The following is a 142,456-nucleotide window of genomic DNA, read 5'->3' on the forward strand; positions in this document are numbered from 1 at the left end:
GGCTGGCCTCAAACTTGTGATCTTCCTGCCTCAGCCTCCCCAGCCTCTGGGATGACAGGTGTGCGCCCCTGTGTCCGGCTGGGCAAAACATTTAAACAGACGTTTCCTAAGGAAGAAAGACCAATGACAACAAGCATATGAAGGCTGCCAGTGGGGTCACCAGTAGCCAGTAGGGAGACTCACACTAAAGGAGCAATGAGGTGCCCCTCTGCACCCACTGGAATGGTCCCAAGACAAAAGAGCAGCTGTAACTGTATCACAGAAAGTGACAGGAAATAAGACTCCCCTGCACTCCTGTGATTCGAAATGACAAGGCTGTCCTTAACTGGACCTTTTCCTGCCAAAGGAATGGCCAGTGGACATTTCCTGCCCAGCCTCCCTAGGCCTGCTTCCCGGCCCCCAGGCTGCCCCAGCGGGGGAGCTTGCACTAGAGGCACCCTGGGGAGGCTCGCGCTCACAGGCAACCCTTCCGGTGTTTTGTTGAAGCACCAGACTAGGAAGACCACGGGCTCCCGACCATTGTGCTCAGGGGCCTGCCCGCCTGGCTTTGGATTTGCAGTCAGGTCTTTTGACAACACAAGCCCAATCGAACGAGCCAGGCGGGACGTACAGGACCAGCAGCCTCTACTCCGGGCAGTTTCAGAGGACTGGACAGAACCTGGTGTGTCTCTGTGCTGGACACGTGCATTTTGGACCAGCAGGAAGGGGCCGGTTGGGGGCAGGAAGGATCCTGCCTTAGCTGATAAAGCCAAAGCCTGCGGTTTTCTTCTTTGGGAGCTGCAAGCCTATCTTTAGCAGCTCTCCCCGGGGCCTCAGAGGAGAGGAACTCTCTAGGAAGAGGCACTTTACCCCAAAGCGTGGTTTGCATATTGGGCAGGGGAGGCACCTGGCCCATGTCCGGGTGGAGACCTGGGCACCCAGGGCCGTGTGCTCTGGGTCAGGAGAGCAGGACAACAAGTTTTCTCTGTTAAATGTCTTAACAGTTGAGTTCCTCCTCCGACCGCCTCCCTGGGCTTCTTGCTGTCTGGGGAGGAAAGCCGGTCGGGCTGCTGTGCAGCGGGGCCAGGGTGGGTCCCAGACGGCCCGGCCCAGCCCAGGTGCTGAGCACTTAGCAGTGAACTTGGCCACTGAAAGACTGGACCTGTGCACATGCTGCAGGCCCAGCTTTGCTTTGGAACGGAAAAGGCTGTCTTTCTGCTCTCCTGAAACAATTCAGGGAACTGCTGGAGGTGGGGGGGACTCAGTCCTGCTGCAAGGACTAGCAAAATCTCTCCAGAGCCAAAATCAATCAACACAAAAAGACCGATTTTTTTCTTTCTTTTCTTTTCTTTTTTTTTTTTTTTTAACCAATAGCTGGTTTGCAAATGGAGCTGTCCTCCTGGAAGCCCCTGAGCCCACCCTGGGTCTGCAGAGTGGGCTGTGAGATTCCAGCTGGCCGACCCTGCCGGCTCCTGGTGGCCTCGGATATGATGCAACCTGGGCCTGAGCTTAACTGATTCATGGCGCCTCGCTGCACAGAGAAGCTCCAAGACTCACAGGAGGCCAGCAGGCCAGCCCCCGCCTTGGCAAAGCCGCCCATCCCATGCCTTTTTTTTAAATCTTCAGAAGATTCAGTACCATTTGGAGGGAAAAGGACATATCAAAGATTTATAAATGAAGCAATCATCTGATCCATTTTGTCTTCTGCTTGGTCCCAAGTCCAGTTCTGGGCAGACCCTAGACACCCGCCCCGGCGCCCCAGCTCTCACCTGTCCGTGAGATGATGACGCCTGCTGTCTGACCAGCCAGTCTCCTAGAGAGCTCCAGAAAGATGCTGTGGGTTGCAGGTCTGTGGGGCCCCTTCCCCTCCTGCTCCCCACTTTCTTGTCTGAAATTAAGGAGAGGTACAACCTTACCAGTCACATTTCAATCATTTTGGGTTTTTTTAGAAGTTAGAATAAACCAGGCGCAGTGGCGCACACCTATAATCCCAGCGGCCCAGGAGGCTGAGGCAAGAAGATTCCAAGTTCAAGGCCAGCCTCAGCAACTTAAGGAGGTTTTAGGGAGGGCTTAAGCAATTTAGTGAGACCCTGTCTCTAAATAAAATACAAAAAAGGCCTGGAGATGTGGCTCAGTGGTAAAGCACCCCTGGATTCAACCGCTGGTACCAAAAAAAAAAAATAAAGAAATTAAAAATAAAAGTGGAATAACCATCATAAAATATCCACATCTGTTATTTCTGGAGTGTGGGTCCACAGGTGTTTGTTCCGCTCTTCTCTGGGTTTTCCTGTCTCCCTCCAACCTCCTGCCCTAATAAAAGAGGAAAGAGTCAGAGGGGCCTGTGACCTATAGACCTCTTTACTTGGACTTTGTTTTGTACAAGAAAGTGCTGAGCAAGCCCACTCCTGCAGGAAGGAGAGGCGTCACTACTCGCAGGGCTCATCTAGGAACTCACTGGACCCCTGCCCTGGGCCTCACCCCCACCTGCCCCTCTGGTCTCAGGTGGCTGTTTGCTCAGGGGCTGTTTGATTGACAGGAGTTTCCAGTCCAAGGCTCAGCGCCCAGGATGATGTAACCTCATTTCTAAGGCTCTGATTCAATCTCCGCCCCCCCACCATGACCCCAACCTGTCCCCAACAGAAGCGCACACCTGTACAAAGACAAACCACTGTCCACCGTGGTTAAAAGACTGCTTCGTGTAATAAAATCCCAAATGTGTTCTCAGGCTTAACAAAAACCCAGAGCTAGAGAAAACCCATGTGGACATTTGCACTCCTCCTGACTTCAAAACAGCCCAACTAAATTAAGTAACAACAGCAACAAAAAGTTGTTTCCCACACCGATTGCCCAGCTCTTACCGCCAGTTTTCAGCCTGAAACAATTTTCATGCTTCAGTTATTAGCTTATGAAAATAGGCACCAAAGGGGGAAAATTTGAACAGATCTCCGGCTGCATTATTAGTCACCGCTACAGCTGAATGCGTTCCGGCACACGGCGGGTTATTCTGCCTGCCAGTATCTCAGTTTTGAACAAAATGTAGCTCACTAATGGGTTCTGCCTCACAGACCTTTCTGAAATCGTTACGTTGCCTTTCTCCGCCACTTATCCTACTTTTTCATGAGTAGTATGTGCATTAGTCATTTGTAACAAAAAAGGAAAGGTCACAAAGCTGCCAGTCATTTGAAGGAAGCGCCGCAGTATTGATAATGATGATCTCTGGCACTCAGGGTGGTGGATGGGAACAGATTCTGAAAACCTGGTGAGACAAGTGTATGGAGCTAGCAGGTGGTAGTCTGGAATAGAGGGAGCCAGGGTGGGTGAGTTGGACCCTCCCTCCGGCTCTTTGATTGGGCGCGTGGTGCTGGACTGACATCTTTCTGGGCCAATCAGAGACACCTTGTTCAGTTGCTGAGTGGTTTCAGGATTCCCGAATGAGCCCCCCCAGGTTCCCAGCAGCAGCAGCAACAATGGGGCAGTTGCTATTGACTTAAGCTAAGAGTGTTGCCCCCCCAAACCAGTTTGAGCCAAGTGGGCAAAGAAATTGAATTTTGAGCCTCGTTTTTTTTTTTTTTTTAATTTCTTTAAACTCCAGAATTGGTTAAAGAAAGTAAAGCCTGTGAATATTTATCTTTGAAAAAAGTACCACCAAGTTAGTGTGCAAGAGAGTAACTGGGCAAAAGAAATAGAGAAGAGATATGGAAAGCTTGGTGTGCACCCCGGTTTTCACAAGGCAAGTGTGGATCGCTAGGACTCTTTCCTGAACTGGTCAGAGAGCTGGAGGCTCCTCCACAGTCTCCACTCTCCATGGGCTGAAGAGGTCCTCAGAGCTTCCTCCCAGATTAGGGTAACACATCACCCATCAGAGGCCCCCTGGCCAGGACTGCAGCAGGGACAACCAACCGTGTTCTCTGAATTGCTAACAGACGCTTTGATTTCCTCTGAAAGACACACGAGAGCCTCGTCGCTGCCAGGGGAGGCTGACCTCACCTCCCAGGCCAGCCGCTCGGCTCGCCTTCCTGCTCTGCTAAGCCCAAACCCTGAGCCCAAAACATGTCCCTCTCGTCAAGTGGCCTAAATATCTGCCCTGCCAAACTCCTCTCCACCAGGGTCCCCACATCCCGGGGTCCCGGCCTCCTCGGGGTCTCTCCCTGCCTCTTGCTGCTCTGGAGCCCAGCAGACATCACTGCCAGACCCCAATTAATGTGACGACACAACCCTGAAGTCGTGCTAGACACTAAGAAGCAAAGAGGTGATTTCTTTTCCCCTGACTCTGTGTCCGTGGGGCATTACCAATCTGGACAGAACCTAGGAAGACGGAGCCCCGCAAAGACCTGGGATCTTTAGAGATGCTGAGGTTCAATGGAGCAGAGTGGCTCCCTGGGCCCTCCTGCCCGGCCACCAGCACCGGGACTGGGGCAGCTTTACTGGCCCAGCTGACCTCGAGCCCTCTCGTGGCCTCCCGCCTCAGCCCTTCCTTCCCCTCCTCCCAGTGCCAGGGCAAGGCCACAGGATGGGATGGTACCTGTGGACCTGAGGAGGCCTGAGCCCTGTGGCCTACCCAGGGCCACTGAAGGGGCCTCTCGCATCCTGTTCCAGCCCCAGGGCAGATTTAGCCATGGGACAGAGTCTGTGGCCCAGAGTCACAGTGCCCAGTGGGCATGGATGGCTGCAGGTGTGCCCGCGACCTAGGAGCCCAACAGTTGTCAGTGGGAAGTGGGAGGTGGGAGGGTGGAGTGAGCACCATCCTGGGGAACAGAAACCTGAGCAAACATGGCCCACCTCGTCTCGCCCCAAGTTACGATCCTCACCGCCCACCTTGTCTTGCCCCAAGTTGCAATCCTCACCGCAACAGGCCATGGTGTACAAAGGGCATGCACCTCGCTGAGTCCCTTCGCCTGTCCACGAGGGGCGTCCTGGTGAGTTCCCTCCCTTCACTTTTCTTTTTATTCATCTTGACCATCTGAGTGCACGACTCAGCAGTGTGATGTGCTGATCTCCAGAACTCCTCATCTTGCAAACGGCAACTCCACACCCTCTCCCGCCCCACGCACTCCAATCCATGTCTCTGTGGATTTAAGTACTCGAACACTGTATGCCAGTGCGCTCATCTAGTTTTTGTCCTTTGTGTCTGGCTTATTCACTTAGTGGAATGTCTTCCAGGTTCATCCAGGTATCAATGTGTCCCTCTTTTTTTTTTAATTTTTTATTGTTGGTTGTTCAAAACATTACATAGTTCTTGATATATCATATTTCACACTTTGATTCAAGTGGGTTATGAACTCCCATTTTTACCTCGTATACAGATTGCAGAATCACATCAGTTACACATCCATTGANTAAGTCCCATTTGTTGATTCTAGTTATTAACTCTTGTGCTATGGGTGTCCTATTGAGGAATTTGGAGCCCGACCCCACAGTATGTAGATCGTAGCCAACTTTTTCTTCTCCAGACGGCGTGTCTCTGATTTGATATCAAGCTCCTTGATCCATTTTGAGTTAACTTTTGTGCATGGCGAGAGAAAGGGATTCAGTTTCATTTTGTTGCATATGGATTTCCAGTTTTCCCAGCAATGTGTCCCTCTTTTTTAAGGTTGAATAATATTCTGTTATTCGTAGAACCACACTTGTTAACCATTCTTCTGTCGGCGGACCCTTGGGTGGCTCCTCTCTTTGGGCTACTGTGAATAATGCCATTATGAACGTGGGTTTGCAAATGTCTCTTCAAGACCCTGCTTTCTCTTGGATATGCACGCACCAAGTGGAATTGCTGGTGGAATGGCCATCCTGTTTGTTCCGGGGGGCTGGCCAGGTGGCTTCCTGCAAAGCTGTAGCTCTTCGCAGTGCCACCAACAGTGCAGGGACTTCCAGCTTCTCCACGTCCCCTTCTGTCTGGTCATTTGCTCTTTTTCTTATTAGCCAGCCTAATGGGTGCGAGGCGGGCTTGCTCGTGTGCTTCCCGTATTGACGGTGACATGGAGCAGCCTTGCATGAGTTCACTGGCCATCTGTACGTCCTCTGAAGGAAGTGTCCACTGGAGTCCTTGGCCACTTTCCCGTGGGTGCCTTTCTTCTCAGTGGTCTTGTTGTAGCAGCTCTTCGTCCCCCTCCACCTTGGGCAGTTGACAAAGCTGAAGAGCGAAGACAAGGGGGACTTGCTGGAGTCTCTGGTCGAGGATGGCAGGTTTCCCAGCACAGGTGACAACTGGAGAGAGCTCTAGGCTCATGCTCCCAGCCCTGGGGTCCCCTCGAGAACACTGTCCGTCAAACACGCCGTCCGGGTTCACAGCCTCCTGTACCAAATGCCTCTTTGAAAGCCAATGGCCAACACTGGTGGCCGAGACCCTCGCGGGGTGTGTAATATCCACTTTAACGATGTTTCCATTTTCTTGTTCTTATCCTGCTTCGAGAATGGGGACAGAAAGCAGAGGCCATTGGTGGAAAGATACTGAAACAGATTGGAGCAGCGGAACCTCGTGTGCGTCTGTCCTTAACAGGTTTCAGCTGGGGTGACTGAAAATCTCCCTGGATCTGTTTACGTGGAACCAGGTAAATACGATCAGATCACAGCGGGGAGGGCCATGGATTTAGTAGTGGGAAAAGAAAGCCCCCTCCACGCATGGTCTCCATGCTCAGAACATTCTACCACAGATTTGTGGAGGGGGTGGATCTGCTGTGAATTTAGATCTGAATTATTTGAGAGGAGATGTCCCTTAGCCTCTCTAAGGCTGCCTGGCCTCCGGCTGGCCTGGTCTTTGGTTAGGACAGGGCCTCCCCTGGGGAGTCCCTGGTTTCTATGTAGTTCTGTCTTCACTCCCGCCGGGGGCTATTCAGGAGGAAGGCAATGTGAAGGATTTCGCAGACTCCGAAGGCCCCAGTGCCCGCTGAGGACACACAGGCTGGGCTGGGGACCTCTGCCGGCAGGCTCTGTTCTCTTTAAGGAACGCTTTTACCTAGTACTTGCAACCACCCCGTGAAGCCCCACTGTTGTTCCCATTGTAGAGCTGGGCAGACTGAGGCCCTGGGCACTGGGTTGCTTTGCCTGGGGCCACACTGACAGGGAGGTGCTCCAGAGGAAAAAGATCTTTTAAATATCCCCATGACCCAAATCCAGCAGGGCTCAGCAGGAAGGGAGGGAATAGGGGCTCGTGAGTAGCTGATAATGGCTTCAGCAAATTGGTTCTGGGGGTCAACACAGCACTGTGGACCCAGGTCCTCTGGTGTTTGTAAAGAGAGGTGGGAATCTAGTTTTTCACGATGGCTTAAGTGTTAAACCTAGCTTTCCGCACAGCCCAGCTGTGGTCCTTTGTAGCCCCACAGGCAGTAGGAAGGGGCTGCTTTTGCTTTGCCCCTCCAGGTGGAGTCCCGGGGTCTGACCGTCAGGATTCTTGCATCCTGGTGCAGGAGGGCTCTGTCCCAGGTGGCAGATACCACAGCTCAGCACCCCGTCCTGCCTCCCTTCCAAACCTCCCTGGACTCCACACCTTGACTGGGCAGTAAGCATTCATCTGTAAACATTTACTCTGTCATTTACCTCTCCAACAAGTGACATCAGTCTATAAAACGCACCACAGGACTCGGGAATGGAAATCACGCGGCTTCAGAAGCAATCAGCCCAAATTGACATCTGAGAACGCACCCCCCCACCGCACCCCCCGGGGGGGCCGGGCTGTGATTGGGAAGGTTCCATTCCTGATGGACCCCATGCTGTGAGAATTCACCCAGTTTTGTTCCTAGAAGATCATTTCTTTTTTAATAAGCAGCCTATTGAAAACACTTGTGAATGGCAGTTTCATTACATTTGGATTTTTAGAACAAAGAGAATATTGCTCACACTCTGACCTGTTCCATGATACTGAATTTTAATTTAAAAAAAATGTTAACGTGTCAGATCGATGACAAGCAAAGGTGCCTCTGCAGGGTTTTTGAAGGAATCCGGAAGGAGGAGTATGGTTGACAGATTGTTGCAATTATCTGTTCAGTGTTACTTCACATTTGTCGGCTTTGGTTTTTCATTTGAAACTTTCTGTTTTGAACAAAAGGGACCAAATCCAAGCTGTCCAGATCTGTGGGGGTGGGAGGCTGGGTGGGTATGAGGAAGGGGAGCCCTATTATCCCTCTGGGAACCTCAAATACCATTCTGGCAAAGGAACAATGGTTGTCTTAAAGTCCCCCCCCCTGCACCTCCCACCCCCGAAATGGCTACTATCCCGGGCTGTCCTAGAAAAGCCTCCAAAAGGCATTTTTCCAGGCAAGAAACTTGATGCCACTTCCAAGTGATTAATTGAAGGAGGTCATCCTAGCTGGATGCGGTGGCGCATGTCTGTAATCCCAGTGATTCGGGAGGCTGAGGCTGGAGGATGTCGAGTTGGAGGTCAGCCTCTGCAATTTAGCAAAGTTCTGTCTCAAAAGAAAATACGTAAGGGCTGGGAATGTGGTTCGGTGATTAAAAAAAAAACTGGGCTCAATCCCCAGTACAAAAAAAAAAAAAAAAAGAGGAGGAGGAAGAAGAGGGGAGGGAATATCATCCTTAGAAGGCTTGATTCATGGAAATAAGTCATCGTGGGGCAAAAATCTCCGTGCTGTATGGGCAGGTGCCTGATGTTCAACCCAGCCCAGGTTTCACTAATCAGAGGAGCATTTTCCTGAGATATTGCAACCATAGTATTGGACAGTCCAAGGGCTGAGAGCATGCCAGTGCATTGGTCTTGAGAAAGAAGGGCCTTCTAAGCCAGGCAGAGCCGTTGGCACCATGTACACTATCTTGGCAGGCCTCTAGGAAATGCCATGTCCATTCATCCAGTGCAGAGCCTGAGCTCCGGCCGAAGGCTCGTGGTGGAGACCCACATTCACCAGCTCCTGAGGGCCAGCTTCAACCTGGACAGGGGAGGGACTGCAAGGTGCTGGCAGAGCCACAGCTCCTGGAGCATTTAGGTTTGGGGGTGTCTGAGCCCAGCAGGCTGCAGAGTTAACCAGTGGCCTGCTCTGTTCTCCACCTCCCCAGGAGGAGACAGAATGCCCTCTGAGTCCAGGGCCCAAATCAGGGGTCGGCAGCCAGAAACCCAAGAACCCGCTGAGCAGGTGAGCCAGCTGCGGGATGGCGGAGGTGCTGCTGAGCACAGAGAGGAGGTGAATTCTAAGAGTCACAGGAAGCAGGAAGCAGGAAAGGTCAGTGTGGGTTTCCCAAAGATCATGCTGGCTGCTGTCCCAGGGTGAGTCTGGGCTGAGGGTCACGTGGCAGGTCACGAGGCAGACACAGGATGGAGCTGGACCGCAATGCATTTCACAGGTAGGATGGACAGACCCTGGAAGGAGCTGGGCCAGGAGGGTCAGCGGGTCTGCGAACGAGACATCTGGGCCTCCGATTTCCTCGCTGGGCAAAAGGAGTCCGAGAATTCCCACCAGTCAGGGCCTGTTCTGGGAGTGAGGTCTGCCTTCAGGCCACTGCCTGCTGGGCCACTGCACCCACGGGGGCCTCGGGCTGCAGCCACTCTGCTTCGGATCCCCTGGGGAGGTGGGAACCGGGCCTGGGTGGAGGTGGGGGACAGGGTGCGTCCTGGTTGCTCTTTCTGGGAAACCACGGGCAGCGGCGGGCAGAAGCTTATGCAATGACTCGAGGCTCCTGAAACACTGGCGGTTACAACAGAAAGTGAGCAGGGTGCTGACGCAGCCCTCAGCACCCTCGTAACCACCGTCACCCTGCAGCTCCAGTGAGCTGGACAGAGCAATGGCCCTTCCGCCAGGACCTGGGTCTGCTCCTTGCAGCACCTGCCGGACATGCACCCTGGAGTCAGTCCTTCGGGGTGCCAGGCCTACCCACGGGAGGCTCCAGGCTCTCCACTAGCAGGCAGAGCTGGGCCCTTCCCGCAGGAGCCTTCCCGTGGCTGGGAGCAGGGGAGGAGGGAGGTTTGAGCTGGTGCAGATGGACGACGGCAGGGCCGTGGGCGGGGGTCACAGCACCCTACTTGGACAAGGACTCGTGACTCCTTTCCTCTGAGCCAGCAAATTTTCCATTCTAAATATAGCCCCAGATGATCCAAGAGCCTTCCCCTCCAAAGAGACCAAGATTCTGTGTTTTTCACAATTTCTGTGATTTCTGAAAGACTTGGACACTGAACCCCAGTGCTCTGCACCCCCATCCCCTGACGCCCCGACTCTAGGTCCAAAACACCCACGTCCACCCTTGTTTGAAAGCAGCACCTACCCCTGGGGTGGAGGGAACTATTTTGGGCAATCACTTTGTTATAGGTACCAAAATACTTGGCCAGCCTCTGTCCAGCAAAGGGACCAGGGCTTCTGTGGACCCGTGAAGGGTCATCTGTCACCCTGGGGCCAGCAACAGGTGACTGTGACTGTCTACAGCCCAGGGCTGGTTCACTGCTGTCAGTGTAGGACCCAGCCTAGGCCCAAGGGGCCTTTCATGGACAGCGGGTCCCTGTGTCTCTGGGAACCTTCCTGCAACATCAGCGTTTGTAGTTTTGCAGGACACAAACGAGGCTTTTGAAGAGAGGCGCCTGCCCTGGGCCTCGGGTGCAGGGGTGACCCTGGGCTCCGAGGTCCTTCTGGGCTTGTTTGCAACTGAGGGGATATTTTTGCGTATCTGAGTGGGGCCCACTAATTGCTACACAAGCATTTCCGGGGAAGTTCAAGTTTTCAGAGGCAGGAGGCTGTTAACTCTAAAAGTCCCGGAGCACAGCAGACAGGGCCCTGGGGGCCTTTGGTGAAGAGGTAGACACAAAGCATGCTGGGTATCTCTAAAGGGTTAATGGCTGAAGACAAGAGGACAGTTGCCAAGCATACTGGGAAAGGGTGAGAAAAGCGCATTTCCCTTTAGAGATACCCAGAATTAACCCTTTACAGATACCCAGCATGCTTTGCGTCTCCCAACTACCTCTTCACCAAAGGCCCCCAGGGCCCTGTCTGCGGTACTGGGGACTTTTAGAGTTAACAGCCTCCTGCCTCTGGAAACTTGAACTTCCCCGGAAATGCTTGTGTAGCAATTAGTGGGGCCACTCAGATATGCCCCCGCAGTTGCAAACAAGCTGGGAAGGACCTGGGGATATGGCTCAGCTGGTAGAGTGCTCATCTCGCCTGCACAAGGTCCTGGGTTCAATCCCCAGCACTGCAAGGGGGAAAAAAAGAAAAAAGAAAAGAAAAGCAGCAAGAAAAAAAAAAGGTAGATAGAAAAATCCTTCCTGGATCCCCTGCGCCCCCATCTGCTCCTGGCCGCCCCTCCCCGCCCCCTGCACCACACTGTGTATACAGACCGCAGCTGGGAGCCCAGTTAAATCTGGTACACAGAGAGCAGAGCAAAGAAAGAAAACAGATCAGGTTACACGGAGTCCTATTCAGATCTGGAGCTGGGCCGTGTGCGCACAGTGCCTGGCCCAGCACAAGGCCTCCGTTTTGTGGAAGCTTCCCAGTCATATGCTGGCTGGGCCCCAACGGCAGGTTGGTTCCTGGCCCCTCAAGTGGAGTCCTGGGCTGCAGGAAGGCTTGCTTTCACAACTTGATCCCCCTCCAGAAAGGAAACGCGCAGGGCCTCTGCCCTGGACAGTAATCTGTTTTCTTAGGGTGCAGAGAGGGACCTGGTGGCCAGGATAAATAAGGCAAGCGGTGGTAGGGGTTTTGGCAGCCCAACTGCAAGGGAAGTTTGAAAAGACCCACTTCCTACGCTCTGATCCCAACCCAGAGGGAGCTGTCAATCTTGCTGGATGGAGGTGTTCTGGAAAACACCGTGGAGGGAGCTCCAGCTGATGGAGAGAAACCTGAGCCACAGGTGCACGCCCGCCTGGAGCCTCGCCCCCCTCCCTCCCCGCTGCCTCATCTGGCCAGAGCCCAGCCTGAGAGGCTGCTGCCTTCCAAGTGCACCAGTGGGAGCGCAGGCTGGGACTCCTGGAACCCAGCCCGGGTGGGTTTCAGCTTGTGCCCGGCTGCCGGCAGGCTGCCAGGGAGGCTTGGCTGAGCCACCACTGCCTGCAGAGCCAGCCACGGGAAGGCCAGGCACATTTCAGTGATTAGACACGGGCCCACTGGCAGGCAGGCAGGTGGTACATGGTGAGACTGCCAGCTAGCTCTTGGCAGCACCGAGCATCCGTAGCCGGATGGCGCCTCACAGGGCCATTGTGTGGGTCTTTGCAAAGCCATTGCATCTTGTATCCATTTGAGCTTCACTTGACTGTAGGTGACCAGGGCAGGCAGAGCATTGTACCCATTCCACTGGAGGAGGTCACGACACAGCAAGGTCGCCCTGCCTGGGTGGGTACAGAGGGCTCAGAGGCTGCCCTTGTCCAGCCTGCTGAACAGGCACTGATACCAGGTGTGCTCCAAGTCACGGGGGCTGTCACAACATGTACTCAGTCCGCATCCACAACATGGGGACAGTGGCTCTGAGTGTGTCTGGGGCTGCCCCCCAGGGAGGGGCCCAGTGCAGTGCATTCCCTTTCCCTGCCTGAGGGTTGATGGCTCTCCAGACTTGGCTGCCCATTTAGAAAGGATGCCATCAGGTGGCACGGTGGGTCCCCTTCCAAATGCCTGCATTTCAGTCCTGACCTCTCACGTGTCAGAACGTACCCTTCTCTGAAAACAGGCCTATTGTACACGTCCCCATTGAGACAAGGTCATTAGGGTGGCCCTCATCCAATAGGACTGGAGGCCTGACCCACAGGGAAATGTGGGCACACAGGTGCCCACGCAGGGCCAAGGCCACGTGAAGGAGGCACAGGCTGGGCCACGAAGCCACAGCCAGGGAATGCCAACGTGCCAGCAGAGCCAGAGGTGAGAGGCGCTGCAGGCCCGAGGTCACCTGTAAGGTCACACCCACCTTCTGCCCTGCTCAGCACTACAGATGCTCGATCATGACCGTGATCAGTCTGTGAGGTCCCTGCTCCAGACCACCCTGACAGGGAAGAAGGACGGTCTCTCCTCCTCCAAACCCTGACCCGACTTTTTTCGGCAGGAATTCTGTTCTTCCCAACTGTCCCAAAGTGCCTTCAAAGCCGGACAAATGCCTACTTCCTCTTTTGGACATAGGTGGTCCCCTGGCACGTGACAATGTGTGACAGTGCCTCTTCCAACCAGCTGAGACCCGGCCTCCTGCCAACTTCCTGACTCTGCCATGTAATTTGCAGGAGAGTAAAAACTCCTTCCCGTGAGTAGAGTGGAAGTGACAGGCAGGAGCTCGCAGTGCCAGCTCTCCAGGTGGAGGAGGCCCCAGTGGGGGCCGAGATGGCAGCTGGTTCACACAGAGGTCAAGGGCCCACTTTGCCAGATACCTGGTCCTTCCCACGTGGGGGGGATCCCCCCTATGGCAGCATGAAACTCTGTTCTATCTCTACAGTGTCCCTGAAACCCAATGACACCACCACCCTGTGGGACTAGGAAAGTCCTCCCAGAACCTGCCACCACCCTGGTACCCTGGCAGCCCTCCTTGTGATGGAGCTTTGGATAGGGCAGCACTCAGGGCTGAAGTTTGCAGTTCTGGGGGCGTGGAGGGAACCACAGAGAAAGGCCATGTTATTAGGCCTGGTGACTGAAGGCCACTTTGTGACTCTATCCCTGGATTCTTCTGTTATGTTTTGGACATGAGGTGTCCCCAAAAACTCTTGCATGAGACGATGCAATTATGTTCAGAGGTGAAATGATGAGGTAATGATCAGTAGATTAATCCACTGATATGGGTTAACTGCATGATAAGTGTGGGCAGCGAGGGTGTGGCCAGGGGAGGTAGGTCACTGGGAACCTGCCTTTGGGGCTTACATTTTGTCCCTGGTGAGCCGAGTTCCCTGGCTGCTTCCTGGCTGCGAGTCCCGAGCAGCGTTCCTTGGCCACACCATTCTGCCTGGTCTGGGGCTCAGAGCCATGGAGTCAGCCAACCACGGACTGAGCCTCTGGAACCAGGAGTCAAAATAAACTTTTCCTGCTCTCAGTTGTTCCTGTCAGGTCTTTTGGTCACAGCAAGAAAAAGCTGACTAACACACGTTTCTCCACAGTCGCCTCCTGAATTCCCGTTCAGCCCGCAGTCCCCTGGCTTCCTATTGTTTACGCAAGGCCTGGCTCTCCCCCTCCCACCCCCCACCCCCGCTAAGCATAACCTGGTGCATTATTAGAATACATTGTTTTCAGAGGAGAGACTGACCTCTCTCTTTGTCCCCTGTAGGATTTCAGTGGTTTGAATGTAGAAGTCACTCAGTAAAGATCTGTCGAAGCTTGATTCCTTCCACTTTAGACATTTGGTCAACCCATCTAGGGATATTGCATCTCCCAATTTAGACCACACCTGAGGAGCATCAACTGTAGCTGATGTCCTTATTAATCCAGTGGCAAAAGGACTCAGACTTTCAGAGCTGTACGATCCTTTAGAAAGTCCATTTCTTTATTTTATTGTATTTTTATGTGGTGCTGAGGATCGAACCCTGAGCTCAAAAGTCCATTTCTTTCATAAGAGGCCATGTGACATCCTGGGCCACGTGGCTGGGGAGGTGGCAGAGAGGAACCAGGAAGCCCCATGTTCTGGTTTGAAGTGAGGGTATTGATCATGTCTATGGAGATGGCATCAATGTTGCCAGCATGCCAGGGTGGGGGCGGGGCGTCACATGACACGTGTGTTCTGGAAAGTTCCATCTGTTAGCCTCTGAAAATTTTCAGTTTAACCTAAACATGCTTTCAAGTAAGTCCGTCTTCTGCACAGGCCTTCCGGGTGGACAGCTGGATGTGACCCACCTCCAGCACAGCCACCTGCACAGCCTCTGCTCCGAGGCTGAGTGGCAGACCACCCTCTCCTGCTCTGTCTCGCAAATCCTGCATCACGACCCGCAGGAGCAGCTCCGGTGCAGAGCGCCGTGCAAATCTCAGAGATCCATCTGTTTTCAACCGCTGAGGAGACCTCAAGCAGGAGTCTTACCGGGGTACGAAGGAGCCCCATTGTTCCCATGCCAAACACATGTTTTCCATCAGGGGAGGGCTGTGCTTGCGGCAGCGGGGCCCAAGAGAGAGTCGCAGTCTCCTGGGCTCTCATGGGTCTCGACCTGCAGGAAGTCTCATCCCACTGGACAGCAGTGCCCACGTCTCAGGGGCCACAGTGCATGCACAGGGCTCGGCTGTGGTCCAAGAACAGAGAACAGATCCTGGCGGGATGGCCACCTCGCGGCAGATATTTTTCCTGCAGATGTAATTTTTCCTTTGGGACTTGATGAACTCCCTGCGGCACATTCACCTGCACAGAGCAGCTGATCCTGTCAGCGAGACCACGTCCAGCATCATGGCGATGCCTGTCAGTCCCCCACACACTTCTGGAGACAGGCGACTTCTCCCTGGGACCTCTGGCAGGTGGGTCCCATCAGAGCCAGAGTCAGGGAGGACAGTGGTAGGAACACACGTCCATCTGAGAACTGGAGCACACGCCTCACAGCAAGCATGGTACCTGTCAGGGTTCTACAGAACCCACAGGAAGAGAGCTGGAAGTAACGGGTGCTGGACACAGGGGTGGGGCGTTTCTAAAGGAGAGGAGCAAGAGGAGGGCGGGGGGAGGAAGGGAAAGAGGAGAAGGATTGCCGGTTTTCTTCAGTAAACTCCTTATTTTAGAACAGTACTGAATTTCCTGAAAAGGCGAGTCAATAGTCCAGAGAGTTTCCATGTGCCTCACATCCTTTCCCTGTTGTGAGTTATCTGACATCAGGACCACACATTCACCATGATGGATGACAGATACCAACACGTCATCATTAGCCAAAGTCTGTATTTTACTGTGATTTCCTTAGTTTCCATCTGACCTCCTTTTTCTTGTACAGGATCCCACGTCACATTTCGTTACCAGAGCTCCCCAGGCTCTTCTTGGCAGTGACAGTTTCTTGTTTTTGTGTTTTGTTTGTTTGGTTGGTATTTTGTTTGTTCCATACTAGGAATTGAACCCAGAGCTTCACACAGGCTAGGCAAGCGCTCTACCTCCGAGCTACATCCCCAGCCTCTTTCGTTTTTTATTTTGAGACAGGGTCTTGCTAAGTTGCTGAGGCTGACTTTGAACTTGTGATCCTCCTGCCTCAGCCTCCCAAGTCCCTGGGATTACAGACATGCACCGCAAGACTTTCCTTGTTTTTGGTGACCAGGATGGTTTTGAGAGGTACTTGGCAGGTATGTGGTAGAATGACCCTCACCATGCATTATCTGGTATTCTGCTCATGGTAGGGTAGGGACCATGAATTTTGGAGAAGACCGTAGAGGTGAAGTTCAGCTATCCTATTGTCGAGGGTACACACTCTTGACCTTGACCTTCATCATCTGGCTGAGTAGTGCTTGTTGAGCTTTTCTCCTTGTGAAGTCCCTGGGCTTCGCACACAGTACACTGTGGAAGGAAGTCACTATGCAGGACCACACTAAGGGAGGGGATTTAGGCTTCACCTTCTTGGGGATGAAGAACTTCTAAATCATTTGAACCCTATTGCACTCTGGAGGTTTATGTATTCTCTTCCATTAATTAATTCACTTATTTAATTGTACACACATATATCAGTGTAGAGTTACGGCTATGTATTTTATGCTTGGGTTATTTATAATACAACACTGTATTGCTCAAATTGTTCCCGCTTTGGCCACCTTCAGTTCTTCCAAGTGGTTACTATGTTCCTTGCACACGTCTTGTGCTGTGGGTTCGTTGGATTTCCTGAGCACTTTCTTACTTTGGGGTACAGTAAACAGATCCAGCCTCCTCTTGTCCGTTCCCTGCCTGTCTTAGAAACCAGCCATTCCTCCAAAAGGGTACAGTTCCTTTTATTAAGTGGTATTAAGAAAGGTGCCAAACCAGGCGCAGTGGCCTCATCTGTGATCCCAGGGGCTCAGGAGGCTGAGTCAAGAGGATAGCAAGTTCAAAGCCAGCCTCGGCAACTTAGTGAGGCCCTGTTTCTAAATAAAATATAAAAAGGATAAAAAGGGCTGGGGATGTGGCTCAGTGGTTAAGAGGCCCTGGGTTCAATTCCTGGTACCAAAAAAAAAAAAAAAAGGATGGTACTGAAAACTAAGATCTGGACACAGGGTGTGCCCATTGCCACAGGAGTGACGTTTCTGTTAGGCCCTCTCCGCTGACAGACTGAGGAAATCCGTGCATATACCCCAGCCTGTATCTGGGACTCTTTGTAGGCACCGCTGCATCTGCATGAAGCAGAAGTTGGTTCCACGCTGATTTCTCTACCACTCACGCACTAACAGGATTCATTCCGACCTTACCCTTGGCTGGTCTATGGGTTCCCATTCTGACCCTGAAAGCCTGGCTCCCGCCCTCCGCCCTCGTTTATTCCAGTCTCGGTGTGTGATTCTGTTTTATTTTGCATACATGCGAGCTCACTTGACCTGGTGATGTCAAGGTCACGTGCTTCGACACGTGCGGCATGGCGTATCCACGCCTCAGCGTCATAGACAGCAGTTTTTACTCTCCTAAAAAGAGCTCCCCACGCCCTCGTGCAGCTCTCTGCCCTCCCCAAGCCCCTGGAGACCACTGGCTTCTATTTTAAGCTCCCCCTGCTTCCTGGCTGCCCTCCCCACGGCCTTCCACCACGCGCCCCACCTCAGCCCAGGCGCAGGCCCATGGAGTCAGCCCACCCCAGACTGAACCTCGGGCTCCGTGAGCCAAAGTAGACTTTTCTTCCTCTAAGTCGTCCTCGTCAGGTCTTTTGGTCACAGTGAAGCAGGGAGGACGACAACAACATCTTAACAATATTAAGTCATCTAATCCCTGAAAATGGAATCTAAATTTATTAAGATTATTTTTCTCCTGCCACTATTTTCTAGTTTTCCACATACAGACCCCATGCATATTATGTCATATTTATAACTCAGTACTGATTTCTTGATTGCTCTTATAATTGCTAATGTGGTTTTTCAATTCCAATTCCGATCGCTCATTGTAAAGGGCAAAGCAATTGACTTTAGTATATTGGGCCCATGTCTGTGCCCGTGGCACGCTCCCCTGTTAGTGCCACGAGTTTGGTTGCTTTTGTTGTTGTTTTGTTTTGTTTTTGTAGTAAATTTGGCATTTTCTACATGGATAATCACGTCTCTGTGATAACAGTGTTTTTCTCTCTGATCTATATGTGTGCCTTTTGTCTAGCTCATTTTCTTATCTTATTGCTACAGCTAGGATTTCTAGTGTGATGTTGAATAGGAGGGGGAGAGAGACTCCTTGCCTTGTTTCTGATTTTAGGAGGAAGCTGTCTAGCCTCCCACCATGAAGTGTGATATTTGTAAATATTTTATCTAGTTGAAGAAATTCTCCTGTATTCCTACTTGGATGAATGCTGAATTTTGCTGAATGCTTTTTTTTTTTTTTTTTACATAAATTTATAGGATCATATGAATTTTCCTTTCTAGACTGTTCATATGATAGACTACATGGATTTTTTTTTAGTGTCAAATCATCCTTAGATACCCACAATTCCATTTAGCATTGGTTTATAATTCATTTTATGTATTATTAATTATGATTTAGTAATATTTTCCAATAATTTTTGCAGCTATGAACGTTAAAGCTAGTGGTCAGTAGCTTTCCTGTTTTAGTTGGCTGTTCTGCTGCTGTGACTAAAAGACCTGAAAAGAATCATGTTAGGAGGAAAAGTTTATTGGGTGCTTGCTGTTTCCGAGGTCCGTGGACAGCGGACTCCACTCCTCAGGGTAGAGGTGAGACAGAAGAACAGCATGATGGAGGGTGTGGCAGAGGAGAATCAGGAAGCAGAGAGACTCCATGTGCCAGATACAAATTGTACACCCCCAAAGTATAGCCTCGATGCCCACCTCCTCCAGCCACACCCACCACCTGCAGTGACCACTCAGTTATTCCCCATCAGGGGATTCAGGCTCTCAGAACCCACTCATTTCACCTCTGAATGTCCTTGCACTGTCTCGTATAGGAGCTTTAGAGGGACACCTAATATCTAAACTGTATCATTCCCTTTCTTAAAAGTCCTTATCAGACTGTAGTGTCAGGTGATGTTGGTGCTGTGGTCTGAACCAGGAAGCAGCCCTCACCAGACCCCAAATCTGCAGATGCATTGAGCTTGACTTCCCAGCCTTCAGGACTATGGGAAGCAGATCCCTGGGGTGTAGAAGCTCCCAGTTTACAGTGTGAAGTAAGTCAGCCGACCTCATGGAGGGAGTCGGAAGCATCCCCTCTGCCTAGGTTTCCTGGGGACAGTGTGGAGGGACATTGTTTCCTCTTCAGAGTTCTCTCAGTGCACCTGGGACACTCTGGGCCTTCTGCTCCTTCTCTGGAAGGTTGACACTGCTGAGTGTGAGGCTGCTCTTTCTGTGTGAGTTGGCAGTTCACGTCCTTCAAGGCCCAGATTCCGGTCACCTCCGTCACACTCGTGGGCACAGGGTGGGTTATAGGATCACCTGATGGTGCTCCTGGGTCCAGAGGATCTGTCATGAGGACCCCTCTTTCATTCTGGCAATCTGTGTCTTCCCTTTTTTTATTCCTAGTTGGCGTGACTAGAAGTTTATTGATTTCATTGATTTTTTCAAAGGCTCGGTTTTTGTTTCATTGATTTTGTTCTTTGTTTTCCTGTTTTCAATTTCATTTTTTGACTGGGATTGAATTGATTCTATGTCAATTTGGAGAGGATTAACCATCTGTTTTACTCAGCTTTCTCGTTGCTGAGACTAAATGACCCGAGCAGCTCCACCGTAGAGGAGGAAGAGTTTATTGAGGGCTCACGGTGTCAGAGGTGTCAACCCATGGACAGCAGCCTCCATTCCTCAGGCTGGAGGTGAGGCTGAACCTCATGGCGGGAGAGTGTGGCACAGGGAAGAGGCTCACATGGGGATCAGGAAGCAGAGAGAAACTCCACTCCCAAGATATAAATATGTACCCCAGGGCCAGCCCCATGCCCACCTGCCAAGCCACATCCACCACGTCAGCTGCCATCAGCTCATTCCAGCAGGGGATTGATCACCGACTGGGGGACGACTCTCACCCCTGTTATTTCTCCTCTGAACCTTCTTGCCTTGTCTCACACCTGAGCTTTTGGGGGACACCTCATTAAACCACAACACCATCTTAACAATACAGACTTTTGGCCCAGAGCTATTTAGGTTTTGTTTAGCTCCTCTCAGCAATACTAACTAAGGGTTTTCCTAAATATTTCAAATTTCTAAGGTTATAATAATGGCATTTTTAAAAATTCCTTACTGTTCATTGTTCACCAGCAAACTCTGATCGTTTTTGTTACCGACCCCATGTCTTGTACACTATCTAAACTCTCTGTGGTTAGTTCTAGTTAGTTCTTTTGTTGATTCATATACCTTTGCCATTTTTTTGCTTATTTCCTATGAGTTTAAATTTGACCTATTTCACTCCTTTAATCAGAAGTGCAGAGGGTCTGCTTTTTAAGAGAAATCTTCCCAAGGTCAGACAGGGATGGTGGACTGAGTGGCTGCACCTGGGCGTGGTGGCAGCAAGACCCAACATGCACTGGGGATGAGGAGTCTGGTGTGCCCTGGCCATGGGCCATGAGTGGAGGGGACGATTCTGAGAGCAATTTGCCCCATGAATGAGAGTGAGCCGTGCGAGGGCTGTCCTGGGGGTCCCTTCTGCAAACGAGGGTGTTAAGTCCAGTGCAGATTTAGCGTCCTTCGTGGAGGGACATTGGACAAAGTAGGAGAGAGCCAGGGAATGGGGTATTCTGCAGCCACTAAAGCAGACTATGTCACAAAGTTCTTTGGTGTGGAAAATGGGTGTAGTTTTATTCTGTTTGCTACAAACTTACCAGCTAAAACCCCAAATGTTAACAAAACACCCACTCATCTATCACCTCCCAGTTGTACAACGCATAAATCCAGGTGGACTCCAGGGGGTTCTGCCCGGGGTCTCACAAGGCCCAAGTTCTCAGCTCTAGTTTGGAGGTTCCAGGGAAGAACCTGCTCACAAGTTTGTTCAAGTGTTTAGAATTTGGTTCTCTGTGGTTGTCTCTTGGCTGGTTGTTAGCCAGGGCCGTCTCAGCTTCTAGAACCTCGGAAGGCTCTGCCTTATAGGATTACCCAATAAAAGCCTAGAAGATTCAAAACAGAACGTGCAGTATGACAACATTTTTTATAAGAAATAGGCACATAGTAAAAATTTATAGGTAATAATTTCTTTTTTATAATAAATTTATAAGTAATAGATTTCTTTTTCATCCTGCTTTGTTTGTATGTTTGTTTTTTACAATAAACGAACATCACTCGGATGCTATGAACGGTTTACACAAAACCCAAACCCTTGCAAATCCATCTGCAAGCTGGAACTCAGGGGGTCTCTTCCCAGAGACACAGTGTTTGGGGTGATTCGAGTCCTGTGACTTTGCATGAAAGACCTTAGTCCCCAAATCCTAGTCCCCGCTTGTTACTCCTGGTGGGGCCCAGATCCCCAGGTCTAATCCAGGATGTCAGGAATAGAGGCTCCGTCCCCGTCCCCTCGCCCTCCAACCCATTAGCTAACCCTGTGTAATGGGTGCTCCCTGAGTTTACAGGGGTGTAACGTCCCTGAAATGACAACATGGTAACAATGGAGAGCAGATTGCTTTATGAGGGTTAAAGACAGGAGAGGATGGGAGGAAATGGCTGTAAAGGCAACAACCCCCCCGGGTGGGAGGAGAGCCCCAGCAACCGTGGCTTAGAATGCAGGAATCTCAAGACCCAAGAGAACAGCCCGCAGACAAATGCATGCACACACACACACACACACACACACGCACATGCACACACACACACCACAGGCACACGCACACCGCGGGCACTAGTGCCTATTACCGTCACTCCTCAGCGTGTGGTATTACACTGTTGCTCTGCAAGATGTCACCTTGGGGAGGGACAGGGAAAAGGCACATGCGATTTTCTGATTTATTTCTTACAGCTGCCTGTGAATTCACCACTGTCTCAAAATGAAAGTTTAACTTTTAAAAACGTGAAGGACAAATGAAGATTTTTCTTGGCGAAACTAAGGGAGGGAACGCATTGCCGGCAGCCCTGCCCTGCAGGAACTCCCAAAGCCCTCTGAGCAGAAAGAGAACCATACAAGCTGCAAACCTGAATCTGCATAGAGCGGTGATGGGTGTCGGAGAAGGAAAAGTGAAGGTCAAACGCAAGAACACATTTTTCTTATTCCTTGTTGATTTGAATTCCTATTACATTGTGCAGCTTTTTAAAACTTTAGAGCCGTTTTTTTTCAGGACTGGGGATTAAATCCAAGGGTGCTTTACCACTGACTGGCATCCCCTGCCCCCTCCCTTTAGGTCTTGCCAGCTTTCCCAGGCTAGCCTCAAACTTGCCATCCTCACGCCTCAGCCTCCCAAGTAGCTGGGGTGACAGGTGTGCATCATTATGCACAGCGTCTAGAGCACCCTCCTCCTGTGTTTGTTTAACTACAGTGTGAAGCACGCCTTGCAATTTGGCAGACTCAGGTATAGCTTGGGTCTATGAGTCAGTGCCTGGGAGGGCCTGGAAAGAATTCTGACAGCTCAAGGTTCAACCCAAGGCTCACCCAGCCGTGGCCTCCGGTCTTGTAAAGGAACCTTGACAGCTTTTGTTAGAGGGTCCCACTGACTAGCTTAGCACATAGATGCTGTTTAACGCCATGGTCATGAGTGGCAGATGCTAGTGCACTAGAATTAGGCAGACTGAGTTCAAACTCCAGCTTTGCCTCTTGGTAGCTGTGTGACTTTGGGCTATTTAATCAACATCTCTGGCTCCAATACTGTAATGGTATTTTCCAGGACAGTTTTAGAGCCTAATAAATGTGAGAAAGACCACCACCATGCAATTGCCTCTGTTCACTTCCTCTTTCTTCAGGGTACTCAACTCCTTCCGACTGAGCCGCCAGTGGGTGCACTTACATAGGAGACCCGGTTCCTTGACGAAATTGGTATGTAGGACCCAAGCACCCGTCTGCTACCCAGAGTTTATTCTCTGTAGGAGATTGAACTTAACTACCACTTCTTGGTTGTCCTCAAAACTGAGGTGGAGGCCTGTCCCCCAAGCTCTGGAGAGCAGGACCATTGTACGGCCTTCCTCATGGCTCCCAAAACTGGGCATCTTGGTTCTGATACAATTCTGCAGTCCATCTCTGCCCAGCAACCAAAATGTGGCTCTAGACATTTGAAATAGGAGCTGTTAATGAGCAAGACTCCAGACCCTGTCTGCTTAGGTCTCTCTATTCTGCCCTTGGCTCCCGTGACCCCAACCACACCCATCTTTCTGTTTCTCAGTTAGATAAACTCATGCCCCCAGCCCCAGGGCCTTTGCATATGCTGATCCCTCTGCCTGGTGAGCTTCTCACCTGACCTGACAAGCTGGCTCCTCAGTCCTTGTCCCTGCAGCTCTGCTGTGGCGTGTCACCATTGTCTCCCTCAGAGTCATTCCTCCCACCTACCCTGGGCCCTCGCCATGCCCAGAATCGTCTCATCCCTTGACTTTTTCTGTTCCTTGAGCAACATCAGCTCCGTGAGCCGAGGGACAGTGACAGAGTGCTATGGATTGAATATGATCTGTCCCCTCTGAGCTCCTGTGGAGTTTGACTCCCCTGGTGGTATTAAGAAAGGGAAAAGAATCTGACGTTGCTCCTTAGAGGCGGCCTTGAGAGGTCACGAGGATTGGTGATGGGGTGGAGCCTCCGTGACTGTACACTGCAGCTTCACAAGAACAAGGGCCAGCGCACGTGTGTGTGCATGCACGCGCACACACACACACCCGCCCAGCTCCCTCCGTGGGATGCTCTACACCCGCTTGGGCCTCTGCCAGAAGAAGGCCACCACCAGATGTGGCCCCTCGACCTTGAACCACAAGCTAAAATAAATTCCTCTTGATAATTTCCATAATATGTGCTCTTGTGTTGTTAGCCCATAGAAAATGGGCTCAGACCCCAAGAAATCCCTGGTGCCCCGATCTGGGGCCGCACCCAGGGCAGGTGCCCCCCGATCTGCTTATAAATGAATGACAGCCCCCCACCCCACCCCCACCCCCACTGAGGACTTCCTACACCTGCAGAAGTGACCCTGTCCCTGACCGGCCTGGAGCTCCGTCTGTGGATCCGGAGCCATTCAGATCGGCTCTCTGCAGCTGGCCCCGGGGACGTGCCGGGATCCAGGGGCCCTGCAGGGGGGGTGTGAGTCACGGAGCCCATTGGGAACAGCTGACACCAAGGTTGGGGGGCACCCAGGAAGATTTACGCCTCGTCTTGCACACCTCCTGTCCCCCCACCCCCACAGTGGCCGTGATCACCAGCTCTGCCGCCCGTCACTCAGCCCGCTGGGCCACAGCCAAGCCCGGCTGCCCTCCCCACAGCCACAGAGGAGCGTTCCCCGCGCAGCTCCGGGAGGGGAATGAGTATTCCAGAAAGATTTCATTTTTGTTGGACTCTGTCCACTTCTCTATATGGTCATCAAACTTCAATAGGAAACTTCCATCTTAGAAAAAGGAGGGATAATTAAAAAGAGATGGCACAGCTCCTGCGGAGGCTGGGATTAAAGGCCCAGAGGCCCCGGGCGGACGGGGAGGTTGATGAGCTACCAAACACACCCCACACAGACGTGCGGCCAGTAGAGACGGCCCGGGTGCCCTGAAGGTGGGGACAGGCACTCAGGGTCCCTGTGCCATATAGGGGCATCAGGGTGGCCTAAGACAGTGTGTGTGGGCACCAGCTGGAGAGGGCCCCTGGGTCCCCAAGAAATGCTGCAGCTCTACATGTCAGATGCAGAGGGACATCAAGTCCCCAAGGCAGGAAAGGTCTGCCCACTCAGGCCCACCGAGGTCGCAGCCTCTGCAGTGGCGTGAGTGGTCGTCACCCCGGCAGCCACAGAGAGGGCCGAGAGGCAGCTGGCCTCTGGGAAGCTGGGTCTCCAAGGTCAAGGCCACAGCCCACTGTCCACTGCACCATGGAGAGAGTGCACACTCGGTCGATGCTCATTGTGTGAATTTTGGAAATTCAGACAAGCAGAAAAGCAGTTGAGAGCGGCCATCCTGGGCTGCCTCCTCCTACGGCCACCACCTTCCTGACCTCTCACTTCCCAGTCTTTGGAAAAGAACCGACTGTGAACAGAGAGTGCAGAGGCTGGATATGGGCCATCGGGCAGGTGGGCGGGGACCAGCGTCCCCAGCAGAGTAGAAAGAAACACTCTGAGGGTCCCCGGGGTGGAGCTGAAGGAAGGGGCTGCCCCTGAGTCCCAGGCGGCTCCAAGGAGAAACTGGGGTTCAGTCCCTGGGGATGTGGCCGGTTTTACCACCAAACAGACGCAGTAAGGTTTGATCGCCTGTCCCTGGGAGGACCATGTCCACAAGGTCCAGGGACACGTGAGGTTTTCTCTCCTATTTCCAAGTTGTGTTAGTCAGCTTTTTGTCACTGTGACCAAAATACCTGACAAGAAAACTTAGAGGAAGAATAATTAACTTGGATTTCACAGTTTCAGAGACCTTACTAGGTGGCTGGCCGCCTGCATTCCCCTGGGCTTCGGGTGAGGCAGAGCATCATGGCAGAGACCCCTGTTCTGTTCCTGGCAACAGGGACAGGGAGCAAGAGGCTGGGCACAGATGTAGGCCAAGGCCACATCTCTGGTGACCCGCTTCCTCCTGCCCTGCTCCACCTGCTTACGGTGACCACCTGGAAGCCCACTCAAGTATTAGTCCATCAAATGGATTAACCCACTTGGTTGAATGACCCATCAGAGGGATTAACACCTGGATGAGGTTATGGCTCTCACGATCCGATCTTTTGTTACCTGACACGTGAATTTCCAGGGGACATGTCTAGATCCAAGCCAGCAGGGAGAAGAGTGGGCCCAGGTGCGGAGGCCTCCGGAGGGTGGCTGCTGCCTCCTGATCCAGGAGCAGAGCTGGCCTGCCTGTCCTCCCTCGGCCCAGCCACCCCTGAGCAGGGAACACCCAGGACCCGCGAGTGGGCGCTGCAGCCAGGGTGAGTGTCCACAAACACTGGGAACCGCTCGGCCAGAGGGACAGTGGGATTCAGCCCCGGCAGGGACCAGCTGTCGAGGACTCAGGAAGCTTCTAGCCCTCAGACTGGCTGGGGCTGTCATTCGGTGACCTTTGGGGAAAGATCAGGGTAGCAGACATAGGGGACGTGGGGGACGGTGTCCTCTGTGCTCCCTTCATTATTTTCCTGTCTCCTGACCTGACAGAGCTTGGGTTTCTGTCTCTGCTTGTCCTCGTTGGCACTGTGGCAATTGAAGGACTCTGTATGGTGACATGGGACCGTGGGACGCCCGGGACCTTGGCCGGTGCACTTGCATGTATGGATACAGGTTGTGTTTGCTCTGCTTTTCTTTGAATTCTTCAAATAAAAGAACTTGAGAGTCCAAATGCTGTGGGCGCCTGCTGCAGACACGTGGAAGTGAGAAGGCTCTGAGGCCAGGCTGTCTACTGTGGCCCAACTGCAACGTCTACAGCTGTGTGACCTTGGACGAGTTCCTCAAGCTCTCTGGGCCCCGTTTCCTCCTCTGTTAACTAAATGTGGGTGACTATCTCATGGCCTGTGATTAGGACTCCGCTGGCTGTTACACATGAAATTCCTCAGCAGTTCCAAGCGTGGAGAGCACTGGGGAAGGTGAACCATCGTCGCTTCATAAATATTTTCCTTCTTTTAGTTCATTGCGCGTTTCAACTTCCGAAAGAGATCCTGAGCTCTTTATTATTGGGGTGACAGAGAAGCCTAGATCTGCCCCTGCACCCAGCCCTGCACCCACAGTTTTCTTGCCAGAGCCCCAAACACAGTGGCAGTCCCTTTGCCTAGGTCAGGGTTTGGGGTCACAAGGAAGATGTGTTTATTCGAGGGGTTCAGCTTACCAAGGGTCTGTAAGCATTTTTCCTCATCACAATTCTTAATCACTTTTTTTGAAAATTAATAGAGGCACGGTGTGAAGAAGTTCACATGGAACTCCCTCCCTGGGTCCCCCATGGCCAGTCTCCTGCGAGGGCCGCCCTCGTCGCCCGCCAAGCTGCAGGCTCCGGTGACCCAGAGAAGCCAAGCGCCAGTCCCTGTGCTTGGACCCGGGAAACTCCACAGGAGTCAGTGAGCACATCTCAGAATTGACCCGTTTCCCCTGAATTTCCACCCTACAAACCTGGTGAGGCTCCTTCAGATCCCTGCAAATCTGTGTAGTTTTCCATGGAGAAAGAAAATATAGAGGCATGGGGTCCTGGCGGCCCCTCTGGTGTGACCCCGGGACGGCGTGAGCGGCTGCCTGTGGCCTCCACAGCGGTTACTGAGTGGTCCTGGTCTTCCCACTCCTGGCCTTGGTCGCCTGTGGACAGTGGGAAGGAGAGGGTTCCCCTGGGCCTCCTCCAGGAGGGTCCTGCAGCTTTCCATGTTTTAATGATATTTACAGCTGGAAACGAACCAGGCTCACAGCCACGGTGGCCATAGGGTGGGTAAGTCAGGGCCAGGCCAGCCCCGTGGAGCTGGTGTCCAGCAGGAGGGGCACACAGCAGCTGGGAAAGGGACCTGGCCCTGCGTCTTGTTGGTATCACACTTGGTGGTACTTCCCTGGCCCCCCAGTGGCCTGAACCCCTTGAGCCAAGTGGCCGAGCCCGTGGCTGTGCCTGAATGAAGGTGGACAGAGGCCCCCCAGGGCCACTGCTCAGCAGCCAGCCAACCACCCCGTCTTCAAAGCTGTGCCGTCCCCCCACCCCCCGTCCCCCCCACCACCTGGCACCTCAACCCCAGACCTCAGGGTGGGTCCCAACAATTTTGAGTCCTGTGTTCCTGGGGACGAGCTTCAGACACTATGGGAGTGTCCCAGGCTCCCAAGACCCACTAAGTCAGTTAGAAATTAAATGGCCACTCACACACGCAGCCTCACACACACACCTCACCCACACAACCTCACACACACAACCTCACACACACAGCCTCACACACACAACTTCACACACATACAGCCTCACACACACAACCTCACATACACAACCTCACACACATACAGCCTCACACACACAACTTCACACACACACAGCCTCACACACACAACCTCACATACACAACCTCATGCACACAACCTCACCACACACAGCCTCACACACACAACCTCACACACACAACCTCACACACGCAACCTCGCACACACCTCACACACACAACCTCACACACAACCACACACACATCTCACACATATAACCTCACACACATACAGCCTCACACACACAACCTCACACACAAACACACACACAACCTCACACCTCCAAACTCATGCACAGCAAGATGAGCCCAGCGTCTCCAGGAGGAGCTGTGCTGCATCCGCCCCTCTCTTCCGACGTCACCGCAGGCCAGGGAGCCGCCAGCCCAGGGAAACCCAGTGGGAGGAGCGGATAGGTGCAGTCACATTGCTGCCTTGGACAAGGACAGGACCGTCCAGAGAGTGCGGATCATGCCCCATGAACAGCCAGTCGCCTGGGTGCCACGCAGCTCCATCCTGCCTGGTGAGCCAAGGAAACGGAGCCCCAGGCAGGTCAAGGGTCCGGCTGTCGTCCAGGGAGCCCCGGGTGCCTCTCTCGCGTGCTCTTCTCCAAACGCATCCTCTGTCCCCCTCTGGAGCTGCCCCTTCACAGCCACGACAGCAGCGAGCTCACAACAAAGCCTGAGCCTGCTCTTCCATCTGCGCCCAGCGGGAGCCAGCCTGGGTGACCTCAGGCCACTCTTCCTCTCTCCGGGTCTCAGAACAGAACAGCTGAAGCTGTCCCATCTCGGTGGTCAGAGGTGGGTTCATCCATGAGGCCCAGACTCACCAGCCAGAAGTGTCTGCTCAAGCCGCCCAGGGCCACGCGGCTCCTCTGATAGACCTTCTTTTTGAGGTCCCTGTGTCCTATGAGCCACGCTGCACTTATCGACAATGCTGCATTCTGCTTTTTAAATTCGGGTTGACCAAAAATGTAGCCAACTATCACATAGTGCTCCTGACGAGCAGGAGAAAACCAAAATCTCCATGAAGAGTGAGACACAGATCTAGTCCAAGGTAGGGCAGGTAAAGCTTTCCTAACTGGACCCCCTTCCACTGACTTCCAGAAACTGCCCCCCGCCCTGGACTTCCTTCACAAACCCTCTCAGAATCCAGGGCCCTTGAGCTGGGAAGGACTGGGTCCGGCTTCCTAAGGTTCCGGTGTTGTACAGTATTTAACCTGAGAGAGTCCGGCTACCCAGAGGAAAGGAGACCAGGACGTCCATGTACCGCCAGTGGAGTGGAATGTCATCTGCTGTTATTTGTGGAGGTCAGTTTTGCAATACATTTTAAAAACCTTAAAAGAGCTATAGAAGTTCCAGCTCCTACTGCAGAAAAGATTTATAAGTTCTGAATAAAATGTAAAAAAAAAAAAAGAAAAAAAAACATGATTATTTGAAAGTTTTGGGAGCAACCAGAAGCAGACAGAAACTGAAATTCGACCTTTGAAAGAGGGAACTGCACGGGGTGCGATCTGTCCCCACTGTCCTCTCTAAGGGCTCCGTCCAGTCTGCCCAACACAGAGCTGCCATCTTATGCTAAGAGTCAGAGGACAGAGCCCAGGGCCACCAGAGTGACTGGAAATTGAGAGGTGCAGGTTCAGAGTTTTGAAAGCTAGGCAGAGATTTCAGCTCCTGTCCACGGATCGGGAGACAGAATTTGCAGTTTGAATCCTGCCAGTGTTTCCAAGAGAGGCTTTGGGACTATCACTGAAACCTAGGGGGGGTGTCATACCTAGGGACAAAGACTGGGTTCCCAGGATTAAAGACTTTCCCTCAGACCAAGGGAAAAATCTTGAACAACCCTACCCCAAAACAGAATGCAACAAGTTTCTCCAGCTTCGAGGTGATGTTCCGTCATCAACCGCCCGGTGTGGTCAGCGGAAGAATCCAGAATCTCTAAAACTGTCATCCATGAAAAACAGCATGCCATAAAAAGCCACGGACATGCAGGGGAATGAGACAAGGGGCTTTGAGATCAAAGACAGAAAACCACTCAGTAGACACAAAGCCAAGGCCTGCCCCAGGCCCGCCACACGTCAGATGGAGACCTCTAGATAGCAATTCCAACAGTCCAACCACTGTGGAAATGGGCATGGAGGTTCCTCAAAAGACCAGCCACAGAACCACCGCAGGGCCCAGCTGGGCCACCCCTTGGCATTCATCCTGAATAATTAGAGCCAGACAGTACAGCGACCCATGCACACCCTGTGATGGCCGCAGTTCACAAGCCCCACGGTGGGGCCAGCCTAGGTGTCCACTGGTGGGTGAATGGATGAAGAAACTGTGGAGTCTATACACACTGGAGCTTCATTCAGCCGTAAAGAAAACGGAATTAGGTCATTTGCAGGAAAATGGATGGAACTTGATTAGGTTAAGTGATTATGTTAAGCCAAACTCAGAGGGCCCAGCGCTATGTGTTCTTTCTAATGTGTGGAAGAGAGAGAGGAAAATGGGGGGAGGGTGTCTCATGAAAATCCAAAGGGGATCAGGAGAAGACAGGGATCGGGGAGGGAGGGGAGGAGGGGAGAAATCCCGGGGGGTCGATATCGGCCAAATCGTGTTGCTCCGTTTTTGTGCGTGGATTAAACCTAACAAGAGTCCCCCGCTATGTTCAACTACAGGGCACCAATAAAACTTCGGGGAACTAAAAAGGAATGGCAAATGTCAGTGTGTTTAAGGACTTAAGGGAAACATTGCCATGTGAGGGAGCCGGTGAAGAATTGCAGGAAAGAATAGAAACACACACACACACACACACACACAAATTTTTTAAAGAACCAAATGGAAATTCTAGAACTGACAAGACCCAGAAATGACAAATTCAGCAGATAGGTTCAGCATATTGGAGGTCACAAAATGCAGGGTCGATGAGCCAGAAGATAGGTCAATAGAAGTTCTCCAATCCTAAGAATAGAGAGGGGGAAAGGTTTTTTTGTTTTTTTGTTTTTCCTTTCTTAATATTTATTTTTTTAGTTTTCGGCGGACACAACATCTTTGTTTGTATGTGGTGCTGAGGATCGAACCCTGGCCGCACGCATGCCAGGCGAGCATGCTACCCCTCGAGCCACATCCTCAGCCCCAAGGGAAAAGGTTTTTTTAAATGAAAATCTTAGTGACATTTTCTACAATATCAAACAGTTTAATGAATGTGTGATTAGAATTTCAGAAGAGGAAAAAAACATGGACGGAAACATATTTTTAAAAATATGGTTGTTGGGGCTGGGGATGTGGCTCAAGCAGTAATGCGCTCGCCTGTCATGCGCGGGGCGCTGGGTTAGATCCTCAGCACCACATACAAATAAAATAAAGATGTTGTGTTCACCAAAAACTAAAAAATAAATATTAAAAAAATTTTCTCTCTCTCTCTCTTAAAAAAATATGGTTGAAAATGACTTGTTTGATAGAAAGCATTAACTTATAAACCCAAGGATCTCAATAAACTTCAAGGAAGGTGAATTCTCTCTCTCTCTCTCTCTCTCTCTCTCTCTCTCTCACACACACACACAAACACACACAAGCATGGAGGCAGGTCATACCCAAACTCTTGAAAAGAAAAAGAGAAAACCAAAAACCTCAAGCAGCACTCCCCACAAAATGACACACCACATACATGAGATCAGTGATATGGGCCCCCTATCATGGACTGATATTTGTTGAAACTTTGTATTTTAAAAATATATCCTTCAGTTCAAAAAACTCGAAAAATTAAGAATAATAGAAACCAGTCTCAACTCAGTGGAAGGTATCTATGCCGAGCCCAAGGCCAACATCGTTCTACATGGAGAAAAACTGAAAGGTGTGGCAGAAGAGCAGCTCTCGGCTGGGTCAGCAAGCAGAGAGGTGCCGGGAAGGGGGCCACAGGGAAGCCACACCCTTCCAGGGAGCCCCCAGGGACCCACCTCCTCTAGCCATGCCCACCCACCACCGTCACCACCAGCCTGGTCAGTCAACTAGGATGGACTGATTTGGTTCCAGCCCCACAGTCTAATCACCTCCCCTTAGCACAGGAGCTTTGGGGGACACTTCATATCCAAGCCACCCACAGGTGACTAACCAAGTTATGGTATAACTATGCAATGAAGTGCTTCTCAGCCAATCTGGGGACACACATCATAGCTGGCCTTAGGGTCACGCCCATGGCCAGACCAGGCCAGAGGGAGAAACCTGTGGCCAGCAGAATGAAGTGTGTGGTCACTAGTAGGAAGGAGGCTTCGATGAGGATGAGCTTCCATGGGTGCTTTCCAAATGGAAGCTGTGATTTTTTGCAATTTCGACATGGCATTGAGCTGCTCCCGGGGTTTTAGAGGATGTAAATGCTAGAGGTGGGCCTTGAGGGGAGAGGCCTGCTAGAGGTCAGAGAAGGGGGACCCAAGAGGCCTGAGGCCTTGAGGACTCCACTAAGAGAGCTTTGGGACTCCTTGGCACCAAGGTGTCCCCGGAAGTAAAAGTGCTACGACCCTCTTCGTCGCACCAGGAAGTGAACTCCTCTCCTTGTCTAATTCCAATGAACCCCAGGGCCATGTCACCTCTAGACAAAGAATAATTCCCATATCAACTCAAGACCTGCTCTAAAAAGCATGATGTCTGCACATTGCCAAATAGTGTAATTTACTGTTAAAATAAGATCTTCTTAGTCTCATGAAATCCTGAAGGTTTTTAAGCATGCACCTTCCACTCCCCAGTCCAAGACCTTGGGGGAACCCTTCCTTCCACTCCAAGGGGGAACCATAGGGCAGCCCATCCCTCTACCCTCTCCTGCCCCTGTAAGAACAACCAGTGAAGGGGGGGCATCCCAGGGGTACCAAGTGCAAGATTAAAGAGGGTGAAGTTCTTTCATAGAGAATTCTAGAAACAGAAGATAACTAGAAACTATTTTGAAAATTTATACTCTAATAAAAAAGAAAATATCAAAGACAAAAACAAAGTTCTTAAACTGAATGAGGAGGTCATACATGATTTAAACAGATCAATTCCAAGTAATGAAATAGAAAATGCCATCAAAAGCCTACCAACTAAGAAAAGCCCAGGACCAGATGGATTCTCAGCCGAGTTCTATAAGACTCTCAAAGAAGAATCAACACCAATACTCCTTAAAGTATTCCATGAAATAAAAAAGGAGGAAACCCTTCCAAACTCATTCTATGAGACTAATATCACCCTGATGCCAAAACCAGACAAAGACACATCAATGAAAGAAAACTTCAGACTAATATCCCTGATGAACATAGGTGCAAAAATTCTCAATAAAATTCTGGCAAATAGCATACAAAAATGTATAAAAAGATAGTGCACCATGATCAAGTGGGGTTCATCCCAGGGATTCAGGGTTGGTTTAACATACAGAAATCAATAAATGTAATTCATCACATCAATAGACTTAAAGATAAGAATCATACGATCATCTCAATAGATGCAGAAAAAGTATTTGACAAAATTCAGCACCCCTTCATGTTCAAAACACTAGAAAAACTAGGGATAGTAGGAACATAGCTCAGCATTATAAAAGCTATGTATGCTCAACCCAAGGCCAGCATCATTCTAAATGGAGAAAATTGAAAGCATTCCCACTAAAAACTGGAACAAGTCAAGGATGTCCTCTTTCACCACTTCTATTCAACATCATCCTTGAAACTCTAGCCACAGCAATTAGACAAAGGAAAGAGATTAAAGGGATATAAATTTGGGGTAAAGAAGAACTCAAACTATCACTATTTGCTGATGACATGATTCTATACCTAGAAGATCCAAAAAAACATCCCACCAGAAAACTTCTAGAACTAATAAATGAATTCAGCAAAGTAGCAGGATATAAAAACCAACACCTATAAATCAAATGCATTCCTATACATCAGTGAAGAATCCACTGAAAGAGAAATTAGGAAAACTACTTTGTTCTCAATAGCCTCAAAACAAACAAACAAACAAACCTGGGAGTCAATCTAACAAAAGAAGTAAAAGACCTCTACAATGAAAACTACAGAACACTAAAGAAAGAAAGAAGAAAACCTCAGAAGATGGAAATATCTCCCATGCTCCTAGATAGGCAGAATTAATATTGTCAAAATGGCCATACTACCAAAAACCTTATACAGATTTAATGCAATTCCTCTTAAAATCCCAATGACATTTTTCACAGAAGTAAAAAAAGCAATCATGAAATGTATTTGGAAAAAAAAAGAGACCCAGAATAGCTAAAGCAATCCTTAGTAAGAAAAGTGAAGCAGGAGGCATCACAATACCAGACCTTAAACTATACTACAGAGCTATAGTAACAAAAATGACATGGTATTGGCACCAAAGTAGACTGGTAGAGCAATGGTACGGAATAGTGGACACAAACAAACCCATATAAATTTAGTTGTCATACTAGACAAAGGTGCCAAAAACATTCACTGGAGAAAAGATATCCTCCTCAACAAGTGGTGCTGGCAAAACTAAAAATTCATATGTAGCAAAATGAAATTAAACCCCTATCTCTCACCCTGCACAAAAACAACTCAAAGTGGATCAAAGACTTAGGCACTAGAACAGAGACACTGTACCTAATAGAAGAAAATTAGGCCCAAATCTTTACCATGTCGGCCTAGGATCTGACTTCTTAACAAGAGTCCCAAAGAGGAAAAAGTAAAGTCAAGAATCAATAAATGGGATTGATTCAAATTAAAAAGCTTCTTCTCGGCAAAGGAAACAATCAGTAATGTGAGGAGAGAGCCTACAGGTTGGGAGAAAATCTTTACCACATGCACCTCTGATAAAGCATTAATCTTAGGATATATAAAGAACTCAAATAACTTAACACCAAGAAAACAAATAACCCAATCAATAAATGGGCTAAGGAACTGAACAGACTCTTCTCAGAAGAAGAAATACAATTGATCCACAAATATATGAAAAAGTGTTCAACATCTCTAGCAATTAGAGAAATGGAAATCAAAACTACTCTAAGATTTCATCTCCTGTCAGAATGGCAATCATCAAGAATACAGGGAATAATAAATGTTGGTGAGGATGTGGGGAAAAGGTTCACTCATACATTGCTGGTGGGACTGCAAATTGGTGCAACCACTATGGAAAGCAGTATGGATACTCCTCAGAAAACTGGGAATGGAACCACCATATGACCCAGCTATCCCATTCCTTGGTTTATATCAAAGGACTTAAAATCAGCATCCTATAGCAACGCAGCCACATCAATGTTTATAGCAGCTCAATTCACATTAGCTAGACTATGGAACCAACCTAATGTCCCTCAATAGATGAATGGATAAAGAAAACATGGTATATATACTCAATGGAATATTACTCCGATTTAAAGAAGAGTGAAATTACGGCATTTGCCAATAAATTGTTGGAATTGGAGAATATCATGCTAAGTGAAATAAGCCAATCCCACAAAACCAAAGGTTGAATATTTTTTCTAATATGCAGATGCTAATTCACAATAAGGTGGGGGGCATTAGGGAAGAATAGCGTTACCTTAGATTAGGTAGAGGGAAGTGATGGGAGGGGAGGGGAGAGGGAGGGGATAGGAAGGACAGGAGAATGAAACAGACATTAGTACTGTATGTATACACGTGACTGCATGACTACAGAGTCTGCAGTATGAATGCTCAGAAAAATGAGAAATTACATCCCATCTAGGTATGATATATCAAAGTGCATAAGTGCCTTCTACTGTCGTGTATAACTAATCAAAACAAGTTAAAAATTAAAAAAAAAAAAAAAAGAAATAGACAGGAACTTGAGTGACAGCCACCCAGTTCTCTGGGGTTGATCTGGTTTTAGCTCTGGAAGTCCCACATCCCAGGGTATTTCTCAGTCCCTTCAACCAGCATGGTTGGCCCCAGGCCCAGAGTAGAGGTCAGAGGCCCAGCCTCCCTGGCTGCCTCCTCCCTTTGAGCTTCAGTTTAAGAGTTCTGATGCAATGGGCAATAGCAGCCTGCCCCCACCCTGGATGGTGTTATTGTTCCTCTCAACCCCACCCACTGAGCCACCCACCCCTGCCTTGCTGGATTCCACTCTCTGCTTTGGCTGTTCTTGGTGCCAATACCCAGTGTCACCAGACTACTTCCCCAGGGACTCAGGGTTTAGAAAGTTTCAGTGCGGTGTTACCTGTAAATCCACTAAGCTGTGGGTTCTGATGCTAGAATGTCTTTCTGGTTGCTGTCGTCATCCTCAGCAGAGCTGCATAATTCCAGAATGCCTGGACGTGGGGGGCTGCAGCTCAGGCCACGGGACGCGCTCAACATATACAAGCCCCGGGTCAACCCCCAGCACCCAGGACACAAAAACCCAAACAGCGTGCATCAGCATGACACCACCTGGGTCCCTTCACAGTGCAGAGATCTCCTACCTCCAGAGAAAGACGAATGGGGGGGCATCCGTCTTCCTGGCGCTTCCAGTCCCCGGGGTCCCCGTGGGAGAAAACGCAGCAACGCAAAGCAGATGCGCCTGGGAGGTACTTGGTGCTCTGCAGATACCAGAGGCTCTGCTCTGAGGGACAGCAGACGTGCCTGGCCACGGCAGTCCCCAGCAAGGACGCTCGGCCCAGCTGGCCCTCGTTGGTTTGTTCATTCAACAAGCATGTGGTCATTGTCTAGGTCCCCAAAATCAAGACCCTCCGGTGTGCACTGAGGCCGTGGCCTGCTGCTGGGTCACAACCTCATGCCCCTTTCTCTATCCTGTGAGTCCTCCAAGCTGCTGTGTCCATGGGAATGTCATCGACACAGGGCTCTGGCAGTAACACTGATACCTTACTGAAGAGAAGAGCTGTTGAGCGAGACAGATAACCAGGGCAGAAATCCACGGAGCCACTCCATCCGCCATCGCCCCAGGACCTCCCAGGCACACCCCACAGAGCAGACAGTCCTGTCTCGGGACTTGAGGTCCACAGAGCCTGTGGGCCGGCGAATCCATCACGGGGCCTGTGTGCTAAGAGGGTTGCCGGTTCCCTGAACCATGAGGACATGGTTCTTCCGGCTTGGGAATGGGCATTTTGGCAGGGGCAGATACTAGGAAGCAGGAGGAATGTGGTCAGAGGTCCTTGCTGAGCTGAATAGCAGAAGCTCTCAAGTCTCAGAGAACAGCATCCCGGGGACAGAGCTCGTGGCATGTCCACCCCTGGCCGTGCCAGGAGAAGAGAGGATAAACTGTCCCTCTGACTGCTGTGTGGGCTGGCATTGAGGTCCAGTCGCCGACCCAGGGTATCCTGTGACTGAGAGGACACCACCCCAAAGCAAACCAGAGGCTGCAGGGACACAGATGTGTTGGAGGGAGACTCTAAAGACACTCAGCCCTCCTGACCAGGTCTGGTGGCCCCTTTCTTACTAGGCTCCTTAAAGTACCACTCGGGAAGCCGGATGTGGTAGCACATGCCTGAAATCCCAGCAGCTCAGGAAGCTGAGGCAGGAGGATCTCCAGTTCAAAGGTAGCCTCAGCAACATAGTGAGGCATTAGGCAACTCAGTGAGACCCTGTCTCTAAATAAGATATAAAATAGGGCTGGGCGCGGCTCAGTGGTTAAGTGCCCCTGAGCTCAATTCCTGGTACCAAACCAAACCAAATGTACTACTAAGGAGGCTGCCTGGGAGTCTTCAGTGTGACTCTCTGTAGGAGATTGATAATGGCCCCCAAGACATGCACAGAGCCCAGCACTGAGGGTGCCACTTACAGAGTCAAGGGGAGTTTGCAGATGGCATTAATTGAAAGATCTCGAGGTAAGAAGCTTGTGTGCATTATCTGGGAGGGCCCTAGATGTGATCTTGAAATCGCTGGGGTCCTTATGAGAGGGACCTAGACTCTCACAGAGGGAAGGCCATGTGACACCCGGGCAGATCCTGGAGTGACATGCTTTAGGACAGTGGAAGGAGCCCCAAGCCAAGGGTTTCTGGCAGCCTCGAGAAACCGGAAGGAGCAAAGAAACCAGCTCTCCCCTAGAGCCCCAGGGCCACGGTGACTTCTGCCCAGTCCTACTGGCTCCAGGCTCTGGCCTCCTGAGCTGTGGAGAATGCGTTCCTTCCGGGAGCTTCCGAGGGTGGAGCCACAGCCAGGAAGATGAGGGCCCTTCGCAGGAGGAAAGCAGGAAGAAACGTGGGGGCTCCTTCGGCCGTGGAGTCACATCCCAGGAACTGAAACCTCGTCCAGGAACCAGCCTCCAAACCCTCCATCCCTGAGCAGCCCCCAAATCCTCAAGAAGAAAATGGCCAGGCGGGGTTCCCCCGGCACCAGCAGTCACCCTTCATTAGCCCAAAAGGGCTGGCTCAGCGGTGCTCCCTCTGCGGACAGGGGGGCGCTGGCCATCCTGGAGCTGGCTGGCCTGTGAACGGCCTGTCAGTAGGCTCCAGATGCAGAGGCCCTGCAGCTGGAGCGCAGCCGGGGGACCGGCCTGGCTCACCAGGGCAGAGAGTAGAAGCTGTCGGTCTGCGGCCCGTGACTGGCTGTCCACTGCCTCAGCAAGACGTGCTAGAAACTTCCAGATCAGAGCAGGAGCCACTCTTCAGTGGCTCAAAAGGTCTACAGAGGGTGCTGCTCTTGGGCAGCTGCTGTCCTGTCCCCCAGCCACAGCACCTGGGGGACAGGGACTGGGTCGGGGTAGGGTTGCAGGTCTCCTTTAGAACATGCATGAGGAGGTAGGGAGGGGATGTCCCCACGGCTCGCTCTGTCCCCCTCAGCTCTGGCCTGAGCACATCGGGGTGGGGGGGCTGCTCTCCAGGGTCCCCTCTGGCTGAGCTGAGGTGCCGTCCCTAACAGCCCCTGAGGACAACGCGGGTTCCACTGACAACGGGAAAGTCCCCAGAAAAGGGGTCTGTCATCGTCATTGGATTCCTTTGCTTTTTTTGGTTGCAACAGTCAAAACTGTCCTTCAGACTGAGTCCCAAAAGACATCAGAGCTTGACAATGACAAATGGGAACACATGTTCCTTGCCGTCAGAGTCGCAGCTTCCTCCTCCTCTGCAGGCTCCTGGACATGGAGAGTGTGTCCCTGGTCAGCCTCTTGAGGCCAGGCCGGTGAGACTCTGCACACAACGCTCAGGTCCAGGGGCTCCCTTGCCACGTTGGGCAACCTGGGCTCCCGACTGCCTTGGGAACTAGGGTGCGCCTTAAATGAGGAACTAAGGCCACCCTGTTTCCCAGCAGTGGGACTGCTCAGCCCACGGAGCCCCTGTCCCTGAGGCCTCTGGGGCAGGGAGAGGGGAGGGTCTCTTCTCAGGACTCTGGGCAATGTCACCAGGTGGGCTGTTCACCCTTGTGTCCACCCTTCCTCCCCCGCCTCTCCCCTCCTCGAGGACCCCCACGGGTCAAGGACAGAGACCTGAGACCTGCAGAAGCTGGAGGGAAGGATCCTGCTAACGACAAGGACAACCTCCGTCTCTGGTCCCCCTGGTGCCCGCCTTCTTCACAGGTAGCCCCGAGGGTCTCTGCCCCGACTTCCCCTCTGCAGCCCACCAGCTCAATGGTAGAGGTTTGATGATGCCTCTCCCTCCTCCTTCCTGTCCGCTCAAGTTCAGGTGCCTGGTGAGTGGAAACTGGACGTCCTGTCACTTGCATGAGAATCCACCGAGACCTGCTAGGTGCCGGGTTCCAGGCAGGAAGACGGTGGAGTGCCCGTGACCTCGTTGGCCAGACCCCAGCCCAGAGCGGCCTCTGATGGGCTCTGGCATTGCCCCAATGCAGAGCCTCAGTTTCCCCGTCCTTAAAGGACGAGGAGACAGAGGCTCAGAGAAGCTGAGTTCCTGGCCTGAGGGTGGGGCAGGGTACGAGCGCAGAGGTCGGTGGCCCATCCAGTCCGGCCCTCACCAGCCTTCAGTGGGCGGAGCGCGCTGGGAGAGCCACCCATGCCACTGATGCAGAGCAGCGGTGCCGGGCGGCAAGCAGGGCAACGTGGCCACAGCACGGTGCCTCCTGAGTGGCGGGCAGGGACAAGGGGTGTGGAGCCCAGTTCGTTTTTGCGAAGCACTTCCTGAACTGCACATTCCGTCACCACAAAATGAGTCAAGGTCCCTTTTAAGTGGCTTGCCGAGCTTCCCTCTGATCTGGATGGACAGGCACAGCAGGCTTCCCTGACAATCGGACAGGCTCCTGTCCCTTCAGCAGGGAGCCTCCTCTGGGCACTGCCCACGGCACTGCCACGGGCCATCCTCACTTTGGAGCTGGGGAAACTGAGGCTTGGGAGTTTCTTGACTTTCAGAAGGAAACGGGCACCCAGCCCTCCAGGCAGAAAATGCCCAGGCCTGGCTGGTGGGCAGGGGCCGCCCTGTGGCCCGATTTCCCGAAAAGAAGGGGCCAGCCAGACCCAAGAGCTGCCTCTGAAAGACCTGTTCTCTGGATGGGGACCCAACACAGGGCTTTCCAGAGCTGGGCTGCAGGAGCTGACGCCAGCCTGGACACAGGAGGGGTCGCAAGAGGGTCCTCCACCCTGGGGTGGGGACTGGAGGTCTGGGGGTCTCCCACAGGACCCTGCTAGTGCTTCCACAGTGGCTCCTTCGGAGACCAGAACAAGAAGTAGGGGAACTCAGTGACAGGGAACGGGCAGCTGGCACATCCTGGCGCATGGACAAGCCTTGCTGACCAGAAGCAGCCTCGGGGCAAACAGTGCTGCCAGGGATTCCGGGGGGCTGCTCGTTTCTCACTCCTTCCTGTGGTTTTCATTCCCTTTAGGGGGGTTCTCCTGGTCATCACTCCTGGGAGCCACATACACACACACACATGCACACACATATGCACACACACGCACACATGTACATACACACACTCACACACACATACACACATTCACATGCACACACTCACACGTGCACACATACACACTCGCACACACATACACACACTCACATGCACACACACTCACATGCACACACACATATACACATACTCACACACATATACACACACAAACACACACATACACATACATATGCACACATACACACGTACATACACATGCACACTCACGTGCATACACCATACATTCATATACACACACACACACATATACACATATATACACATACACACACATACACGTGCACACTCAAGTGCACACACCACACACATACACACACATACATACACATATACACACACCACATATACACATACACACACATGCTCACACATACACATATACACACATACTCACATGCACACAGCAAGCCTGGCCTTGTTTTCTGACCCTCGCCATATTGGTGGAACGGAGCAGGCCTGGTCCGAGATCCTGACCCTGGTTTCCCCGACTCTCTCTGTCTTTGGAGAGCAGCTGTCAGCTACAGGAAGAAAAAACAGACTCCTTATCAATAAGGCTCATGGGCACCCAGATGGCTGCCCAGCTCTGCCAGCTGCCCAGGGCTGTCTGCTCTGGGTCCTTGCAGACTGCGCCCATGGCTTCAGCTCACCCCTGCTCACTGCTCCCCAGGAGGGCAGGCTGAGGGGCACTGAGGCCTGCACTTAGAGAAGCATGTCCTGTGGTCAATCCCACACTTTTGCCTGGTGCCTTTCCCCCCAGAAGAGCCCAGAAGATCCCAGCTGCCCTGGCACCTTGCCCAGACGACACCTCAGCCTTCTTCCCAAAGTTCCGAGGCTGATGCAGGCGGGATCAGCATTTCTCTACCGCAAAGAACTAAAGTCTGCAAGAGGCAGGTCTCAGGCAAAGCCGCTGCAATGATCGGTCTCCACTAAAGCAGAGACCCTGCGTCGCCAAGCCTGCCTTCTCACCGAGGACTTGGGGCCCTGGGGCTGCTGACCTTCCAGGCGTGGACATCCTGTGGTCACGGCTCACGGCCGTGGCAGCACATCCCTGGCCCAGCCTGCTGCACCTGGCTCAGCCTCCTGAAGTGTGGCCCATGTTCTCCTGAGCCAGGTCTTCCCAACAGTCTCTCAAGCCGGGAGCCGCGGCCTTGTGAGGTTTGGGAGGGTCTAAGGGGCCAGAAGCACCTTCCAGAGCGCAGTGGCAGTGGCAGGGTTGAAGAGGAAGGAGACACACTGAGCCCCCTGCAGCCCTGCCCTACCCACACCTTCCAAACGGCCACGCAGATGACCCAATGAGGCCACAGTGTGGCTCGGAGGGTGAATAGGACACTGTGTGGGTCAAAACAACTCAGGTGGGTCCCTTTGAGTGGGAACAGGTGGAGAGGGCAGAGAAAAGGAAGACGATGGTGTGATCAAGGGCTTCCCAAGGAAGGCTCCTGGGCAGATGTCCCCACACACAAAGGACTCCCCACCAGCAGCTCCGATGGACCGGCCTCCCCTGCTGAGAGCCGCCTCATTCCTCGTCCAGTGCTTCCTAAGCAGTGGCAACTCCCACACCCTGATGGCAAGGGTGCTAGCCCCAGCCACTGCCGGGACAGACCCAGTGTCTGAAACACCAGACTATGATACTTGATGGGTTGAAAGCCCTGGGGTCCCAAACTATGGTCTGAGGCCAAACCCGGCTGCCGCTCAGTTTTTTAAATAAAGTTTTACTGGAACACAGCCACTCTCCTTCCTGCACGTCTTGCCTGTGGCCAGCTCTGTGCTGCAGTGGCAGAGCTGAGTGACGGTCACAGAGACCGTAGGGGCTGCAAAGTCTGCATACGCACCATGTGGCCTTGAGAAAGATGCTTACTGAACCCTGGTGTAAAAGCAAATCAAACTCACCTGAAATAATAATTATATAAAGCCTCAATTGCATGGAAAACGTAGCTTCTCAATCCGTCAAATCTGGACAGATCCAGGTCATGCTGGGGATGTGGCCACGCTGATGTAACTGATGCCCACGAGGGAGTAGGGGGTGTGTGCGCACATGCAGGTGTGGAGAAGGAAGGCACAGGGCGAGAGGGTGAGTGCGACTTTCACACTTGAGACCAGAGCGCAGATCCTGGCTGTGCCACCAGCCCATAAGCCACGGCTCGATCATATGGGAAACCCAGAGATGATGTCCTTGACTGCTCAGGAGGATGGCAAATGAGAGCATGTCTGTAGGGCAGACTCAGCAAGCCCTGGGGTCCCCGCCCCTCACCCCCACGGCTCCCAGTGGGGCGCCTCCCATGTGATCAGTGCTCCTTCCAGGAATTATGTGGAAGCAGACACTTTCTAGATCAGACAAAATCCCCACTGTTCTCTGGTTGGGTGTGAAATGCTTATTTGGGTCACCTCTTGAATGTGACTTTCTGCCACACTTTCAAATGTGGCCTTGGTCACTTTGCAGGCAAGTAGGGCACACGCAACTGCCGGGGGAAGCAGATGGTCCTATAGGAGTGACCTGCAGGCTCCACATGGCCACAGGCAAATGGCACAGTGTGCATGGAATGTTCTGAATTTCTTGGGGCAGACCCGAGTAAACCTGCCCTCTGTCAGCTGGTAAGGGCTGCCCAGAGAGACCCTGGTGTCTGTCCCATATCCTTTAGTTTTTGTGGCACTCGGCTGCCCTGTAGGACTTAATGGGGGGGAATGTGCTGAAATGGTTACCCAGTCACAGGGGGGAGAGGGAGGGGCTGGGAGCCGATCTTCCACCCCGAAGTTGGCAAAATGTCTCATTAATCAGACCTGTGAGGGGGACAATGTTATTCATGTTGAGCATTAGAACTTGAAGCTACAGTTGTAGCAGGAGGTAATTTGAGTCCAGCAGCCTGTCTCTGAGATGGATTTATGATGTTTACTCAACAATGAGTGGGAACTTTCAGGGCAAAGAATGACCCCTACTTTCCTTTTTTCAAAACACAGAGCTGACCCACAGGGATCGAGTTCCCCATTTTTGTGAGAGGGTGCAAGCGTTTTTGAAACAATTCTTCGTGCTGCATTTGGTCTCCCCGATTCTGCCATCTGTGGAAGGAGAGAAGCACACAGCTCAGACTATGTCCAGGACACAGTGGGTCATGGCAGCGCTCTCCAACAGCGTGGCATGAGTCAGGGGCACTTGCTCAGGGGACACACAGAATTCCCAGCCCACCTCCATGCCTCCTCTCCAGGGTTTTGCTTTCGGGTGATTTGTGGTTACAGTTCTGAGAATTGATGGCTGATGACTTCAGAAAAGTGGGATTCCCCATTTTCCAGGGTTCCTCACCTCCTTTAAGTAAAAAACAACAACAACAAAAAAACCCGGCAGAAAATAGGAGAGACACGTCTGCCTCCACCAGTCCAGGTAACATTTCCTTCAGGTCTCACGCAGTGGAGGGAGGGCCACCAGCCTGTCACTGGGTCTTGCCGCCCAGAGGGGAAGGTCTTTCTGGAAGAGGGTTCCTTCAAGATGCAGAGTAAGGAGCTCTCACGCTGCTGGGGTACGTGTGACAGGCAGGCACAGAGCGTGGGGACCTGGAAGTACTGGGCTGGGCCCACCTTCTCACCTTGGCCCAGGGGTCCTGGAGGCAGTGGGGAGGGGGCTTGCATTCCGATTGATCTAGTTTCTGGCTGCAGAACTTCACCTTGGGCCTGGGGTATTGGTGATCAATCGGAGATGATCATACCAACCACTCAGGTTGTTTGCAGTAACATGATGAGCCTCCGGGTGAAACAAACCTACCTTTTCCTAATAGATCTCAAAAATACTTGATTCACAGAGCCTTATAGATGCCCGGACTTACCAGTTGGAACACTACCGAGAATGTTTATCAACTAGAAGGGACACAGGTAGAAAAATAAATGAAGTTTCTTTTTTTTGTACCGGGGAATGAATCCAGAGATGCTTTATCATTGATCTATACCCAGTTCTTTTTTTTTTTTTCCCTGTATCAGGGATTGAACTCGCGCACACTAAACCATTGATTACCTATTGAGCCACATCCCAGCCCCTTTTTATTTTTTGACATAGGGTCTCCCTACATTGCTTAGGACCTCTCTAAGTTGTAGAGGCTGGCCATAAACTTGCCATTCTCCTGCCTCAGCTTCCCACAATTTCATTCTTTAGGATTTACCTGATGTCTTGTTATATTGCAGGGGAGAGTGGCTCCTTGCGTGGTGTGGACGTGGTCACCAGTAGCACCAGAAGTGGCTTCCTAGAACAAAGCTCCCAGTGAATGACAGAGGATGAACTGTTCACAGTAGCTATGGTTTCTGCAGGGCAGGGGTGTATGTATGTGTAGGGGTGTGTGTGTGTGTGTGTGTGTGTGTGTGAGAGAGAGAGAGAGAGAGAGAGAGAGAGAGAGAGAGAGAGAGACTGACTAACATTTTAAAAAATCGTGCGAATAACGTGCCTGGAGACCAGGAGGAGGATGCTAATAATTTACAAGTGAAGATAAGATATGATGAGGAGAAGGAGGTCAATCAGATAAATATACCACACACTTGACTTGGATTTTAGCCGATTCTCTAATTTACTCTGAAAGGAAGTGGAGGAGAGAAGGATGGAGACTGGGAGAGCTGGGGACTGACTTCCTAGGAGCTGCCCGTCTTAACTCATTCTGTGGTCTATCCCAATCCCGTCCTTTAACAAAGGTCCTGTGGGTCATTTCATTTTTCCTGCGACCTTCCTCCCCGTTCTAAGACTGCAAGGAAAATCTTGCCTGGAAGCTTCGTTGGCATTGCCACGCATCTTGGAAGACCTGGGATACTTATCCCAGTGTCCTTGGCTTAGCTTTAAAGGACTGGTTCTGCTAGACGCAGAAGCCCTGGGCGACCCGGTGAAGACTTGTCCTGAGGCCAGGTCGCTGTTGGCCTCGTGGGCCCTTCCGGCTCCGCATTGCTCTGTTACAGTGGGGCTTCACAGGACATGGGATCCGAGGTGTCTTCATCCCTGTAGGTATTTCAAAGCACATGAGAGATCTAACACCAAGGCAGCAGATCTTCAGGTAACAGAGAAATTACAGGACAGAGGTGAAGGGAGACTCTCAATGGAACCGTCAGTAGTGGGACTCAAGTTGGTGTGGTTCCTGTCATTGTCACAAAATAACCTTTTTTTTTTTTTTGGTACGAGAGATTGAACCTAGGGGTGTTTAACCACTCAGCCACATCCTCAGCCCTTTTCAATATTTTATTTAGAAACAGAGTCTCACTAAGTTGCTTAGGGCCTCACTGAGTTACCTAGCACCTTGCTAAGTTGCTGAGGCTGGCTTTGAACTTGCAATCCTCCTGCCTCAGCCTCTCGAGCCCTTGGGGTTACAGGTGGGCACCACTGCAGCCGGGTTCACAGAATAATTTTATGCAATGGATTGGCACAGACAGGGTCTCTGAAGAAGGTTGGCCCAGTCGGCCTTCTGCCGGGAGAAGGAAGGCAGCCCCTTGGACATTAAGAGTGGACCTTAACATTCCTTCTTCTATCGTAAAACCTGCTCTAATGGATAAGCATGAAACAAAGTGGTCAGGGTAGGACAGGAACCAGGAAGGAATAGAGTCTCTACAGGCAGCAAACTGGGACCTGGAGTCTTGTATGGTTTGCTGTCTCAGGGACCTGGCAGGAGACTTCCCTTCTGTCTGCAGGTTTGCTCTCTGAATCTGGGCTCAAACACATAGTCATGGTTTTGATTTCCATACATTAAACTAAGGCTCTCTTTTAGTGGCCCAAAATCTCCTGAAGCAGGCTTAAGAAGCACAATAAGAAGGTTTTCAATCACATGCTAGACTGATAATTAGCTAATAAAAATCTTTCTTTTTTTTTTTCCTATTTCCTCAAAAGTCAGTTCTCAGAAAAACAATTCATTTACTGTATGTGCCCTGTTGACCATCAAGGTTAAAAGTTCAGGAAAAGAAATACGTCAAAATATTTACATTACAGCAAATCACTGTTCCTATACCATGTCTGACTCTGCAGATGAGGAGCGGGTCCTGGGTGTCCTGCTGTCACAGACAGGGGAAGCAGCAGGCTGGCAGGCTGGCCCTGCGTCCGTCGGTTCTCTCGCTCTCTGACCCTTCCTGCCTTCTTTCCTTCCTTCCTGCCTTCTTTCTTCTGAGACCTCTGCTATCCCTTCTCTCCAGATCCCCTTTTCCTCCTTGTGATAGTTTTCATTTCATGGCGAAGGTCATAAGGACCCTTGGGAGTGTCCTCTGGTGGCATGGCTATGCTCCTCTCTGACATATTTATAGTTTAATACACACTTAGTCTTTATGAACTAGGATGCTGTGTAGAATGGCCGCCAGGTGTTAGACCAAGCAGCCTCCCTCCTGCCCGAGTGGGAGGCCGTGTTCTCTCCAGTTTGTGGATTTGGAAAACAGAGACTTGGAGCGACTCAGGGGAGGCCATGCAGACCAGATCAGGGACCCATTGTGACCAACTCCTGTAACTTATCACATCTCCTTCTCCACAACCCTAAGAGAGGAGCCCCAGCTCCCACCATGTCTTCAGAAAAACGTTCCTGGGCCATTGTTGCCTCTGGGAGAGTGACTGTGACAGTTGGGTGGTCCTCAGCCAAGAGCAAAGCCCTTCCAGAGAGGTGACGGTGGGTGGCAGGGCTGGGGGTTGAGTGAACAGAGGGCAGGATGCCTCTGGCCCTGGGGGCGGGTTAGCCACCCTCCACCCATCAGCAGCAGAGTGATGTCCGAGGCGGGGCCATGACGGAGGGAAGCCCAATGTGCTTTCTCAGGGGGACACAGCAGGAGAGACCAAGACTGAGCTGGCAGGGGCCTCCTTCTGGGGGACAGCTGCCTCGTGTCATAACTTCCACCAGCTAGGTCCTGGTCTCTTCTGCCCTATCTCCAGGAGAAAGCAATTTAGGAAGGCCAGTGACCCAAGAGGCAGGAGGAGGGAGCTCCCGGCTCCATCTTGGCTGCTACACAGGAAGTTGGAGCCAGAAGCATCCACAGGGGCCTTGTGTCACTAAGCAGGGCAGGAGGAAGGGGCTCCAGGTGGTGACCTGGATAGAGCCTTCCTGGGGCCCAGCAAGGTGCTAGGCCCAACCTGGGGAAGCCCCACCCACCCACCTCACCTCCAGGCCTGGGTGTCTGGCTCTGCACTCAGCAAGGCCTCTGTGCCTGTGGGCTAGCAGGCCTGGGAGGCGTTCCCTGTAGGCAGTGTCAAGCAGAGACCTGGGGAGACAGGTGGCCTGTGCCTCTGCCCCTCCCTGGCCCAGGAAGCACACGAGGCATCATGTGACTCCCACAGCCAAGGGCCACTCCACACCCACATCACATGGGCACAGTCCTGCACACACCCACCAGGCCCACACGTCCACCTGTGCCACAGACCCTTGTACCACAACACCCACTTACGTCCCCCTTGCACAACCACACCACACCACACACAAGACACACAGGCAGTGCACACCCCCTCACAGTGTGCCACCCCGTAGGCACACAGGCACCCCATCCAAATACCCCATGTCCCCACGTGCAACACACCCATGTCACACGTGCATGTATGCCTGCATGACCACGGGCCTTCACCCAGGTGCCGAGTGCATACACTGTCCCTCCCCATCGTCCACCCTGCGTCTTCTGAGGTGGCCCTGCCAGAACTGCGGGGACTGCCGGGCTCACTTCCCCGCGTTGGGAGCTGGTGTTTGCAGATCCAGCTCCTGATGGCACAGCAAAGCCGATGTGGGGCCCAAAGAGGGGACCCAAGCGTCCACACCAGGACGTCTCTGAGCACGACAGGGACATAGGAAGTGAGGCATGGCCCTAGGTCAATGTCTAGCCGCCATGAAGAGGCCATCCTCAGCAAACCAGGGTCCCTGGCCACCTTGCCAAAGGGACCGGGGACAGTGATTCCAGAGCTGTGCCCTGCACCTGGAAGAAGGGAGGAGGAGTGGGTCGAGGGCCAGAGGGGGAGCAGCCACCTGGACGGTGTCCCCCTTCTCCTTCCTCCCCACCCCGATGACAGTGATGGCCTGCTCTACGCTGCTCTTTCCATGGCTTCCTGGCCCTTCCCCCTCCCTGAGGAGCTGAGGGGCCAGGGCTGCCCACTGGACCCCAGGAGCCTCCATCTGCCTGGTTGTCCCACCCCCTGACCAGCTCCTGGGAAGAACGAGGGCAGAACCCACTTCTCTGTCACCCACACAGTGCCCAGAGTAAGGAGCAGACCTCGCACCTGCGTGCCCTCAAAGTCCCCCGGGATCTGTGGAAGTGCAGCTTCTGGTGGCAGTGGGAGGGCCAGCCCCTTGCTGCCTTTCTGACCCAGGTGGCCTGCAGAGCCCAGGTCTGCCTGCCCCTGACCCCAGTGACACAGTCCCTTCCCAATGTCACTTAGCACTCACAGCCCTTTCTAAGGGAAAATGGGCTTTCCTTTACGAAGTACAGAGACAACATAATGACGAGAGGCGTGGGGCTGGGTTCCTCTGGATCTAAACCCAGGAGGCACCATGTCACAAGTGTTATGACCTGGGGTCTCACCAAAACTGTTTTCTTGACCTAACAAAAGGACACTAACCCTGCCCCTGGGTCCTGCTGTGGGGTTGGCAGTTACAAGCCACCAAAAGCTGGTCCAGAGCAAACTGAGGCTCACCAGGGAGCCGGGGTGTTAGGAAGGCGCATGCATCACTGAAAACATGGCGCCCCTAGACCTGGGGAGAGGACGGCCAGGCCCTGGGATGAAGGAGAGGAGCAGGACTTGACCCACTGCAGCCGTCGCTCAGGCTGGCCTCTGAGGTCCTGCTGCATCGTGTGGGGAAAAGGAGCAGATCCGGATCCCAATGGTGAGAGCACAGGGCCCGGGCGGATGCATTTCCAAAAAGTCAACTGAGCCTGGTGCTTGGAGACAACTGTCCAGCCCAGTATTGAGGTCAGGCCAGACCTTCCCTCAGGTTGACTCCTTTCTCCCCCATGAAGGGAAGTGTGGCTCAAAGCACTTCAGCACTAAGGAAAGGACAACTGAGTCGAGACACCTCCACCAGGGCTGCTGGTGGGAAGGCCCCCGCAGGGGGGAGATGATGTCGCTCTTTCCGTGGCTAGGGCACCGTGTGGGGCTCACTCGAATGCCACCAGGCCCGGTTACTCCACTCTTGGCACATTCTGAGCCAAAGGTCCTCTGTGGAGCCGGAAGGACAGCGGGTGGCTCCCACGAAGCGTCACCTCCCTGGCTCAGCCTTCTCTTACCACCTCCCTGATAACGTGGGAACGTGCTGGATCCATCAACTCCCTGAGGGAAGGAGCCACCTGAAACCCGGGAGCCCAGGCGTGAGCCTGGCGCCGGGTGCGTGCACCCAGCTGTGGCTGGAGAATGTGCCGTCTCACTTCAGGCCCACAGGCCCACGGCTCAGGGACGCTGGCCTGCCAGGGAGTGGGCCGGGGGCTGGAGCCAGGAGACCTCCCACTGTTTTCCCAAGGAGCCGCCCCGAGCATCGCAGAGGAGCAGATGCCCTCGCCTGGCCAGGAAAGCCCAGGGGAGGCTCGGAGCAAGGCCCACGGCCTTTTGGGAAGCTAGAGGTGGTCTCTAGGAGGCAACCAAGTTCTCTGAGAGAAAGTCATTCCATGCTAACCTCATTTCCTGTTTTGACGAGCCTCCCCAGCACAGCCGAGTGGGGGAATGCCCCAGAAAGGGTGGCTTGCTTTCAGTAGAGCATTTGACAACCTCTCGTGTCCTGTATGTGTGTGGGTGCACACAATGGCCCCGATGATGGTGTGGCTAGGAGGGGTCACACGGGCAGGACAGCCATCCTCAGGGGTCAGCTGGTGGCATCAGATCCATCCTGCCACCCTTACTCCCACGTCAGCCCTGGAGACGGCCCTGGTTGCTGGGGCCACCATGAGGTCTCAGCTGGTCAGACCAATAAGCAGTTGCTGTCCCCTGGAGGTGTGGTTTGACAGCACTCTCTGCTACTACTCTACGTGGGAAAAGGTTGAAGACCCCCAAGGGAAGGGTGTCATGCTGTCTGTGCCTGGTAGGAGGGAGGAATGAGTCTCGTGGAGACCCACAGGGCCCTGTCCTGGCTGCCATTTTTTAAATAACTTGCAGAAAGACACTGAAGGCATATTTACCAAATCTGTAGGTCACTGGAGCCTCCGAGGAAGGAATGTCCCCAGAGAATCCCGCCTGGAGGATTAGGAACCTGGTATGCAACCCAATAGACCAAGTGCAGAGTGCTGTTTTCCTTCAGAAACACAACCCACTGTAAATTAAAATTTAAAAAAAAATCTGTGTAATCTGTACATTTGTTTTGAGTTACACAACCTAAGCTCACGTGTGCAGCCTGGGATCGGACAACCAAACCTGCTCCCTTCAATCCTACCACGGTGTCGAGCTCCTTCTCAGGGTGCTGGCCACCAAAGGCCCCTTTCCTGCTTGTCTTAGAGGCTTGTTATGAGGACCAAACAAGCCCAAGAGGGTGAGGTGCTCTGAAAAAGGGAAAGCTCTGAAATTCAAAATAGTATGACTCTTTTCGTCGTCCAGGTGCTTTCCCTCCAACAAAAAAAAAAAAGAAAAAGAAAATCTGACACTCTCTGAGTGATAAGCAGAAAATGATTCAGCTTTGACTTCTATTTCTTCATCTGTAACCCCAAACTGGTGGAGCTTGCTGAGCCACCTCCCTGAGCCCATCTCGAAACCATGACTCCTCTCCTGGGTGACACATCTAGTCCCTGGTTTTCCCAAAAGTTCTTCGGGTACTGTCCCAGATTCTTGGAATAGAGTCATCCCATAGCAGAAAAGCTCCCTTCCCAGGCTGGGTCTCCAAAGAGGCAGACACAGCAAACTGGCAGAGGGGACACAAAGGGTGTCGGGTCTGGGCCTTGCACCTGGGTCGAGATTGATTCTCAATTCTTTTCCTCGTACGGCTCAGTGCTTTGAAAGCATATTGGCCTTGCTGGTACACAGCCCCCGTGCAAAATATAGATGCAAAACACACTGTAGGCCCAGGAGAGGAGGGCAGGTCCCTCTGAAGTCAACAGAGCCACGCCACAGGCCTCCCACGTTCAGATGGCAGTAAGGTCTGGCGGCCCCCTCAGGCCACACAAACCCACGGAACTTTCTTTATTACTCTTTTCGTGATACATATGTTCTTTTCTGAGCTGTCCTACATGGCAGACCCAAGCCACATGTGGATATTTAAGTTTAAATTAAACCAAAATAAAAAAAGGAAATAAAAGTTTAGCTCTTTGATCACGGGAGCCACGTTTTAAGTGTTCAAAGGACACCTGTGGCTAATGGCTACTGCACTGGACAGGGAAGCCTTGGGCCGGTGTTTCCAGCTATGCACCAAAATGGCCCGTGAAGTTGTTAAAAGGACTGAGATCTGACCCCATCCCCAATTCTGATGGGATTGGTCTAGGTGGGCCTGAGGGTCTAAAAATGTTTTTCTATAAGTCCTAAGTAATTCTACTATCTGGCCAGGGGCAGAGTTATTGCCTAACCACCTAGAGTTGCACGGTCCACCCTCTTGCTTTTTCTCTTATCCTCCTATGAACTGATTGGCCTGTGAACACTCTGGGGGTTATTTGTGATTCTCCTCAAGCCTTTGACTTCCATATTTTTAAGGCCCAATGTAACCCTAGCAGGTAAGATTGGGAAAGGGCAAAGGATATTGTTGTGTTCTGCTCTGGAACATGGGAGAGGGGTGACCCCTTGGGAGAAAGTGTGCCTGTCAGGGGAGCCCCTTGTGTGTAAGTCCAGCTAGGCCTGGGTGACTCAGGGTCCATGACACTAATGTCACCCCTCTGCACTGTTCCCTCTCTAGTGGAATCCAGTCACATGAAACCAGTAGAGAAAAAAAAAACCAAGAAGCTCCGACCAGTGGGATCTTAAGAGTCACTTTATCTGGCCTTCTTAATGTCCTGCTGAGAAGTAGCAGCTAGAGACACCCCACTGAGGACACGTCCCTCCACAACACAGTTTTCCAGGAATATAAGCAAATAAACTTTTTAAAAAACATAGCTGAGCAACTTTGGGTTTCTGATGCGAATCGATTCGCAGGCCACCTTTCCTGTTGGGCAGTGTCATGGAGAGAGCCTGGCTGACACTGGCCAGTCCTGGCCACAGCGTCAACCAGCCTCAGAGATGGACTCGCAGTGCCCACCAAACCCTGGTCAGAAGGCCAGACGGCTCAGCGTGGCAGCCTTGCAGAGAAGTGACGGGCTGACCCACTCAGCATTGTTCTGGAACGTCTGCTAAGCTTATAGATGAAGAGACGGTACTGGGAGGTGACAACAAGTGGCCTCTCTCGGCACATCCTCAGGGAAGTGGGTTGTCCTGCTCGTGGCCTGGGGCAGAGGAGGCTGGCCTGCCATCTTGTTTCTTTGAGGACTATTCAGGGGCCAGTTCCAGGCCTCAGATCTGAGGCCTGGATCTGGGGAATCAGGGCATCTCAGTGAGCCAGGCCTGGTGATCTGTCCGGCGCTCCCTGAGCGAAACCCCTCAGGAGGTGAGCAGCGCTGGGAGGTGGGGGCAGAGCTGGCCACAACCTGGGCCTTGTCGGCAGCAATGGGCACACAGTAGGCCCCAGAGAAAACTTTAGGGAATGAATAAGCAAAGGGGTAGTGGATGTGGGGCAGGGAGGGGGACACAGACAAGGCCAAGATCCCCAGCTGAAAGGCTCCTGGTGATCTTGGGGTCACAGGTGCAAGCCAGAATCAGGGTGGGCGAGGCAAGAGATTTCCAGATGGATTCCAGGGTTCTTCTCAAAGGTCGACCTGCCCATGCTGACTCTAGAGAGACCTTCTAGAGATTTAAGAAGTAAGACAAGCATGGCTGAGTAATAGAGGTTCAAGCTCAACATCGTAAGGAACACGTGGTGGAGACGAGCGTCACCTGTGCCTTCGGGAAGCTCAGCGGACACGGGTCGGCCCCTTCAGCTGGGGTTTCCATACAGCGAATAAGCAAACAGTTTGGTTTTCTTTAGTTTTGCTTTAATGAAGGAGAGGGATTAAGACACAAGAGACTGGCCAGATAAATAAGACAACATCACGAGTGCACCATCCATGACCAAAAGATTGCAGAAACATCCCAGTGAATATGGAAACCCTGAGCGTCCACAGCAGTTAGAATCCGGTCCCAGGAGACCCCTTGTCCTGCCTTCCAGCCGGCAGCAGGCAGAGGCGCTGGGGGGCTGAGTCCTGGTTTTTCTGAGTCTGTGTCATTTTCGATCAAGTGTGTCATAGAGCTTCCTGTTCCGTCTCCCAGTTATTCTGAAACAAAAACATGCATGAAAAACACAGGTCACTGCCAACCACACTGAGAGACAGTCACTCCATGGAAACCAAAAGGAAGAGACTGTAAATGCCACGGTGAGCCGGGGAGTCGAATTGGTCAGCATCTATTCACACAGTGACAATGAGAGCTGCAGGTGGTGATGGAGACAGGCAGTGTCCACCTAAAAATAACTCAGAAGCCACCAGAAATGTCCCCAGAAGCTCACTGCTTAGCGCGGGACCATCCTGTCTGCTTATTGAAAAGCTGAGGCCAGGTCTGATTCTCCAGCTGCGTCTCACCCCCGGGGGACCCTGAGGCTCCTCTCCATTTGCCTGAAGAGTAGCATAGGACTTCAGAGACACCCAGGAGTTTGCCCGGGTGACACACTGAGCTCCCCTCCCCAGGGGCCCAGAGACACCCGAGAGGTCACATAGAACTCTCACTCAGTGTGTCACCTCTCCTCTTCCCACCTCAGGGGACGGGAGTCTCCCAGGAGCCTCAGCCAACACTCAGGAGCTACCTGGGCTTGAGCCGAGGAGCCCTGGTAAGGAGAGAAGGAAAGATGGAAACCCTCCTCCTCAGGAGGCTGCAGAGGCTGCAAGGACTGAGCTCCCCAAAGACTGTGGCTCTATTAATAACCGCCCCGCCGCTTGCCGCCAGCACCGTCGGCCTCCTTGTTTGCAGAAGATCATTTTCAGATCTTTCAAATAAGTGAAAGGGTATTTCCAAAAGACAGAAGCAGGGCACATTCAGAAATGCAGATAGTGCCATGTCCCCAGGGTCCCCACAGTAGCCCCACAGGCCAGATCTGTGCTCAGACGCATTTCGGGAGAGCAGTTTTCCCAGGAGGGGACTGGCAACAGGGCTCCCCTGGGAGGGTGGCCAAGTCCACGCCAGCCCACTCTCTCCAGCAATGTTCTCTGGCCAGCGCTGTGGATGGCCAGAGAAGAGATGCATGGCTCTGAGCTTCCCTGGCTCCTCAGCTGTCCCCTCCCCCTGCAGCCTGCCCAAGGTGCCAGGAGGGTTCACTGTGAATGCCCGGGGACCGCCCCTCCCCCATTTCCTTCCATTAATGTCACAACATTTTCTGTAAAGTGGGAGGGAGGATGTGGGATTTGGGAAAAGCTCGGTCCTTCCCCTAGAGATTCATTCACAATGCGCCGCCTAGTACAAGGGACGTGAGAAGTTAGGAAATAAAGGAGGCGGCTCAGATCAGCGCATTGTGTGCTTTCCAAACATCTGGGGGAGGGCGGGCCAAGCCCTCCGTCGCACCAGGCCTTTGGCAGCAGGGCCGAGCTGTGTGGTGCAGAGGGCAGGGTGCACCCCCTCCCTGGAGAACCTCTCCCTGAGCTGCAGGCCGCGGAGAGCAAAGCCTCTCCTGGGGTCATGGCAACACGCGGCTATTTGTGACAGTCTTTTATTTCTCAAAATTTCACGTAGTGTCCCCCAGTGTCGTGTACACATGAGTCAGTGGATCTGCACCAGTTCCTACAGGACTTATGGCCTCTAGTGGCCATGGGGAGAGCAGTCGGGGGCAGTTGAGGAGCCGGCCCTTCTGGAAGGAACACCCTAGATGACTCTGCAGGGAAACGGCCCCCTGTCCCGTGATCTGAGAGCCTGTTTGCCCCCCCCTCTCTGTGCTGGGGATCAAGCCCAGGGCCTCACACATGTCAGGCCAGCACCGTCTCAGGGGGCCGCACCCCCCAGCCGGGTGAGCTAGCATTTCTAGTGGGGCTCACAGCCTGGCATCCGGACCCAGGATTTTGTCAGCAGCGCCTTCCTGGGTGGGCAAAGAGAAACGGGAAGTAAGTGACGCACCAGTGGCCACATGGGTGGAAGGGGACCCTGGTCCCCCCCGTTCCACCACTGAGAGGGGAGGCTTCCCAGCCAGCCCTTGCAGCTGGGATCAGCATGAACTGCCGCAGCCCAGGCAGCTGGAGAGGGCACACCCCACCATGAGCACATGGATTAAAGTCACGGCGAGAGGCCATAGGCCCCAAGGTCCCCAGGTGACCCTCAGTTTTACAGGTGAAGAAAGCAAGGCCTGTAGATGGGAAAATAGGGAGCCTTCCCAGGTCATGCTGGAAGGGACACCTGGGCTTTTGCCAGCTAGTCCCCATGGGACAGCGGCCCAACCTGCCAAGAGTTGGAACCCAGCTCGCCATGCGAGGCCTGCTCTCCCTTGTCTGGAGATTTTGCATGAATTGATGAAATTCCCGGGGACTCCACGAGGGCTCCACCTGTCACTGAAGGAGCCAGGAGGACCCAGGGGGGACTACTTCCGGTTTGCCCCAATTCCAAGGAAACCGCTCACATGGATTCCACTTGCCACTATGCACTGGGGTGGGTGGAGACCTCCAGCACCTCCCAGAGTTGGGACAGACCCCAAGGGTTCTGGTTACACATACCTAAGGCCGGCCGGCCACCCTCCCTCCCAGCTTGGCTCAGTGCTGCTGTTCCTGCAGGTCTCTGGTGCTCAGGTCCCCCATTTAGCGCTCCCCATGGCAGGTGCAGAAGCCACTTGCCCACAGACCTGAGGGAAGCCTGGGGGCCACACACCACGCTAAATATGAGCCCTCGTCAGGGGCCGGAAACGCAGCCCAGGCCAGCTCTGCATGCTCCGAGCCAGCTCCTCAATGTGCTCTTTCTGCTCCTGCCAGCAACCAGAGGAAAGGTCCTGGCATGGAAGTCCAAGGAGGGACGAGCGACGGGAGCCCAGACGCCCACCCCAACTCCCCCTCACACCAGAGGGCAGGGTCTTGGTCCCTGGAGTTGACCCCTCCATGCCTCTACTTCCAGGAAGTACCTGGGGAAGTGAAAACCAGTTCCTCACCTGTGAGAGGCCAATCCAGAGCCCCCAGGCCCCCCACCCCAGCAAAGGACACACCTGAGCTTGTCCTACCCCCCTTGCCACCAAGGGCCTCAGCAATTCATAGGAAAATGGCCATCGAGGCCTCCCGGGCTGTTCGGGGCAGGGCTGCAGGTCAGCTTGTTGAGATTTCAAGCAGTCGGGGGGAGGGTAGGGCCTGCTCAGTGAGACCAAGGTGTGTGGATCTCAGGCCCCTGTTTTTATTTCTCAGAACAAGGTCGTTGATCATCATGGACTCTCTTTAGGGACAAGATGGCTCTTTGGGCAAGTGACTAGGGTTTTGAGCTGCTGGAGATGTCAGGGCCAGCAAGCAAGTCACCAGCATTGCCCATATCCCTGATGGGGATCCTGTGTCCAGAGCAACATCCACATGGCTCCAAGCGGATTCAGAGCCATTTGGAGGGATCTGACCTGAGAAGCAATTTCTCCAAAGTGTCCCCCATCATGACATACCTACGCATTGCTCCGAAACAGACTGTGTCCTCGTGGAGGGACTTCCAGGCCCCTGGCAGCAGAGCGTGCTTCAACCCAGGGCTGCCCCGACACACCCCGTGCCCTTGGCCACCACACACTGAGCACCTCCCACCTCCCGGAGTCTTCTCTCAGGAGGGGGCTGTCAGGATTATCCTGAGGCACAAGGAGTCCCACAGCCAGCAGGTCAAGGGTGACACACATCTTGCAATCCAGCATCCTGGTCACCAAGTCCTGCAGCCACCTGGGGTGATCAAGAGCTCACAGAGGACGCCACAGCTGGCCCCCAAGGACCATGCAGAAGACCTTGGAACAGAGAGATACTCTAACAGGTCCCTCAGTTTATACCCAAGGTAGAAATGGATGGAGGTCACGACCCAAGGGCCTCCCTCACTAGGTTATTTTCTGGTCTAGTCCTGAAGAGGACCCTCACCTTGGCCACTGTATTGGCTCCATAAAACCCATTTTTCAAAGAGCTAAATGTCATAGACATTTCAGCAGATATAGTGTGGTTGACATAGCAAAAGGCCAAAATTACAGATGACCTTGCTGAACAGTTACTAAGAAATGCAAAGGGCCTCTGGAAGGCTGGCCTTACCCCCAAGGTTGTGTGAGGACACAGGAGGGATCCACCCCTTGGGGAGAATGTGGACGACACACAGACTCCGTGGGGCCTCCCCATCACCCGGGGCTCAGTGCCACCTAGCACATAGGTGCCTGCGCGTGTGAGCAGTGCAGATTCTCAGGCTTCTCTGAGTCTTCTCATTGGAAATGGAGGGGGTGGGGTCCAAAGGTGCATGTTTCCACTTCCCCAGGTGAGTCAGACAGAGGCAAGCACTACGAGTGGGAGGTCACCATTGTAGCCACTGTCCCTAGGCTCAGTCCCTACTGACCACAGTGACTGCACCTGCTTAGGTTCCTGGTAAGCAAAACTTAACTGGACGGCTCTCTCCAGAGTCCCCAGAGTGGGAGGGGAGATCCAGCAGCAGCTTGAAGCCTCCAGGACTTTGAATGAGTCTTGGGGTGGCCTAGGGTGATAACCTCCTTTCTGGATACTGAGCCCCAGGGGGTGGCAAACCTGCTCCCTAGTGCCCCCCCAGATCAAAGGTCCCTCCAGCCTCACAAGGCTCACCCAGCCCCAGACTGCTTCACCCCCTCAGCTCATGAGGCCATGAGAACACCTGAGCCCCGATGATGTCCACTGGCATCATGTGAGGGTAGGATCTTGCTGCCGTGGGGGAGGGGGGTGCAAAGCCCACAGCCCCTGAGCTCCGCACACACAGCACCCGTATGCAGAGGGAGGACACCCACAAAATGCTCCTAAGAGCACAGGCAGCAACTGGGCCAAAAAAAAAAAAAAAGTTGAAAAAAACATAGTTTGTTTATCATTTTAAAAAGCTAACCTCATACAGGAAGTATGAGAAAAAGAAGAAAGAAGAAGAGAAAAAAAAAAAAAAAACACCCGCGACACACTGGCAGGGCACACTCCTGTCACGGATGACATGAGCCTTCCTCAGTTTCCACGCTCACCTTGGCAAAGGCAGGAACAGCCCCACAGGCAGGGGACCCAGTGCACGGAGCACAGGCTTGCCTGACACAGGGAGGCACCCTGGCCGGGCCTGCAGGTGTGGCTGCCCAGTTGGGTGGACATCTAAAACAGAAACTGCCTTCCTGGACCTCCAGCCCCTCCTGCCCCTCCTGCCCAGGCTCTGCCCCTGTGTGTGCTTCAGGATTGGCATGATGGTGACCCCTCTCCCTCGCATCCCCTCCAGAACGGGACAGCCCTGGGACAGGGGAGCGCCACCCCCTACCCCAAAGCCTTCCACGCAAGCCTGGGGCCATGGGCCCTTCAGGACAAGCCTAAACCGGCAGACCTGCTTGAGTCTGATGGACCCTGACATGCGACCAACCCCCGGGGCAGCCAGGAGCACGGGGCTGCTGCTGACATGAGCCCTCTGCCTGCCATGAAACGCAGCTGGGTGGTCTTTTTAAAACCGGGGGTGGGGGACTCACAGCCTGGACTGGAATGCAGAAAAAAATAGGGAGACGAAAGGACACTTCCTCTTTCGCAAATCCAAACAGTTAAGAGAATAGGAAATAGAAATCCTCGGTCCCCACATTAAAAAACCAAAAGACAAACACCATCAAATATGCCCACGTTGAAACAGAGAGCAGATGAGGAATTTTTTAAGTCATGGCCATCGCTGTCAAAGAAAGCAATTACTCAAGAAAGAAAAGAGAAGCAAGAGACAGAAAGAGAAAAAAGCTGTGTACAGCAGCCTCTCAAAACAGAACCCAACCTGCCAACCCTTCTACAGCCAGTCCTGCACCCGTGTTTCAGCCTCTGTCGAAAAGGTTAATAATTTTCCTACCGAAACTAAATGTGGGTTGTGAAAGAAACATTAAAATGAAGAAAATTTCCCCGTGGCTGCTAATTTATTATCACCAAAGCCATCAAGTTTCAGTTTGAGTTATTTGTATTTATTTGTGAAAACAAAGATTAGATAAGTAGAAACATCAACCCCATCCTAAGTTTTGTCCTGGAGTATCTGATTTTGAAGGCGAACAAAATAAGACCCTCATACACGTGCGCGAGTACACACACACACACACATGCACACGTACACACACAAAGCATGAGAAGGCAAAAACAAGACCCGAGTCTGCCTTGAACCCCCATCATTTTAACAAGATGCAAAGTCTCGTGTGGAACATTCACATTTGTTTACAGTCTGTCCAGATATGAAAGTCGATGTCTAATTTTAGTTGTTGAAATTTTCGTCAACTGTATTCCCAGACGAGAAGGTTTTTTTTTTTTTTTTTTAATTTAAAAAAAAGAAAAAAAACCTCAAACTGAAAATTTTGCTTTACACTTGGAGAAGTGCTCCAACAGCCATTAATTCAGTGGGGGAGTCTTGGAGAGGAAGAGGGAATTTAAATTCTGCTTTCAAAGATCAAGTGAGGAGTTTTGATAGACAGGTAAAGCCGGGAAGAAACCCCAGGCTTCAGGTGCCCAGGTGGCTTTTAGCTCCCGTGTGCCTCAGAGGCCAGGTGGGCAGACTGCTTTCTGAAGTCTTAAAAGCCATCCAAAGATGAAATGGTTAATGAGCCTCCCAGGGAGCACAGACGCCTCTTCATGTATTTCCATCACAACATCAACACCAGAATGAAAAAAAAAAAAAAATAACATGCAAAAAAAAAAAAAAATGAAAGACCTCCAGTGGTCTCACATCATCGAACAAACTGTTTTTCTACCTATTTTGTGTTGCTGGCTTTTGTTATCAACCCAATCGGCAAATTGTGGCCAGTTTTGTCATGGTGTAAGCAGACATTTTGTTCCCAAAAACTGCTTTCAACATTTGAGCTACCAAATACAGTTTATGAGAAAATGAACAAGCCACAGGCACACAGAGAAGGTGCCTCTTCTCAACAGATTAACCCCTTTTAAGGTTAAAATGAAAATAATAATAATAATAATAATATTATTAAAATATTTACACTCACATATATGTACATATATAGAAAAACAGAATTCTAATAAATTCAAATTCTTTAGCAACCTAACTAATCACTCCTGGAAAAAGAATAATTAATAATTAACCTAACAATTGGTTTTGAAACCAACTACATGATCCTCCCTGATCATCACCACCACGGCACCATGAAACTCTACATCACAGTTAATTGACAAAAAAATCGCACACACCAAATAACGTTTGAAGATCAAGATCCCACAGGAGTCGATTGAATTAAACTAAACTCATCGGTGAAGCAGTCATTTACTACTGAAAATAATAACACCCACGTAGTTCATGCTATATGTTAATATTGAAACCAAATAGGAGTCTTACACCACAAATCATTTCTTTAAAAAAAGTATAATAATGAAACTTAGTTAAGATGAAAATTCGGCGTTTTATTTTATAAAGCGTTAAAAATAGGAAGATCAAAAATGATGGAGAGCTGGTGTGGTTTTTTGAAAATCTGTCTTGCTTGATTACAATAACAAATTAAAAATGGAAAAAAAAAATGAGAGATTCTCTCCTAAAACTTCAAGAACAACTCCTCAGAGGCAAAGCAGAATTTCAGGCAGAGGCTGAAGAAAACCCCCGGCTGTAGCCCTCCCTCCCACTGGAAGGTACAGCAAGAAGTACAACATTTTTAGCCTTTTAAAATACCAGCATGCCCACACACCGTCTCAGATTAAACCAAGGAGAAAATGACACATTCTGAAACCATTTTCTAAAGCTTCTTTTCCTGATAACACCGAGGCACTTACAATCAAATTAATGAGTTTCTAAAAAGCCCAAACAACTCTCCATAAAGAGATAGGACTGTTCACAGCAGCCTGTGGACCCTTCTAGATTTTTTTCAGGCAGCAGACCTTGGAGCATTTGCCCCGGCTGTTTCCATTTAGAAAAGCTGAACCGTCTTCCACATCTATTTTAAAAACACTCCTGCTCGGTGCTAGGCTAATTAAATTGAGGAACACTTTGAAAAAACACCAGTCAAGTCAGCACAGTAGCTGTCTGACTTGAAACCATTCAAAACTTAGTTGCCCCTTGCTCCCGAGGTCCTCTGCCCGTGTGGACCCTCCTGATCTAGTCCTAATGGAGCACTTTTTAAGTAGTAAAGAAAGGAAACACCCACAGAGAACAAGAAATGATCGTTTCTTCTGAAAGTAGATTTCTTCCTAAACTTGTGTCACCAGCAAATAAATGGCCAAAAGGACCCAAAAAAACAAATAACAAAGTTTAGGAAGATCACTGGAAAAATACCTATGAATTGACAGAAAACTGAGCCTGAGGAATTTCAGATCATTAAGAAAGGGAGAGACATTCGTGGTCAGCTTCAAAGAGCCTCAGAGAAAGGTCGGTGGTGTTTCTGGTGAATTCCCATCGAGGGAGCATCTGGGCAGCCAGAGGCAGAGCGTGAGGCTGCTTCACCCACACGGGATTCAGAATTGACACTTTATCTTTCTCCTTTCTGTAGCTCTCAACATCACGAGGCTGTTCTGATGGTTTGAAGCGAGCAGCCTGGCTCAGGCAAGACAGCAGCATTTAAAAACAGAGGGAACCCTGAGAGGACAGGGTCAACCAAAGATGACACCCAGAAGAGGACGCGGGGGTCCCCTTCCTCTGCTCCTGTCTGACATTTTCTGTAAGGGGATTTTACCCTCCAATGCCATTCTCAGGCTGGTCCAGCAAAACTGAACTTCACATTCAGAAAAAGCCTGTCCTGAGCTAACAGATGTCACTCTTATAAAACCACACAGATCCCCGTCCCCCGAAGCGAGGCTTGGGAGATGAGGGTGACTTTAGTCATCTGGAAAGAGTGAAACAGGACACAGTCTTCAATCGCTTTCTTCAGAACCGTTGTCATCTGAACTTTACTTCACCACAACACAAAGGCCGTGCTCACCAAACAAGTTCAAGTTCACCCTCAATGGTCTCTGACACCCGGGAATTTCTTAAGAGCAGGGTAGCGCAGCACTAAAGTTTTCACTCAATAAACAAAAGCTTTTTAAAAAATCCTACTTTTTTTTTTTAACAAGTGTATGAGTCAAAATGTAAAACCTCCTATATTAAAAATCAATCCTTTCAGCACAATTACTTCACATGAAAACTAGCTGATTTATTCTTTCTCTTCTCCACAAAATGCATTTGTTATCACCAAGATTTTTAAAACCTCTGTTCTATTTAGAGGCAGAAAGTGTAAGTAAAATGTAGCTTCCCCACCATTTAATTTTTTTTTTTATTTGAAGCCAATCTATCATGTTTGAAAAGAAGGCAACAATTTTGTTAAAGCAAATCTGACTTTAGGGCTTAGGGCTGGCTCCACTATGAAATCACAATACCAAGTTGTTTTTTTTTTAAGTCAGGAATAATTTTCTAGAATCTAGAAATAACTTCAACTGAGAGGAAAAAAAAAATTTTTTTTTTTTTTTTTAAATCAAACAGAGAAGCCCAGAAACTCAGAATTCCTGCCTTGGGCATGTGAGTTTTTCACATTTCATTTTCTCTTTTTTTACAGAGGAAAAAATAAAATGGATTTCTGGTGATAAAATTAAAGACACAGCAAGCCTAAGAAGTTTGCAGTTTATTTAACACTAATTGACCTGAGTGAACTCAGGAAGGCACACGGTGCTATAGCTGGACTCCACCCGCAGTTCCCCTGCTGCAGAGGGCTGGGTCTGTCCCACTGAGAACAGGATGATTTGGGCCGTGAGCTCAGAGCACAGCTCAGTGATTTTCTGGAAGGGACCATTAGCACAGGTCAAAGGCCCGTGGATACACCCAGACCATGCAGAGAAGAGTGTGCCTGGGACAGTCACCTGGGCCCCGTCCATGTTGGCCTGAAGCCTGCTGAATCGCCAGAGATGCCAATCAATCTCTTTATCAAAGACAGCTGAAAACAAAACTGAGAGGAGCAACTTGTGGTTTCACGAAAATGTATTTACATGAAGCCTGTTTGACAGGGAGTCCAACCGGGCACGATGTCATCTCTGATGTGCCGCGGGTTTGACATTTAGAGATGTCAGAGGTTGTCAGATTGATCTGCAGTCTCTACTTGGTTGAGATGTCACCCTCCTACCATCACGTCTTGTTTTGCTGACTTCCAGCCTAGAAGTCTGAAGATTCCACTCTGTTTACCTCCTGCCCACCTCCCAGACCCTCTCGCTTCCCAACCTGACATCTACTCCAAAGAAAGTAGACCCGGGGACGACATGTAGAGCAGAGGCCCACTTCCACACGCCATCCCAGGGATGACGATGGGACGCAGGCCACGGGGACAGTCTCAGGGACAACGAGGTGTTTCCTGGGGTGGAGGAGGACCCCCCCCAGCCCACTCCTGCCCTGCAGGCTGCCTTGTGGACCTCGTCCTGACATGGCGGGCTTTCCTTCAGTGGACACTGAAAAAATTGATGACGATGAGGAAAACCCAGAGAGACACCAAAGACTTCACCTCCCTCTTTACAGACGTCCCATCAAAGGAGCGGGAAAGTCCCTGGATGAATATCTGTCTTCAGGTCTCTGTCCATCCTTTAGCAGCCAAGAATGACCCCTTTGTTTTGTCAAAAGATGGAGATGTGAGTCACCACCCTTGCGCTGTCACAGAAATCGTGCTCTTTCCTTCCCGTCTTGCCTACGGCTGGGAAACACACGTCCCAGAGCTGACCCCAGTGAAGTCTCCCAGTGGTGCCCCCAAACCTCAGCACATCACCCTGGGTGGCACAGGTCTTGCAAATAGAAAGGGAAGGCTGGTGTCACTGGACAGAGCTGCACACGAGGATAGGAACTCTGTGCCTTAGGACCCCTCTGCCTGCACTTACAACCCGGAGGTCAGGGACCTGGGAGTCGCAGGGCTGCCAGCAACAGCGTTCTTAAAGGATCACAGGGAGAAGACACTGCCGAAGCTCTACCCCCGTTCATCATTGTTCGTAGTTTGTTTTAAAAAGGTCTTTCCCCCAAGCTCACCTCTTTCACTATTGATCATCTTGTTTAAGAAAAGAAAAATTGTGGTCTTATTACACAGTAGGGTGACTATAGCAAATCACCACGTAGTTCAGAAAGCTAGAAGAAAGGAATTTGAATGTTTTCACCACGAAGAAAGAAAGGGTGACTATTTAAGGAGAGAGAGGTATTAATCTGATTCAAACATTACACAGGGTAGACAGGCACCAAAACACCACGTGGCACTCCACACACCAAAAAAAAAAAAAAAAAGGACACCTTTTATGTTTGTATTTATCAGTTAAAAAATAAATGTGTAACAAAAAGGGTGAAGCAGGTGGTGTGCCAATTCCATCTCAATAAAGTTGTAAACTGTGGCTTAAAGTCTGTCCGTGTGGGTTGCAGCTGAAGCCCAGGAGAACGCACCCAGAGGAAGTCCCCATCGGGCCCTGCAGAGTAGTGAGAAAAGAAAGCAAGACAGGGGACCTTTTAGGGACAATAATGACGGGGACCTGGTACCTGTTCTGCACCTGTCCTCCAGCAGGAAATAGCGACCTTGATTTATTTCTCATCTCACAGGCACCAGCCTTCCTTTATCAAGAGCTCTCTCTCCCTCGGGCCTGGGCGCCGGGGCTCATTGGAGAAATCACTGAGGCCAGTGTATGACGGGCAGGAGGCTGGCCCCCCGGGCAGCAGGGGTCTGTGGCCAGCTTCTCCAGACTCAGAAGCCCCATTCTGCCAGACGGAAGTTCTGCGCCAGGGCAGAGAAGCCCCAGGGAACAGCTGATCAGCCAGTTTGCTTTTGGGATTAGCTCTGAGAAGGACAGAATGACAACACAGCACCTCAACAGTTCTGACAGAAGGACCCCCCAAGTGGCAAAGCTGGCCTGTGACACACACCAAGTCCTCCCTTCCAACCAGCCGGAGGGGCCTGCTCCCCACTGCCTCCTCAGAAGCCCCCGCACTCCGCCCGGGGTCCCTCCTCGGCTGCTTTGTGGTTGGCACCGTCCCCACTGTGTTTAGCCAGCTAAGCTTTCTTTGCTCTGCGACTCGTTGCTAGGGGACGAACCCTGCTGGCCTCCCGAGGAGAACCAGGGCAGCGGGCGCCACTCCTCAGTGAAAGAGCGCAAACGTCTCAGTTTGGTGACAAAAGCAGAAATCATCCTGGAGGGACCCTCATCAGGACAGCCACGTGTGCCCCGCCACGAAATACACACGGTCTTCAGTTTCCACACTGAATTTCTGCCCTTGGTCACCAGCCGGGTGTCCCGAGGAACCGCGGCTCCTAGAATTGCTGGGTCGTGGGCTTTACTCGGTTGTCAGCCTTTATTTACTTTTTTTTTTCCCTCAGAGGGAAAAAAGGAAAGAAAACCACATCGTCAAAGCATTTAAAAACACAAACCAAAGGAACGGGTCTCCCAGCTCTGAGCAGGTGCCGTGTCCCCACAAGCACCCAGGACACCCTGGCTCTTCTCCATCTGTGTCCCCCCAGGGGCTCCAGATTGGAGTCCAGCTTCTGGAAGCCCAGGGCAGAGACCTCCTCAAACTTGAGTCACCTAGATCTTGGGGAATGTGGCATCCCAAACCCTGCCTGTGCCTTTCATGGGGGTGTGTGGCATCTGGCCAGGGCTGGTGACAGTGACAAGGAAGCTGGCAGAGGTGGCAGGCCCCTGCCACCCACACTAAGCAGAAGTCCAGTTCCAATCTGTGGCATGAAAGGCACGTCCTCGCCCTCTTGCTGGGAGTGTGGGCCTCAGCACGGGCAGCACCGGGCCTCAGCGTCAGTTTCCACTGGGGGGTCAGGGCCGTCAGGATGGGGAGGCCAGGGCTGGGGAGGCCAGGGCTGGGGCTGGCACCCTGCTCAGCACGAGCTCCACTCAGGGCCGGCTTTGCTGAGGACCCGCTGAACGGGCTCACCAGTGGCTGGGAGCAGGAACTGACCTCGCACATGGGATTCCACACCAACCAGCACGGCCACCACAGGACCAAGGAGGTGAACAATGACCCCACAAACCAAGGTGCCATCCTGGGCCCACCATGTGACAACCCTCAGATGCAAATATGCCCCTCCTCCTCCTTCAAGAGAAGGAGCCAATAACAGGGTGGCCAGGTTGGTGGCCACAGCTCAGGGAAGGACCCAGACACCTGCGGGCCCAGCCCTGGCTCTTGCTCCACTGCTATTCGAGTCATGGCCACCACCCCAACCAGCCCACAGAGTCCTCCCTTGGGCCTTGGTGACCTCCCCTGACAGATGCTCAGCCCACCCTGACTCTCCAGCACCAAGCTCCCTGCCTGGAACACCCTGGGCCTCCTGCTCTCTGCCTGGTGCACCCTGAACCTCCTCAGCTAATATTCTACGACTCTCGCTTTTCAAGACTCTCTCTGTGTTCCTGTCTCCCACCCCGAGGCCTCCTCAGGCAAGGAGGAGGCTGCCTTCAGGATCCGGGACTCAGCCTCTGCTAAGGGTAGGAAACCTCTGGGCCCAGAGAAGCTCCTCAGTGAGACCATGGTTTTGCCAGGGCTGGGCCTTCTCAGACCCACCTGTGCACAACCGTATGCCAACCCTCTCTCCTCCACCCACACCATTGCCATTCCGAGCAGCCACGTGCCCCGCAGGGAAGCCTTTCATGCCAACACTGACTCGAGTGGAAATCTTTTCAAAAATGGCTTCTTCAGCCCAAGAGCGGTGCCTTGGAAGAAAGCAGAGAAGCAAAGCGTTGCAAAGATTGTCCATCCAATTAAATAACATTTATCTTTGGAGGCTCGAGTGTGTGACCTCTTCACCTTCACAGTCACAGCAAGTCTGGCGCACCTAATCCAGCCCTCTGCTGAGAAGCCTCACGGGCAGAGACCAAGAGAAATGCAAGGCATCCTCACCAAGATGGCACCAGGTGCATGGGAAGGAACCGTGGAACCGGCCTAGGACGCAGCCTGGGCTATTCTAGAAGGGTCTTGCCTGGTAAAACAGAGGCCTGAGGGCCCAAGGGGAGGTGGGTGGGGAATTGGGTTCAAGGACAAGGAGCTGGCTCCTCATGCTGGCCACCCACTGTGGCTAACCTGGCTTCTGCCCACTGCCACATGCCGTAGTCACTGCAGAGGTGTGCACCAGTGCGCCCACCCCACACGCCCAGAAGACTTTAAAACACACCCAGTAGCACCAATCGCCACACAGATGTGGAAATGATTGGCAAGGTGATTCTCAGGATTTAAGTGATACGTATTTAGGAACACACACCCCGTGGTCAGGGTCCGGGTGCATCCCCTCCACAGTATCTCAGCATTGATAGGCCAGCCCAGTCTGGGCACTGGGAGCTGCGCTCAGGCATCAGAGAAGGAAGGAGTGCAGGGGCAGACCTTGCCTTCTCTTTCCTGGGCAAAGCCACCCTCAAGCTGCCGGGTCCCTCTAGCTCTGACAGAACACGGCCAGCAGTGTCCCGTGGACCCCCTCTCCATGCCTGCTCCATCTCCCAGAACCACACAGCACCACCTTTCCCTTCCACCACCCTGTCACTGTCCCCCTGTCCTCCAAACCCACCGTGACCTGGAGACACGGGGAGGGGCTGCACACAGCCTCCCGACCCAGAGGTTGACAGGGCCCCAGCGCAGCCGTGTGTGTGCCTGTGACTCTAAGAGCAGAGCTGCAGACCTCCTCAGGCCAGGCTGAGGGCAGGGCAGGGCATGTTTGGGGACAGGCCGAGCTCATTAGTGGCGGCTGATAAGTGTTCCCCCAGGGGACCTGGCAGACTGTCCCCTCCCTGTTCTCCTGCTTGGCCTGTGGAGCAGGGGCAGCCAGGGTCACCAGGAGGGTCAGGGGGACCACCCAGGGCTTTGCAGTTTTTTTGCCAAGTCAGAGATCTGGCCCACCCCCACTCAGAGGCCATCAGGGAGCTCATCGCCCGAGGAGGGGACAGAATCCCCGGAGTCTCTCCACAGCTGCAAAACCAACGCTGTACTTCTACTGTTTGCTTCTTATCTCATTCTGATTTTCTTCATATAGACTGATTTATTCAGGGTGGGTTAATTGTTAAACTTCAGGTCTTTGGGTTTTTTTTTGCGGGGGGGGGGGTACTGGGGATTGAACCCAGAAGTGCTTAACCACTGAGCCACATCCCCAGACCTTTTTATATTTTATTTTAAGATTTTATTTTTGTATTTTAAGTTGCTTAGAGTCTCACTAAGTTGCTGAGGCTGGCTTTGATCCTCCTGCCTCAGCTTCCCAGGGCCCGGGGATGACAGGCGTGCGCCACCTTATGTCTTTTTATTTTTTAAAGAACAAACAGCAAAATCCTTTTTTGAAACAAATTTTAAAGCAATTCATGTACATTGTAAAAACTAAAAATAAATTGCAGAATAAAGGACAGGTGGGGAGCCAGAGTGAAAAGGAGGGGAAAGAGGAAGAGAAGAGGGGGAGAGTGGTGGGGAGGAGAGTAGGAGGACCCAGCACAGGCAGGCGCTCCATTCAGACAGAGCCGGGAAGAAGTCACGGCCTCCTTTTTTCATTCAAATATTTATTCTGTGGAGTGTTTAAAAAGCATCTGCAGAAATCACAAGACCCCCAGACTGAGTCTTCTACAGAGAACCATCCTTTCTGGTTGGGAATCGTCTTTACTTTGTTACACGTGATACACACACACACACACACACACACACACACACCAGTGAGGACCACCCGACAGGCACATTTCCCCACAGCGTCACAGCACTGGTACCAACAGCCCCGGGTCTGGGAGCGGAAGATTCAGTGTACCTGCCCCTGGGGGAGGGTTCTAAGGCAGATCAATCTACAGAGCCAGGAAGATCAACCCAAGACCAGGAGAAACACTGGAGTCCTCTGCTAAGAAAACCATCTCTGCCCGCAGGGGAAGGACCAGTCCAAAGGGGGGAGGTGGCAGGGGGCATCTTGTGGGGCCCTTTTAACAAATACAGTTGTAATGGAAAGTGTATCAAGATGAGTGACAATTTTGTAATTTGGAAAGTCAAAAGATGGTTTTTAAAGATAATTTTCTGTATGAATTCTTAGCTGTGATTCCATAAACAATAGCTCACAGTAATAAAGAGGTTTTTGTGGGAACACAGACTGTCACCTTTGGGAATCCATGGTCCTAAGGTGACCCAATGCCCAAATTCGGGCACAGAAACGGTAAAGGACCACCTGAGTGTCCAACAGCTCTTGATCCAGCGTAGGTCTGCCAGTGCTGGGGACTCAGTCTCCCTGATGAGTCGGCGCATGGAAAATACTTTAAAAACCCACCCCTGCCCCTCGGGCCAGCAGCCTCGACCTGGCCAAGTGCTCCGTCTCTGACAGACATTCTCCCTGTTCCTGAGCTTTCCATGGGACCTCCTTTCCAACATCCGTGGAACTGGCATTCAGGATTTTTTTTTTATCTTTCTGATAAGCCCATTTCACACTCTGAAGGACACTCCCATTCATAGTTTATTTCTTTTTCTTTTCTGTAGCCAGGATGAACCCAGGGATGCCTCACCACTGAGCCACATCCCCAGCCCTTTTTACTTAAGAGACAGGGTCTTGCCAAGTCGCTCAGGACTTCACTAAGTTGCTGAGGCTGGTTTTGTGCTTGCGATCCTCCTGCCTCAGCCTCCTGAGCTGCTGGGATGACAGGCGTGTACCACGGTGCCCAGTAGGAGGTTTATTTTTAACCCCACATTCCACAGCCTCCTCCCGGGTATGGCGGGTCTGTCTGGCTGCCCTCCTTCATGCCAAATGCCCCGGGTATCAGCAACCTCCCCACCCAAGGAGTTAGGATCTTTCTCCTGCCTAAGTTGCTTTACTTATTTGATTCTTGGGAGACTTCTAGCCACCAAACTGCTCCTGGTGACTTCTAGTTCAGCATTCCCCACTCAACATGTGTGGTCCATTTCAGAAGAAGCTTAGAATCAGGAAAATATGTCTCAGATTAGGGGAAACACACTTCAGCCTGAAATTTCCAGCCAACCGAGTAACAAAACCAACCGCAGTTAACGGCCCAGAGGATGGTGATCTGAAAGGGGCACAGAGCCCTGCTGTGCCATCTCCAGTTATCTCTGATCCAAGGGCACTGTCGCTCCGTGCATTTTTCTGCCGGGCACCACGGGGCTATGGGCGGGACGGAGCCTCTGGTTTTCCCAGCAAGTTGCTCTGTAGAAAGTGAAAGGTGAGCGGGCCCTTGAGTTCTGACGCTGCCTCATTTGGAAAGAAAAAGTATGCCGTGCCTCTTGTTCACAGAGCAGCCCGTCTTCACATAGCAGGTCCCTTGTGGTCCCCCACGCAGGTGATTTCTTCATTTCACTCCACCTTCTTGCAAAGCCATCAATGCTGCTACCAGGCACAAATGTGTTACGACAAAACCTCACACGGGTACGTGGTGTCTGCTGCCAGGAAGTCGGTGCATGGGGACAACAGCTAAGGGGAATTAAACAGAATCAGTGTTCCTTCCACCGAGGTGGGGTTTCCAAAAAAGGTCAAATGTGGCTCATAACCTTGCTTGATGCATAGTACAGTCAAAAATAAAGGCACACCTTAGAAAAGGCATAGGAAGTGGTGCTCCAAGGTCACAGAGTGCTTATCAAAAGTGGTTGCAGGAGGTTTTAGCTCCAGAGCTGAGAGAAGCCACTTATGAAAACCATATGGATCATTTTCGCATAGCAAAATGATGCTCTTAAGATGATGCTAGATAAAAAGGGGTTTTGAATGTACATTGTGAAAGCGTGGGTTAGGCCCTGCCTGGTTCAAAGCTCCCATACAGCGATGTTGTCTCCCCGCCCTGGAAAGGCTTGCTGTCTACCCGAAGAGCCAGTGGGCTGCACACTGAATTCCCTGTGGAAGGCAGGGCTCCCCCACTCACACATCTGAGGGCCATGGGGCCCTGTGTCCATGGCCCTGTGTCACCAGCTCCCATGGGGGAGTCTTCCCTGGAGACACACCAGTAACTCAGGAACCGTCCAGATTAAAGGATTCGGAGGTCCCTGCTGCGTCTCTATCACGAAGCTAATCTAATCTAATCAGTGGCACGTTTACTCAGAGAATAATGGCCACTTTGCAGGGCGGGGTGCAGCACAGGGCAAGCACAGAATTCTAGGCTGAGCTCCTGCCCTCGCGGCTCCTGTCATTCAGGAAACAGGGGCTCTCTTTGGCCCCAGTTTCCCCACCTGCAAATGTTGTGAAAGGTGCTCTTGAGATTTTTTTGCTCCTCTATAATTTCTTGCTATCCCATCTAGCTTCTCTAACTTCATGAAACACCGTGGTTTGAATGCCCAATTCCCATGCATTTTCTATGCTAAAATATGCATAAAAAGTTTAACATGTTAACCACTTTTCAGAGTGCAGTTTAGGGGCATGAGGTATACCTCATAGTGCTATCATCACCCCACCCAGAAGTTCTGTGCCCATCAGACACCAGCTCCCCGTCTCCCCCACCCCTGCTACCTCCAGCTTAATTTCTTCTGCTATGGATTCGAGTACTTCAGGCACCTCATCTAAGCACTGTCATGAAAATTGGTTTGGGTACCAGGTATTGAAGCCGGTGGTGTTTAACCACTGAGCAACACTCCCAGCTTGTTTTTCATTTTTATTTTTAAATTTTTTTTTCTTTTGAGACTGAGTCTCACTGAGTAGCTTAGGGCCTCCCTAATGAAATATAATTTTTTTTAAACCTTCATAAATACCTCCAACATCATAGGCACCCGGCAGGGGCATAGTTTATTTGCTCTCTCCAAAGTCATTGGCACCAGTGAAGCTTTCAGATATGAAAAATGGAAGTGGGGCCCCGAACATCTCATTCACATAAAGCAAACGTGAAGGCTGCCACCCGGTGAGAATTGCCGGGACGCAAAAGCTATTTTGGTTTGGTAAATGACACACTTTTAAAACTGATATTTTGAAAGTCATTTCAGAAGTAAAACAAGCTAAGCTGCTAGCTCCTTGTCCCTGTGGCTCTCCGCACGCCACCCCCGTCTCACCGCCACAGAACTGCGGGGACAATAGGAAGTGCCTGGGGAAGCCCGCATCAGCCCGGGGACTGCCAGCAGACAACACAGGGACAAATCCTCCCAAAGAGAGGGCCACCAAAGTCCTCCCAGGGATTTAAGACCCCTAATGGAACCCACAAAACTGGGGGGAAGAAGCTTTCCTTGTTGACAGAGGGCCAAGCTCTAGTCTTAAAACCCCTCTGTAGACATCAAACACCGTTGATAAGGATAGCATCTGTCATTTGGTTTGTACAATAAGGATCTTGCTGATCTTGTCAACTTGGATGCTATAAGATGAGGTGTGACATCACAGAAAAGTCCACATAACGGGCAGGCCGATGGGGCGCGCAGATCTCCTAAGTGAGCTTCTCTGCAAGGCCAATGTAAGAGCCAGCCCGTGTGAGCTGTTGATATCAAACAATATGGATGAATATAGAGGTCAAAAAAAAAAAAGTCACTGGTTCAGAAAATGAATTGTTAGTTTAAGAGCATGGCTTGCTATGTCATACAGAGACAAACGTGGAAGTGGGGAAGCAACATTTCTAACTTGAAATGTACTTCTAAGTCCTGTTTATCTAAGATCTGAGAAAGATCCATCCACAGAAACTCAACCTTCTCAGAGAAAACACAAGAAAGGCAAATGCTTCATTTTCCTTCAGAGCTGGGCGATGTCCACTCACTTTCATTCCTGAACCCTCTCTTTGGGGGTTATTACCCACTTGACATCAAACAGAAACTGAGGTTAATCAGCTAATAATTACTTCTGCTTGAAAAAGCCTCAGATGATTTGCTTATATGTGCCTAATTAAATAAACAATATACAGAGACATATAAAAATGTAAAACATGATAACCACCAAGATTCATTAAGAGGCTTCTTAAGAAACAGAGAGGAAACATCGCAGAGAAAAGCAAAGTCTTGACTTGGCCTGATTAGTTGTAGGTTCTCTTTATTACTTGGATGCAGAATTTGGAAGGGGACCATATTTTGTACAGTTTACTGAAGAGAATGACTCTGAGCTGACAAGCCAACAGGAAACACTAAAATTACTGTCCCTCTATGTTGTACCAAAGCAAACCCACTCCTGTGCTTTTGAGGCAAAGGTGAGACGGCGATGGGCAAGCCTGCAGCCCACACCAGAACTCCCACACCTCGCGCCAGAACCCCCGTACCTTGGGACGGTGAGGATGCCCAGGGCCCGGCGCCTTCCTGCTCACTCACATCTTTAGTAATAACATCCAAACTCTTGGGTCCCAATGGCAGGGCCAGGGGGGTGACTTTCACAGGACTCTGGGGTGCGGGTTTTATCTCACACCCCTTCCAGGCACCAAGTGTCCTAGCTGGGTGGGGTGGGCACGTTCCAGAACCACCACTCACGGCTTCCTGCTGGTCCAGCTCACATCTGAGTTCCCTAAAGCCACAGCGGGGAAGGACAGTGGTCTGAAAGGTCTATGGGGAAACCAGAGTGGGTGTTCTAGGTCCCCGGGCATCTGTGGGTGAGCGTAGCCTTTGCTAATGAGTAAGACTGAGATCAGTGAAAAGGCTCAGCTTTAAAGAGAAAAGTAACCTATCTGCTGTGTAACCACGGGGCCCGGCCGTCTAAGAGTCTTCAATGATACGCAAAAACTTGGCTCGAATTCAAGAAGTGGCCCAGGGTCCTTGCAGAATATTGAAGCCTGACTTGACTTTGGGGTTCCATCTAAATATCTGGGGTGCACAGACACGGCAGGGAGCTGGTCTAGGAAGCACAGAGACACTTGGGTTGCTGGGACAGTCTACTTGGTGCTGGGGACTGACTTAGGTGGGTAAAGCTCCTGACCCTGAACAGAAAGTGAAATGTCAAAAATAGTCCTGAGAGTGCTGCCCATCTGCACAGCTGACCCCAGGATGTGCCCTGTGCTCAGGAGACACTCTGGTGACTTCAAGAACGAGGGCCACGGTGCCAGATCCCTCAGGAGCTGACAACACCCGGGGACTCTGGCTTCTTCCCAGCCGTGCCACAAAAGGCCCCTTAAACCTAAAGTCCCTGGAAGCCCTCACCGTTCTGGAACCTTCCCCAGAGACAGGGCAAATGTCCCCACACTCACACATGGTCCCATTCTTCCCCCAGAAAAGATTCCTGGGCTGTGTAAGCAGGGGCCACCAAGGATGGCTGGGTCTGCCCTCCTCCAGGAGCACCGTCACAGGGGAGTGTCTCCTCTCTCTCTGCTTTTTGACATTAACAGAGCTGAGCCTCCTGGGTGAGCTCTGCCTGCCGATCTGGGGACCAGGGTCCATGCACCGTCTCTGGAATCTTCCTTTCACCCCCTCACCTGTCCCCCCCCACCCCCGTCTCTGGCCTTTTCCAGTTTTAACAATGGGCTTTCCTTAGCACTCACAGAAAGTAAAGGGACAGCAGGCCAGGCCTGGACACCGGCTCAGCCTGTCCAGGTGCCCAAGGTAGGCCCTGTCTAAGGAGCAGAGATCCTGGAGCTAGAGGCCTGGCAGCGGTGATGGGAGGAGGGGGTTAGCCTTCCCTGTGCCCTGGGGAGCCAGGCATCCCCTTCGCCAGCACCTCCCAGAGGGAGCCTGGACCCCTGGTGACAGAACCTCCCAGCAGCTCCAGGGTGCTCTGAGATCCCTCCCAGCAGCCTGCCCGGCAGCCACTACCGGAAGCCCAAGGACAGGCAAAAGGCTAGGGTCTGAGATTCAGGCCTGGTTCTGCAGAGGGGGGAGCCAGTGTGACCTTCCTGGGGACTCGGGAGCTCAGCTCTCCCAGGGCCCATTCTTGGCCTCTAGAGGCAGTTCCTGGAGGCCAGTCTCTAACCCTGCAGATCTCACTGGCTGGCCAGGCCAGGTGTGCTGGGTTGCTATGGACAGGGGCACAGGGCTCTTTGCAAGAGTTTCTGTCCTTGCCCATAAGCTTGTAGTAGATCATGAAACCGAATCAGTATCACTATGGTTATAAAAAGTCACTTAAAAAAAATAACACCCCAGATTTTTCTTAATTTGTTCAAATGACAAATTAAGTGGCTAATTAAGTGCTCTAAAGATAAACAAAAGGTCACATATTCCTGTTAAGTTGTTCCTGGTTCTCTCTCTTAAACACACACACACACACACACACACACACACTTTCAGGGGAAACACAATATTCTTAGGTACTCAACATGAGGAGTAAAGGAGCAAAAGATATTTTCTATAGGATGGCTTTGGTTTTTCACCTCCTTGAAATTCTGCAACTTAGTTCGGGACAAATAAAGAGGACAGGGCTGAAAAGCCCGAGCCACCTCCTACAGTCTGGTGGAGGCCCTGGCCTGCGCAGCACCCGGGCTGCCGGGGACTTGGTTTCTTTATTCACAGCGCCACCTACAGGGGCTGCCGCGCACAGGCCGGGGCGGCGAGGCCCAGGGAGCCTTGTAAGAAAAACAAGGTTGGAACAATTGCCCCACGTTTTTTTCAACTTCCTGTTTATTAGTGTTTTATCTGAGAGCAGAACAAAAGTCTGCCTAAATGGGGGGGGTGGATGCCAAATGAATGTCCACACACACACTGCCCTTGACAACACCCTTCACCTGGCCTCTGAACACCTCTGAAGATAGAGGTGAGGAGGAGAGAAACGGGAGGAATTCACCAACTTATGAAAATCACATATTAATTCTAAATTTTTGGAAAAAAAAGAAAGGGCCTTGTTCTCCCCCCAACTGTCGGACCGTTTCCATTTCTACGCTGCAGAAGGCCACATTCCATCAGCAAGAAAGAACAATTTACGAGAAATCCCCCTGAACACAGCCAAAGGGAAATGGCCCCAGGAGGGCTGCTGATGGGTGTGGCTGGGCCAGAGGAGGATGAGGAGTGCTGGCCAGGCCAAGGTGTCCATTGAGCTTCCTGGGCTCCGAGGGGGACAAAGGACCCGAGAGGCCTGCTTTTTCTCTCCCAGGAGCAGAGCCCCTTGCTGGGTCCTTCCAGGTGAGACAAGAAGCCTCAGAGGACTGCGGGGACTTCTGCCCTTCTTCCTTAACGGCCTGCCACCTTGTCCTCTGGGCTCCTTCCTGATGACATCCAACAGGAGTTGATGGCCATGGGATCCCTAGTCTGGGAGGCCACAGACGGTCCTGAAAGCAGCCTGGAATGTGTGATCAAAGTCCTGGGACATTTTCACGGTCCATGGGGCCCTTTCTCTTTTATGTCCCCTGTTCTAAACACCACCAGGTCCCCTTTATTTATGAACATCATGTTTTCACAATTCAAGAAAGACAATAGAAATCGGAGGTTATCAGCTCGGGAGACTGCCAAGACCTTTCCCGAGGCCCCAGGAATCAGGAGTTTACCATGGCCTCTCCGTGTGTCCAATGATGTCAGTGCACGTGGCTTGCCTAGCTGCGCCTGAGCCCAGCTCCCTGTTCACAAGACAAGGGAGGAAGAAACGAGAGGCCACCCGGTGTCCACAAGAGCAAGATCGCGCTGCAGAGAGCCAAGGCATACATCAAAACCGAAATGTGGATTTACTAGAGACCAGATGGCAAATGCACCTTTTTTTAATAACTGAAAGTACTAAGGGACTAAAAGTGACCTGAACCATCCCAACACTGAAGGTCACCAAGTGACACCGCATCCTTCATCTGTTGTGGTCACGGAGAACTCGCTGGGTGTGCCTTGAACTTGGGAGACCAAGAAATGTGGAGTGGCTTGTTTCCTCCCAGTGGTCTCGACCCACCTGTCAGTACCCAAGCCTAGGAAGGGGACCCTCGTGATGAGGGAAGCCCTGTGCTATGCTTGACCGGTGCACCAGAGCTATCCTCTCCTGCCTCAGCTCCTTGGCCACAGAGTTGACAGCACAGTAGCACCTGGAAGGCGTTTCTGAAGCGGCTCGTCGGCTCCAGTAGAATAATCCAGAAAGACAAGCCTCCAAAGTGGGCTTCACGGGAGGTCAGGGTGGAGGCCTGGAGTGCGAGAGTCCTCCTCAGACACAGAGGACGGCCCCATACACCAGGAGGGAGGGAGGCGCTGGGAACCGGGACCTGGGGGGCTGGGGGACAAGTCACCAGGGCAGGTGGTCCTGGAATGGGAACTGCCCTGCCCTCCCACCTGCTGGGTGGAGGAATACGGGTGGTCATTGGAAAGGGACCGAGGCCCCTCTTCCAGACAGCCTCCAAAAGCCCTGTGTGCCAGGTGAACAGCAGGTGGCTACTTGCCAGTCAAGAGAGGGCTCCTGTGCACGTCAGTGAGCTTGAATTTAGTGGGTCACTTATGTCCTTAAGTACGACTTAGTGGACACCTATAGCTCACCTCCCTGGCGTCCTGACAGCCACCCCCAGGAGAGGCCAGAAGTCAGGAAAATCAGTCAGGTCACTATGGCCCTCTGTACCCTGTGATGGGCCCCAGGAGGGGCACCCGACCTCAACTGGCCCAGCTTGACTAAACCTCAGCACTTGTCCAGCAAGACAAAGACCAATGTCCTTTTCTGCTGGATTCGGACATGAGATCACAATGGCAGCCACCTTGAGACCATGAGAATCGAGTCTGCTGAAGAACAGGTCACACCTAGACACTGAGCCAGGACAAGCCAAGGGGGAAGCTGAGGCTACCCATGTCATGTGGGCTGTCTCTATGTCCCCTGTTCCTAGATTGTTCACTTACAGGAGATGGCAAAGTCTGGACTTTGCTTAAGCTACTTGGAGGAGGGTGACACTTGTAGCATAAAGACTCCTGATTAAATCAGACATGCCTCTGCAGTCAGATGCCACCCGCAGCCACAGGAGAGGATGGCCAGCCCGGCTTCTCCTCCTTCATAGAGTCCCCTGAGCCGGCCGCCCCACCTAACCAAAGATCGGGACCCGTGCCCGCAGTTATAAAGGCAGTTAAAAGAGAAGCTAAAGCATCCAGATAAATGTGAAAGCCAGATTAAACGGTCCGTTAAAAGACAAGCCGGGTGCTTAGCGCACGCCTGCCGTCCCAGCGACCCAGGAGGCTGAGGCAGGAGGATGGTGAGTTCAAAGCCAGCCTCAGCAACTTAGTGAGGCCCTAATGCTAAATAAGGTATAGAGAGGGCTGGGACGAGGCCGGCCTTCCTGACTGTGGAATCTGACCAAGCAGGGCACATGTGGGGGAGCCTGCCATAGTCCCCTATCCTGGTTTCTCACAGACTCAGAACAGCTCAGCACAACGGGGACTTCGGCCAGATGCTCACACAGAAAGACTCAGAGGAAAAGGAAACAGGAATCCAACTCCAATCAGAGCACACCTCTTTAAAAATGCGTCCTCGACACCAGAAAACTCCGATTTGCTGTGCAGAGTGTGGAAGGCCCGGGCGGAATTCGGCGTCTGACCTGGGCTGACCTGGCCCTCACTCACCTCTGCCCAGCAATTGAGCCAAACCAAAAAGCCCGCATCACTGAGCTTAGAATGTGAAACCGAGTCCACCCAGCCCAGGACCAGGAGGGGCCCCCAGCCCAGGACCAGGAGGGGCCCCCAGCCCAGGACCAGCAGGGGCCCCCAGCCCCCCATTGCCAGTGGAGATGAGATGGGGCCCAGCAAGCCCACCGCTGCCCGGTGGCCATCTAAGTCCCCGGGTGGAGCTGACTGGGGAGGATCACACTCAGCCTCTCCTCGTGTCCCTAGGAGATCTCTAGCTGGTCACAGCTTCTTGATGAAAGTCTCCATCTGATCCGGGGACATACCTGGTCCCCCTAAAATCATGCTGCCCCGAGGAAATCCATGGGTGTGGACTCTGACTTCTGAGCGGGGCTCCGCGGGCCTCGTTTTACAGGGGAGGGCGCTGGTCTCTGTCCAGTGAGAGAGGACCTTGGTGGGCTTACTCCCAAGGAGAATTCCAATTTCCTGCCCCATACGAGGTCTCCCTGCCGCTCCAGGAAGAGCAAAGAAGGAGCCCCTCACCCGCCAGGGCCCCTCAGTTACCCACCAGCCCCTGGCCAAGCTGTCTGGACTGTCCCAGGCGCCACTCCACCACCCAGAGCTCCAAAGCCCAGAGGCCTGCGTCGTGGGGTTCCCAGGCGGAGAGAGACCTCTGGGGCTGGGTCCCCACCTTGGGGCTGTGACCGTTCCTTCCTCAGAAACAAGGAGCGCACCTTGGTCAGGCAGCCCGCGGAGTCCAGGGGCAGGGATCTCAGGCCTGGAGGGAGGTCTGAGGTCAGGCTGGGGCAGGCGGCTTCACCCTGGGCCTCTGTCCTTGGCTGTGGGTGGCCCCTGCTTGCTGTGTCTTCTCACGGTCTTCGCCTCGTCTGTGGCCCCGTGATGTCCTCCTAGGAGGACACGGGTGGCAAAGTCACCCACGTGACTTTGCTTTATATGAATCTCCCTTTCCAAGACCTGATGTCCAAACGCAGTCCCCGTCTGGGGCCCGGGGTCAGGCCCCACCTTGTGAATCTGGGGCTGGACACACTCTGCCCACAGCCAGCACCAGCAAGTTGCTAGGGTGCGGGGAGCGGGGATGGCTGGCCTGGCCTCCACTCTGAGCAGGGGACCCACCTTCACCAAGGATAGCACTCGCTCCTCGATCGCTCTGGCCCAACACCGCCTGTCCCTCTTCGTCGCAGTTTTTCAAGTGTCCCCATGTCCTTCCCCTACTGGCCCCTGTCTGCTGGGCCTTGTGTGGTGCTTTGGATGTGAGGTGTCCCCCAAAATCTCCCGTGTGAGACCATGCCAGGAGGTCCAGGGGACAGGTGACCAGGTTCTGAGAGCCTTGACCACTCAGCAAAGTGACCCCCGACAGGATTTACCAGGCGGACGGCAGGCAGGTGGGCTGTGGCAGGAGGAGGTGGTCCCTGGGCTGAGCCTTTGGGTGTGTATCTGCCCCTGGTGAGCAGAGCTCTCTCTGCCACGTCCTGAGCTGCTCTCCTCCTGAGTTGCCCCTCCACCATGAAGTCCTGCCTCACCTCGGGCCCAGAGCCGAGGAGCTGGCCATCCATGGACTGAGACCTTGAAACTATGAGCCACAAGTTCACTTTTCCTCCTCTGCGTTGTTCTTGTCCGGTCTTTTGGTCAGAGTGGCAAAGAAGCTGACCAGGCCACCCTCCTTCCCACTGCCGAGCCCTCTGCCTCGCCCTGCTTAGTCACCGGGACCTGCTGGGGACAGAGCCCAGGGTCCAGGGCAAGGCTGGCAGCAGGAGGGGCCCAGCCAGCCTCCTGTCCTTGTGGGAGAAGATGCAGCCTCCTCTTGGCCTCTGACCGGTCAAAGCTGCTGAGGGCCTTGGGGCGTCTCCCAGGCCTTCCTCTCCTCACCCTGCATGTGGGGCGCCCTTGGCCTCCAGCAGGAGAGGCCCCGGCCAGCGTTTCTTGTGACTCCTCTTCCAAGTCTCCTGTTCTCACTGTCTGCCCAGCATCTTGGTATGAGCAGTGCTCAACCTGGGCACGGGGGCGAGAAACGGCCAGGGCCCTTTAACCTGAGCTCGGCTTTGGGTGTAGATAGATGGCTCGGCTTTACACTTTCCCTCTACTGCCACTAGAAGCAGGGCCATCTTATGTGTCCATCCGACCAGGCACCGGCCCTCCCGGGTAGAGCCAGACATTGGCTCTTTGAACACACCTTAGACTCCACAGGCAGCTGACCCCAGCGTCCTCTGTGCCCTCGGTAGATGGTGTTCAGAGTGTGGTTTAGTGACATGGCAATTAAGACCTTGCATTTGGGGATGGGATCCAATTACCTGGCTTCAAATCTAGGTCCTGCCACCTGCCTGCTGTATGGCCTTGAACAAGTCACTGAACCTTTTCCTCCTCTGTAACATAGGGCTCCTGCTATCACCTCTCTCGTGAATTATGTGAAGATGAAGTAAAACAATTTGCACAACAGCCAGGTCCAGCGCCTAGCACATATCTGGCCCTCAGGAAACGCGAACGTGGAGCTCACTTTGTCTTTCACCCTGTGAACTTGCCAAGTCCAGCCTCCTGTTTCGCTCCCTTAGGGCTCAGTGGTGTCTGGGACATAAGCAGAGCCATAGTTCCTCCTGGGGCCCAAAGCACAGGGACCAGATGATCACGAAGACCTCCAGAGGACCCCAGTGTGGGTGCATACCGCCACCCCTGGCACACCTCCAGCCAGTGCAAAGCCACCAGGCTGGACACTCCCCTCCAGCCCAGGCCACGGCCCCCCACACAGCCCAGGGCACATCACGCCTCACTGCGTGTCACCAAGGAAGACGCAGGTGATCTCTGCATGCAGAGGCATTTGTCTTGATGATGGCAACAGGGCCTCTGTGTCAGGCCACTCATGTGACGAGCCACTCATGTGACGAGCCACTCTTGCTGGAGCCACTGGTTGGCAAGTACTCACAGGGCTGCCCAGAGGTCCATTTCAGAGCCACCGAGGGGGTCCAGGGAACAGAGGCCCCCAGGAGTGGCTGGAGCTTCTCTGGGAGGAGGACCCCCCTCTGCCCAGCAAGCACACAGGCCGACAGCTGCTGAGAACAGCAAAAGGCACAAAAGCAACTGGGCGTTACCCCAGCGACTCAGGAGGCTAAGGCAGGAGGATCAAAAGTTTGAGGCCAGCCTCAGAAACTTAGGCCCTAAGAAATTTTGCAAGACCCTGTCTCAAAATAAAAAAGGTCTGGGGATGTGATCAGTGGTAAAGCACCCCGGGTTCAATCCCTAGTAGAAAAAAAATTATAATAATAATTAAAAATAAATAGATTTCAGGAGCACAGATCAAGAAGGACAGGCGTCCCCGGCACATATGGACCCTGGCCTCCTCCGACCCTCAGACAGCGAGTTCTGGATGCTCTGACTCAGAAAACAACTCTCAGGGGAGGCAGAAAATGAGCAGGGGCAGTTCTTTGGAAATGATTTACCCTTGCTTTCGGGTCTCATGTCACCCACGAGACCCCAGTGGCAGATCCACACCCTGGTCCCCAGGGAGCATCTCTGTGACAGTGGGAGCCTGCAGCCAGCCTGGGCACCAGGTGTGGCCTCTGGTTTCACATGAGGCACCCCCACCCCCAGCCTCGCCATCCCTGCTCCTGTGGGTGGCTGGAGGGCGCCTGCGTTGGTGGGGACGTTCGTGGGCAGCCACGCTGATGTCAGGAAACAAGGCCCCACCCACGGCAGGTTTCAGTTTCCCCCTACGATGACGACTTCCATCCTGCACACGCCTCCCTGCGCCCCCCGGGGCCTCCGGCCTCATCCCTCATCCCAAGTCCACAGCCAGGGGACAGTGAGGTCTCTGCACCGCAGCTGCTTTAAAAGCCCCAGTGCAGGGACAGATGTCAGCCAGAGAATCCCCAGAAGGTCAAGAGTGGAGCCCAGAGGGACACCAGCAAGGAGGGAGAGCAGCCCAGGGTCCCCTCTTGCTCTTCCACCAGTCCAAGGGCAGTCAGGCCCCGAGGGTGGACAGACAGCCTCGGCCCGTGACCACAGCCACGTCCAGACTCCTGGGTGTCCCTGGGGTTTAACAAATGTCTGGCTCACGCTCGAGGCACGTTCTAGAACCTGAGGTGTGCGTCACTTCACCTGCATTTCATGTCACTCATTCGCAGTGAATGCAAGTGACTTGGGGACATCCACTCACCTAAGAAATTCCAGGACCACAAACAGTGCGGAAAATGGATGGGGTGGGGACACAGGTGCACTGTCCCGCACTGTCCCTGGTAGGGCGGGGACACAGGCAGGCCCTCCACACTGTCCCTGGTGGGGCAGGGACACAGGTACGCTGTCCCACACTGTCCCTGGTGGGGCGGGGACAGAGGCGCACTGTCCCATACTGTCCCTGGTGGGGCAGGGACACAGGCAGGCCCTCCACACTGTCCCTGGTGGGGCAGGGACACAGGAGGCCCTCCCACACTGTCCTGTTAAACAACTTACCCAGGGATTTCATCACATGAGTCTTAGACCAGAATGATTCTATGAATCCGCAATCATGACTATTTATGAAATTCAGAATGATTTTGCATTTTTGCCTAAAATATGTCACAGTTTCAATCAGTAGATACAAAGGAAGAGGCATTTTGGGGAAAGTAATTTCTCTTTTTATTTTTCTTTCTTAGGTACCAGGGGCACTGAACTCGGGGGCACTCACCCACTGAGCCCCATCCCCAGTCCTGTTTTGTATTTTATTTGGAGACAGGGTCTCACTGAGCTGCTTAGTGCCTCGCTTTTGCTGAGGCTGACTCTGAACTTGCGATCCTCCTGCCTCAGCCTCCCGAGCTGCTGGGATGACAGGCGTGCGTCACTGCGCCTGGCTGAGAGAGTAATTCCTCTTTCCCTCAAAGACACCCTTCCTTGGCCCCCACTTGGCCCCAGTTTTATTTTCAAGGTGTGTTTGCAGGGTCCACGCTAAGCTCACTGTCGCCATAGAAAACTCAGCATGCAAAGAAAATGGAGTCCATGCACTAGCAGGCCTTAGCAGGATCGTACTCTAAGCCGCGGGCGGGAACTTACAAGCCCAGAACTGTAGAGATGCAAGACCCACAGACCCGTGAAGCCCAGGCCAGGGGTGGAAATTGTGCAGGACACCTGGACATCGACGGACAGAGCTCTTCTCCGTCCTGGTGACCTGTAGCCCAGCAGGTCAGAGCCAGCACAGTGAGCGTCTCAGTGCTCAAGGGACTGGGCAGTTCTGGTGTCCAGAAAGAGCTGGAAGGTGGTTCCATGATTCCTGAGATGCAGATCCTCCTTGACGAGGTTCTAAAGTAGATCGCCAGGAGCAAGCCTCAGATGACCTTCCAAGAGGAAGTGTGGGCAGGACGGGCCTCTGCCAGCCGACCCCATGTTCTCGTGGGGTCTCAAGACTAGTAAGTCAGGGAGCTCTCCAGACCTGAGCAAGGCAAGAGGACAAGAAAAGACCCCAACTACACAAGTTTAAAACAGTGGAGGCTCGTCTGGGTCACAGAAATTAAACGGGAGAGAATCTGGCGAGATTCCATCATTGATAGCACTGGAGCATGGCCACGGGCTGAGCAGAGCCCTGAGATGTGCTGGTGGCCCTGCAGAGGACAGTGGCCCCTTCTTGCTCTGGGTGGTCAACCTCATTGGAAACCTCTTATTTCTGTCTAAGATCCACACTTCCAGAAGGAGGGAGGCAGCCGAGAAGATGCAGGGCAGGGGGTCAGACCTAAGGGGACTTGTTAGCCATCTAAGAAGACTTGTTAGTGAGGCGGTCCAGGGACTCCGGTTGGGTGTGCTTGGCGGGGCTCACCCATGGTAGACAGGCTGCAGCATCCCGCACGGAGAGGTGGGATGTGGACCAGAGGCTGGCAGTGCCCCCAACCCCCACAGGCCAGTTCAATGAAAACCAGAGACCTTCAGTCATCAGGAGGAGGCCGGGGCTGCCGGTCATTACAGAGGACCTCCCGCCCTGGCAGAGCTCAAGAGGACTCGCAGGGCTGGACACCATGGTGGCTGGTCCTCTCCAGCCTTGGGTGAGTGTCAGAAAGGAAAAATCCCTTTGCAAAATGCTACAGCAAGTTCAGAGAAGCTAACAGCAGAGCTGGGGTTTGCTGCCCAGGGACGCTGTGCCCAGCTCAGAGCCCGGGGTCACATCCCTCCTTGACCACCGTGGAGGCTGCCATCGGCACCTGCTCAGAGGAGGCCACACCGTCCAGACTCAGGGTACGCCACAGTGTCCCCCCCTGTGACTCCGACACCACAAGGGGCCCCGGGAGAGCCAGGACGTCACTGTCAACCACACAGGAGCGCTGGACACACAGAGCACAAGTCACTGGTGGAGACGCAGCTGAGGTCTTGCGGAGCTCTGGCCAGCCGCCACAGGGAGGGGACAGGAGGCCCCAGGAGCCCTGGGGAGTCCTGAGAAGGCCCAGCTGAGAGGCGGAGGCGGAATGTTCCAGATGGACCTCCCTTGTTAGAAGGAGGGAATCCTCTCTGTGCTTGGAACCAGGGAAACCCGCCGGCCCACTCCGGTCCTGTCTGGAGTCACACAGATTTGCACGTGGAAGGTGTCAGTGAAGGCTGCGTTGATCCTTCCCGCCAGCCCTGTGTCTGGAATCGCGTTGGCTTGGCCGGGCGGGCTCTCGAGCTCTTTCTGGAATGGCTTTGAGGGCCCACAGCCGTGTCACGGCTGCCAGGTGCAGTGACACATTCTATCAGGCCCAGTGAGCTGGTGGCCTGGGAGCTGGCTGGGTCAAGGCCAAAGCAGTCAGGGCTCCTTTCACCATGGCTCCAGACGGGCTCCAGAGTGGCCCCCAAAGGACTTCCAGCCACTGTCCAGCGTGTCCACTTCAGTGGAAAGATGGATGGTCCCGAGGGGCTGCGGGGCCCATTGCGTGTTTGCTGAAGTCTCCTTCCCACTGGAGCTGGGGACCCAGGGAGAGCCAGGGTCCTCTACCTCTGTGTGCATCGGCCACCACACAGTGCACAATTCCCCTTCTGAGCCCCAGGCCTCCACCCACCCATCACCAGGAGGACCCTGCTCCCCCAGGCCACCTGCGCCTCGGTCTAGTCCACATGCCACAGAACCCAGGGCGGGTCACCGTCTCCTCCATCTCCAGGCTCGCCCCCGGCAGCCCCTGCAGCACTGCCCCCTCCTACAGCCCAGGCCATCGGTCACTGCTGTGGGCCCTCTCTGACCCCCTGTGTCTTCATCAGGACCACCCTAGGGTGCTAGTTGTACGTGTGCTGATTGTTTTCCACCCGGACTCCCGTTACCCCCTGACTGCCGTGCAGAGCCAGAGCAGAAAGCCCACTCCAAACGCATGGACTTCTCCTGTTCCTCATGTTACCCAGCCACCACTGGGTGGCCTCCTGAGTGTCCGCCATCCTGGGGTCCACCCTGGTGGCAGAGCGAACAGGAGTTAGTGGCATGCAGGGCAGAGCCCCCAGCACGTGTCCACAGGTGGGCGTGGACCAGCAACCCCCACGAGGGGTGGGGTGGGCGGGAGGGGTGAGCACAGAGGCTGATGGTCTCTTTGCAGATGGTTAGGAGGAGCCGATTTGCTCCAAACACCAAGCTTTGGTGGAGGAAGAGATGTTCCTGGTCGGAGACTTGGATCCTGTGACCCCCAGGCCATGGGGCACTTCCAAATGAGCTGCTCAATCCTTATGAGCAACTTCAACTCGCAAACCCGTGGGATTCAGGGTGCGCAAGTCCATGCAATGAGCAGGGAACTGCACTGGTCCCCACACCAGAGGTCTCAGCTGGGTGAGATGTCACCCTGTGTGGGACCATGGGTGCTGGCCAGCAAGGGTAAGCCACCCAGCCAAGCAGCACAGCCTGCCCAGGCCTGGGGTTGGTTCCCAGTAGCCAGAGTCACGAGCCTGGTCACACGCATAGTGTCCCTAGGGACAGCCCAGCAAAGGAGCTGGCCTTGCTAAAGAGAGCAGGGGTGGCACCTGGCACGCAGGTGTCACCCCAGTTGGTGGCTGCTCAGCCAACATGCACGTGGGGGACAGGGGAGTCCCCTAGAGATGCTTCGCCGACTCCATCACAGTGCCACCCATCAGCCTCTTAATGCTGGGTGAGAGGAACGTCGGCCACCCCTCACACAGACGGAGGCCCACTGTGCCCGTCCACCCTGAGCTCTGGAAAGGTCACTGTGACATTCACGGCCAGCCCACTCTCCACGCTGCACTTCTGCCTGGACTGTGGCTCTCCTGGGCCCTTCCTCCGCATCTGGGGTCCAGGCCTGCTCCTTGCCGGCCACACCATGTGTCCAGGCTGATAGTGGCCTCTACGAGGCTGCAGGACTCCAGGGTCTTCAGTCCTGCCCTTGAGCTGTTCATCCAAGCCATGAGCTGCTTGTTCCATTGTCGGCCCCAAACCGTTGCCAGCGCCCTCCAGCTGCCTCACCGAGTATATAAGACCCCACACTGGGATCTGCCCCCCCAGGGAGGAGCCGGGAAGCCCTAGAAGTGCCCACCCCTTGCCACCGTGCTCTGCCTTGGACAGAGGCATTCGGAATCCTTGTCCCGCTTCTGAAACTTTACCAAATGTCAGCAAGTCCCTCAGCCCACAGGAATTTGTTCCTTGTGAACTGTTTTCAAATGTTTTTTTTGTACCAGGAATTGAACCCGGGGTCACTCATCCATTGAGCCACACCCCAGCCGTTTTTTATTGTTTTTTGTTGTAGTTGTTGGGTTTTTGTTTGTTGGTTTGTTTAGAGACGGGGTCTCACTGAGTGGCTTAGCCTTGCTGAGTTGCTGAGGCCGGCTTTGAACTCGTGAGCCTCCTGTCTCAGCCTCCAGAGCCTCTGGGATTGTAGGCGTGGCCACTGCGCCCGGCTCCTTCCAGTCTTCCACAGCGTTCGTGTGCCGACCCGTGGAGGCTGCAGGTCATGTCCAATTAGCCCGGGCTGCTGCATGGGGCCATTCTGGGACCTTTAAAGCAGGCGTGTGGCTGTTTCCAGTTCATGGCGGAAGCTCTGGAAGTCGTGCAGGAAAAATAAAAACATTTCTCTTGGCCCAACCCGGGTTTTCCAAATCCTTCAGCCACTCGGGTGCTCTCAGTCATGGCACCCCGACCTCCAGGGCTGTCTTAGAGGCACCCCACGCTGGGAATGACCGTCCCCAGGTGGCCTGAGCCTGCAAAGGGCAGAGAGGACCAGTGTCCAGCAGCTCTGGCCTGCCACCTCCCCGTGGCGGGAGCCTGCGCCCACCATCCCGAAGAGCCTAGGGGGACTGCTTTCCTCCTAACCGCCACAGCGTCCCCCTCCCCCTGGGGGCTCATTTGCATAGCTGTCTCCTGAGTGACAAGGCCATCGCACCTCTCACCTGTGCCCTCTGTCCCTGAATGTCGAGGCCAGGCTGACGACGCCCCTGTATGGGGAGGACATCCAGGGGCACAAGGACAGGATGGCGGCAGGAGGATAGGGAACAGGGAACCTGGTAGACCCCAGGGCAGCCCGCAGCTGGCGGATGACGCGGGGACCCCCCGGCTCAGCTCCCAACACAGAGGGTCTCCACGGGGCAGAGGTGTCCTGTGGCCAGTGGCCAGGGCCGGTGGCGCCTCCCACTCGGCAGGTCTTGGCAGAGCACAGAGCACAGCCCCCCAGGCTGGAGGCTCTTCAACCAGGGCAGAATCTCCACCACAAAGACCTAGGAACTTCAAAGTCGTCCTTTCCTCGGGGAAAGAAGGGCCACTTAGGAAGTGCTTCAGGACAGTAGCTGCCTCCTTAGGGGAAAGTTAGACCCCTGCTGCAACCACAGACAGGCCTCAAACTGGATTTCCTAGTTTTAAAACTTCAAAAATGAAATTATGAAGTATCAGAACAAAAGGGAGAATATTTTGTAAGCAAGGGGTGGGAACAGACTTTCTAAGCCAGATGAAGCCTGAGCCTCAAAAATAACAGCCGCTTTAGAAGGAATCTGCACAGTGAGCAGCACAGTAGCCAAGACCGGCCGGGAGGGAGGAGTGGGCAGCATGTATATGAACAGTGGGAAATCGAGAGAGAGAGAGAGAGAGAGAGAGAAAGAGAGAGAGAGAGAGAGAGAAGGAGGGAGAAGGGAATAAATGGGCAGAGCTATGAGCAGGTTATTTGTAAAAGATCAATTAATAGGGTCTTCTTTTTGTCTGCTAGCTCTTTTATTTAGAGGTTATTATTTAGAGACAGGTCTCACTGAGTTGCTTAGGGCCTTGCTAAGTTGCTGAGGCTGGCCTCAGACTTATCCTCCTGCCTTAGACTCTGGAGCTGCTGGGATTACAGGTCTGCACTATGGCGCCTGCCTAGGATCCTTGATTTTAGGATCACTCTCTCTGGAGGCTGCATGTGCTCTGGCACATCCTTTTCAATGCATAGCTACAGCGTTGTTAAACTTGTGCCGTGAACTTCAGCGGGCAGCAGGGGGGTGGCGGGGCAGGGGGGTGTTCTAAACACAGCCCCAGAGGCAGAGCTCGCGTTCAGTCAGGACCACCTGTGTGACTGCTGAGTCAGGTGGCCATGGACACGGAGGCCAAGGCAGGACTTCGACTGTGTGGTGATAAATTGCCAGGGGGTTAACGGCGTGGGAGACGGTGACGCCGCTGTCAAAGGCGCACAGAGGCCGAGGACTGGGGGCCTGGCTGGCAGCACCACTTGTCCCTGGTGCTAGAAAGATCTGAAGGGGTTTCTCCTAAACCCTGAGCTGGCAGGAGACAGCAGGGCCCCTTCTCCGTACTGGGCCATGATACTTGGGGTCCCTGTGCCCATGGGTGTCTGTCCCCTGGTCCTTCTCAGCTGTCACCTTAGAGCAGCCTGGCCAGACTTGCCAAGTGGGCAGGGATGGCAGGACCTCCGGGCCCAGCGGAGGCTGCCTGGGCACCGTCTGGACACTCCAGTTCTGAGTCTCAGTCACCGCCCAACTTTGAAGTCACGGTTTCACTCTCCTGACACACACTCATAGCTGAAGGTGACCCCGCGACGAGAATAACTTTCCATGAACAACCTGGAGCGGCGACTTGACTGTAAAGCCCGGGGTTTTATAAGAAATGCCTGTGTTTGTGTGCGGTTAGCTCTCGTGTGACTGATCTGCGGGCTTCTCGGGGTGGCAATGGCTCGTTTTTGTCATTTCCAAAACCTGACACTCTTTCACTATAATGTGGCACGTTCTCGGTTCTTTAAACTATTTTTCTCTTCGGGTTCTCATGAACTGAGGGTTCCTGTTTTTCTGAACTTTTGGTAGAACCCTGTTTCTGCCACGCTCACCCAGCACCCTTGTTCCATAACTAGGAAATGAGGCCAAGAGGCCCCACATTAGAAGTGACATTTGGCCTCTGTCCCCTCTCTGTCACTTGTCACTTGAGGTGATGCTGGAGAGCACCAGAGAAAGGCATAGGAAAAGGAAAACTACAGTTCGGGTGAAAGTCTCCGCTGCGGCCGAGACTCTGGGTGTGCGATTCACCTGAGCTGGGAGCCACCAGTCTGGGGGACCCCGTGGTCCCTGCATGGGACACATCCACAGCCCACTGGAGTGTGGGTCACGTCACTGGTAAGGATGAAACACGTCTTGCCTTTGTCTTAGCAAATGGAAAGACCAAATTCCACGTCTGAACCTCTGATTCTCTGCCGCCCGCGGAAAGTTCAAAGACAGCAGGAACATTGGTGCACGTCAGTAAGAAAGCATCCTGATCTCCTGCTCCCGGGTCGCCAGTGCGCCCCGTCCCGCAGACAGACAGCCCTGGAGTAGCCGCAGACCTGGGGTAGCCACAGACCTGGGGCTCCGGGGCCTGCTCGGAGGAGCCACCTGGAAGGACACACTGTACCCTGAGTCCACTCCATATCCGTTTGTGAAGGCTGCCATCTACACACCACCAAGCAAGTGGCTCTCACAGGGGACGTTTGTTGCTCACACGCTGAAGGCCTGGTCAGAGATCAGAGGTCAGCTGTGCCCCTCTGAAGGGAGGGTCCATTCCAGGCCTCTCTCTGAGCTTCTGCTGTTCCTGGTTTGCTACGGGGTGACTCCAGAGTCCCGTGACATTCTCTGTGTGTGTGTCGGCTGCTACATGTCCTCTTCTTGTAAGGACACCAGTCACACTGGACTAGGGGCCCACCCTGCTCCAGGACTCTGTTGCCAAACAAGGTCAGCTTCTGAGCTGCGGGGAGTACTGGACCCCGGAGCCCCAGTCAACCCCCACACAGGCCCTGAGCAGAGACTCCGGCGTCGGTCCGTCCCCCTCTTGTGGTTCCCTGGGCCGTCCTCCCCCTGAGTTCGCGCCCCGAAGGCCTCCGGTAAGCATCTGCTCTCTTGTCCACGTCTCTGCTAAGGTGTCGATCACGGGTACCCAAGGCCAGGAGCTCAGGGCAGCTCAAACTCCTGCCCCTGTTAGAGGTGCTCCCCAGGGGCCTCCACTGCGGCCTGGCCTCTGTAAGGAACAGGGCTGGCCAGACGGGGCCGCACTCCCCGAGCCCCAGCCTCTCGGCTTTCATGCCACCTGCTGGCTCTAATGTCGTGGGCACCCTGAGGCTGCTGCTGCAAGGACAGCGTCCCCTGCTCTCAGGACGGTGGCTGTGTGCACAGGAGCTGCTGGGACAGGTGGAGAGCCGGTGGCCTTCCTTTGGCTCCCCTACCTGTTCGCTGGGTGACCTCAGCTCTGCCTCCTCCCTAGGAAACGGGGATAATCTCTGACAGTCACTATGGGGGCCAAAGTGTGTGACCCCTTAGAACAGCTCAGGCCCAGAGAGGGGGCCGTGAAAACCCACCCAGGCTGGTGCCTTCAGCCCCCCACCCTGCTGTCCCCAGGAGAGGTTTGGTGCCCACACTCCGACCTCCTTCCAAGACCCGCTTCCTAGCCCTTCTGCTTTGCAAATACAATTTGGTGTCAGGGTGACTCTGGGAACCCTCCTGAAGCATGTGGTGTCCAAGTCTCAGCTCTCACTGAGGACTGTCACCTGGGGAGTGAAGTCCCAGTCCCCTGAGAGCACACCTCAAAACCACCACCGATCCTACTGACGGCAACTTACCACTCCGGCCCTTGGGGCTTCACTGGGGACAGAGAACATACAGGGTGGCTCCCCTCTGGCAAGGGCCTCCTGTCCATAAGTCCCAACCTCCCCAGGGGATGCCTGGAAGAGCCCAGGACCCCAAGGACTCACAAGGGAAGCTGCCCATCCTGCACCAGAGGCGGCCAGTGGAGCTCAGGACACAGAGCTCCGTCTCAGGTGCTGACTATGAAAGGGCGGCTGGGGGCCGGGGGACACTGGGGCAGGGGGCGCTGGGGGCCAGGGCGCTGGGGGTTGGGGCAGCTCAGAGGCTCAGCACTTGCCCCGCATGCGCGAAGCCCTGGGTTCCAGCTCTAGCACCAGAGAACAAAAGCAAAAAGAGAGAGAGAAAGAGAAAAAGAAAGAAAAGGCTCTTTGTGATAGTTTTTGTGAGAAATAAGAAGATAAAGGTCCCATTGCTGAGGATGTTTATACAGTTCCACTTTCAGCTCCTTCACAAAATGAATTAAAGCTGGACAACCACGTCCTTCCTTGGCCTCCTTCGCAGGTGGCAGGAGACATCCCATCTGCTCTTCTCAAGAGCTCCTGGAAGCTTCCGCAGAAGGTCAGCCCACCAGCCGGAGCCCTGTCCAGGTGAGCGCCAGCCCCGGGTGCTGCTCAGGACTCACTGGGCCCTGGAACAGCTGCTGGGGATGAGTCACACAGACGTTGCCACTTGTCCAGCCCCGAGGGCTGCATTCCTTTAGGGCTGGACAGGCAGCCGTTGTCCACCCCTGAGTGACAGGTCCTGTGGTGTCCAGGTGCCCCACGATAGGCTCAGCCTGTGATGGCAGAGGCCCGTGGTCACAGAGGCAGGTGAGGCCGGGACTCATTTCCTCTCAGAACCTCCTGCCTTGCAGTCACCTCCTGAACTGCTGGGTGGCAGTCTCCACCCACCCCGTGTCCCCGGCTCCCCTCTGCGAGCAGGACCATGAGAGACGCTTCTGGGGACTTCAAAGAGACCACTGCACGGAGACGGGCAGCCAGCACCTGTCAGGCTGGGCTCAGGGGCACCAGCTTCAAAGGCGGATTGGTCGCCTCCAGCCCACAGACCCCAGGGCGGCCACACAGAAGTGGCTAAAGCCAGGACACCTGAGCCTCAGGACGGGGACAGAGCCCTGCAGAGAAGGCTGAGCGCCCAGCTCCGCCCGCTCAACCTGTGACATGTTCCCAGGGCCCTGGGGCCATCCTATGCAGCAAGAGGGGCAGCCTGCACCCAGGAGATGCCTGCTGGGACACTGGCACCTGGAGCCAGCCTGGGGCAGAGCTCTCGGTCCCTACTGACCTGCAGTCTCCCGAGGGTACAGAAGAGTGGCCCCCTGCTCCTACCTCCCGCAAAAGAGCGCGAGCCTCATCAGGGCTGCAGCAGGACGACGTCAAGTCTGATTGAAGTTTAAAAAAAATCAAAAGCAAGAAAATGGCCAACTCAGACCCAGAACAGAGAGGGGTGGCCAGTGGCGCGTCCCCGAGTCAGCAGCTATTAGGACTCTGTGGGTCCAACAGATGCACGTGGTTGCCAACAGCCTCAGCCTGAGTCCAGGGCAGGGAGGTCCCTGTGCTCAGAGGAGGAGGGTCAGTGCTGGCCGAACGCCCAGGAGGGCAGCAGGACCCGGATGCTGACACCGTGTCCCTGGGGACTTCCCAGGAGAGGAGGGAGAGTGGACGTGGAGTCCTTTCTGGTGCAGTGGTGCCCGGCAAGCCAGGGCCCAGGAACAGTGACCTGACCCTCTTTAGAATCACAGGGCCATCGAGTGGCTCCAGAGGATGGAGCCAGGAACAAACACGGCATGCACAGGGATGCCTGGGGAAGGGGACGGGCTCCTGGGTGACTGCGGGGACTCTCAGAGGGACTGCTATGGCCGCAACTGCCCTGGCACCCAGTGAACCCAGAGTCTCGGTAATGAAAGTGGCCCCAGGCTGGTGGGTGAGTGTCCAGAGAAAGGCACCATGGTCAGGAACAAACAGCAAAAAGACAAAAAATCCCCTGCGCACAGCCGTCACCATGGAGCCGTCACCACAGAGCACCTGTCGGGCGCAGCGCCTTCCAGAGGATTGTGCCCTGTGGTAGCTGCTCCTGAACACCCATTCTGCAGATCAGGAAACTGAGGCCAGGCACAGAATACGGGCTGTGCGTGCAGCAGGTGACTAGCTGAGCTGGCGTTTGGCCCAGGCAGGGGCATGACCAGGGTGCTTCACGGCCTCCCCAGGGAAGGACAGTCCACAAAGCTAGAGCTGAGGCACTGTGTGTGGTGGACAAGCTGTTTGCAACCTCTTGGAACTTGATGGGTGGCTCAGGGGAGGGACAGCCCAGGTCTCAGCCCATTGTGTCTGCACCAGGTTTAATGCTTCTCTCTTAAAAAGCCACCCAAAGCCAGCTTCGGGTACTTGGTAGGACCCTGATCTGAGGTTTGCTTATGCTAATCTAGTCAGTCCCTGAGGTGAAACACAGGAGAGTACAGTAGCCCCCCCTTTTCCACAGAGGAGACGATCCAAGACCCCTGAGGATGCCCGAAACCTTAGATGGCACCAAATGCTGCAGAGCTTATTTTTTTCTTATACATTCTCACCTAGGGTAAAGTTTGCAAGTTAGGCACATGAGAGAGTTAACAATAGTAACTAACCATAGAATAGAACAACTGTAACAATATCTATGATAAAATCGCCGGCATCACTGTGGCTTCTCTGTGTTGAACGGGAAGGTAGCAGATACAGTGTGGATACACTGCACCAAGGGCTGATTCGCGTCCCCGGCAGGAGGGAGCAGGATGGTGAGGGATTCCATCATGCGGCTCAGCAAGCAATTTAAAAGTCCCAGATCGATTATTTCTGGAATGTAATGCTTTGTGGACCTTACTTGATCACGTGTAACTGGAACTAGGAAAGGAAAGCTGTGGACAGTGGCGGGGTGGGGTGGGGACTATTGCAAGGATGTCCGACCTCAGACAGGAAAGTTCACCTGCCAACCTGCAGCGGCTACCACAGGTGGCTGTGGGCATAAATCCACTGACGTTAAATAAAACTTCCGGGTCAGTTCTCATCACACTGGCCACCTTCCCATTGCTCAGGAGCCACGTGGGGCTGGTGGTCACTGCGGGCCTGGCAGAAAGACCATCCCCGTCACGGCGAAAGCTGCTGCTGGATGGTGCTGTTGAGAGGCCGTGGAAGGCACTGTGTGACCCCCAGGCCCCCTAAAGCTGTCCCTTTCTGTTCCTCTGCTATCGCTGTGCTCATCACCTGTGGTCAGGGACCAGGCCACCGCCACCGTGCAGGTCCTGCAGCCAGGCACACCAAGTCCCCAGGTGTCAAAGCGCCCTGGTGGCTGCCGGCCCCCACAGACCCTGCCCCTGATTTCTGGCATCACGTAGGCCAAGATGAGGACAGATGAGGACACAGTGGTAAGAGAGAGAGAGAGAGAGAATTTTAATATTTATTTTTTAGTTTTTGGCGGACACAACATCTTTGTTTGTATGTGGTGCTGAGGATCGAACCCGGGTCGCACTCATGCCAGGCGAGCGCGCTACCGCCTGAGCCACATCCCCAGCCCCGAGGGCCATCACTTTCTGGTACCTTCTGTAGGAGACTGAAATTCATACGCACTGAAGACTCAGTCAGGCAAGTAGAGGAGATTCCACAGGAGAGGATGGGGGACGACGGAATAAAAACAGGCAGAGGACAGAAGAGCCGGCGCCCAACGTCCACACCACCATTTCCAAGGCCAGTGAACCAGCAACCAAAGCTGTCTGCCGAGCTCGGGCGAGTGAAGCCCCCGCTCCCCAGTGCTGCTGTCCACCCTCTGCCCCTCAGGAGCTGCCCCTCGGGAGCCCAGCCTCCTAGCTCTCCAGCCAGGCCCTTCCCTGGCCCTTCTCTGCCCTCTAGGGCCTACTTCTCCACCGGGCATAAAGGGTCCAGTACACAGGGTCATGCTACTTTCAGGAGCCCACAAAAATGTTTTAATGTATTTTGAAATCAAAGGGAAAAATGAATCTAATAGAAATAGATTTATAGTAATACACCCAGCCTGGATGCTGGCGATCTTTAAGCCAAGGAAGTCATAATGTGTGTATGTGTGTGTGTGTGTGTGTGTTTAATGAGGAAGTGGCCAACAAGGCTGCTAGAGCTCTAGCCATCACCTCTGCACTCCAGACAGGAGACAGAAGGGAAGTGGTAGGCAAAAGGTTAGATGCAGGCTCCTGTAAAGAGTCTTCCCAGAATCCCCTGTGAAGCTTTTGGGTCTAATCTTTCACTGGCCACTCTATCTGGAAAGGGCCTGAGAAATGCAGTTTCTAAGTTGGAAACGTTGTCGCCCCGACAACCTGCCAGTTGTTGCCCCACAGGGAGCAGAAGAGGACGGCTTCAGGAGGGACTGCTCTGTCTTTATGCCATCCCCTGGGAGTGGACGCTGGGCAATGGCTCCACTCCTCTGCGACTTTCTCCCTCCAGAAGCTGCAGTAGGGGCCTCAGAGACGGGGCGTCGGGGGCCTTGAGCCGCTGGCCGTGGCGGTCAGACCGCAGACCCTGCTTGCTGAAGCCTGCAAGGCCACCACGGCTCTCGCCACCACGCTCTCAGCAGCCTCATGCTGTCCCTGAAGACACAGGGACAATCCTCACACCCTGTGTCTGGGTTCTCTGAACAGGGGCCCCTCTCTGTCCCTGGTCCACGCAGGAGGGAGGCATGAGGCCGGGCAGCACCATCACTCACGGAGGCCGGGCTCAGTGGACAGCCTGGCTGGGACCCTGGACCTCCCTGGAGAGAAGCCACCAGGGAGGTTGCTGTGGCTGCCCAGGTGACTGACAAAGAGGGTCACCTCCCCCAGCTGGGCCCTGCCGGGGCAGGAAGCATCAGAGCCAGGAATCTGTGTACCCCGTGCCTCCTGCCGGCTCTCTCTGTTGGGACCATGCTCTGCGTCCCCGCCCCCAAGGGCTGCAGAGAGGACCTCAGACCCGGCTCCAAGCCCAGGCTGCTTCCCACAGAGCCAATGGCTCCTGTTTGGAGTGTTTAGAAACGGTCTGCTTCACTCCTGCAGCCCCTTACAGGTAGGCTGGCAAGTGAGAGGCGCAGGCCCACGGGGGTCCTAGAAAGCCCTTTAAGGAGGCTGACACAGGAGTCTCAACCTTTTGTCCACCACTTTCTTCCTGCCTCCTAAATGCATAGGTGTTGGCCGGAGCTCCAGCAACCTTCTTGGAATTCTCAGACAAGCTGGAGGAAGGCTGAGAGAGCAGGGGATGGATGGACAGTCTGTCCGTTGGCCTTGCCCTAAGCGTCTCCCTTCCTGTCAGAGAACAGCACATGACGGGGACAGAATCCTTTTTCTGTGTGGGAGATAATAAGTCAGAGTCCTCTGGGGGCCACTGCTGTTTCATAAAGTTTTCTTGTGTCCAGCTGAATGGTTAGAAACCTGTGCATCCTTCTCATGCTCTGTGAACCGTCTGTGCAAGGAGAAGAGCCGAAATAATATGTTTTCTGCCATAGTTTAAAAATTCCTATGAAGTTTTTAAAAGCACAGGGTGGAGAGGGGCCAAAGCCTGGCTTTGCAGATTCCTCCATCTCAAAGCCAAAGAGCAGCAGAGAACCGTGTGGAGAAGACCAGCGTCCCCGGCTGGGCCATCACGCGCACGACAGTAACAGCTAAGTTTTCTGAGTCAGAAGGAATCCTCGGCAGCCAGCACCCCACCCACTCCTGCTTCCTGGGGCCCAACTTCCTTCTGATCTGTGGTCGGCGCCTGCAGGGCCCTGTCCCTGCCCCTGACCCACCCTAGACAGGCTGCCGGCCCCGCCCACGGGCAGGGGAGTCCAGGCTGGCTCCAGCGCCTCTTGCAGGGACCCCCACCACACCCACCATCAGCACCCCCTGCACCCCACCCTCAGGCTGCCTGGAAGCCCAGCTCTCAGAGGGGACACAGCACAGAAGCTGCTGGAAGGGCCTGTGCTACCTTTCGCGGACCCTGGCAGGTGGGGCGTGAGGATCTGGCTTCTGGCCCCTGTGTGGTCCCGAGAGTGGGGTGGATGAGGAAGGCCACAGCCGTGCCCCTGGCTTGGTTTGTCTTCTTCATACCTTTCAGTCCGTCTCCCCGTGACCAGTAAACAGACTGGACGGCCAAGCCAAGCTGGTGCTGCTGGGGACACGGAGCACAGTCCCGCTCTGCCCTGCCCTCGGGCAGGCCCCAGGCCAGCCGTCCAGTCTGCACTGGTCACCCTGGAGCCCCACACGGAGAGGGTGCCAGGGGACCCCGCCCCAGAGCATCTCCAAGGAGCTGGGGAACACCCATGTCCCCAGTGCAGGGTAGGGCTGCTCACCCGTCCCCTGCCCCACTCTGGACTCCCCCATGACCTGGCCCTGCCCCCCAAAGTAATTCCCCCATGACCTGGCTCCGCTAAACCCCATGAAACCCAGACTCTCACCAAGGCCCCCGCGATGTGCCCCGCGATGTGCCCCGCGATGTGCCCTACGGAGCTGAATAGAGCCTCGCTGCCCAGAATGCGTCCCTCCTCCGTCTCCTGTTCCTCCTGGATTCCCTTCCGCAGGCACCAGCATGTGGTTGACCTGGACGAACGGGGAGTTGTTCTTTGAACTCTGATGTTGACCACAGTGACAATGACAATCCCAAGGTTGTGATGACATCGGGGACCCAGGCTGCCCTGGCGAGGACCAGGAGCATTTCCCACTTACCTAAAAATATCCATTCCCAGCCAGGCCTTGTGGCGCACGCCTGTAACAGCGGCTCGGGAGGCTGAGGCAGGAGGACCAAGTTCAGGGCCAGCCTCAGCAACTAGCGAGGCCCTAAGCAGCTCAGAGAAACCCTGTCTCTAAATAATATAGATAGACAGACAGGCTGGGGGCAGGGTCAGTGTTAAATGCCCTGTCCAATCCCTGCTCCCCCACCTCAAAAAAACGTATATATAGTTGCCCTGAGAGCAGAGGTCACGCCGGGCAAGGAGGCCACCAGAGGGACTCAGCCCAGAATCCTTCCTTGGTGGACGCCCACAGGCAGGCGTGCCCAGGTAGCCCCGGTGTCTGGATGCTTCTCTAAGTGAATGGACGTGGCTCTGAGGGTCATGGAGCCCTCTGGCCCCTTCACAGGAGCGCACGAGCCTGGGGCCATCTTCACACTCATTGAGGAACCAGCCTGACACAGGGTGCACCGGGCGGGACACAGGGCGGGACAGCAGAAGCCCCTGGGCTGGAGGCACAAAGAGGCCCCTGTATGGGGAGGGTGGAGAAGGGGCGGCGGGGGTCAGGTAGAGGGCTCTGTGCCCACCCCCAGGCACTTCCCGATGGCACTGATCTGTGGGCATTTCCTTTTTGAGATCATGTCCTTCTAAAACACAGGCTCCATTTCTACCATGGAAGTTCCCCTCTTTGTCCTGCCTGCAACCACACTTGGAGTGAACTTTTGGTAGCTGGATCCCCCCCCGCCCCCCCCCAGCCCCATGCCACCTCGTGAGCAACCCGTGTGCCCTGTGTCTGCGGCATAGCAAGTGACGCTGCCTACTCACAGGAGTGGGAATGTCGGTCACCCCAGGCTGGATCCTGCTGGGTCAGAGGTGGCCCACCTGCATAGTCCCCATCACTGCCAACCACCTGGAGCCCTGGCCCAGCCCTGCTCACGGGGGACTCAGAGATGCACGGGGTCAGAGTGTGGGACCCGCGATGGCTTGGGGCAGCTGCCTCCTGGGTCCCTGCCTGCGCCCACGGCACCTTCCCACACCTTCCCTGGAAGTGCCTCAGGTCCAGGGTGGACCAATCACCAGGACAGACCGACAGACAGACAGGGCCTCCCTGCTGGCCCAGTCCTCAGCCTTGGACAGGCCCTGCCGGCCTGGGCACCGCAGGGCCATTCTTCTCCACGGCTGGGAGCTCAGGCCAGCCCAGGGCCCGAGGCCAGCTCAGCCAGGGCAGCAGGGTTGGGCCATCAGCCTCAGAGCTGCCCTCCAGGGCTCTTGCCAAGCGGCAGCCTCAGGGTGTGGCAGGGCCTGTGACCCAGAGCTGGGACCCCACCCAGCCTTATCTGCCCTCAGAAAACCACCTGGGCCACCAAACAGAACCCAGGGCTGCTCCCCAGGGCTGTGTGCCCCAGGGCTGCTGTGTCCCAGGACTGTCATGTCCCAGGGCTGCTGTGCCCCAAGGCTGCCCGTGCAAAGCCCAGCCCACACCAGGGAAGCCTCCCTCCTGGACCGTGGCCCTCTGACTTGAGGCCCACCTCACCTCCCTCCTACTTGTCACCCATCCAGCTTCGAGGTTCCGGGCCTCACCGACCCTCCTGCCCCACCCCTCAGTTTGTGTGACCCACAGACAGCCAGTGGCCAGGACGCGGGCGCAGCCTGAGGGCTCATTCATCACTGTTGCTCAGCCACATCCTCAAGGGGGGCCTAGAAGTCACCAGCTCTGGCCACAGGAGGCCACGTCCCCACCTCCACCACCAGACCCCAAGCTGGCGCCTTGCAGCGGAGCCCAGGGCCCCCGAGAGCCCCGGGCCCCCAGCAGCCGTGGCAGCAGTGTCAACCAGGGCCCAGCAGCTGAGCCCTAGAAGCACCCCCAGGTTCAGAAAGTCACTGCTGAGTCACTGTCAACCCAGGAAGCTGCCACTCAGAGCCCGAGGTGGCTCTGAAAAAGCTCCCCGTCATGCCTGCTGGCCCCGGGGCTGCCTCTTAGGCAAATTCGAAAAGTGTTTATCACAAGGTATTTATGACATTTCAACCGTCCCAGTTACAGTAACGGGGTGACATTAAAAGAAGGCTTCCTGGTGTCACTTGGCAGTAAAGCCAGCCGAAGAGGGGCTGCTCGCTGTCAGGCCACTCGGCCCCCAGCCCTCCAGGACCCTCATCCACCCCCGCCCTGGCCCTTCAGCTTCTTTCCTTCCTGATTTTACCACTTTGTGACTCTCAGCATCCAAGGGAAGGAAAGGACATAAAGTAAGCCCCTGGACTCATTCATCGGGTCCAGGGAAGGAAGGACAACCTCCACCCTCTTCCTGTGGACACTTCACCGAAGCCGGGCAGCTCTGCCGGGGCTGCAGGGACCAGAGGCCACAGTTTGCTCCAGGGTTCTTTCCTCCAAGCCTGAGAAGCGGAAGCCAACGGCCCAGCTCTGGGGCTTGCACAAAATCCAGACACCTCCACCTCCGAACCTCTGTGCCCTGGGAGCAGCCTGACCGCTCCTCTCCAGCCAAGCACCTCCTCTCCAGTCTCCCTCCAAGACAGCAAGATGCTGTCACAGTGAGCCACCAAACACCTCCTCCAAGAGCCCAGCCCAAACCCAGCAGCCCCAGGCTGGGGGGCAGAGAGCCGCTTCTCCAGACGCACCAACCCTCAACGTCTCCCAAAACCCACGTCCACTCCAGGACGCACCATGAGCAATGAGGATAAATGACAGGCACATACTCACCAGGGAGAAGCTGAGGGCTGTTCCTTCCCGGGGACCAAAGTCATGCTCAGGCCCAGCCTGCCCGCACGGAGCGCTGCTTTAAAACTGACCGAGCGGTACAGTCACCACCAGCTCCCTCCATTCCCAGTGATGTCCACGCAATCAAGACCAAAAAAAAAAAAAGGCGCACACCTCGGCCCTCATTCTCATTGGGACGATGACTCATGCTGACTCTCAGCCGCCACTTCCTCCCCCTGCATTCTCTTCATACTTGCGAGCTGGGCTGGTCCAGTTCCCAGGGTCTCTGCCGCCCTTCCGGAAAGAGCAGCCTTCCTGACCCAGGCAGAGAGGTCCCAGGGCTGCTCCCACGGTCCTAACCCCCCGGGATCGCCTACCCTGGGAAATGCTTTATTTAGGCGACTTGGGAACCACCGAGAAATGAGATGCATGATCGTACATGCATTTGAATGTCAAGTACAGGCTGAAATTGTGCAGGGCGCTGCGAAAGTTCCGGGGAAGGGAAAAGAATGAGAAATGGGCTCGTTACTCTTTAAGGCGCTTGGGTTTGCTGTGCCCTGCTAACACCCATTTCCGGGCTGCTTTCTTCCTCCCCGTCCCCTGATATCACAAGTCCCAGCGTCCGACACCAGCACCTCTGCAGAGCTGCTGACCAGGGCTGCTATGCGGTCCTCGACTCTGGAGACCTGTCTCTTGTCTGCATCCGACAGATTTCCAAGACTGAGCTGGACTAGCTCAGCCCAGTCCCCGGGGTGAGACACTCTGGCTTGGCACTCGCGCTTCTGAAACGGTTGACACGTGTTTCTGTGCAGGCGCGGAGGTGGCCGCCTGCCTCCAGTTTTCTTTTGAATGATGCGGAGGGCGGGGCAGTCTCCCCACTGGGCATTTTTTGAATTATGAAAAGCAGTGGGGAGAGCAGACTCCATGTGTCACCCAGCAGGTCTGTGGAGCCTCCCAGGGCAGAGCCACATCTGTGTGGCCGACTGGGCCTGGAGGGCCCCCGCCCCCGCCCCACCGAGAGTGGGACGGATCTCAGGGGGAGTCCTGCTTCCCTATTCTCTATCTCAGATCTTTCACCAGCGAAATCAGGGCATCTTCCCGTTGGGCAATACCAAGTGTTTGCTTTCCCTATAAAAGTCGGCCACTTGGCCAAACCTGAGTCCTTGCAGTTTCGTTTTGGGGTTATTTTTTTCCCAGGAAGGCGCAAAGCCTGCTGCTTTGCTGGAGTGTAGGAACAACTTTGTCTGCAGTGTGTTTTGGATTTTTTTTTTTTTAATTGTTTGTCGTGGTTCTGGGACTGAACCCAGGGGGCTTAACAGCTGACCTGCATCCCCAGGCTTTTTATTTTTTATTTTGAGACAGGGTCTCCCTAAGTTTCTTAGGGCCTCACAAAGTTGCTGAGGCTAGCTCTGAACTTGAGATCCTCCTGCCTCAGGCTCCAGAGCCGCTGGGATGACAGGTGTGCACCACGGTGCCCGGCTGCAGTGTGTATTGTTTGGGGCGAGAGACAGCGTCTCACCTCTGTCCTCCACGGGGACAGATCTCAGGCGGCGGAAGTGCAGTGACCCCCAGAAATCTTCATGCCGTCCTGTCTGTCCTGTGTGGGGAAGGCCAGCCTTGACCTTGTGCATGAAGTCGCTCCTTGGCCAACTCAAGAGTCCCTGTGAGAACAGAAATAAACAAACAAATAAATATGAAAAGCAACAGCGGGAAGGAATGCAAGAAACCAAAGTCATTTAGAAACACGGCCATGCCCCCTTTGCTGCTCTGGAGTGGTTCCCTCCACGGCAATGTGTTACCATGGGGCTTCTGGAAGGTTCCAGGGCAGGGCCTCAGCCTCATACCCAGGCTTTCTCCCAGAGGGAATTTGGTGGTGAGGAGGAAGGGGTGAGGCCAGACAGCTTGAGGAGAGCACTTGGCTTTGACGAGGGAGCGTGCAGGTGGGTTTTCCTCCAAAGCCTCCAAGAGCGAGCCCCGGCCTCCATACCTCCACTTTGGTCTGCGAGACCCTGAGCCGACAGCCTGCTTTCTGACTGATGGAACTGAGAGCCTACAGATGAAGGCTGTCTAAGTCACTCTGTCACACAGCATGAGAAGAACACACTTGGCTGGGCGCAGTGGCACACACCTGTCATCCCAGCAGTTAGAGAGGCTGAGGCAGGAGGATCTTGAGTTCAAGGCCAGCCTCAGCAACTTAGTGAGGTTCTAAGCAACTCAGGGAGACCCTGCCTGTAAATAAAAATATAAAAAGGGATGGGATGTGGCTCAGTGGTTAAGTGCCCAAGATTCAAGACTTTAACGGCCTTGAAAGGAATTCACTCCTGCCGTGGCCACAGGGGGCTGTGGAATCCCCTCAGGCGGGAGCCTGACAGACTACGTTAATCTCTAGCGACCCTTCATGGGAACCGCGGGTTCAGTGTGTAAGAGGCCTCTGGCCAAGGGCCCGAGAGGAAGTCTCCAGGCTGGCGCTCGGCCCTGCACGGTCCCCCTCTGCCCACCCAGCCTCCCCAGTGAGGCCACCTCCTCTGCGTTCCTCAAAGGATGTGCCCACCCCCGCCCCACCCCCCTCCCCAGCTCGGCCACCAGCTCTGAGTGCCCCCCACACACACACTTGGGTGAGGACACACAGCCTCGGATCTGATGACCCACTCCAGCTGTCACATCCGCAGGGCGACTTGGGTCCGGGCAGGATTTAAGGGTTCGTCCTGGGGTCATGAGGAAGGGCCTGAGCCTCCGCTTCCCAGGCAGAGGGGGTCCCCAGCACAGCACGGGTGGGGGGTGGATAAGCTGGGGAGGGGGCTGGGCCCCGCAGGCCACGCCCGACACTGTGGTCATCTTGTCTCCTGTCCAGGAACAGTGCACATGGCCACCTGCCATACGCCAGGGTTCTCAGTTAAGAAAGGGGAGGCGGGATACCAGGCAGAACAGGCAGCTCCTCAGGGCCCGACGGCCAGGCCTGGCCACCTGTGATCTTCCATGGGATTGGACGCTGGGAAAGGGAAGACCCCCGTTCCTTGTGGGCACAGGTGGAGGGACACCGCCCTCCACAGGGAGGACACAATCAGCACGCAGGGCAGACGGAGCCAGCAGAGGGACAGCTCCAGGAGGGGGGGCGTCGTCACCAGGGGAACCAGGCGCCCTCGGCTGAGGCTGTGGGGCGTGGGTGGGGGGTGACTGCCATAAATACCGCAGTCTGTAGTGATGGATGGCCAGCTTCTGTCATTACCAGTCCGCGGGTGACATCGGGGACCCCTCTGGTGGATCCTGCCTCCTCACAGAGCCCCCGCAACCCCTCCATCCAGGCTGACCCTTGTATGGTCTCAGACGGAAAACACTGGTCATGTCCTCGTGCCCACACCTGGTCCCCTGTCACCTCTTGGGGGCCTTCCTCAGCCCCCCTCCCCCTGTGCTCTGTGAGCTCCTTGCCATCCCTCTGCAATCCACCACCCCTCCCACCAGACTGAAAGGACCTGGGGGGAAAATCCCCTCCCACCCACATACCCTCCCACATGTGACCTTTCACGTTTGTCCCTGGATGGAAGAACCAACAACCAGCAGCCGGAGCTTCGGTGTGTGGCAAACGTCATCCAAACAGGTGTCTTCTGAACCCCCTCCATCTGCACCGCCCCCGAGAGAAGGAGAGAGGCTAGAGGTACTCCTAGAGTACCAACTGCCATTGCGGACACACAGCAAGACCTCACGACCAGCACTGGCCACTCAAGTTGGATGGTTTTTCGCTGCACAGTGACCCTGAGAGGCACGTCCCTGCCAGCTCCTGGCCCGTGTGGTGTGGCATGTTGGGTGGGTGTGGTTTTTCTTGGTGGCACTGTTCTTCTGTGACCAGTGCTACTCGGAAGTCGACGGACTTGTAATTGGTTCTGAAATTCAGGGCCTCATGAAGTCAGAAAAGTGGCCCAGGTGTGAATCCCAAACAGCAAGGGGCGTCCGAGTGGCTCAGACAGAGACCCACGGCGAGGCCAGGCCCGTGCTGTGTTCCAGCAGGGATCGAGGTGGCCACCGTCCAGTCCCACGGGAGCAAGTCAAGGGCCACAGTGGAGGGCGGGGCCAAGCAGGCCTGAGCAGGGCAGCGCGTGGGGCTGATGGGAAGCTGCGGGTTGAACCAGGTGTCAGAGGCCATGAGCTCAGAAAGGCGGGATTTGATCCAGACCCAGGAGAGGCGCAGCCTTCATCCCCGCTGGGCGGAGCTGGGCCCCGGAGCTGGGCCTGGGGAGAGCAGGGGACCTGGAGGACTGCTGGGCTTGACCACCCTCCTCCTCCATGTGCTCCTCCTCCTCCACGTGCTCCTCCAAAGGGGCCGGTCAGGGTGGAGGGACAGCAGCCGGGTTGCCCGTGCTGGGGAGGCCAGAGGGAGCCCCTCCTGATGGACGCGTGTTTCCTTTGGGGCAATGGAAGGTCTTAGAGCCACACAGAGGTCGTGGTTTTACGCTGTGGTCACATAAATGCCGTGGAATTGCTCATTTCCACGTGGCCAAGTGCCTGCCGCGTGGACTCCACCTCGGTCTTTAAAGACATGGGATGGTTTAGCAGTGGGCGCCCACCCCCGGCCTTCCCGCCCAAAAGAGCTTGCAGCTCCCTGGTGGGCCTGCGTCACCAACAGACAATGGCCCTGGTGTTGTCCCCAGGGGGTCTCGGCAGGCACCAGCCAAGGCCCGGGACGTCTGGGGCTCCCTGCTGGTCAGGGCTTGAGGGTCCCGGCTTCCCCTCTGGGAGGGGCCGCTGTCCCCGCCTGTCCCTGCCCCACAGCAGGGTCTTGGCTGTGCAGAAGCCAATGCATCCTGCTCTGCTACCTGCTGATGGGCCTCCAGGTCCAAGAAGGCCACACAGGACCCTGCTGAGACTGCCCCGGGCCCCACGAAGACCAGAGCACCCCACAGAAGGCTGGTTGCCTAACCCACATCTCTGGTCCCCTTTGTCCCTAATAATTGAGCCCCTGGTTTGGGGGCCAGACAGAATGAGCCTTCCTAGAGCAATCACCCTGCTGATTCCTCGCAGCTGGACATGGCCACCCGCCAAAGGAACCGGCTGAGGGAACGCTGGCTGCTGCCCGCTAGTCCTGTCCCCCGCCCCTGGTTCCCTGCACCCGGAGGGTTAAAGGTCTTGGGCTGGGCTTTGTGGTCACGGGTTTCTGTTCAAGGCAACCAGCCCTGGAGGTCACTGGTGTATTGACTCCTTCCTAGTCAACCCCAGGTCCCAGACTGAGAAGCCACCATGCGGTCTGGGGTTGGGTGGATGCCCTTGTCCTCTCAGATCTCTCAGGATTGATTAGGACATGAACCGTCTCTAGCAGAACAATCCCACGTGTTCCCGCAGGAAAACTTGCCGAGTGCCAGGGGAAGGATTGCCATGAGCCTGCAGGCCACCCCTCCTGGCCTGTGCAGCCTCTGGGCGGACTGTTGAGAGCCACAGCCAAAGGGGCCCCAGCAAACTTCCAGCTGCCAGCAAACTTCCAGCTGCCGGCTGATGATTGGCTCACAGCGGCCCCAGCAACATCTAGCTGATTGGCTCCTCNACTCGTGCTCCTCCTCCTCTCCATGCTCCTCCTCCTCCCCATGCTCCTCCTCCTCCACGTGCTCCTCCTCCTCCTACTCGTGCTCCTCCTCCTCCTACTCATGCTCCTCCTCCTCCACATGCTCCTCCTCCTCCCTGTGCTCCTCCTCCTCCTACTCGTGCTCCTCCTCCTCTCCATGCTCCTCCTCCTCCCCATGCTCCTCCTCCTCCACGTGCTCCTCCTCCTCCTACTCGTGCTCCTCCTCCTCCTACTCATGCTCCTCCTCCTCCACATGCTCCTCCTCCTCCCTGTGCTCCTCCTCCTCCTACTCGTGCTCCTCCTCCTCTCCATGCTCCTCCTCCTCCCCATGCTCCTCCTCCTCCACGTGCTCCTCCTCCTCCTACTCGTGCTCCTCCTCCTCCTACTCATGCTCCTCCTCCTCCACATGCTCCTCCTCCTCCCTGTGCTCCTCCTCCTCCTACTCGTGCTCCTCCTCCTCTCCATGCTCCTCCTCCTCCCCATGCTCCTCCTCCTCCACGTGCTCCTCCTCCTCCTACTCGTGCTCCTCCTCCTCCTACTCATGCTCCTCCTCCTCCACATGCTCCTCCTCCTCCCTGTGCTCCTCCTCCTCCTACTCGTGCTCCTCCTCCTCTCCATGCTCCTCCTCCTCCCCATGCTCCTCCTCCTCCACGTGCTCCTCCTCCTCCTACTCGTGCTCCTCCTCCTCCTACTCATGCTCCTCCTCCTCCACATGCTCCTCCTCCTCCCTGTGCTCCTCCTCCTCCTACTCGTGCTCCTCCTCCTCTCCATGCTCCTCCTCCTCCCCATGCTCCTCCTCCTCCACGTGCTCCTCCTCCTCCTACTCGTGCTCCTCCTCCTCCTACTCATGCTCCTCCTCCTCCACATGCTCCTCCTCCTCCCTGTGCTCCTCCTCCTCCTACTCGTGCTCCTCCTCCTCTCCATGCTCCTCCTCCTCCCCATGCTCCTCCTCCTCCACGTGCTCCTCCTCCTCCTACTCGTGCTCCTCCTCCTCCTACTCATGCTCCTCCTCCTCCACATGCTCCTCCTCCTCCCTGTGCTCCTCCTCCTCCTACTCGTGCTCCTCCTCCTCTCCATGCTCCTCCTCCTCCCCATGCTCCTCCTCCTCCACGTGCTCCTCCTCCTCCTACTCGTGCTCCTCCTCCTCCTACTCATGCTCCTCCTCCTCCACATGCTCCTCCTCCTCCCTGTGCTCCTCCTCCTCCTACTCGTGCTCCTCCTCCTCTCCATGCTCCTCCTCCTCCCCATGCTCCTCCTCCTCCACGTGCTCCTCCTCCTCCTACTCGTGCTCCTCCTCCTCCTACTCATGCTCCTCCTCCTCCACATGCTCCTCCTCCTCCCTGTGCTCCTCCTCCTCCTACTCGTGCTCCTCCTCCTCTCCATGCTCCTCCTCCTCCCCATGCTCCTCCTCCTCCACGTGCTCCTCCTCCTCCTACTCGTGCTCCTCCTCCTCCTACTCATGCTCCTCCTCCTCCACATGCTCCTCCTCCTCCCTGTGCTCCTCCTCCTCCTACTCGTGCTCCTCCTCCTCTCCATGCTCCTCCTCCTCCCCATGCTCCTCCTCCTCCACGTGCTCCTCCTCCTCCTACTCGTGCTCCTCCTCCTCCTACTCATGCTCCTCCTCCTCCACATGCTCCTCCTCCTCCCTGTGCTCCTCCTCCTCCTACTCGTGCTCCTCCTCCTCTCCATGCTCCTCCTCCTCCCCATGCTCCTCCTCCTCCACGTGCTCCTCCTCCTCCTACTCGTGCTCCTCCTCCTCCTACTCATGCTCCTCCTCCTCCACATGCTCCTCCTCCTCCCTGTGCTCCTCCTCCTCCTACTCGTGCTCCTCCTCCTCTCCATGCTCCTCCTCCTCCCCATGCTCCTCCTCCTCCACGTGCTCCTCCTCCTCCTACTCGTGCTCCTCCTCCTCCTACTCATGCTCCTCCTCCTCCACATGCTCCTCCTCCTCCCTGTGCTCCTCCTCCTCCTACTCGTGCTCCTCCTCCTCTCCATGCTCCTCCTCCTCCCCATGCTCCTCCTCCTCCACGTGCTCCTCCTCCTCCTACTCGTGCTCCTCCTCCTCCTACTCATGCTCCTCCTCCTCCACATGCTCCTCCTCCTCCCTGTGCTCCTCCTCCTCCTACTCGTGCTCCTCCTCCTCTCCATGCTCCTCCTCCTCCCCATGCTCCTCCTCCTCCACGTGCTCCTCCTCCTCCTACTCGTGCTCCTCCTCCTCCTACTCATGCTCCTCCTCCTCCACATGCTCCTCCTCCTCCCTGTGCTCCTCCTCCTCCTACTCGTGCTCCTCCTCCTCTCCATGCTCCTCCTCCTCCCCATGCTCCTCCTCCTCCACGTGCTCCTCCTCCTCCTACTCGTGCTCCTCCTCCTCCTACTCATGCTCCTCCTCCTCCACATGCTCCTCCTCCTCCCTGTGCTCCTCCTCCTCCTACTCGTGCTCCTCCTCCTCTCCATGCTCCTCCTCCTCCCCATGCTCCTCCTCCTCCACGTGCTCCTCCTCCTCCTACTCGTGCTCCTCCTCCTCCTACTCATGCTCCTCCTCCTCCACATGCTCCTCCTCCTCCCTGTGCTCCTCCTCCTCCTACTCGTGCTCCTCCTCCTCTCCATGCTCCTCCTCCTCCCCATGCTCCTCCTCCTCCACGTGCTCCTCCTCCTCCTACTCGTGCTCCTCCTCCTCCTACTCATGCTCCTCCTCCTCCACATGCTCCTCCTCCTCCCTGTGCTCCTCCTCCTCCTACTCGTGCTCCTCCTCCTCTCCATGCTCCTCCTCCTCCCCATGCTCCTCCTCCTCCACGTGCTCCTCCTCCTCCTACTCGTGCTCCTCCTCCTCCTACTCATGCTCCTCCTCCTCCACATGCTCCTCCTCCTCCCTGTGCTCCTCCTCCTCCTACTCGTGCTCCTCCTCCTCTCCATGCTCCTCCTCCTCCCCATGCTCCTCCTCCTCCACGTGCTCCTCCTCCTCCTACTCGTGCTCCTCCTCCTCCTACTCATGCTCCTCCTCCTCCACATGCTCCTCCTCCTCCCTGTGCTCCTCCTCCTCCTACTCGTGCTCCTCCTCCTCTCCATGCTCCTCCTCCTCCCCATGCTCCTCCTCCTCCACGTGCTCCTCCTCCTCCTACTCGTGCTCCTCCTCCTCCTACTCATGCTCCTCCTCCTCCACATGCTCCTCCTCCTCCCTGTGCTCCTCCTCCTCCTACTCGTGCTCCTCCTCCTCTCCATGCTCCTCCTCCTCCCCATGCTCCTCCTCCTCCACGTGCTCCTCCTCCTCCTACTCGTGCTCCTCCTCCTCCTACTCATGCTCCTCCTCCTCCACATGCTCCTCCTCCTCCCTGTGCTCCTCCTCCTCCTACTCGTGCTCCTCCTCCTCTCCATGCTCCTCCTCCTCCCCATGCTCCTCCTCCTCCACGTGCTCCTCCTCCTCCTACTCGTGCTCCTCCTCCTCCTACTCATGCTCCTCCTCCTCCACATGCTCCTCCTCCTCCCTGTGCTCCTCCTCCTCCTACTCGTGCTCCTCCTCCTCTCCATGCTCCTCCTCCTCCCCATGCTCCTCCTCCTCCACGTGCTCCTCCTCCTCCTACTCGTGCTCCTCCTCCTCCTACTCATGCTCCTCCTCCTCCACATGCTCCTCCTCCTCCCTGTGCTCCTCCTCCTCCTACTCGTGCTCCTCCTCCTCTCCATGCTCCTCCTCCTCCCCATGCTCCTCCTCCTCCACGTGCTCCTCCTCCTCCTACTCGTGCTCCTCCTCCTCCTACTCATGCTCCTCCTCCTCCACATGCTCCTCCTCCTCCCTGTGCTCCTCCTCCTCCTACTCGTGCTCCTCCTCCTCTCCATGCTCCTCCTCCTCCCCATGCTCCTCCTCCTCCACGTGCTCCTCCTCCTCCTACTCGTGCTCCTCCTCCTCCTACTCATGCTCCTCCTCCTCCACATGCTCCTCCTCCTCCCTGTGCTCCTCCTCCTCCTACTCGTGCTCCTCCTCCTCTCCATGCTCCTCCTCCTCCCCATGCTCCTCCTCCTCCACGTGCTCCTCCTCCTCCTACTCGTGCTCCTCCTCCTCCTACTCATGCTCCTCCTCCTCCACATGCTCCTCCTCCTCCCTGTGCTCCTCCTCCTCCTACTCGTGCTCCTCCTCCTCTCCATGCTCCTCCTCCTCCCCATGCTCCTCCTCCTCCACGTGCTCCTCCTCCTCCTACTCGTGCTCCTCCTCCTCCTACTCATGCTCCTCCTCCTCCACATGCTCCTCCTCCTCCCTGTGCTCCTCCTCCTCCTACTCGTGCTCCTCCTCCTCTCCATGCTCCTCCTCCTCCCCGTGCTCCTCCTCCTCCACGTGCTCCTCCTCCTCCTACTCGTGCTCCTCCTCCTCCTACTCATGCTCCTCCTCCTCCACATGCTCCTCCTCCTCCCTGTGCTCCTCCTCCTCCTACTCGTGCTCCTCCTCCTCTCCATGCTCCTCCTCCTCCCCGTGCTCCTCCTCCTCCACGTGCTCCTCCTCCTCCTACTCGTGCTCCTCCTCCTCCTACTCATGCTCCTCCTCCTCCACATGCTCCTCCTCCTCCCTGTGCTCCTCCTCCTCCTACTCGTGCTCCTCCTCCTCTCCATGCTCCTCCTCCTCCCCGTGCTCCTCCTCCTCCACGTGCTCCTCCTCCTCCTACTCGTGCTCCTCCTCCTCCTACTCATGCTCCTCCTCCTCCACATGCTCCTCCTCCTCCCTGTGCTCCTCCTCCTCCTACTCGTGCTCCTCCTCCTCTCCATGCTCCTCCTCCTCCCCATGCTCCTCCTCCTCCACGTGCTCCTCCTCCTCCTACTCGTGCTCCTCCTCCTCCTACTCATGCTCCTCCTCCTCCCCATGCTCCTCCTCCTCGACGTGCTCCTCCTCCTACTACTCGTGCTCCTCCTCCTCCACATGCTCCTCCTCCTCCATGTGCTCCTCCTCCTCCACATGCTCCTCCTCCTCCATGTGCTCCTCCTCCTCCCCTCCTGTCTCTCTCCCTCCTTTCCCACTCCTGTGTCCACACTGTTCACATGATGGTCCCTGCTTTATTTCACTTATAAGCATTACTAAAACCCCAGGGCCTGGCACGAGGTCTGCTTTTACTGGTGGGCTTCAGACGATCCTCCGTGGGATCCTCCTATGAAGCCTCACCCAGGCTTCATAGGCAAAGGCAAGTTAGAAGGGCCTCCAGGACGTCCCTCCAAAGTCAGGGGCTGCTCCCCGTCCGCGGAGCAGGCAGCAGAACCCAGGCCGTGGAGGGAAGGACGCGGCGACCCCCCCAGCTGCCTGCTCATGCCCAGGGCCCAGTTCCTGCCTGCCAGGAGCCCAGCCAGCCCAGAAGCTCTTTCCTGCAAAAGCACAGGTCAGTTTTGCACCCAGGAGGTAGGCCCCAGCAGGGGACGCCCCAGACACGGAAAGGGAGCGAGGCCAGGGGAGTGACAGGCAGGGACAGCTCAGGGCTGCTGGCTTCACCTCAGAACGGCGAGCAGTCGGTCCAAATGTGTGCATTTGAAGTCACCTGGGGGCCCAGGACAAGGAGGGCAGGCCTGGCAGTCTGAGCAGCCCTGGACATGGACTCAAAATGGACCGGCCCAGGCTCCTGGGGTCCCATTTGGTCTCTTAAAGAAAACTGTCTTTTCTGCAGAGACAATGACACAGGGCAGGGCCCCGCCCACTTGCTCACTCCTGTGTCCCCAACATCTGGACGGTGCCTGACGCACACTGCAGCATTCAGAATCCTGGATGGACAGTGACTCTTCACCAGGCCCCTTACGCATTGAAACCCAACCCAGTCCGGGCTCACGAGAACATTCCAGTGCAGCAGAGCCGATCACCAGGCTCCAAAGGTGCTCTTCAGTGCCTGACGGGCCGCGTCCCGGGAAATCCACCGGGAAACTGCACAAGCGCTTCACACAGGTGACGTCCCAAACCTGCTCGGCATCGCAGTGCCCCAGGAGGGGCCGCAACACACGGTCCACCCAGGACAGAGAGGAGTGCCCTGCTGCCGGCCTTTCCAGAAATGACCGCATCTCTAGCCCAGGAAAGGTTCAGACCCACGGTGGGCAGTGGCCCTGTCCTGGATGAGTGTCTCTTGGGGCCACACTGAAGAAGCAGGAGTGACAGGCTCAGCAGCGGCTCTGCCCCCTCACTGCCCCGATCCCCAGGGTAAGGCAGACGTGGCTTCAGAGAAAGAAGGGCAGAGGGACCTGGGGGACATGCCCTGGGGGGCAGACAGACTCTCCTGGCCTCGGTATGGTCACCTTCCTCAAATCTCTTGTCCTTCCGCTTCTCATTCTTTTACGTCCCCCCCAGTACCAGGCAAGAACATGGAGTAGCACTACGGATGCTGAAGGTCAGTGGCCCACAGGGCTGGCGGCGTCCTCAGTGAGCTGTCCGGAGCAGGGTAATGTCATTCTGCCTCCAGGAAGATGCAGCAGCAGGTGGAAACTTGAAAGAATACTTTGGGGCAGGATGTGGTGGCGCATGCCTAGAATCCCAGCAGCTTGGGAGGCTGAGGCAGGAGGATGGCAAGTTCAAGACCAGCCTCAGCATCTTAGCAGCGAGGCCCTGAGCAATTTAGTGAGACCCTGTCTCTAAATAAAAATTTAAAAGGGCTGGGTATGTGGCTCAGTGGTTAAGCACCCCTGGATTCAATCCCCAGTACCAAAAAATAAGTAAATGAATTAATAAGAACATTTTGGAAAATGAAGAAGAGTATCTGAGGCCACGTGGAAGCTGAAAAGCCGGGCATTGCTTGTCTGAAGAACCGCAGGGAGACTTGTCCTGCCACCTCCCTGCCCTGGGAGACAGGGCCGAGGAGTCCTGCAGCACCGAAGGGTTTTGTCTGCTCCATGAGGCAGTGAGGCCCAGAGAGGTTCAGCAGTTCACCCAAGGACACACAGCAGTGGCGAGCAGTGACCCACACTTAGACCATCTCTCTGGGACTGGACCTCTGATCACTAGCCATGGTAGGAAGATGGAGGTAAGCAGATGAGACCCCAGGTCTCTAATGGAGAGCGACTTTGTCCCAAGCCACTGACAGCAAAGCAGGGCAGGACTGGGCCTCTGAGGGCTGCCTGGATGCTGTCACTTACTCTCCACCGTGTCCCCAGGCAGGCCACACACTGAGACACTGGAAGACAGCTGCTGGGTGGAGCAGCCCGGCCTTCTGCAGGGCGTGCACCAGGAACGCCCCAGCCCCGCCCGGCTAGCCCAGGCGGGTGGCCCTGATTTCCAGCTCAGACTTGGGCGACAGTTAGCCAAGGCGTCGTTGACTTGGGGGCCTCGGGGGGCACACACGGGGCAGAGAGGGGCACTGAGGTGTCTTCAGCCATGTAGGGCAGAGGCGCTGCAGGCCGTGAGGACATTCGGATCCGGGTGGACCTGTGTTCACTTCCAAGGCCCCGACCAGAACAGCCGTAAAGGAGGGAAAGTTATTTAAGGGCTCAGTGTTCAGAGGTCCTAGTCCATGGAAGGCTGCTTCATTTCTTGGGGCTCAAGGTGAGGCTGAACGTCATACGGCTGAGTGTGTGCTGGAGGGAAGCAGCTCACGAGGTGATCCAGAAGCAGAGAGAGACCCCGCTACCTGGTGCAAGTACATACCCCAGAGCCAGCCCCATGCCCACCTGCCCAGCCACACCCACCACCTCAGCTGCCATCAGCTCATCCCACCCGGGGCTGATCACTGACCCCTGCCATTTCTCCTCTGAACCTTCTTGTCTCTCAGCTGAGCTCCTGGGGGCCACCTCACACCCATATCCTGGGTTGTTCACCACCCACAGCACCAGCACTGAAGGGAGCTCGTGGGTAAAGCCCAGGAAACACCAAAGTGCATCTCACCAGCCAATTGTGACTAGATCATCCTCAATTTACTGAGGTTGGCACTTCTGTCCTGGTTCCGGGATGTGGTCAAGGCAAATCCCTCTGCAGAGGCCCTGTTAAATTAAAAGGGTTCCAGATACGCACAGTGGGCACACCTGTGATCCCAGCCGCTCCGGGAACTGAGGCAGGAGGATCATAAGCAACTCAGCGAGACCCTGTCTCTAAATAACATATGTGGCTCCGTGGGAAAGCACCCCTGGGTTCGATCCCCAATACCAAAAATAAAGAGGCTTCCCGAGCACCCCACGTTGACCTCTGGTGTAATGACACACCAAGGTGGACCGCGAAGGCCAGAAGCCGCGAGTCAGGCCCGATTTCAGAATCGGCTCCAAGGGTCTGGGAACAAGGGTGCCCTATTTGGGAGGCGACAAGGGTCACTCCTTCCCGTCACACAGACAGGACTCTCATTCCAACCCATGCAGCTTTTCCTTATCCGAGACATTTAGGTGGTAGCCCCAGGCAAGCTGATCCTAAAACCCACATCGTGCCCTGATCCAAAGCAGGTCTGTTTCAAAGCCTTGGCCCACAAGCCACCTTTGCCAAATCCGAGTTCTGTGTTGGAGGGGACAGGATTTCGCAAAACAGAGATAGGAAGTATTGGCTGGAGGGGTGACCATGGGGAGGGGGAGGGGGAGGGACAGGAAGAAGGAGAGGGGGGAAGTGACCGTGCCTGGCCGGCCCAGACTGCCCGCCCCCCACCCCCCGGGGGGGGGGACAGAAGGACATGCTCAATGTCTGGGCATTTGCATACACCCAGGTCTGCATGATGTCATCCCCATGATGAGGAAAAATATTTTAAAATATCTTCTCTATAACTCCAGTTTTAAATTCAGGGTAAAACCTGTTGGGGCTTCCTGCACGATTCACTCCGATGCATTTGGCAGATGAATGGTTGGTCCTGCGTCTTATAGAGAGCTCAGGGAACATTCTACCCGCCCAGGAGCCCAGGAGCATTCCCCGGTTTTTATTTTCCCAGCACTTCCCTTCCCTCTGTCCCCCAGGGCCCCTCATTGCCATCGAGCCTGCAACCTCTGCCCCAGGACACACCCTGATGGTCTGCAGAGCAGACCCCCAAGTCCTTCCAAAGGTGACATCTCCTGGATTCCTTAGAAAGAAATAGTGGTAGCAACTTCCTGAAATGTCACTGGACTCTACCAATGGCCCCAAAGGACAGGACAGTTCCCCAAACTACTCAAGGAAATGGCCGATGTTGGGCAGAGTCTTGCTGTGGTCCTTTCCATCCCTGTTTCTTTGGGTCCTACCTACCAGAAGGACCGTCCTTCCCCCAGTCTTCAGGTCGCTTTACGTGAGCCGGCACAAGGGAAGCCTGGCCCACGCCCCACGCACCCAGGTACTCCTCCTGGAAGCCCAGCGCTCCTTCAGAAGGGGCTCATCGGTTCTCACAGCTCCTAAGCCAAGACACTGGGCCTGGGGACAGCCAGGCCACTCCATCAGGGAGGCCGTGCAATGCCTGTGTGAGAACAGCCAGGAAATAATAATAATAATAATAATCAGGTGACCTCCTCAGTCTTCAAAGGAGAATATCGGCCCAAGCAGTTTCCATGATTGGCCCCACATGGAAAGTTTATTTCATTTGTTAGAACTTTTTTGGTGGACTGGAGGACAGAGCTCTGGCTGGGTCCTGGTACCTGAGGGAGAAGAGCATTTAGGCTCTTAAACACTGCAGTGTGGCTGGGCATTGTCACCCACGCCTGTAATCCCAGCAGCTCCAGAGGCTGAGGCAGGAGGATCACAAGTTCAAAGCCAGCCTCAGCAACATCGAGGCCCTAAGCAACTCAGTGAGCCCCTGTCTCTAAATAAAATACAAAATAGGGCTGGGATGTGGCTCAGGGGTCGAGTGCCCCTGAGTTCAATCCCCAGGAACCCCCACCAAAAAAAAAAAAAACAACCCTGCAGTGTCTGAACATCGATCACAAGGCCAGATCCTTCTTGGATCCCCGGGATTGAAGGGACTGGACGACAGGGCTTGGAAGGAAATAGGACGTCTCCAGTTACCAAACTGATACCCAGAGCTACGCACAAAATGTATGAATCATGTCTCCCTCAACCTCCGTGGGAACATGGCAGCCGCTAGCTTAGGACACTGTGGTCCCAACATAAGTCTGAAACAGATCCTGATCCTGTTTAATAAAGAGAAAAAAAGCACAGGATTGTGAGTTTTGTCGCTGGAAGTCACCAGCCCCTCACTGGTGTCCAGGGAGGTCGCTCTCCAGGCAGGGGCTGGGTCTCCTGCTTCAAAGGGTCAGAGGGACTCCGCATGCCCACAGGCCTCTTTCTGTCCTTCCGAATACCAGCCCCTCCCATTTCCTCCTCCTGACCCTGAGAGAAGTGCTCCCGCGAAGCCCCCACCCCAGTGCTCCTGAGGCTGCCTCCACTTGCGTTCATGGCCTGGGGACAGAGGGTGCTGCGGATCTATACAACAGGGCGCCCACCACCGTCGCCATCCACGGGCCATGTCCCCATCTATGGGCTTCTGCTGGACTCTCCGCACAGGGCCAGGGCTGGCAGGGAGCTGACCGCCTCCCCTCCTTCCCAGAGTTCACCTCCCAAGCCTCCCTTGGTCTCTCCATAAATTCTCTCTTATGTAACCTCAAGTTTTCTCTTTCTTGCTACCAAAGAGCCTGACAGATAGAACATGTGAGTCCCCCACTTTTGTCACTCGACACTAACCAGCACACCCAATCACAGCATCTCATGTAATTGTCACCGCCTCCCCAAGCTGCCCTGAGGGGACAAAGTGGACTCCTTCTCAGGACTGGGCAGGATGGCTGTTAACCCCAGGAACCAGCACCCAGAGGGCCTCCTAAGGTTCTAGAGTCACTCACGTCGGGAAGATTCGTTGGTGTCTCTACAGCTAAAAGCCACCTTGGGGACGTGGGACAGAGCAGACTCACTGGCTTACCTGAGTTGCTAGACTAGGAGTGCCAAGCCCACCATGTGCACACGGATTCTTCTCCTTCATCGGTCTGTGTGGTACCCAGATGGCCACTCCTTCCTCACACCTGGCAGCCCTCACAGGACAACAGCTGGCTGGCTTAGCATGTGTTAGGACCGGGACAAGGGGCATGGGTCACAGAACCTACTGCGACTCCAAGACAGGTGAGGTGTGGCAAGCAGCAGCACGAACAGGCCAGACGGAGAGGGGCAGTCCTCCCTGTCAAGACCCCCCCGTGCAGACCCAGGGCAGAGTCCAGGAGAGACGCAGAACCCCGTCCATGTCGTTGCCACCTCCTGGAGGTGGGGACTTGTCTAAAAAGAAAACCACGGAAAGAGCCCGATGTCTCCGATGTCTCCGCTGAAGCCGTGTGCAGAGGAGAGGCTCCAGGATTCACGCGGGGGGTGAAGATGGGGTGGCGGGGCTGTGGAGGGTCACAAGAGCCCCGGAGAGCAAGGCTAAGGGGACAGCCAGACACACAGACCCCCGCAGTGGGCAATCCAGGGACCAGAACTGGGGGTGGGAGGGGACCGCAGGACCCTGAGGATGGGGCAGAGGATTTATTCCAAGACACTCGGAGCTGGGGTCCTTAGCAAGACCCTTGCCAAGAGAGAAGGAAGGGCCATTGTAAGAAAGGACCTCTGGGCTTGGTGTGGAGGGGCCAGGAGCCACAGAGGACACTGGGGGCAGGAGCAGGGCAGCAGAAAGGAGGCCATCAGACTCAGAGAGAGAAGCTCAAATGGCACACCAAGCGTCCCCTGGCACCCAAGAAGTCAAGACAGACCAGACAGGAGTGGGAGAGCAGGAAGGGACGCCTGGGGGTCAGCCATGTGGGGAGCCCCCACATCTCCAGCCCAGGCAGCTCTGCAAAGCGGGGGATTCTGCTCATTTACAGATGAGCAATGGAGGCCCGAGCCCAGATGCTCTTGGGGAGCAGAGCTGGGCAATTCCCAAGCTGTGGGATCCTAAGGCTGGGCTTTTCCTTGTAGGCACCTATGTCTCCGGGCAGAAGCTGTGTCCCCCCCAGACACTGAGCACCTGCACTCAGAACAAAGGAGATGGGGTTGGGTCTTCTCACGAGCTCGGTACATCTGTGCTTTGAGGTTGCAGAACAGGACTGTCTCCGGGTTCCGCTGTAGTGATAAAATCCAGGGACTTCCTAGCAGTACACAGTCAGAAGCTCTGGCACCCACAGAGGCCAGACCCAGACCCAAGATAGAGCCTGGCAGGTGCTCAAGCTGAGGCCAGGACTCCAGGTCCAATCCTGTCTCCAAATGCCGGGCCGCAAAGCTGCTCCTGGGCAGCTCAGTCCAGGCTGTCTTTTGCCCTCTTAAAACTTGCCTTCGAGACCATAGTGACACTGGAGGCAGGCTTTGCAGAGCACAGCCCGTCCCGGGGTCTTTGGTCCTACTCTGGAGCCTGCCCAATGCAAGGACTAATTCCCCCTCCATGAAGACCCAGTCAGTCACTCAGGCTCCAGAGTTTGACACCTCAGAGGAGACCGCTATCAGCCGGTGCAGAAGCACCTATGGCGTGATGGAAATGGCCTCCATGACCAAAATGCAGTGCACTGTCTTCTCATGGTGGAGTTGAGGCCACCCTCAGCAAGCCAGCTCCCCACGGAAGGCTGCTGCCCTGGGACTAGTGTCCCAGTGGGCAGTGAGGGAAGTGACGCGAGCCACACCTGGACCAAGGCTTCAGAGACACAGGTTTCTCCATTCTTCGCCTGTCTGCTGGCTTGGTGCAGAGGTGTCCGAGGTCCCAGGGAACCGAGGGGAGCCACGAGACAGAAGGCACCGGGCCTCCCAGAAGCAAGGGGACCCTGCTGGGTTGTCAGGGAGCAGTAAGTCACCTGCATGCTGGGCGGTATCTGCACAGCTGCTGGTGTCACTCTGTCCCATGGATCTTTTAGTGTAAAAATGCACTGACATCTACGTAGGGCGCGTGCATTGCTTCTGAGAGCCAAATGCAGACGTTGGCTCAGTTAGCTGCATTTGGGGGGGGGGGGCCTCATTGCACGAGCTGTTCACTTAGAGAACCTCTCTGCAAAGGCAGCCCCCGCCCCTGCAATAGAAAACTTGTTCCACGTGCAAAAAGGTGACTTCTACACAGCTTGCGACATGCTGCCCACGAGTGTGTGTGCTGGTCCACACAGGGGACAGGGTGGGCTCAGGATCACGCTGGAATTCCTGGAGTCCCTCTGTCCCCTGCCTCCCAGTGGACAAGGCTGAGCATCTTTCCTCCCCGGGGACTCATGTCCTGTAACACAGTATGACCTGAACCTCTGGGGCCCCTGTGAGTCCCCCTCTGGGGCTCTCTACTGCTGGACGCTCTTACCAGCAGCACATAAAATCTGCAGAGCCTGGATTTGGGCTGTAGTGGGCTCAGGTTTTGGTGTGGTAACAGTGGAGTTGAGGTTTCTAGGATTTTTCTTCCAGGACAGGAGAGGGAGGGCCAAGAAGAGCATCTGGGCCCAACGGATCTGTCCCCATGGGGGCGTGGCCTCACCTCAGTTAGCCTTGGTCCACGTGGGCACCCACCCCCCAGTCACGAGGCTCCATCCACCATTGATGGATGGAGAGTCTGGACTCAAGACTGAGAGAAAGCAGAGAGCCTGTGAGAGGGGCCAGGCGGCCACAGGGCAGATGGGAAGAGGGAAGGTGTGAGTGGCTGTGAACTCACACTAAGCTGCCAAGAGCAGGCTTTAAGAAAACCCCAGGGGATCCAGCTGAGAACAGGAGGTAAATCCAAGAAGTATAATGGATCCTAAAACCCACCTGGCCTCTAAATCCATTAGTCACCAAGATAAAAAGTCAAGGTGACCTTGTTACCGCCTAGGGGTGCTGGCTTCACTGTCTCCTAGTTCAGCAAAGAATTGAAGAACAGAGCATAGAAGTAGCAGTAGCAAGCAGCAGATTTATTTCAAAAGAGAAGGACACGTTGAGGTGGACTTCTCCAAGAGAAGGGCCAAACGGAGCAGGCAATCCCACAGGGGAGTTTTGGCCTGTTCTTTTATAATTTCTGTTATTTCCTCCTTTCCTCATCTCCGCCCCCTCCATGCTCTCCTCATCCTGACATGATTTTATTTATTGTTTTAATTTTGATTTGTTTTATGTGACAACAGAATGCATTACAATTCCTATTGCACACCCAGAGCACAATTTTTCCACATCTCTGGTTGTACACAAAGTAGAGTCACATCCTTGGTGTCTTCTTACATGTACTGAGGGTAACGATGACTGTCGCATTCCACCGTCTTTCCTACCCCCATGACCCCTCCCTCCCTCTCCCCCTTTCCTCTCTGCCCTATCTAGAGTTCATTTAATCTTCCCATCCCCACCCCACACAAGATACTATGGATCAGCATCCTTAAATCAGAGAAATCAACCAAATGCTGACATGATTTTAAAATATTTTTCATCCAGATTTTTTTGGGGGAAATTTGCTCGTCTTATCAGACAGAATATGTTTGCAAGCTTGCTACCACTGGAATTGAAGGTACAATTATAGTTCAGTTCCAAATATTCTGCTAAAATTCCCTGTTAGAGATGAGGACAGACTGGACAGGGCCATCTTGTGCCCAGAGAGAATTCTCAGAGGCCTACGGACTCCGCCTCACATATGGCTGGATCTAGCAAGCTTTCTCTGCTTCTCAGCTGCTGAAATCCAATCCATCTGAAATTTTCCTTCTTTCCAAAGGAGATCTTAGTAAACAAAGTGGTAAGGCCACCAACCAAGGACGCCAGGCCATAGAAGCAGCACCCAGGGTCCAGGGTGTGGCTCGGTGGAAGAGTGACTGCCCAGCATGCATGGGCCCAGGTACTGAAGAAAGAAAGAAAGCAAAAAGATAGCACAGAGACCATGCCAAACTAACCTCAGAAGTCCAAGAAGTCTTAAAGTACTCAGCCCTGGCCACGTTTATCACTAAGTCACCCAAGTGATGTGGGAAGCCACAGACAGGTGCCACCCAGGGAATGGAAGAGGACATCATCCCTGCCCAGGCCCGAAAACAGCATGGGGCTCCTGAGTGCCCATGGGCAGCCAGATCCCCAGCCTCTTGGACAAATGCAGGTTCCGTGGTAGGCCTGGGTCAAGCCTGGGATTCAGCATCTTCAACACACTTCCTGGGGATGCCCTGTTGCTGGCCCAAGGACCACACATGGAGGAGCAGGCCTCTGGGTTCAGGGGCTAGGGGAGCTACAGGTATTGGAGGCACAGCCTCTGATCAGAGGCTGGGGTCGGCACAGCCATGCTGCATCCACAGGACTTTGCTCACACACCTGAGACTGTCAAGGTTTGAACACACACACAGGTGAGCTCACTTACATGAAAGGAATTACTCAGAATTTATACCGCTCAGAAAGACAAATACTGTAAGACCCCACTCACATGTGGAAGCTGGAAAAGTCAATCTCGGGGGAGCAGAGAGTAGAGCAGTAGTTATCAGATGCCGAGGAGAGTGGGGGAGGGGAGGGGATAGGGAGGATGCTTAACAGGTATGGGGTGCAGGTGGCCAGGAGGAATAACTTCTTTTTTTTTTTTTTTTTTGGTACAAGGGATTAAATCCTGAGATGCTTAACCACTGAGCCACACCCAAAGCTCTTTTTTATTCTTTGAGACAGGGTCTCACTAAATTTCGTAGGGCCTCACTAAGTAGCTGAGGCTGACTTTGAACTTGCAATCTTCCTGCCTCAGCTTCCCAAACTGCTGGGATTACAGGCATGTGCCACTGTGCCTGGCAGGAGGAATACCTTCTAATGTTCTGAAGCACAGTAGGGTAACTATGGTTAAAAACATAATTCAAAAGAGCTAGTGGAGAGGACTTTGAATGTTCCCAACTCAAAGAAATGATACATATTTGAGATGACAGATATGCTGATTACCCCGATCTGATCATTACACATTGTATACATGTATTGAAATATCACACTCTACCCCATAAATACACATGCAATTATTATGTGCCAGTTTTAAAAATCGTGCTATAGATTTTTCTCCATAGCCTACATCCCATGGGTGATACATTCATTCTGGAAGTTTCTTTTTGAGTCCCAGTCACAGGGGTAACTTCTCAAAGTAAGTGTCTAAAATACATCCAGATAACCAAGCAAGCATTTACACCTGACTCTTTGAATGTCACCTCAGCAGATGAGTGTTGGATTTTTAATTGATATTAACATGCTCAAGTGCTCGTAGCCTGAGACCCCAAAATGAGTGTGATTCTGTCATTCTTCACACATCTGACAGCTCCTGACTGGAGGCGACAAGAACGTCCGAGGCACTGGAGGAGGGGGATGTCGAGGATATTGGGTCTCAGCCGGGTCCCAGGGTGCCTTTCTCTGATGGCTCAACAGGGAACTGACACCCTCACTGACCTTGAACTTGAAGAGGGGGGTCTATTCTCCTTCTCTGTCCTCCAGTTGAATCAAGGCTCTTCAAACCGAATGGAACCCGCTAGAAACATGGTTTGCAGGGAGGAAAACAAACGAATGGAGTGGGTTTTGTTCAGAATTATGTTAAAATGGTTGGTCCAGGCTCCGAATTCAACAAAACAGATCACGTGGCCGCTCGGGAGCCCTCACCCAGGAAAGGCAGGGAAGGGGCCCACAGGAACTCAGGCGGGGCGTGGTCAAGGGCATGGTAGGGGCGAGGCCTGAGGCCTGCATCCAGAGCACAACTGGGGCCCTGCAGGTCCACAGGCTCACGACCCCCCACCATTGGACCGGGGCCTGGTTTGGGGCAAATCACCGAACCTCACTCGGCCTCAGTTTCCTTGTATCTACTTCTGGGTCCTGTCCAGATGGAATGCGGTGTTCCGGGGGGGCAAGAGTCCCACATGGCGACCCCTCCCTAGGGGACAGTGGGTGAAGGGGGAGCCCTGGCGGTGACCATGGGCTCCCTACCTCCGGGAGCGAGCTGGCAGTGACCTGGCCTCTGAGGCCTGTCCCTCCAACACGGGGAAACATGCTGCCCTGTTGGTTTCTGTTCTGGTTTTTCACTCGGATGGAGGAATAAACATGGACCAAATCTTAGTTCAGTGGCTTCTTTCCTGGGTCCAGTTTCCGCGATCATGAAGTTATCCAATGTTTTCTTCTAAAAAAAAAAAAAAACCTTTCCCATTGAAGCCTGCCATTCATCTGCAAGAAACTTCTTTGGCAACATTACTTTAAAAATTAATCTGGTATTTAAACATTATTTAGATTTTGATTGGCGGGAAGTGCTGGAGAGGCATACTGGCCACATTATATCGTCATATCGTGTGCACGTACAAATATGTGACAACAAACCCCACCGCCATGCACGAGCATGATGCACCTATGAAAAACGTGGAAAAAATTATTGCCCTGGTTTAGATGTGAGGTGTCCCCCCAAACGCTCAAGTGTGGGAAAATGCAAGAGAGCTTGGAGGTGAAATGGCTGGGTTATGAGTCTTCACCCAAGGGTGTGTTAATGCCCTGATAGGGATTAAAAATGTAAGCAGGCAGGTGTGGCCAGAGGGAGGGAGTTCGGGGGGGATGGCTAGCCTTTGGGGTTCACTTTGTCTTGGTTTAGCTGAGCTCTCTGCTTCCTGGTGCCAGGGCCACAGCTGCTTTCCTGAGTCACACGCTTCAGCCATGTCTCTGGAGCCCAGGGAATGGAGCCGGCCACCTATGGACAGGGACCTCTGAATCTGTGAGCCCCCAAATAAACTTTTCCCTCTCTAATTGTTCTTGCCAGGTCTTTTGCTATCCACAGCAAAAAGAAACTGACAAAAGCAAATATTAATTCAGTAGTCTTTGCCCTGATTTTTTTGTCTTTCTTGTTTTTCAATGAGAAACCAGAAATTTTGAAAGTACTAATCGGGGGTTTACTTTTTGGAAAAAAAAATACATATGCCCTAAAATTATAACATTGTTCTGCTTTAACCTGAGAATGGTCAAAATGCCAGAAAATAATTTCTCATTTCACGAGGCTAAGTGAAAATCCACTTGCCACTGGTAGTCATTCTACATCATTGTATGTCACTGTAGACATGGAGAGTGCTTGTGCTAGGTAGCCAGTCAAAAGGCCACTGAAGACATTGGGCTGTTCAAAGATGTGTGCAAGGCTCTGGGCTCCATCCCCAGCACCAGGAAAGAGAAAAAGAAAGATTCATTCATTCACCAACACCATATTGACATTTGTGTTATAAATATATGTCCACAAAATACAAAGGCACACTCAGTCATAGTTATCTTATTTATCTGTGCACATCTGGGTGCTCGTTAACACTCCTGGTGTGAAACACACTGATCACTGTGTGTTGTGAAGTCGTGGGAAACCAGGGAGATTGCTGCATCGATCAGCAGAGCCACAGAGGAGACTCAGCGAGGCCACCCTTTGGTGTGTGACAATCAGCCACCTTCATCCCTTGTCTCTGAGCCCCGTCCTTATTTTACAGCAGTGTCTTTAGGGCACAGCGCGACTCATGTGCACCAGAAGAGATGCTCGTCTCAGTTGAGTGAGAGACCCTGGCAGGCACCGCGCAGCCACGGCCACATCCTGAGTCAGACCGGAACACAGAGACTCATTCTAGACCTACTGTATGTGGCAAGGCACAATTTCTCTTGCTGGGAATTGACTTCAGATTCTGGGTTTTCAGGTGACCAAGCCACGAAGCAAAGAGAGCAGTTTATTTATATCCATCCTTCCAAAAAATGATAGCGAGAAAAAGGCAAGGGTAGGTAAATGACATTGTGAAGCAACCTGAAAACCTTAGATCAAAAGTTTCATCTTGTTCTATTTATAGCATCACAAACTGCTGTTTATCCCAACCTGGGGATGCCGCTCTCAAGAGGATCTTGGCATCGTCACAGTCATCCAAGCGGGAATTAGGTCCCTGTGTTCTGAGGAGAGGCAGCGCCAAGGAACCTGACCTCTGTTTCCTATTGAGCCTGAACTCTGGCCCCGGGTTCTTGAGACAGGCAGAGCTGGGGACACTCTGAAAATGTTCAAAGACTGCTTTATTCTTGCCCAGAAAAAGACTGACTTAACAGAGGGGCCATATTTTCTCAAAATCCCTTTGACCAAAGCCCCTGGGGAAGACTCAGGACCCAGAGGGCTGGCCCACATGCTGGTCTTGAACAGGGTGACCTGGAGGGCTGGAATTCCACCCCCCAACAGAACAGGGCGTGCAGGCTGCGTGTCCCTGGAAAGGTCTGCGTCACTGGGGCCAAAAAGCAGCATTTATCCTACTGTCTAGGTCAATTTTGAAAACATCTGCTAAAAACCCAGCTTTCCCTTGATTATAAGGAATCCCAAGCCTTTCTGCCTGAGAGTAAGGTACCTATGTGGTTTGCTGCTTTTAAATCCAAGCTAAGAGCAATGAAGCAGACTTTGGCTCAGGCAGGATGGGCACTTCCTGTGCAAGCTGTCCAACGCCGGGTGCCCCAAGTTGCCAATCATGAGCCAAAAAGAGTTGGCCCACGCCCCTGACACGTGGCCCTTCAGCTCCCAGGCCACCCTTCCCTGCCACCCTTCCCTGCCGCCCTGTAGAAGCCGTGGCCCAGACACCGCCAGCCACGCCAGAGGGGTTCACCCAGGACAGCACAGAGCGGCTGCGGAGGAAGCTCCTCGTCCTCAACTGGTTCCGATGAAATTAAACAGAGGGTAGAATCCCACCTGCGCTTTCTGCTGGTGTCTGTGGAAAGACCTCCTTCTACCACGCAAGTCACTCTTTTTATTTTCCTTTTATAACCCTGAGATTGAGCCCGGGGCGGGGCACTCTCCTATGAACCACACCCCCAGCCCTTTTCATTTTTTATTTGAATCATGGTCTCCTCCTGCCCCGGCCTCCCATGTCACTGAGATGGCAGGCTGCACCGCCAGGTCCTTCTAGGCACCTGCTGCTCATCAAACCCATTGCCGCCTGTATCTTCTCTCAACAAACACTTAAAAGCAGGCGATTTCCTAGTTAAAATTCTAGGGATGCTACACTTTGAAACCTAGTGATTCCCCATACAAATTCCTTTCCACCCAGCTGGGTCCATTGTCAGTGTGGTTCCGTGAATCCCCCCAGCTCCAAACTCCATCCCATGCTTTGATTAAAGAAAGGCAAGTAAAAAAGGTTTAGCAAAGAAGACGAAATCTGCCATGACTGATACTGTGGTCAAACCCTTCCAAACCTGGTGGCAATGTGGATTTGATTTCTTGGATGGCTGGGAAGGAACAATACTTTGGAAACGAGAGAATGGAAGAGTCAGAATATTTCCTTCCAATGCGTGTTCCAGAACTTCACCTTATCACTTCAGCAATGCAAATGGCCTGAGGCAAGTCCCCAGCATCACACCTGCCCATGAGGTAAGAGCCTGGTCACTGACCACAGAGGGCAGGCACACATGAAGGGAGCAGGGGTCTCATTCCCTGTCCACTAAGTTTCTCCATAGCCAGGCCACACAGAGGCCGAGCCTCTGACTGCCTCACTCAGTCTTTGGGTCCTTTCTCAATTACAGCGCACTTTGGCATGGAAAAGAATGGGAGACCCATCAGCAAGCCGTTTTCCAAATGTCAATCATCTGCTTTAATTCCGGTTGTGCTGATTTTATTGCTCTTGGCAAAATCTTGTCCTCCCTGCAGTGTAGCTGAAAACACTAGGTTATATCAACCTCCACTGAAAACACAGCCCGTTACACATCAGACACAAAGGAAATAAAAATTGCTGACACCCTGTTTTGCAAGGACAAATTAATTTGCCCCAGAAGTAGCCTGTTTGCCACGGAGCTCATTAAAAGGACCGTGAGATTATCAGGAAAAATTAGTACAAGCTGTTGGTTATCAGCCACATCATATTGGCTCACAAGGCAGGCCCTGCTTGTCAGCTTGCTGCTGGGGGCAAGGACAGGCGTTAACGAAGAAAGTCACATTCAATTAGAAACCGTCACCCGGGCTGGCATTTGCGGTTACTCTGCACTGGATCAGCTTGAAGAATAATCACACTGCTTCTTTGGGGTTTGAACTTGAAAGTAAGGGCATTTGGGCAGCCAGGGAAATCAAGTGCTTCTCGAACGTGCTGACGAGAAGACAGGGCAGTTTGCTTTAAAGATGTGGGAAGGGAAGCCACGTGGTGCTGGGCCTGCTCAGGAAACCCCGGCTTGGGCAGTGGACAGCGTGCTTTGGAAAGACGCATTTGCTGAGCCTGCAAGGTATCAATGAGGCCCCCTCAATACCTGTCCCCAGGTGACTACCCCACGATCTCCCATGTGCAGGACTGCCCGGGGACACCGTGGATAGCACCACACGGACAGCCTGCATGTGCCTAGTGAAGTATCCATGCACTAGCTGTCATCAGGGCGTCCCTGTGAGCTCTGGGAATGGGAGAGCAAAAACACCAGAGGAGAAGTCACCTGTGGAATTGCTCAACAAATTCCAACTTTCAGAGACCGGTCACCTGGGTTGTGGTGTCCCCTGGGTGAAGCTCATCAGACAGTCCCCAGGAACAGCCCATGGTTCCTGCTGATCTGCACAGGTGGCTCTCCCTGCTCCCCCCAGGCCAGCACAGAACACCAGGCAGTTCGGCGGTCTGTGCTGCAGGTGCCCACGTGTTAAATGACTTAGCCCTGGTCAGTCAGGGCCCGCCTCTCCCTCTGGACCATCATATCCTGTGGGGGAGGGAGGATGTCATTTGTCATATCGTGTCCACCACAGCATTCTGCATACAGCCTCACAACAATAAATGCCCCCCAGGTGTCACTGGACCGTGCTGACAGTGGGACTGTTTGACATTCCACAGACTCAGGACCAGGGGCTGGTGCCTCCTCGTGGTGCACCGAGGCCGGGGGAGGACCTGTGTCTGGGAAGGAGACCCGGGAGCCGGGTACCTAAGTGACCCCAGATGTACCTTTTCCAGAAGCGAGTGCTGCTCCAGCCACCCGCTTCCCACGGCCATCTGCTCCTGGTCCTGGAGCCTGGCTGGTCACTGCCATGCTGCTGGCCCTGGGCTCTGGCCCTCACCTGGTGCTGACTGGTGCATCCCAGGCTCCACTCAGGGAGCCCAGGCCATTTCCCCTAAATGTGTCTGTGAGTGGCTGGTGGCCCTCCCCACAGAGCCGTCCCTCCTCAGGTGAGGCCCTGGCCACTGCAGCATCAGAGGGCGAGGGCCTGGGTCCATTTCCTGGGCAGAGCAGTCTTGGGGCTCCTGGGCCTCACCTAAGACAGCATCCCAGCATCACCACTTTGAGCTTCCAGCTCATTCTGTGTCCCACAGAGTGACAGAGCAGGGCTCTCTGCTCAGCTCTGCAGGCCTCAAGGTCCCTGTGAGTTCCCACAGGCGTGAGTGGCCAGGAGCCAGGAGGGCGGCCCAGGTGCCTGTAAGCGGCCACACCCATGGCTTCTCTCTACAGTCCAGGAAGGAATTGGAGATGGTCCTGGTCCTGCCCCTGGGCTCGGTCTCGGAGACCGGGCCTCCCGTCAGGGACAGAGCAGCTCCTTCATGTGCTCCAGGGACGTCCATGAGCCAGAGGTTGTGGAAGTTCTTGGGGGTCTTTTGTGAGTGTGTACTGACCCTGGGTCAAGGCCCCACCTGCAGAGGTGGAGTGAAGCCCAGAGAGCCTGTCCCAAAGACACCCACATTCCCACGCAGTGGGGCCTCAGAGGGTGTGAAGGAGCCCATGGAGTGAGGGCAGAGGTCATGGACCAGGGTCTGTCCCTGGTGTCCTTGAAAAGCAAGAGATGGAAACAAGTGTGACAGCCTTTTCAGAGGCCAGCACCACTTCTCTGCTGTGGAGGCCAGCGGCGAGGGCAGGTGGCACTGCCCACGGATGGCACCCAAGAGATCCGTGTGGCTGGCCCTGAAGGGCAAACCGGGCAAGTCCTACAACACCCAGACGGCGTGGGAGCCTCCGATGCCTCTGGTCGGAAGAACCACACTAATAACTCACTCGGAGGAGGGAACATCTTTTCTCGGCCTTCCTGGAGAAAGTGCCCCCCGCCAGGGACAAAGGCCAGGCCGGGCCAGCGCTGCTGTCTGACCACGACTCACTAACCACCCTTTACATATTAGTCCCTATTTTCCTTTTCCCTTCATTCAACCTCCTCTGACCACTCAGTCCAGCTCAGACCTGAGAAGGCCGAGGTGGCCACATCCCCACGGGGCATTTCCCACGGTGCTCACCCTCATGGCCGGCCCTGTGCAGAGGGACTGGGCCGGGGCCAAGGGCCGTCGGGCAGCTCGCTGTGTTTTTCTCAGCAGGCCCATTTTAGGCTCCTGTGGCAGTAAACCCTTCTGCCAGTAAGTAGAAAAGGCAACTTTTGTCAAAACAGAAACAACCTGCAGACAGAGCAGGTATTTCAGAAATGACTCAGAACCGTGTTTTGCTAGAAGAATGCTAATGAAATACAGGGCGCCAAACCCACGGCGCTCCCTCAGGAGGAGAACCACTCGGTCAGGCTTTTGAACCTGAGCAAAACACTCCCGGGGGTGACAGCCAGCGGGTCCTGTCCCGCTGCAGACTTCGGCTTCAGTGGACATCAAGCAGGGGCACGACTCTGGGGGAGACTACTACAGGGGACCTTTCTGAGCCTCTCAGACAGTCACCTCTGAATCTGACCTTGAGCCTCCAGGCAGAAGCTGCTCAGAGATACCTGACCCCATGGGCCTCCCTTGGCCTCCATCACAGGCCCATTGATGATGGCACTCACGGTGGCCTCTGTGGCTCCAGGAACAGCATACAGTCATCCCACATTCCATCACCCACGAAAACCCAACTAGCTGTGGAGCCGGGTGTGCCCAGCAGAGGGCTACCTGGCTTCTCTTACACACTCACTGAGTCAGGGTGTGTCTGTGGTTTGTGTCAACTACCTGGGGCATCTCTGTGGCCAGCCAAGAGCCATCTGGGAAGCAGCCATCCCATACAGTCTGGATGTCTGGGGTGCCTGGTGCTTTGACAGCTCTTTATTTCTCTTTGAAAGAGACCCTGTCAGCAGACACTTGTCCTTGGACTGGCTGCTGTCTTGGATGGTGGCTCTGTTCTGAGTCCCGCCTTCACTGCCCTTGAGGATCTTCTGCCGCCACTCAGGGGACAGTGCCCATGTCGGAAGCCAGAGGGCGGGTGCACTCACAGCCACACCCAGGCGCTCTCCATAGCGGGCAGGCTCACCTCTTCCAGAGCCAGAGGCTCCAGTCTAGATGGCTCACCTAGGGGGGGCACCTCGAAAGCATCTAGGAGCTACTTCTGGAAGGGTCAGAAGTGGACTGCAAAGCAGCCTTCGAACAACATGAAGAGTCATTGAAAACCAAGGGTGACAAGAAGGGTGTGATGGAGGGGATCGTGCTTAACCTCATGAATCGGATTTTGTTCCCCTTAAAAATCACAGCCCGTGCGCTTACACCTAAGAAAAATAGAGTTCTTATATTTTACAGATACATACTGAAATATTTACAGACAAAACCATATGAGGCTTAGGCTCTGCTTTTGAAAACTTTGCAGACCACAGCGAGGTGGTTGTCCCTGAGCAGGTCATCGCTGAAGCCCAGGGGCAGAGAAGGGGGAGCTCATGGTCATGATTGGTGTCAGCATATTATCTGAGAGGTTCTTCGACAACAAGTTTTAATTAAATATGATAAAACATACGAACGTCTTTCTTGGGGATATCTCCTAATTTTGAAATTCAGTTTCCTTTTAACTCTAAAGATTTCTTTGCATATACCTCAGTCGTATGGGTTTTGTCTTGCAGAAGGGAAACCACGGCGTTCAACCCAGACCACCTTCTTACCTTCTCTGTTTTGCTTTCCACCCAGGGAGTCCAAGCAACAGGCCCCAGACTCACCATCCAGCGCCCCCACCCCTGCCACTCAGCACGGGCTGCTCAGGGGTTCTGAGGTCCCATTGCCTCATGAGGAGCAGGACCTGGCTCTGAAGAGACCCTTTAGAGGGACACTTGCCAACCTTCACTTTTGAGAAATCTTTTACTCAGTTTCTTGAATGAGGAGGAAAGAAACAGGGTGCTGCTGAGAGGCCCACAGGATTGGGGTGTCTCTGCACCTCCATCCCCACAGGACCACGGGGTCTGAGCACCTCAGCGCAGCCCACTGAGCTTTGGGGATTCTCAGGGGGACTCTCTGTTCTCAGGGTCCTTCAGTCCTTCCCAGAGGCCAGGGCAGCTCCCTGAGAGAAACAGGCCCTGCTGTGAGGCACCCTTAAGTGATTCAGGAAGCCACCACCTATAGCATTCCCGGAAGATCAGACTGCAGAAAGAAGCCCCCATCTGCCGGAGACAAGGACGTGCGTGACGTGACAAGGTTGCTTGTCCCCATTGGAGCAGTCTTGAAGGAAGAGACTGGAGGGGGACTCTGGCTGCCCCTGAGTGACAGGAGGGAAGGGTGGCTGGCTGGGAAAGAGGGCCAAGGGTGAGACCAGTGGCGTGGAAGCAGGGGTGGCCGGGGTCCACGCACCAGGCCTGCAGCCGCGTCCAGCGTGTACTCTCCACACAGCTGCGTGGTTCCCGCTGCTGGCGTCCGAGGAGGTTAGGAGTCCTGGGAGATCTGAACTTCTGGTAGAATGAGTGTGGGGATGTCTGGGAGTGCCCTCGGGACCCCCAGAGTCTGTGGGGTCCTGCAGGGCCTCAGCCAGCTACTTGACTTCTTCACCTGTCACTTCCCCACATGTGACACAGGGAGGGTGGCAGGCAGTGCCCACCACACCTGCCTCAGAGGGTCAACCAGAGTGTCTCAGAAGGGCTGGTTCTAGTGACGGTGACATTTGAGGGACATGGTGTACATGCCCTTTCAGGCTTTGTCAGGCTGACACTGTGGCCACTTCCAATCAAGGGCCTGTGTCCTTCCCCTGCCCAGTGTCACCAGCTGCCTCGCAAAGTAGCAACCAATAGCACTGACATGGAGTTGCTGCATGTCACCTGCCCTGGGAGGGCCCTGCTCTGAAGCCACCAGGCCCTTCAGTCCCCAGCATGGCCAAAAGTCCTGCCTAGAAGTCCTCCGGAGCATGTGAATGAAGCAGAGGCCCTGGAAACAGCTGCCCAGGCTCACCTGGAGGGCCTGGGGGTCACCGGTGACCAGTGGTGCCTGTGTGGCTCACGCTGTAGGCGTGACCAGTGCACATGGGACTCAGGGTACGTGCGTGGCTCACGGGCTGCTCACTGAGGAGGCCTCACCACCAGCTCGATACAGCCACCTTGCCCAGAGCTCCTTCAGAGCTGGCAGGAGGCACAACATGATGGGATGTCACTCTAGTCTGGGACCAAAGGCATTTCCCTGGGGTCCTTCCCTTCCATTTACAGAAAGCTGTGGAAGCCGAGGCCTCTCCTGACTGGATCCAGGGAGAACCGGTCACTCTGCATTTTCTGCTTATCCGACCCAGGCCATGCCAGGTAAGGGTATCTGTGCCCAGGAGAGGAGCAGCACCCATTCCTCTGGGAGCAGCAGGCCCACACCACACAGGGCCACACCAGCACAGGCCCACACCAGCACAGGGCCACACCAGCACAGGGCCACACCAGCACAGGGCCACACCAGCACAGGCCCACACCAGCACAGGGTCACACCAGCACAGGGCCACACCAGCACAGGGTCACACCAGCACAGGGCCACACCAGCACAGGGCCACACCAGCACAGGGTCATACCAGCACAAGCCGAGGTGCCCGGCGTCCTCCTCTTGTGGGCTGCGGGTTGTCACTCAGACACTGGTGGGTATGGGGGTTCTGGTGAGAGGACAGGTTGCGTGGAAACTGTTTGAGGGGACCCCAGGGCAGCATTGGCATGTACCCTTCCCCCTGTGGTTCTGTGAATGCCTGGTGCATGTGGCTTCCATGGTGGTAGGACAGGGAGAGGGTAAGCAGCCCAGGACCCTGCAGCCCAGGGTCCTGGGACACACAGGTACACATGGGGACTGCACATCTCCAGCTGCCATGTCCCAATTCCTGCCTGGCCTGGCTGGCACCCGGCATGCTGAGGCAGAGAAGCAAAGACATTCCTTTGAAGATGACCCCCCTGCATAGCTGCCCTGCACCGCCCCCACACAGACACAACGAGGCTTCTGTGAGGGCTTCCTGTGGATCCCAGGCTGCTGGAGTTAAAAGACCCCCCTTGAGAGCAGATAGCAGGCAAGGCCAGCTGGCCAGGAGGACCCACCAAACCCCGCAGAAATAGTCCCTCTCTCTAGAACTCCAAGGAGAGATCACTGGAATGCCCCCTCGCTAATTGTCCTGGACTCCAGGGAAATCGGGTAGAAAAGGCGTGATATGAAGTGCGCCATTACACCTGTCCACTTCTTGCAGCCTCAACAAAGGTGAGAGGTCAGGAAATAGACCGGGGGGCCACCCTGTTGGGTTCAAGTCCTGCCTTGGCCTCATATCAGCTCTGCAACTCCAAGCAGCTTAATTCACGGGGCTCATTTAATGAATACTGGTCATGGAGGCGCCAGAATACTCTGCTCCTGGGAACGGCCCCATTACTGGACATCTGTGGCAGACGGGAGCGTACACAGACCCAGGGATAAGACAAGGGCACGTATCTAAGCAGCCCAAGACCCGAGCAGCTGAGGGCCCCCATGAAGCATGAAGCTGATCTGGTTCCATTCCTTCTTGAACACCAGGGAATTGGTTCAGATAACTTCTCCAGTGAAGGATCTCGCAGGGGTCTGCAGGGTGGAACTGGAGGCTGATCTCTGAGCAGCAGTGACCTGTGCGGTGGCTAAGCAGGGACGGACGGCTGCTGAGGACAGATGTGGCCTCCATTCGTTCCTGTCCTCTAAGGGAGGAGGAGAAGGGGATGCTTGTCCCCTCCCACACAGCTGCCCCCCCACCGAGCAGAGAGTGGGCAGGAGGACATGTTCTGTCCCTCTGCAGTCTTAGTCATAACCCAGAAGCCAACCACTCCCGTGGGGAACAAGGACAACATGTGGAGGACATTTGCATATCAAAAGTGACCTTTTAAGGGGCCCTGGAGAAACAGGCCCTGAAAGTCAGGCTTTGCTGAGAAAGGACATACAATATTCCAGGTCTCAAAACCCCCTTCGCCGACAAAGAGCTGGGCCTGGCCAGCCTAGGAATCAAAAGAAGGCCGAGGAATAAGGTTAGGGAAGACCCACCCACAGGGAAGGGAAGCAGGTGCCCTGTGCCAGGTGAGTGGCCGACAGGTGTGCAGAGAGAAGAGGAGTTGAGAGAAGTGGACACCGAGCCACTGTCCAAGAACATCCACCCCAGGGACGGAAGCCTGGCCTGCCTCTCCATCCACTTCATCAAGGCCTGAAAAGGGCCCCAGTGTCCTGTGTGTTCCTGGAGCGTGTGTGTCAGCCTGTCGGCAGGTTACCACTGCAAGGCCTGGGCACAGACCACAGGCACGGCTGGGGGTTAGAGGGTCTGCAGGAGCAGGAAGGTCTGAGCAGTAGAGACCCCGAGGTTCCAGGGCCAGCCAGAGCCAGGGGCCCAGAGCTGGAGGCTGGAGGCTTATGGCTGAAGTCCAGCCCAGGCCCCCCCCAAGCCCACCAGTCCTGCTCAGAGGCCCCCACACATTTCATGAGAGCCTGGGGCCTCTCCCTCCTCCAGCTGCCAACCAGGGACAGAGGAGGGTGAAAAGGCACCCTTTGAGAGGGAAATCTGAATTTTAAGTTGTGTATTTACCCAAAAGAAAGTGAATTAGACCCAGAGAGTCCACGCTGCTTTCTGTGGGTAATTTGAAGGCTTGTCTTCCTCCCCTTCCTCCTACAGGAAACGATGTGATCAGTGTCGAGAATTTTTAAATGAGATGCATGACTATTTTCTGCACCTCTGAGTTGCAGTGCGTAGCTTTTTCCTCTGTTGGAAGCGTGTGCAGGTGGGAATCCTGGGACTCAGCAGGAGGGGCGCTCAGGCTGCTGGTCTCGGGCACCAGAGATCTCTGCTCACAGGAAGACACCCTTGGCAGATGTTTATGCCACACAGAGCAAGACTGGGGATTAAGAGGAAGGACGCTCATCTTCCAGCCCAGGAACCCAAGTTTTCCAGGTCTAGCCCAGACACTGAGCCTCCGTGGGACCCCAGAGGAATCATGAAATGGATCTGAGCTCCCTCTTCTTTAGCATGAGGCAATTGGTTGCAGCAATTTCTAGAAGTCTTGTTTCACTAAGGAGGGATGGGCCCGGCAGCTACGGCGCGAACCAGCTGCCAACCGCTGCAGCTTCTCTGTTTGCATAACCCTAGTTCATCCTTAAAATAATCTTACAAAGGAAGTAAAACTGTTATGGTCTGCATGAGACATAATTGCTCATATAGAAAACTCCCCCAAATCTACAAATGTCTAGTGAAATAATAAAATTGGATGAAGATATAAAAATGTGCTATAATTTGGACCTGGAATGTCTCCCAGGAGGCCCCGTGTTAAAGGCGGGTCTCCAGCGTGGCACCATCGGGAGATAAGGCCAGGCCTCATGGGAGGTCACTGGGGGCATGCCCTCGAAGAGGATTGTGGGACTCTGGTCTCTTCCTCTTCCTCCTTTTCACACACCAGCCATAAGTAAGTGTCTGCTCCACTACACGCTCCTGCCATGAGGCACTACCTCACCACAGGCCCAAAGCAACAGAGCCCATCCCACATGGACTGGTACCTCCACAACTGGGAGACCAAACAAACCTTTTCGCTGTATAAGTTGATTATCCAGACATCTGTTACAGTAACAGAAAGGTAATACAGATTTGCATGCATCCAATAGCTAGGAAGTTCAATTGAAGACCTGATACTATTTGCAACAGTACTAGAAAATGCTAGAAAAACGTCAACTTCCTGAGAATAAATCTAACAATAGATGTCCAAAGCTTCTAAAAAGAGAGCGTAAGACTTTACTAACAGATATTAAAGAAGGCCTAAACAAATGGAGAGAGATATCATGCTCAAGGACAAAATGACTAAATATTATAATTTGATCCACACATTCAGGGCAATTCCTACCAAATTCTTGTGTATGTGTGGGGTATGTGTGTGTGTGCACGCACGTGTGTGAGTGCGCGGGCCTGGGGATTGCTGGGGGTACTTGCATGCTGGGCAAGCACTCTGCCACCAAGCTACACCTCCAGCCCCATTTATTTGAAAAAGTAAAGGGCAAATAATAGCCAGGATATTTCTGAAGAAGAAGTGATCAGCAACTTGCCTTACTAGCTAGTGGGACTTCTATGATGCTGGAGTAATTAAAATCCTACAGAACTGGTCCGTGGGCAGGAAAAAATGACCATGGAATACGAATGAGATCCCAGAAAAAGGCCATGCGTAGAATGAGGTTTAGTATATGATAGAGAATAAACAAGCCTGGAAATACCATGTATTCAAGGACCAATAAATGGAACTGAAGAAAATGGTCACCCTGTGAGGAAAAGAAACGGAGGCCTCTCCCAAGAGTGTCTGAAAAGCAGTGCCAAAGAAATTAAGGCAGTAAGTGACAAAAACAAACTTTAAAATCTATAGTAGATAATACCATGTATTCATAGTAGACAATCTTCTATAGGATAAAAAGATTAGGATCGCTGCAGACTTCCTTAAGCACAAAAATTGTTGACTATAAAATGATACATTTAACTTGTATCAAAACCAAGAACTGCCATCCACCTGGCAATGTCTCTGAAAAGAGAGTAGATAAAGGGGAACCTAGAACAGGATGTTCATAATGTCAGCCTCAGAGGTTTGGTATTAAAAGTGTGCATAGAACTGCCAGGCACAGTGGCCCATGCCTGTACTCCCAGCAGCTTGGGAGGCTGAGGCAGGAGGATCTCAAGTTCAAAGCCAGCCTCAGCAACTTTGCAAGACCCTGTCTTTAAATAAAAAATAAAAAAGGGCTGGGGATGTGGCTCAGTGGTTAAGTACCCCTGGGTTTAATCCCTGGTACAAAAAAAAAACTTCAAATCAAGATCACAGGGAAATAGCATGGTCCCCCCATTCAGTGAGCAAGAGGTGCGGGATGAAGCCCGGGGGCTACAGATCTGTGCAGTCTCTTAAGGCAACAGCACATTGGATGAAGCTTCTCAAGTTGAACTTTCCCGTGTTCTCTGACATGATCTCCTTTGAGGTCCATGCCCACTTAGGCTTCCACAGGATGAGCACAAGGAAGATTCTTACAGCACTGGACTAACTAGCAAGTTCCCTCCTCCCCTCTCAGGGACCTTAGGTGGCAGCCTGGACAGAGACCACACCTCAATGCACTCAGACAACATCACCCACCATAGGGACATAGTTCAGTGGATGGCCCTAGTGCCTAGCATTGATAGGACACAGGAAACCCCCAAAAGTTTCACACAGTGTGCCATTTTTATAACGTTCAAAACCATCAGGATAAAACTACACACACTTTCTAGGAACCCTACAGAAGTGTCAAGATGGACAAGAAGGAGCCGGGATGTCAGAACACAGGACCCGGGGTGGTGGTGCACACCTGGGCCCTCCATGCTGACTCTGGGGCCTCCATGGTGAGATGGAGGCTGTGGCCCCAGACCTAGCTTTGGTTTTGGGAGGTGGATTCCTGGGTGCTTATTATATTATTGAAAGTAACCGATTACATAACCAAAACTAACCCAGAGAGCCACTCATAAGCCTGTTATGACCAGGGATTGGGATTACTCTGAATCTTGAACTCAGAGGAATCAGGGACGAGGTCAGTCCGCATCCCACGGAGTGTTGTTGATACCCACAGTCCAGGAAAGAGATGGGGCTGAGGCTGGCCCAGCAACTAGCCCAACACGCAGCCAGCACTGAGGACAGCCGAGACCCCACGCCAAGTCCTCAGACACAGCGGGGAAGCAGAGGCCATGCACTGAGCAGCCCAGGGGTCTGGAGTGGGGGTGTCGTAGCCTAGACGGCATCTTCCCACGGCAACTCCGGGGTTTATCCTCTAATCATCATCACCTGAGGCCTTGGGACACTCCCCTCCCACGAGCCGGTCCTCTCCCCACCCGTATCACACATGCACAGAGTATTTTCTGGCACCTTTTCAAATCATTTTCATATTCTTTTTGAGCAGTTTCATTTTCTAGACCTGTGAGTTCAGAACTCATTCATAGGAAACCTATGAAAGAAATTCTGCTCGGCATTGACTAAGCAGATGAGTAAGTTTTTATTTTAATAGCACCATGTAGGAGGTTTCTTTATAAATGAAGGCGGGAGGGGTGGTGGTGCAAGGGGGGGTGTGGGGGGTGCTTTGCAAACTGCTCCCGGATGGGAGCTAAAACCTTCCAGAGCATGGTAACACAGAATCACTTCTCTCGGTTTCAGGGTGAGTTCTGTTTTGCGATATCTTTTGCAAAAAGAAAAAAGAAAAAAAAAAGGGGGAATGAATAATCCTTTTTTTTTTTTTTTAAACGTGCAGCTCTTAAATAAGTGATTGCTGACAGATAAGTGGAAATGTGTGGACCCCTTATACAGATGGCCGGTTTCCCAGGATCACATCTGTCCTGGGAAAGCTCGTGCAGAGGAGGTGCTGGATGGGGTGGGGGACAGAGGAGGCTGGCAGGTCCAAGCTGAGGCCCTGGTGCTTTGCACAGCTCTGAGATGCTCACTTCCACATTCAAGATCACTTCCGAGAGACGGCACAAGCATTGGTCTGATGACCGACTGTATGTATCCCACTGAGTGGGGAAGTGCTCTCTGTCCCCAGAGAACACATGGTCTTGTCACTGTCACTGAGGAAACATGGCATCTAGAGGGTAGCACCCAGCAGAGCCGAGCCCATGGCCCGGAGGCTCCGATGGCATGGGACAGTATGGAGCCTCTGGGGACAGGCTGGGGTAGCTGTGCTGGCCTTGGGCTAACTCTCTCCCCTCCCCATCCAAACAAGCACTCCCTGGGCCTTAGGACATGTGCCCCAGTCCCTGTCCCCCAAGATGGTGTGCCTGGGCTTCTTGCAATGATGGGACAGGGTCTGCACTCCACTGGCTCCTCACTGGGTCATGTCCAGCAAGTGGCTGCGGTCACCTTTTCTGGTTGAGGACTGATCCTCCCGGCCAAGCCACATTGCGATAACCTCAGCATCCACCTCTCTCTTGGGCTCCTGGGTCCAGGGCACAGGCCCTACTCCCAGCTGACAGCCACCTCCCAGTCTGTGGCCCAGTGGCCAGGCTGGCCCTGAGCTCTCTGGGGGAGTTTCCTCAGAATGGAGCAGGAAGGCCCAACCCCACCCTCTGCCTTCCTCCTTTAGACCCGGGCTGTCCTTTCTGCCTGACACTTCTGGGGCCACAATGGGGTGGCAGCTGTTGCAGGGGCAGTGACGTGGGGAGCACACAGAGCCCAGAGCAGCCTCCTGCAGAGGGATTTACCTAAAGAGCCTTTACCACGTTGGAAGGTCCTGAGCCCTGCTGTGCTGGGATGGACTGAGTGTTTGGGTCTCCCCAATATTAGTATGTTGCAGTCCTAAGCCCCAGTGGGAGCCCTGGCCAACTTTGGGCGATAATTAGGTTTACAAGAGGTTACAGGGTGGGGCTCTCCGGATGGGATAGTGCCCTTGTAAGAAGTGGCAGAGAGGGGCTAGGGTTGTGGCTCAATGGTAGAGCGCTCGTCTCCTACGTGCGAGACCCTGGGTTCAATCCCCAGCACCACACACACACACACACACACACACACACACAAAGGAAGAGACCAGTTCTCCCATCTCTGCCATCTGCAGACACAAGAGAAGGTGGCCATCAGAAGGTGTGGAAGAGGGTCTCCCCAGACACCACCTCTGCCAGTACCCCATCTTAGACCTCAGCCTCCAAACCATGAGAAACAGGCGTCTGTTGACTAAGCCCCTCATTTACATCCCCCCACCCCGGAGGTGCTGTGAGCTCAGGGCAGGAAAACAGAAGGGGATGCTGTGCCCTCTTCGATGGTCACTGCCACACTGCACCAGGACAGCTGGGACAGGGATTGAGGACCTGTTCCCCAGTCCCTGGCCCCCAGGATGGTGTGCCTGGGCACCTCTTTTCTTGCTTTCTAAATAAGGCCCAGTTTTCGGAACAGAGACGTCCTGGGAAAACAGTCGGGGCCTAGAAGCACCCACAGTCTGCAGGTGAGGATGTCACCTCCAGGTCCTGCTCCATGCACATTCAAGGATGCAGTCGCAGCCCGCAGCCAGAGGCACGGGAATGGGTCTGTCCAGACTGCCCGCCCCTCTCCTGACAGAGCTGATGTGGTGCATCTTGGGGGTGACGTCCTACATGGTGTTGATCCAGCCTCTGCTGCCGGGGAAGCTCCACCCTGGGAGCTCCTACTCTGAAGATTCAGGGTAGAATGTTCTAGATGAGACCTGCACTGCTGAAGCCCTCAGGTCAGGGCTGATTCTCCCTGGGGTCAACTGAAAAGAAAGAAGGTCAGGCCACTTTTGGATCTTTAACACTCTGCTTTTCTCAGCAGCACCACCGATATTTCTTAGGAGTGCTTGTCCTACTACCAGCAGGCTGGCAGGTCCCACGTCTTCAGACCTTCATGACAGTCCACCTCCCCCAACTGTCCGCCAAAGCTGCCAATGATGGTGTGCTCTTCGCCTCTGAGCTAGCACCCGAGTGGCAGCCGGATGCTCTGCTTGTGTTGAAGATTACAACTCAGCATGAGGGTTCAAATGATCACAGGACGATCGCCAAAAACCTGACTCAGGAAGCACATCAACAGCAGGTCACTCCAGCTGGACAAAGGACAGTGACACTTCTGTCACTTGCTCACTCTCTGAAACGAGCACGCTTCATGCCCCCTACCTCACCCCCTTACACAGCTTTGAAATTCTATGCATTTTTGTTGGAGGTGGTTTTCTACTAAGGAAATTTTTGCATTATGTCAAGTTTCAAATCCCCATTATTCTGATTTATGTAAAATCCACCTGCCCTCATTGGGTGGGAGGGCGGCCTCTCTCCTCTGGCCAAGGTCACCATCAGATGGTGAGGGGCTGCTCCTGAGCACTGTCAGCTCTGAGCGCTTCCTGTCTGCAGTTGCAAAACCCTGTGAATCTGAAGGCCCGACACACCTTCCCTGTCTGTCCAGTGTGTCAGGTGCCTGCCGCCTCCTGATTGCTCATGCACCAGCCTGACTTAGCTGTGGGCGCCAGGGTCAGTTAGTGTAGAGACCTCCTTCCTCCTTCCTCTGCCCCAGGTCCCACAGTTGTCCTAGCTGTCCCCAGATCCAGTCTTTACCTGCCGGACAAAAGCTTGAGGCTGGCCCTGCCTGCAGCACCCCCACCCTGGACTCTCCAACAACATCCTCCAATTTGAGACCCTTGAAATGGGAACCTCCACTGGACGGGGCTGAATGTGTCTCCTTGTTCAATTTTCTCATCTTCATTTGCATCTTACCACTAAAGCTCTCTGCAAATCACTGCAGTTAAACCATTAGAAATTCTGTGGTGCAAATGGCACCTGCCATTCGGGAGGTGGCTTTCCATGCTTCACCAAGCCAGACTCACTGGGAACAAGAGTCGCTGGAGACTTGAGCACCTGGCAGCAGCCCTCGGGGGCTCCATCCTGTATGGGGCTCTGGAACTTCACGAACCCCTGAGCTGAGCATTGACAGCTCCAGATGGGCAGACAGCTGGAAGAACCGACAAAGTAGTTTGGAATGCAGGAACCTGGAGTCAGGTGGAGGGGTGAGGGCAGGCGGGAGGTGGCGCATTCAGTGGGGGTGGGCAGGGAGGAGTACCTGGGGGTAGGGAGGAGGAAGGAATGTACAGGCAGAAACCCAAGTCCAGGGTGGGGCTTTCCGAAGAACGCACTTGGGAACTAGAGCCTGCAGAGTGTCCAGGGATCAGTTGGCAAGGCGGACACTGGG

General features: G+C 54.0%; 2 long non-coding RNA genes across 3 annotated transcripts; both read right to left on the reverse strand.

The window, feature by feature from the left end:
* Positions 1-20,702: 20,702 nt before the first annotated feature.
* LOC125618828 lies at positions 20,703-45,898 on the reverse strand. Of its 2 annotated transcripts, XR_007350216.1 has the most exons (4): positions 42,567-45,898; positions 41,074-41,197; positions 27,065-27,244; positions 20,703-21,007 (listed from the first exon to the last, which is right to left on the reverse strand). It is a non-coding gene; the product is annotated as an uncharacterized LOC125618828 (long non-coding RNA). The 2 variants fall into 2 exon arrangements; XR_007350215.1 differs by having other exon boundaries at positions 41,074-45,898.
* Positions 45,899-53,592: 7,694 nt separating this feature from the next.
* On the reverse strand, positions 53,593-102,264 carry LOC107154152. The gene is made up of 2 exons (XR_001505026.2): positions 101,369-102,264; positions 53,593-53,888 (listed from the first exon to the last, which is right to left on the reverse strand). It is a non-coding gene; the product is annotated as an uncharacterized LOC107154152 (long non-coding RNA).
* Positions 102,265-142,456: the final 40,192 nt, after the last annotated feature.

Source organism: Marmota marmota, unplaced genomic scaffold, assembly GCF_001458135.2.
Source record: "Marmota marmota marmota unplaced genomic scaffold, marMar, whole genome shotgun sequence".
NCBI lineage: Eukaryota > Metazoa > Chordata > Mammalia > Rodentia > Sciuridae > Marmota > Marmota marmota.